The sequence below is a fragment of the Syngnathus floridae genome, chromosome 19, assembly GCF_059516105.1.
Source record: "Syngnathus floridae isolate MCC-2025c chromosome 19, RoL_Sflo_1.0, whole genome shotgun sequence".
Lineage (NCBI taxonomy): Eukaryota > Metazoa > Chordata > Actinopteri > Syngnathiformes > Syngnathidae > Syngnathus > Syngnathus floridae.
The window spans coordinates 8,295,963-8,440,141 of record NC_142431.1 but is presented as its reverse complement, the minus strand read 5'-3'; the positions used below and the strand labels follow the sequence as shown (position 1 = coordinate 8,440,141).

At 45.0% G+C, this 144,179-nt stretch overlaps 1 protein-coding gene, 2 long non-coding RNA genes, 1 other non-coding gene and 2 pseudogenes across 9 annotated transcripts; 3 read left to right on the top strand and 3 right to left on the bottom strand.

Moving 5' to 3' along the window:
- Nucleotides 1-26,143: 26,143 nt before the first annotated feature.
- LOC148382065 (uncharacterized) lies at nt 26,144-35,617 on the bottom strand. Its single transcript, XR_015854439.1, has 2 exons — nt 34,787-35,617; nt 26,144-28,892 (listed from the first exon to the last, which is right to left on the bottom strand). It is a non-coding gene; the product is annotated as an uncharacterized LOC148382065 (long non-coding RNA).
- A 2,532-nt stretch (nt 35,618-38,149) lies between these two features.
- On the top strand, nt 38,150-38,231 carry trnas-aga (transfer RNA serine (anticodon AGA)). Its single transcript has one exon. It is a non-coding gene; the product is annotated as a tRNA-Ser (tRNA).
- A 10,576-nt stretch (nt 38,232-48,807) lies between these two features.
- Nucleotides 48,808-132,606, bottom strand: LOC148382060 (1-phosphatidylinositol 4,5-bisphosphate phosphodiesterase delta-3-A-like). 6 transcript variants are annotated; one of them, XM_088361477.1, is made up of 17 exons: nt 132,327-132,432; nt 124,127-124,201; nt 123,820-123,875; nt 118,516-118,627; nt 108,377-108,605; nt 107,426-107,555; nt 107,100-107,325; nt 97,564-97,765; nt 94,410-94,554; nt 89,055-89,207; nt 79,438-79,581; nt 79,212-79,350; nt 77,102-77,218; nt 76,726-76,904; nt 76,019-76,154; nt 50,927-51,076; nt 48,808-49,865 (listed from the first exon to the last, which is right to left on the bottom strand). In XM_088361477.1, exons 1-17 carry the CDS (start codon nt 132,415-132,417, stop codon nt 49,741-49,743), a joined length of 2,409 nt encoding a protein of 802 aa, XP_088217603.1. In that variant the 5' UTR covers nt 132,418-132,432; the 3' UTR covers nt 48,808-49,740. The 6 variants fall into 6 exon arrangements, with proteins under 6 accessions (XP_088217603.1, XP_088217604.1, XP_088217608.1 ...); XM_088361478.1 differs by lacking the exon at nt 124,127-124,201 and having other exon boundaries at nt 79,212-79,365; nt 132,327-132,606; XM_088361482.1 differs by lacking the exons at nt 118,516-118,627; nt 123,820-123,875; nt 124,127-124,201; nt 132,327-132,432 and adding an exon at nt 110,354-110,712 and having other exon boundaries at nt 48,809-49,865; nt 79,212-79,365; nt 108,377-108,465; nt 108,544-108,605.
- On the bottom strand, nt 53,605-55,159 carry LOC148382063 (uncharacterized; annotated as a pseudogene).
- LOC148382062 (uncharacterized) lies at nt 85,143-86,382 on the top strand (annotated as a pseudogene).
- LOC148382061 (uncharacterized) lies at nt 117,377-118,826 on the top strand. The gene is made up of 3 exons (XR_015854302.1): nt 117,377-117,999; nt 118,518-118,595; nt 118,758-118,826. It is a non-coding gene; the product is annotated as an uncharacterized LOC148382061 (long non-coding RNA).
- Nucleotides 132,607-144,179: the final 11,573 nt, after the last annotated feature.

The following is a 144,179-nucleotide window of genomic DNA, read 5'->3' as shown; positions in this document are numbered from 1 at the left end:
TAGAGCATTGTTTTACAGGGACACGGCATCCAGGAGTTGGATATCAACACTGAGCTGTCACAATCAGTGTTGCCGACCCATCCCGGTCTGGACTTGCAGACAGAGGAAACTGGATGGGAGCTTTGGACATCGCCGCTGTGTACCAGGATGAGAGAGCCGTTTTCAAGGTGTAAGGGCTCTACTACCAACATGGCTGCACCATCGGACGGGATCTACTTCATCCAGAAGTTCAAAAGCACTGCCTCACCTGCATCCTATGACTGCACGTGCCTGTTCAGAACGGATCATGGTTTGTGGTCACAAGAGTTGTCCGATGCTGCCTGCCAACTGGACACGAGTGTGTGCGCCAATGTGTGTGACAGACCACACCTACAGACTAGGACATCATCAGCTGACTAAAACACGAGCACATATACAACTTCTTAGACTTGATAATGAAACGTGGATTGCGTAGATGCTGTTCTGTTGAGCATGTTTTACGGAAACTTGTTGATTTGACCATCAAAAATGCTTCGCGAGTAATGGATACAATGATGTACTGTTTCTGTGTTTTTCTTTTTTTTTTTTTTTATTGATAGCATTCTGGTCGCCTTAGGCAGAGGGACCGTGTGAGACTTTTCCTGCTAATAACATCTGGCCAGCAGGCTTTTCGCTTACACAATAAGTTTGATCTGGGGTATTGAGGTAATACCTCATCTTCACTGGAAAGTGTTGCTATCATGGTTTGTTGTTTTTTATTTTTACTATTCTTCTTTCTTCGTTATATTTTCTTGCTTGCCTTTGTTGTTTGGGGTGGCATAATCATATGATAAGACAGGAGGGAGATATTAGGGTTTTTCAGATTATCCTTATCGTATGATTATGTTGGAATGCAACCGGTAATAAATAAGATAGCTTGTCCCATCCTACACAAGGTCGTAAAACACCCCCTGATATGTTTTGACTAGAGGACAAGGGCTTCCTATTCAGCCTACTCTTACCCCCACTCTGTTTCTCTTAATAAATATGCCCTTGCAGGAGGGAGAGTTTAGACTTCATTCCTTCAACGGGTGAGCTCTCCATCTGCAGGTGTCTAAAAGGACTTACTTGTCTCCCGTGTGGTTCTTGCAAAATAAGTTGGAGTGAGCACAACTCTAACAGGTACCGAATCCCACCAGTTTCTTATGTGCAATAACCGAACCCCTCTTTAGTGATTTTTTTTTTTTTTTCAAATTCAAGACAGATGTTTTTTACTGGCGCACAACATGAGCCGTGCATGAACACCACCTTGTCCAAAGATTAAAACCAACACAATGCATGAATTCACGACAAATGACATACCAGCAAATCAGTGTGACTTCTGCTGTTGCCTTTGCGAGACCAGTTCAGATATGCGTTATCACGAATTTATAAATCAGGTGTGTTCGGACCTCCGCAGTGGAGGCTCTGCTGAACCCATGAGACCGACTCACCGAACCCCTAGAGTTTGACCGAATCCAAGTTAAGAACCACTGGTTTAGAGGCTGTTATTTCTGCAAAAGGAGGATCTACTAAATATTGATGTCATTTTTCTGTTGGGGTTTCCAAATGTGTGCACCTGCCTACTTTTGTTTAAATAATGATTGCACACTGTCTGAAAATCCTATAAACTTCATTTCACATCTCAAATATCTGTGTTGATCACTGCCATCATCCGCCATGCATGGATTCAGGCCATCTGATTGGTTCCTTTGCCACCCCCCCCCCATACACACACATGAATTGGTTAGGACTTGATTAGTAAGTGTTAGGAATTGTTTTGGCTTACCGTTCAGAGCAAGAAACGAGCCACTAGCCCCACGGTAAGTTGTAATTTTCTGTAAGCTTGTGTGTATGTAAATTTGTCATGGTCCAACGTAAGACTGTTTAGGGTGAATAAAAAATAACTGCAACAAGTTTATTCTGCTATTAACCAGATTCAAACTGGGGTTGCAGCCGCCTCATTGCTATATTATGGCCAATATGCAGTTGCATGTTTAGGGTCTTTTCTCTAGGATCTTCAGCCACGACACCCAGGCAGACCATGAAAGAATGTTGATGTTAAAATGTTGGTTGAACTATCCAATAACTACGCAGATCCGATGATCCCTAAGACTTGAGATGAGACAAAATTGTAAAGACTATTTGTTGACAGTGTCTGTGAGTTACTTCAACCCAAAGGTTCACATAAATTACACATAGCTAATGTTGACCACAAAATGGCATGTGAACTGGCCAGGAGTCCTGGAATGGATGACACATGACGGCAAGTGATGAGAATCAAAACAACAGATTTAAGAGACCCAAGGTAAATTAACTCAACTTTCGTTTCAATTGACAGCCCATGTGACACTCACCTCAGATGAAATGGGGCTAATTGATCAACAGCAATGTTTTGACGAAGGGATCTTCTGGGAGTTGAACCCTGGACCTCTCACACCCAAAGCAAGATTCATACCCCTAGACCACCGGTGTCAAACTCGAGGCCCGGGGGCCAGTTACAGCCCACCGTATCATTGTCTATGGCCCGCAACGACAACTCGTGCATTAAATTTATGTCATACTAACATTGCAAATTGTCGGAACTTTTAAGAATCTTCTTAAAATTATTTTTGAAATATTTGAAAAGTTTCCACGAGTCTGATTTGAAAAAACAATTATTTGTCAGTTTGTTTTGTCGCTTACACTGTATATAATATGAGGCGTTTATTTATTTGGGTTGACAGTCATGATGGCCCGTCGAGGGGAAACTTTGACTACAATGTGGCCCGCGACAAAAATGAGTTTGACACCCCTGCCCTAGACCAACGAGCCTCAAATAAAGCTTGCAGACCATGTTACAATCTGCGTAACATTGGCCTGTCAAACACTCCACACAACGATAGACAACAGTGTTTCAAAAAGATCGTCCGGGAGTTTAACCTGGGTAATCAATGAACCCTAGGCGAGAATCATTCCCCTGCACCAATGAGCCCCATAGTAGACGAGCTGACCCCGTTACATTCCGATTGGTAGCCCATGTGACATGGACCTGAAGACTGAATGTCAGTGATTTATGGAATAAATGTAATCTGGTTGGCCTGAGGCTCCCAATTCCCCAACTTCAAGCCCTAACACTAACCCTAAAACCCTAACAATTACCAAACCCCAATAATTAAACCATGACCTGCTAACCCGCCTACCGTAACCCCCTCACCTTTAATCTCTAATGGTCCCCCTAAAGAAGTGCTCTAAACTTGAAGGCACGCATATGCGAACTGGACCAGCAGATTGCCCCATTTCAGAACTGTTTTAGAAACCTTTACAGACGGTTAAAATCCACATAATAGTTACGCGTGTGTGTGTTCCGTGCGCGCTCACCTGATGTAACACTAACAGTTATTCAAATAACTATAATAATAATATATAATAAATAACACCTTTATCAAACCATCTGTGTCACTCCAAATCATTAAAGCCACCGATCGGGTTGGTCCTCCTTTATGTAAACAAGTCCGATGTCAGTGGCGCGTTGCAGTTAAAATTTTATTACAGACCCATATAACAATATATAAACTATGTTTGAAATAACAATAATATAACAATAATTTTATCGAACCATCGATGTCACTCCAAATCAATAAATCCATCAGAATCGTCATCTTCCGTGTCAATTGAATAAAATAAATAAAAATAAAATAAAAAACAGCTGTTGATGCCGGAAAGAAACTACAAGAAACTAGAAGTTGGCTTTTGTTTGACATTTGAAAATCAGCCAAACAGGCCATGATAGCTTGAATGAAAATAGTTGGACTATCAGCAAATCCCTGTGGCAATCTGGTGTACGTATAACTTTGTCCTTTAAAGGTAAACGCAAACCAAAACTGTGAGTCTGGGTGGATTAGCACTGAGAAAAATGCATTGCCAAGATCAATTACTGTGAAAAACTTCTGGTTAAGTTTCATAGTGTTTAGAGGTGTGTGTGGGTCAGGCACAATTGGTGCTCTTGTCTATGCTGCTTCATTTACTGCTCGTAAATCTTGTATCATTCGCCAATCAATTTTGTTGGCTTTTTGGACTGGAAAAATAGGAGTGTTGCAATGAGAATCCGAACACTTCCTAATGATTCCTCTTGTCAAAAGATCATTTATAACAGGGGCAATCCCATTTATTGCCTCATGTTTTAAAGGATATTGCTTAACTCTTGGACACCACTCTCTGTACTGGGGGAGTGGACGTTCAAAGTCCTACATCAGATGGGGCCTTTGTCCAGAGTTTTTCAGGAAGCTCAGCCAAGGCCCTCTCCTCCATCTCAGTCAAACAAATGTTGATTAGCCAGGGAAGTGCATAAGCGCTTAACACCTACACCACTTTCTTATAGCTTATTTAGTCACTTTTCAATCATCTTCCGATTGCTTCAAGCAAAAGTTTGAAAAGCTTGAGAAAATTTCAACTTAATGGTATGACGCCAAATCTCTAATAATTAGAGAATCCATATGTCTTAAAGTGTTGTATAATCTATCTTTCACTATCTGTCCTACTTCCAGTTCACACATCTTCTGCATGTGTTACTGGTTCTCCAGTTTCTTCCTCTAGTTAATTAATAAAATGCTAAAATAATTTTTAGCATTCAACTTACTCAAAATCACTCTTTCTTCAAGGTCGCACGACTAATTTTCCATAGTAGTCTCCAACAACTTCAACCATTCAACCTGTATTTTCCTTTCATTCAGACAATAATTCATCAATGCTCATTTGCATCTCACACACAGTCTCCAAAAAGGAGTCTTTCTATCACATTGGTCCCAATTTATCCAAGCTCTCCACACAAAATTCATATACCATTTTCAACTCAAGGTTCCTGATAGAACAATCCACCAATCCCCAAAAAAAACTCAACACAAAAAAAACTGGTGGCAAATTAATCAGAATTTTTTTCTTTGTTTTTAAATTTAAAGAACTAAATCTCACAGATTTAGCTCACTTAAATTCACAATTTTGCTTCTTCCAATTCCTGAAAGCATGTTCTGTCATTTTTTTTCTCGAATATCTCATGAGGGCTCGACACTAACATGCACTAGTGTGGATCAGTTTCTGCCCGCAAACAGATTTCTCTCTTTTCCGCTCATTTTTATTTTTCAAAATTGTTTCTGTTTTGCGTTGCAATTTGGATAGACCAAAGTCTAGCAATTTCTTTATACTAAAAGTTTAGCCAATTTCATCATTCTAACACATACGCACACACATGCACAGCCCTCGCGCGCGAAAGGTACGTAGATCCCAACATCAATGATTCGTCACAGGCTGGCCATTTCCTGCAGTCGATCATGAGCTGGTCCCGCACACGCACGCGAGGACAGCACATTCTAATTTTGTATTAATATTTTCGAAGCAATTTGCATTTCTTTACCACTTGATTTGCAAATTTTAACTTTAGTTAAACTTTGATCTCTGGTCATTTGACATTGGGCATACAAACAGCATTGTCATACTTCTTGTATGGACAGGAGCTCTAATCTAAAAAAATTCTAATAATCTGACAATGACATGTTTTGCTGTATGGACATCCATTATTTCTCTCTCTGTATGAGCATGAGCGGTCAAAGGAGAGGAAGCTTGTCATGCTGAAAATGTGACTGTTCCTCTGCCTCTTCCTCCGCCCTTTGATGGGTTTTGTTTTTTATGACGACACTCTCTTGACCAGTGTCCATGTTTCCCACAGTTCCAACAGCTTTTTTAATCTGATGGGGGTTTTGATTTGAATGGTGGCTTGCGACCTTGTTGGTCTCTAATGCTTCCTCTGCCCCTTTGGGAACTTTGGAAGAAGACCGTTGTATCTTCATCTTCATCTCATGGTGAGCATCTGCACGTGCCCCAATTGTGTGCCCAGGACGCTGCTCACACGTTTGCCTGTTTTGTGATGTTCTACCGATTCACGACCACAGTCCATTGGGCGCCGTTGAACTTGACTGCCCTTACACCTGTTTATGGACCCCGTGGAGGCTGTTTTGTGTGTTTAAGAGTGTTCTTTGGTATTGAAGGGGGCTGGTTGGCCGCTGTTACTTTTTTCCTTTGTCTTGTTGCTTTGCTTTGATGGCTTTTAACTTTCGCACTTACTGGCTTTCTTTGTTGCTCCGTTGTGTGGCAGCCTTATAGGCGCCTATTGAGTTCCTTTCATGTCATCTGTGTGTCTTATATATCTTTTTTTATGGTATGAATACTGCTGGGGCCGGAATTTCCCCACCCCCGTGATCAATAAAGTTTCAATCAATCAATCAATCAATCAATCAATCAATCAATCAATCAATCAATCAACCAATCAATCAATCAATTAATCAATCAAGCAAGCAAGCAAGTAAGCAAGCAATAAACTATATACCAAATAACTAACATAAATGCCAAATTTATCGGACCACCCGTGTCACTCTAAATTATTAAATTCATCGAAATCTTTATCCTCTGTGTGAAGTGACATCATGCATAACTGATAACTGGCCCAAAAACCAACTTTCTGAGGATGCAGCCTGTGAATTTGGTCACAGCTAGTGACCCCTTTTTTGCAAAATCTGTTCTCTTGCTAGCAATGAAGCTTCAACACCTACCGCGAATTAAAAATTCAAACACACTACTATCAACCAAGGTTAGCAGATGTAGCTGTCTGTCAGACCCTAGTGGGAATTTAACTCACACCCTCTGATTTACAATTGTAGTGCTTATGTTACGAAGCTACGCGGCCTTGCTTAGCAAAACTGTGTCAACCTTTTAGAACAGGGGTGTCAAACTCATTTTTTTTCACGGGCCGCATTGTAGTCATAGCTTCTTTCGGAGGGCCATTATGACTGTCAACCCAATTAAATGTATAAGCACCTCATATTATATACAGTAAAAGCTACAAAACAAACTGACAAATAACTCGTTTTCCAATTAGACTAGTAAAAACTGGTCAAATATTAAAAAATATTATTAAAAGTGAAGGCAATTTGCAATTCTAGTAATGACACGAATTTGATGCACAATTTGTCTTCGCGGGCCACATAAAATGATGTGGCGGGCCGTATCTGGCCCCTGGGCCTTGAGTTTGACACCTGTGTTTTAGAAGATGAACCAAAAGAAACTCTTGAAAATGTAGTCTAACCAGGACTCTAGGCCAGTTATTTTCAACCAGTGTGCACACATTTGTGTGCCATAAGAAACTATAAATTTTCCCTTAACGTCCCCAAAGACAACAACAACTCATCACACAACTGCTGGTCACCAGTACCATGGACAAGATACGTGTAATTACACCTTCAACTAGTATAAATTCACCTTGCACAGCAAATGTTAAGTATATTATCAGGGTTCAGTAAGAATTGAACTGAAGTGCTGTTCTGAGCGTCAAAGTGAGCATATCTTAGCATAGGTTTCAATCAATCAATAAACTATATACCAAATAACTAACATAAATACCAAGTTTACAGTACCATGGACAAGATACGTGGAATTTCACCCTCAACTATTATAAATTCAGCTTGCACAGCAAATGTTAAGTACATTATCAGGGTTCAGTGTGGATTGAAGTCAGAACTCCTTGTTTAGTAGACCAGTACCCTAACTACTGAGCTACAAGGCCTGTTCTATGGCTGTTACGAATAAACTTTAAATTACTCATGTACAATATTGTGAAATTTAATCACGTTGTGTCACAAATCAACAGGCACGTTTAACTACCATTCTACTATTCTCCTATATGTGCAAGTTTGAATGTGACAACAGCCAGGAACAGCCATGCCTAACGAGCAAAAGGACAAGGTGTGTCCTTTCATAAAAAAAATGTGGCCAAAGATTCTCTCGGAAAGGACATTTAAAAACACATGCAAGAACGCACACAGGTGAGAAACCTTTTTCCTGCTCAGTTTGTGGCCAAAGATTCTCTCAGAAAAGTCACTTAAAAATAAACACAAGAACACACACAGGTGAGAAACCTTTATCCTGGGCCAAGATTGTTAGGGTTGACAAATTATCTTGATCGTATGATTTATGTTGGAATATAGACTATATTGATTAACCAGTTGCTGAGGGGAACAAACTTCTTCTGTTTGTTCCCACAACATCGTAAACAAAGTGCTAAGACCTCTGCACTGGATGACCAGCTGCAGAGGAAGCAATCAAGTTGTTCTGTTTCCCCCAACATCATAAAACACCCCCTGCTCTGATTTGACCAGATGTTGGGGGTTCACCAAACCTGTCCACTCCCCCCCCCCACCCCCCCACCCCCCGTTTTCTCTCAATGACTATGCCCTTACAAGAGGTCTAAGTCAGACTACCAGTGCGTGCCTGCTGGGTGCTCGTGTTCACAGTAGCCTGGTTGACTGTCATCTTACCGGACTCTGCTGTGCATCGGGAACGGCTAGCGTGCTATCACTCTTACTGTTCATTGATGTAGACTTCTTGTTTTATTTTTCCTGTGGTGTTTACTTCTATGTGCGTTGTGAACTCTGTCTTGTCACCCTGGGATAGTGAGAAACGTAATTTCGATCTCTTTGTGTGTCTTGACATGCGGAAGAATTGACAATAAAGGAGACTTTGACTTTGACTTTTGTGTGGTTCTTGCAAAGAAGTTAGAGTGAGCAACACTCTAACAAAGATTCTCTCAGAAGGGTGACTTAAAAACACAAAATCCCACACTGGTGAGAACCCTTTTTTTCTGCTTCAATTTGCGGCCAAAGACTCTCTCAGAAGATAAACGTAAAAACACATGCAAGAACACACACAGGTGAAAAACATTTTCCCTGTTCAGTTTGTGGCCAACGATTCTCAGAGAATGGAAGCTTAAAAAGACACAAAATAACCCACGTTGGTGAGAAAAAACTTTTTCCTGCTCAGTTTGTGGTCAAAGATTCTCAGAGAAGAGACAGTTCAAAACACATAGAAGAACACGCACAGTTGAGAAGCTTTTTTTCCTGTTCAATTTGTGGCCAAATATTCTCTCAGAAGGTAAACTTAAAATCACATGCAAAAACACACACAGGTGAAAAACATTTTTCCTGTTCACTTTGTGGCCAAAGATTCTCTCTGACGAGAAACTTCAAAATTTGTTTTGTCGGACCCCACAAGTGGTGTCCAAATATGCAAGGCCTGGAAGTGTTCTATCTGACTTGGTCTCCAAACCCTGATTTTGATTGGCCAACAACGGCAAAAGCAAATAGAGCAGCAACGGCAAGAAATGTCACAAATCCTGGGCAGCCTCCAAGAGCTGTCATTCCATAATTCACCCGGAGACACTGCCTCGGTTGCGCTAGCGCCCGTGTCCACTCCTACGCCAGTCCCAGAAGCCAGACAACTCGTTGATGTTCTGGAGCCCCACCTGGGTGACCTCGAGAAGTTCAGCGGTGATCCCAAGTACGTCCGGGCTTTCGTGACAGACTGCCGCATCATTTCGGTTTTCATCTAGTCACCTTTGCTTCCGAACCAGCCATGGTGGGTTTCGCTTCGAGCCACGTCACGGGCGAGGCACGGCTGTGGGGCCTGGCCGAGTACAAAAGAGGATCCTCTGCATGTGACACGTTCGAAGCCTTCGCGGAGGACCTGCTTCGGCTGTTTGATCTGGGCTTTGCTGCCGAGGATGCAGCTGAGGAGCTGGCGACGCTGTGCCAGGGTCATTGCTCGGTGGCCGAATACGCCCTAAAGTTCCAGACGTTGGCAGGAAGGTCATTGGAACACCCCGTGGTAAGCACCTTCCTCCCCGGGCTCGCAGACTATATGAAGGACGGGATGGTGGCATACGATTGCCCTCGAACCCTGGAGGAGGCGATGGACCTCGCAGCCCGAATTGATCGGCAGATCCGAACAAGGCGGCGCGAGCGTGAGCAGAGAGCAATGCGTGAAACACGCCGCCATTTCCCCTCGTCAGGGTCACAGCCACTGGCCACACCATCAGCTGAGCCAAAGGAGCCGGGGCGGGTCCGCCTTCCCGCGGAGGAACGCACTCGACGCCTTACGCTGGGCTTATATTGTGGGAAGGAGGGTCATCGGGCGATTCAATGTCCGTTAGAAGACCAAGAGCTCACGCGGCATCAGGGAATCCTGTGCTGGACTGGGAGGTGGGAAATGTACGGCAGTGGAGCGATCGCTGCCACCGTCTTTGCCTGAAGGCAACCACTAGTGCGTCCGGAGAGTCGCCGCCCAGTCCCTGTCCAGACCTTTCCAAGGTACCGGCTCATTATCATGAACTCGCAGATGTTTTCTGCAAAACCAAGATGACTGCGCTTCCTCCTCACCACTCCTATGATTGCGCCATCGACTTGCTACTCGTCTTCTTCGTCGGGAAGAAGGATGGTACGCTCCGCCCGTGCATATTTGGTGGTCCCGTTCGGACTGACCAATGCCCCGGCCGTCTTCCCGGCCCTCATCAATGACGTGCTAAGGGACATGCTCAATCCGTTCGTGTTTGTATACTTGGATGACATTCTCATTTTCTCCCGTTCGCTTCCCGAACACATCAAGCATGTCAGGGCAGTGCTGCGACACCTCCTCGAGAACTCCCTATTTGTGAAGGCAGAGAAGTGCGAGTCCCACGGTCAAGTTCTTCGGCTACGTGATTAGAGCGGGGCCCATCGAGATGGATCCCGAGAAGGTGAGGGCGGTCACGTCATGGCCCGTGCCGGAGACCCGTAAAAGACTGCAGCAATTTTTGGGCTTTGCAAATTTTTATTGCCGCTTCATTCGCGGATACAGCACAGTGGTTGCTCCTCTCACTGCTCTTACCAGCCCCGCCTCTCCGTACAAATGGACGGAGCTAGCGGAGCACACCTTTGTAGAGCTGAAGAGGCGCTTTACGGCTGCCCCGATCCTTCGGGTGCCTGATCCTGAGAGACAATTTGTGGTCAAGGTGGATGCCTCTAACATGGGCGTCGGAGGGGTGCTGTCCCAACGCTGCAGCCAAGACAATCGTCTCCATCTGTGCGCTTTCTTCTCACGCCGCTTGTCATCCGCAGAATGCAACATCCGCAACCGGGAACTCCTTGCTGTCAAGCTGGCTTTGGATGAGTGGAGGCATTGGCTAAAGGGCGCCGCCTCTCCGTTCATTGTTTGGACAGACCACCGTAACTTGGACTACCTGCGATCGGCTAAGAGGCTGAACGCCAGACAAGCTCGGTGGGCTCTGTTTTTTTATCGTTTTAACTTCTTGGTCTCTTAGAGGCCGACTTCCCGCAACGCCAAGGCAGACGCCCTGCCCTGTCTCGTGTGTTCCCTGGTGGGGAGGAGGAGCGGGGGCCAGTCCCCACTATTCGTCCGAGCTCCGTTCGGGTCGCGGCCCTGTCATGGGAGATTGAGCGCCAGGTGGAGGTCGCTTCGCGCAATCAACCCGGGCCCAGCAATTGCCCGGAGGGTAGCCTGTTTGTTCCGGAAAACCTGCGGGCGCCCGTCCTGCAGTAGGTGCAGAACTCGTGTCTGGCCTGTCATCCCGGGGCTGCCCGCACGACGTATGTCGTAGCCCAGCGGTTCTGGTGGCCCACCTAGAGAGATGACGTCCGCGATTACGTTCGGGCCTGTCTCATCTGTAACCGCTGCAAGGCGTCGAATCGTCCTCCAGCCGGATTACTCCAACCGTGGCCCGTTCCCCGGCGCCCCTGGTTCCACTTGTCGATTGACTTTGTCACGGGCCTTTCGCCCTCGGAGGGGAACACAGTGGTTCTTACTGTTGTGGACCGCTTTAGTAAGGTGACCCATTTTATTCCCCTGCCTAAGCTTCCGTCAGCGAAGCAAACAGCGTCCATTATTCTGCGGGAGATCTTTCATCACCACGGCCTCCCGCGGGACATCGTGTCGGACCGAGGCCCACAATTCGCCTCCACCATCTGGACAGAATTCGGCCACGGCCAGCCTCTCCTCGGGGTTTCACCCACAGTCTAACGGGCAAGTGGAGCGCCTTAACCAGGAGCTGGGTAAGTCCCTCCGATGCATGGCTGCTGGAGATCAGCGCGGGTGGGCCAAACAGCTCACCTGGGAAGAGTATGCGCATAATACCCTCCCCAATTCGGCCATGGGTCTTTCGCCCTTCCAGTGCGTCTTTGGATATCAGCTGCCTCTGTTCGCCCACCAGGAGCGTAGTGTTGCATGCCTGTCTGCCTTGGGCTGTGTTCGCCGCTGTCACCGGGCCTGGGCAAGAGCCCGGGTCTATCTCCTCCGCTCAGTTGCAGGCTACACTCGCCAGGCGAACAAGCGGCGGATGCCGGTTCCGAGGTATAACGCATGTGGCTCTCGACACGGGACTTGCCGTTATGCTCGGGATCCCACAAGCTGGCTCCCCGCTTCATGGGCCCATTCCCTATACGCAAGGTGATCAGCCCGTCCACCATCCGCTTGTGCCTCCCAGGTTTCATGAGAGTCCATCCCACGTTCCACGTCTCTCGTGTGAAGCCCGTGTTTGAGCTGGTCTCGGCGTCTGCTGCGCCGCCACCGCGGCTCGTCGAGGGGGAGCCGATCTACACTGTCCGTTCCTTGCTCCGGTCGCGCTGCCGCGGCCGGGGGTTCCAGTACCTGGTGGACTGGGAGGGTTACGATGACGTGCACCGCTCCTGGGTGCTGAGCCACTGGATCCTCAACCCGTCGCTCATCACGGAGTTTCACCGACGGCATACGGACCAGCCCGGCCCTCGGCTGGGGCGTCCGAGACGGTCAGTGCAGATGAGGTATTTAGCGAAGCCCTGTGCTCCGTTTGCTTTGACTGAGTTTCTATTTGCAGGTTGGAATGCTTGGGCTAATGGTTTGAAGGCCTAGGTGTTGGTTAGACCTTTGTTTACTTCCGGTTCTTGTTTCATGTCCTCCATTCTTGGTGGCGACACATGTGACGTTGTAGTTGAGGGTTTTACCAACTTGTATTGTTGTTCCATGTATGCACTTGTACGTCGTACTGTATTGAAAGTCTCTGGCTTGACGAGAGGTTTCATGCTCAGCTCCCCGCTTTTATGTTGTACTTCTTCGTACGCTGTAACCTCAGCTTCTGCTGCAGCTCTTTCTTTTTTACATTTCAAAAAGAAATGGCCTTAGCTGATTTGGAGTCGTCTCTGGTAGGTGAGTAATTCGATGACGCTTGTGAACGCCTGCTAGACGAAGGCAGCCGTTTGTGGCACGATGGCTGTCCTCCAGGATACAGTTCGTCTGTGGCTGCGTCAGCAACTGGTGGTTGCTCCGAGTCGATCTCCAGCACAAAGTTTGCTTCATCTTTGATCCACTGTTCATAAACCTTCAGGTGGTTCTTTCCTGAGCGTAGACTCATGTTTGCCGAATGTAGCTCCGTGTGACTTGAGCCTGCTGATTATACTTGTCTTTTCACTGTACTGTCCTTACGGCACGTGACTGGGTGCTGCTAGACAGCCAGCGAACCAAGGCTTGCTTTTCTTGATCACAAAGTTTTCCTTCCATCAAGGATATGGCAACGCAAAGGGAACACGTGTCAATGTTAGAGATTTGCTCACTCAAACAATATTTTGCAAGAACCACACGGGAGACAAGCAAGTTCTTTTAGACACCTGCAGGTGGAGAGTTCACTCGTTCAAGGAATGAAGTCTGAAAGTCTCCTTCCTGCAAGGGCATATTTATTAGGAGAAACAGAGTGGGGATTGGGGGTTGACAGGTTTGGTGAACCCCCGGCCTCTGGTAAGATCAGAGCAGGGGGTGTTTTACGATGTTGTTGGAAACAGGACAACTTTGATTGCTTCCTCTGCAGCTGGTCAATCAAGCAGAGAATGCAACCACTTTATTTTACTGTGTTGTGAGAGCAAGACAAGAATGGTTAATCATTATAGTCTACATTCCAACATAATCCTATGATAAAGATAACCTGGAAAACCCTAACATCTCCCTCCTGTTTTATCATATGATTATGTCACCCCAAACAACAAAGACAAGTAAAACAAACATATATACATGTATAATGAAGAAAGAAGAATAGTAAAAATAAAAAACAACAAACAATGATAGCAACACTTTCCAGTGAAGATGAGGCATTACCTTAATACCCCAGATCAAACTTATTGTGTAAGCGAAAAACCTGCTGGCCAGATGTTATTAGCAGGAAAATTCTTACACGGTCCCTTTGCCTAAGGCGACCAGAATGCTACCAATAAAAAACAAAAAGAAAAACAAAGAAACAGTACATCAGCGTATCCATTACTTGCGAAGCATATTTGATGGTCAAATCAACAAGTTTCCGTAATACATGCTCAACAGAACAGCATCTAAGCAATCCACGTCTCATTATCATTATCACATCTGTCACGTCTAAGAAGTTGTATATGTGCTCGCGTTTTCGTCAGCTGATGATGTTCTCGTCTGTAGGTGAGGTCTGTTACACACACTGGCGCACACACTCGTGTCCAGTTGGCAGGCAGCATCGGACAACTCTCGTGGCCACAAAACCATGATCCGTACTGAACAGGCACGTGCACTCATAGGATGCAGGTGAGGCAGTGCCTCTGAACTTCTGGATGAAGTAGGTCCCGTCCAATGGTGGAGCCATGTCGGTAGTAGAGCCCTTACACCTTGAAAACGGCTCTCTCATCCTGGCACACAGCGGTGATGTCCAAAGCTCCCATCCAGTTTCCTCCTGGAGAGCAGTCGTCGTTAATGCATTTGTGGGTCCTGCAACCTTGGATGCAACATGTGTAGTCAGCAAGACTTGGAATGGTCCCTCCCGTCGTGGCTGGCCCAGTTCCTTCTTTGATGACCTTGATGTAAACCCAGTCTCCTGGATTGATGGGGTTGTCGACCTGTGAGGAGGAAAGATCAGGCGGCAGTAAATTTGTCTTTGACACAGTTTGAGCGTCCTGATCATATAATCTGCCAAGGACTGCTCTTCATCTGTTGCTTGCAACTCTCGTAGTCAATTGTAGTGCCCATTTAACGGGCAAATAGGAGTGTTTGCGGGAAGAGTTACACCTAACACCTCCTAATGATTCCCTTTAACCAAAAACTATTTATGACAGGGGCGTTCCCATTTATTGCCTGCTGGTTTAAAAGAGATTGTTTTACCCATGCCTTCTTTCTCCTCACACGCTCGCACCCACACAGGGTGTGCACACACACACACACACACACACACACACACACACACATCTGCACGCACACATACACAAAACGGCATACAAAGTTCAGACGAACGACAACAGACTGTCACAATTTTACAGAGATTACTCACAAACACAGAACACACAAACAAAAGGATTCTAATCCATCTCTCATGTAGCTTCTTTTGATAGAATCTCCTATCGGTAACTGTATAGCAGACGTTTTAGCATATAATCCCATACTCTGCTCTCTCGCTTCTACTTTTTCATGTCAGTGCAGTCGTAGGTGGCCCCTATTGCAGTCATTGTCTTGTTAACTGTCGCCTTGTGACTCCTATGCATGATTGTGTGAATGTCAAAAATTGGACGTACCTAACTTTCTGACCATCCAACCTCCACTGTGGTACAAAAAACCTTACTATTGTATTGAGTAGGTACATTGAGCAACCTAGCTTCCTCCTGACTGCCAAATGTCCTGTTCTAAAATTTATATAACTCGACCTCTACGTTTTAAGCTTGATGAGCCAAAATATCCGATCTTGCTCTTGTTTCCTACCGTTTTAGCCTATTTGTTTTATCCAAATCCGTTCAATCTCTGATTATAATGCTTTTCTCTGTAGCCCTATGTATTTTTCAAATTTTTATTTATTTGTTTATCAAATCTCCTCAGTTCTGTCAAACTCAGTGCACAATGAACCTCCCTTCCACCTTGAACCAAGCTTTATCAAATTTGGTAACGCCGTAGCAAGGAGTGCGATTTGGTTGTCGGACACTCCAAGTCCATATCTTTTTGCTGCACTTCACCCTCTCAAGTTGGTGTTCTTTTGTTGTTGCTTCAGAGCGACCCCATCCATCACTCTTGAATGAGTCCATTGTTCAAATGAGTCAATTTTCATCATTGTGAGTTCCTCCGCTTTTCACTGTCTTTTCTCGTCCCCGAGGATGTTGTCTGTCCTCCGGAGTGTACTTGTCCCCCTCCAAGCACAACAGCAGTCTTTTCTTGTCCTTCGCCAAAGGTCAAAGGTGCTTCAGAGCCAGGCACCATTTTGTAGTTGTTCACGGCTGCAGGCGAAGTCTCGGATTGGGTTTCAGGGACCCTGACACTGAGAATGACAGGCTGGGACATCAAACTTGTAAGACTATCTCCAAATGTAGCTGCTTCCATCAATTTGCTGGTAACGTTTGTTTACCAAACTTCAAATTCTTCTAATAACAGCGGTCTCGTTTTTATATCGTAAATCCTGCAACCCATCCTACTTTTGAGTTACATTTTATCTATAGTTCCAATTTACCGTATGGGACAGTATGTTGTCTTCAGTATCATTATTGAAAATCAACTCATCGAGGTCTGCGTTCCACATCAAGCCCTGATCTGTATGTCTTGACCTCTCAGATGTTATTGTCATGCTTGCTCAAAAATGTGATTTAGAGAATGGTGCTGTGAATTCTCAATCTCCCCAATGAAATTGGATCCCACCTCGTAGTTCTTATCGTTCTCATGTTCCTGTTAGCCTGCAATTGTCCAAATCAAAAATGTTTTCTTTTAACTGTCTTTCTTTTGAACCTCTAAATCTCTCGTGTTGCTCACCTATCTACACCTGAACAAAAATTTTACCACAGTATAACACCAAATGTATTCGAAAATTCATTGTCATAAAGTGTTGTATTATTACTATCTTCCACTATCTGTCCTACTCACTCCCTCCTTTTGAGGCTTGGCAACGCCCATGCCTCACACCTTGACAAACTTTTTGGGAGAATGCGTTCTTTACTACATACGATTCCATCATCATTTAATTTGACTTTCTTTCCAAAACGCTTCTCAATTTCTCAGTTCACACATCTTCTACATGTGTTACTGGTTCTCCAGTTTTTTTCTAGTTAATTATCAATCCAAAAGCTACGTGTTTCTTTCTAACATTCAACCTGCTCAAAATCACTCTTTCATCAAAGTCGCTCTACTTATTTTCCATTGTAGTCGCCAACGACTTCAACCATTCAATCTTTCATTCAGGCAATCATTCATCAATGCTCATCATATGCATCTCACACAGTCTCCAAAAAGGAGTCATACTATACATTGGTCCCAATTCATCCAAGCTCACCACACAACACTCATATATCATTTTCAACTCAGGTTTCCTGGTAGAACAATCCACCAGTCCAAAAAAAGTTAACTAAAACAAACAACTGCCAAATTAATCTGATTTTATTTCTTTGTTTTTAAATTTGAAGAACTCAATCTCTCAGATTTAGCTTGCATTTAGAATTTTGTATAATCAACCAATCAATTATTCCTATTAAATGTAGCATTGCAAAATCTTAAATTCACAATTTAGCTTCTTCCAATTCCTGAAAGCATGTTCTGTCGTTTTTTTTTTTTTTTTTTTCTTTCTTCATCGAATTTCTCATGTGAGCTCGACACTTAACATGCACTAGTGTGGATTAGTTTCTGCTCGCAAACAGATTTCTCTCTTTTCCTCTCATTTTTATCTGTCAAAATTGTTTCTGTTCTGCGGTGTAAATTGAATAGACAACAGTCTAGCAAATTTCTTTATACTAAAAGTTTAGCCAATCTTCATCAATTTGGGACTTTAACTTTAACACATACGCACACACATGCACAGCTCTCGCGTGCGGAAGGTAGGTCTCAGCAACAATGATTCGTCACAGGCTGGCCATTTCCTGTGGTCGATCATGAGCTGGTCCCTCCCATGCACACGAGGACAGCACATTCTAATTTTATTTATATATCTTCTAGAAGCAAGTCGTATTTCTTTACCACTTGATTTGCATATTTTAACTTTAGTGTAACACAATTTGATCTCTAGTCATTTGTAATTTGGGCATACAAACAGCATTGTCATACTTCTTGGATGGACAGGACTTCTAATAATCAAAAAAAAATTCTAGTAATCTGACAATGACATGTTTTGCTGTCATATGGGCATCTATTCTATCTTTCTCTGTATGAGCATAAGCGGTCAAAGAGGAGGAAGCTTGTCATGCTAAAAATTTGGCTTTTCCTCTGCTCCTTCCTCCACCCTTTGATTGGTATTGTTTTGCAAAACGACACTCTCGTGCAAAGTGTCCTTGTCTCCCACAGTTCCAACAGTTGTCTGAATCTGATGGGGGTTTTGATTTGAATGGTGGCTTGCGACCTTGTTGGTATCTAACTCTTCCTCTGCCCCTTTGGGAACTTTGGAAGAAGATCGTTGTATCTTCATTTAGATCATTATCATCATCTAGATGAAATACATCAGAACTTTTGCCTTTCTCAATCCCTTTGTCAGCGTCTCTGGGCCACTGCATGTTTTTTGTAAACCAAGCAGTGTCCGCTTCCACCAAGTGTTACCTCACCCAACTGCCCAAGTCAGGGGGGAAACCAGTGAGGAGCGCAATTTTAAGATGTTGCTGATAAGCACTCTCATCTGCATCATTGAATGGGATGCCACTATGTACCCAGAATTCTTTTTCAAATCTCAATTGAATGGCGGCTTCATCACTTTTCAACTTTCTATCTTTTGTCTTTTGGATTTGTTCTCTTCTCTCTTGTGAAGCTTTTAACCACATTTTAGCACAATCCAATTCTCTCTCTTTTCTTTTCTTTTTCAGTCCATTTTTCTTTCTATCCACACTCTCTTCTAAAACATCAACTACTATCTTCCACACTTCAACTCTCAACTTCCCTTCTACTCCATACTTTTTCTTCCACTTCGGCATATATTGCATACAATTAACAAATCTACTCGCCATGTACTTCTCATCTCCGTCAAGAGGTAGAGATTTACCGTTTTTATTTTCCATCTTAATTCTAGTAGTTTTAGGTTATATAATTTATTTGTCTCAAAAATATTATTATTATTATTATTATTATTATTACTTATTTATTTCTTTGAGGATCCTCAATGCAGGTTTAAAGTGACCTTTCAACAAATTACTAGCCTGTATTATTGCCGTGGATCAATGCTAGAACTGCTATTTAGTCAATTTATCCTACCAGTCACACACTCAATCACACAAACTCCAGCGCTTTTTTTTTTTTTTTTTTAGGCCTCATAGCTCGGACAAACCAAAGCCGTATCTCATAGCTCGGACAAACCAAAGCCGTATCTCATAGCTCGGATAAACCAAAGCCGTATCTCATAGCTCGGACAAACCAAAGCCGTATCTCATAGCTCGGACAAACCAAAGCTGTATCTCATAGCTCGGATAAACCAAAGCCGTATCTCTCGTGCGCACAACTTCAGGCCTTTAACTTACTTGTCCCCTGGTTCGTTGCACTGCCGGGTCCCGTCAATCCACCTCTGTCAGACGAAGGCAGACCTAAGATGCTGGCCCAGCGAAGAATTCTCTTCCCAGGACTTTCTTCTCCAGGTCCTCCTAATGGACGCTGGCTTGTCGACAATGCAGCACGTCCTCCTTCGTCAGCCAGATAGCGGGTATGAGGGATCCCGGGTTTCGGCACCAAAATGTTAGAGATTTGCTCACTCAAACAATATTTTGCAAGAACCACACGGGAGACAAGCAAGTCCTTTTAGACACCTGCAGGTGGCGAGTTCACTCGTTCAAGGAATGAAGTCTGAAAGTCTCCTTCCTGCAAGGGCATATTTATTAGGAGAAACAGAGTGGGGGTTGAGAGTTGACAGGTTTGGTGAACCCCCGGCCTCTGGTAAGATCAGAGCAGGGGGTGTTTTACGATGTTGTGGGAAACAGGACAACTTTGATTGCTTCCTCTGCAGCTGGTCAATCAAGCAGAGAATGCAACCACTTGATTTTACTGTGTTGTGAGAGCAAGACAAGATTGGTTAATCATTATAGTCTACATTCCAACATAATCCTCTGATAAAGATAACCTGGAAAACCCTAACAGTCAACACATACACAAATGCTTCAGTTTGCTTGCTTTATTTCTGGTTTTGGTTGTATGTGAGTGAGATGAGATGAAATTAAATGCACTGAAATTGAATGGAGTGAAACGAAACGGTAACTGTGACAAAGAGAAGAAAAATGCATAGAGTATTAAAGTCTAAATGACAGACTTGCTCATAGTACAAAGCCTACGAAAGCCGCATGTATAATAAACACGTGATAAACATGAAGTAAATTTTTATTCTGGTATCATGCAATGTATATCTCACTAGTAAGCCTAAGTGTGACCGGGTCATGTTCGGATTAGGTTCGTGCGGGATTGTTTGGGGCTTGGTCCAGTAATGTAGAGTCATTGGCACCAGACAAATCTGGTTTCCATTAACAACTGATAAGATATACACCGTGTAGTGTTGGGGAGGCTGACTGGGGGGTCATAGATCATCCAACAGCCCCATGTGCGCGCACCCGAGTGAAGGGAAGCGTGGGGGTATACGTTTTAGGGCAAGAGTAGACAAAGGGACTCGACATCTTGGCTAGGGCGCGAGACACTTCTCTCTGACATCGGTTGAATAAAATCTTTCCCCAATCAGCCGTGTGTGACTGAAGTTTTACTTCCACAAGTCAGCCACTTTTTCACTGTTTGTTTGGAAGACCAGCTGACCATCGAAGAGAATTCACCACAAAAGTCAAAGTCAAAGTCAGCTTTATTGTCAATTTCTCCACATGCCAAAGACACACAGAGACACCGAAATTTCGTTCCCCCCTATCCCACGGTGACAAGACATGGCCCACAATAGACAATCAAGTAAACAAGTAAACAACAGCGTGCTGAATAAATAAAGAATAAATAACACAACAAATAAATAAATAAGAGGAGCAAAAAGACATTCCAGAAAATAGCGCAACAGTGCCGCACGCTACGCAGAAGAGGATAGCGAGTTCAGGGTCCTAACAGCCTGGAGAAAGAAGCTGTTGGCGAGTCTGGTGGTGCGGGAGCGCAGGCTTCTGTACCTCTTCCCAGAGGGCAGAAGGTCAAACAAAGAGTGAGCCGGGTGACTCACATCACTCGCAATCGAGATGGGAGGTGTAAATGTCCTTCAGGGAGGGGAGCGAAGCACCAATAATCTTACCAGCCGTATTCACTATGCGGTGCAGGGCCTTCAAGTTCTGTTCAGTGCAGTTACCACCCCAGACAGCGATGCAACTGGTGAGGACGCTCTCAATGGTGCCACGGTAGAATGTAGACAGGACTGCCTGAGGAGCACATGCACGCCTGAGCTTCCGCAAGAAGTACAGGCGGCGCTGAGCTTTCTTTGCCAGTGACACGGTGTTTGCGGACCAGGAGAGGTCCTCACTGATGTGCACCCCCAGGAACTTGGTGCAGCTCACCCTCTCCACCACAGCACCGTCGATGATCAGCGGCAGGTGTTTTGTGTGACCCTTCCGGAAGTCAAATACTATTTCGTTGGTCTTGTTGACGTTCAGCAGGAGGTTGTTGTCCCTGCACCACGTGGTCAGAAGGTCAACTTCCGACCTGTACCGAGTCTCGTCGCCCTTCGTGATGAGACCCACCAGAGTCGTGTCGTCAGCAAACTTCACTATGCGGTTGTCGCTGTAGGTCGCAGTGCAGTCATGCGTCAGCAGGGTGAAGAGCAATGGACTGAGCACGCAGCCCTGGGGGGCCCCCGTGCTCAGCGTGATGCTGGCGGAGATTTTGTCGCCAACACGCACCACCTGAGGCCTCTGACAGAGGAAGTCCAGTAGCCAGTTGCAGAGGGAGGTACTGAGGCCCAGCTCGTCGAGTTTGCAGGTGAGTCGCTGCGGCACAATGGTGTTGAAGACAGAGCTGAAGTCCACAAACAGCAACATCACATATGAGTCCTTTCTCTCCAGGTGGGTGAGGGCCGAGTGGAGGGCAGAGCAGATGGCATCCTCAGAGGACGGTTTGGCACGGTACGCAAACTGGAAAGGGTCAATGGTGGAGGGGAGAACGGATTTGATGTGCTCCATGACAACCCGCTCAAAGCACTTCATGATGATGGGCGTCAGTGCCACGGGGCGGTAGTCATTGAAGCAGGACGGTGCAGGTTTCTTCGGCACAGGAACGATGGTGGCAGCCTTGAAACGAGGGGACGATGGCCTGCTGCAGGGAAACGTTAAAGATGTCCGTGAAGACACCCGACAGCTCCCCAGCGCAGTCCTTCAGCGCTCGACCCGGGATGTTGTCAGGGCCCGCCGCCTTACGGGTGTCAATAGCGGCAAGCGCCCTCCTCACTCCGTCGGCAGAGAGGCGCAGGGGCTGCTCATGTGGGGGGGGAGTGGTCTTCAGCGGGCAAATGCTGTTCTGGGCGTCGAAGCGAGCAAAGAAGCGGTTAAGATCGTTCAGCAGACGGACGTCGCCCTCACAGCTCCTCGGTGCGAGCTTGTAGTCCGTGATGGTCTGAATGCCCTGCCAAAGGCTACGTGTGTCCTTGCTGTCCTTGAAGTGGGTGGAGACCTCTCACGAGAACGCCTTTTTCGCTTCTTTGATGCCCCGGGACAGGTCGGCCCTCGCTGTCTTCAAGCCAGCCTCATCCCCCGCTCTGAAAGCCTTGTCCCTGGCCCTCAGCAGTCTGAGGACAGCCCCTGTCAGCCACGGCTTCCAGTTCGCGCGAGTGACGATGGATTTTGAGCAAGTCACATCATCGATGCACTTCGTGATGTAAGAGGAAACAGAGTCAGTATACTACTCTATGTCCGTCCGATCGTTGTAGGTGGCCGCCTGCTTAAACAAGTCCCAGTCAGTGGTGTCGAAGCAGTCACGAAGTGCATCGGAGGCACCCTCAGGCCACACCCGAACCCGCCTCTGAACCGGCCTGGATGCCTTTACCAGTTGTCTGTATGCGGGCAAAAGCAAAACGGTGAGATGGTCAGAAAGCCCAAGATGGGGGAGGGGGGTGGCTTTGAAAGCTCCCTTATGCGCAGAGTAGACTAGGTCCAGGAAGCTGTCTCCACGTGTTGGAAAAGTAACATGCCTCGGGAAAACAGACTTCAGGTTGGCATGATTAAAGTCTCCAGCGAAGATGGTGAAACTGTCAGGGTGCGCTGTCTGCTGTTCACTGACAGCCTGGTACAGTTCACCAAGCGCCGCGATCCTGTCGCCTTCGATGTTGGAAGGCGGGATGTATACCGCGACTAGCAGAATCGCGGTAAATTCCCTCGGCAGGTAAAAAGGACGGCACTTGATGATCACAAACTCCGCAAGTGGCGAGCAGTGCTTACATACCACCACAGAGTCCTGGCACCATTCTTCTCAGATGTAGACGCATATTCCACCTCCTCGCGACTTTCCCCCTCATACAATGGCACGGTCCGCCCGATAGCACGCTAGCCGCTCCAGATGCACGGCAGAGTCCGGAATGTTGTCAGTCAACCAGGTCTCGGTGAACACGAGCACACAGCAGTTCCGCACCGTCCGGTTCGTAGACCTCAGCAGCCGAACGTAATCTATTTTGTTGTCCAGCGATCGAACATTCGCCAGAAGAATGGAAGGCACCACCGGGCGAGCTGGGTTGGCCGCCAGCCTGGCCCGGACGCCTCCGCGCTTGCCCCTCTTCTGCCTCCTCGCACACCGTTTCCGACGGCTCCCAACAAGGAGAGGAATAGCGGGCGAGGTCGGCAACGTTTCAGGACGTAGCAGTCCGAGCACCTTTAATGTCGCCGCTTCAAAGTCCAGACCGCCACAAAACCCACTTCTGCCGATGTCGAGCAGAACCTGCCTGCTGTACTTGTAGCACGATATAGCACAACGAGACGAACACATAAGACTGTCGGACGAACACTCATTAGACGAACAAATCACCGTACTGACGGGACAGAGAGTGGCCGCTGCGTGTGCACGCGCCGCCATCTTGGCCAACAAGTGAACATGAGGTAGATTCACACACCGGCAGCTGGCGAAGACACACATTGCACACTAAATGCGCTATATGAAAGTCAAATCAAATAAAAAATACTTACAATGACGAATGTTTCTCAAGGCTTAAGTGTTATGAAGCACAAACTGCGTATGATGAGGATTGTTCTAGGTATCTCTTTTCCTCCCAGTTGCATCCAAGATCCTCTATTACAATAGCGAACCTGCGTGAACTTGGCCCCCCCAACCTCACAAAATTTAAGGAAAATAGTCTCTTAAATTTTGCGAGGTTGGGAGGGCCAAGTTCACGCAGGTCAAAAACCGATGCTCTTGCCTTACTGAAAACCTACGCGAACTATAGACCAGAGGTCTCACTCTGCCTGATTTTTATCTATATATATCACACTGAGAACTTCACACTAATAGACATGCATCTTAATAAATTCTATTTCACAACAAATTTGTAAAATATAAACTTCTCTTCAACAAAGATATGACAGTTACGCCAACTCAACCCTTTTTATTGCTCAGATCGCATTTTCAGGCTGTGCTGAGCGCCATGGACAACTCCACACAGTGTGCGGATCTGGACCGCGGATAGATCTGAGCTGTATCTGGTGCAGCACCATGGACAACGCCACACCGTGTGCAGCTCAATGCCATTGTAGACCTGCGCGGTAAATAGTGCACGTTCGTAGATAGTGCTCACACGCTTTCGGCTATAGGGAAGTGTTCTTGCCATACAGCACCGTGGACAGCGGTCATGACCTTTTTGATTGTTAGGGGCTATGTGTCACGCCCGTGCCAGAGCACGCTCGGCCGGCAACTTCCCTCAGCCGCACCCCTTTCGTTACCGTAATGTCAAGATTCAAGAATTTTTATTCGCCATGTTTGAGTGTGCCAAACAAGGAATTTGACTTCGGTACATCACAGCCTCTGTTCAACATTTAGGTGACTAACAACACTCAGGACGTGTGGAAAATGACAAATATTCTTAAACATCCCCTGATCTTAAACTCCCAGAGGGAAAGGAAAAACTCAAAACTCCAACTAGGGGAAATGAGAAACCTTGAGAAGAGACCACAGATGGGAGGATCCCTCTTCCAGGATGACCAGGCTGCAATGGATGCAGAGAGGACACATCGTACAAATAGTGTAGACAATTCAAAAAAGGTGTGGAGAGCAGAATGTTATTGCATAGCAATGACTCTGAGACTCTAAGAGTGGTGTGAGTTCATCAGAGCAACAGCCTGGGGGGAAAAGCTGTCTCTGTGTCTGCTGGTTTTGGCGTACAGAGCTCTATAACGCCGTCCGGAGGGGAGTAGTTCGAACAGACTGCAACCTGGGTGAGAAGGGTCTGTAGAGATGTTACTTGCACGTTTCCTGGTTCTGGACAGGTACAAGTCCTGGACAGATGGGAGGTTGATTCCAATGATCTTTTCTTCAGTCCTGATTGTCCGTTGCAGTCTGTGCTTGTCTTGTTTGGAGGTCGATCCAAACCAGACAGTGATGGAGGTGCAGAGGACAGATGATGGCAGTATAGAAGGTCTTCAGCAGCTCCCGCGGCAGGGTGAACTTCTTGAGCTGTCACAGAAAGTACATTCTCTGCTGAGCCTTCTTCCGGACAGAGTCTATGTGGCTGCTCCATGTCTGTCACCTGCTTCCTCTGTTACCTTGTGTATTTAAGCCCTTTCCGTCTGTTTCTCCCTGTCGGTGTCTACTGTTCTGTTCCGTCCCTGTCTGTCCCATTGTTCCTGTTCTTGTTGTCTGGTTTTCCCTCGGTCTGTCTGGAGGCTCACGGTCAGAATTTTAGCCTTGTCCAAGTGTACTTCTGTCTGTCTGTTTGCTGGCTGTGCGTCTCTCTCCCGTCTGTGTCGTCGGTTCCCCACCTGCCTCCCTTCCAACTCCCTTTCCCTTCAATAAATCCTGGTTCAAGCTGCATTTGGTCGCCCTGGCTCAACTCATTCCGTGACACTATGATAAATTAACATTACAAAATAGCAAACGGTTATTAACGTATGTTCCTCCCTCCGGCGTTTTGACAGTGACTGACCAGCTAAAACAACGCCAAACTCATACCAGTCTGCTTCAGCACAACGCCGGGTTAAATCTTTGTCTGAACGTTTTGTCACAACAGCATCACTTTAGTGTGTGGTGTATTTGTTTTCGTTTAATTATACAGTTTACCACGTTTCTGACTGTACCTGTTTTCACGAGTGAAACTCGCAGTTAATACCGTTCGTGTTGCCAACGCAATATTCAGTTTGCCCACTAAGGGGCTGTAGAGCTATGCTATAGAATTCACGTTGATGCATATTCATGTGTATGACAGTACGTAATATGATATATATATATATAATATATGTTTTATTGTTTTAAAGAAAAAACGAAACGTTACATTTTGTAATGCTTATTTTTGTCATTTCAGTCTTACAGAAGGATTGTAATAGAAGAGTTGACAAATAAAGCTGAGGAATACCAACAAAATAAAATCGTCAACAAAACTTCTAGACTTCTTCGCTATTATCTGGCTGTTAGCTACCTGTGTAGCTATTCAGAACATAGCGAGGGCAGAAGAACATATTTTAAGACAATTTAACAGTATTGCAAAAGATCAAACGGCTATATACATATTTTAAGGTAATTTAACGGTATTAAGAAATATCAAACAGCTGCATACATATTTGAAGATGAATTTCTAAACACCGTAAACTTGAACAGCAACACAATAAAATATGACTACCGTAATTTCCGGACTATAAGTCGCGGTTTTTTTCATACTTTGGGTGGGGGGGCGACTTATACTCAGGAGCGACTTATATATGTTTTTTTTTCACAAATTTTTACTTGATCATTAAGACATCACTTAAAAGTATAGTTGACCACTTCCCATGTTATTTTTAGTATAGTTGATCACTTAGCATGCTTTTATATCTTTATCTTGAACATATTCAAAACATAAGAAATAGAGAAAACATCAAATAAAGCAATTAACACTTTAAAGCACCATATCCAAGTCCCCTGTCTGTTTGCTCCTCTTATATTTATTATTATTATTTATTATTATTTGTTTATTTATCATTTATTCAACACTCTTATTTATTCATTGTTTATGCCTTCTTGGGGTTTTTTGTGTTGCTTGTATGGATATGTGTACTATCTCACCGAGGGATAGTGGGAACGTAATTTCAATTTCTTTGTGTGTCTTGGTATATGAAAAAAAAATCGACAATAAAGCAGAGTTTGTCTTTGATAAAACAACCAAATAAACAAAACAAAAAACTACATCTGAAAAAATATATATTTTCAGACGAAACTGGATGAGGGCGCTTTAAATTTCACCGTTGGCCGTGACTCATCAACTGGGTGGGCTTAAGACAAATGGCACCAAAAAGAAAGTCATATTTTGCAAGTTACAAACTTCAAGTTGTAAAATATGCCGCTGAAAACAGTAATCGAGCAGCAGAAAGAAAGTTTGGAGAACCGTGATGTACCAATGGATTACTATTTCAAGTGACGTCATGGGCACCGCGCGGCGCGACCCACGTAAGGACGACCGGCGTCATTAGCGGTGATCATTTCTAAGTGACACGGAGGACAAAGAGTTTAAAGGAATTAAGGATTTGGAGTGACATAGAAGGTTTGGAAAACTATTATGGCTTTTACGCACGCCCGGTCCTACTCTACTGAGTCGGGGGCCGGCGCTCGGTCGAGTGGCTGTCCGCGAACGGTGCATGGGGATCGGACATGGCCATTACGCACGCCCGGTCCTCTGCCATGGAGCTATCGTCTCTGGAAGTCCACGCCGCCACACGCTTGGAAGTTTGTTTTGTGGAATAAAGAGCCGTTTACCAAACCCACGTCTATCCTTGTACTTTGTTAACGCTACAATATAGTTATATAGTAGATCTGTGGAATAAAGACGAGGCTGACGTCAGGGCGCACGCGCGGCGATGTTGACAAAGGATGAGGAATTTGATCGATGGATTTGATGGATTTTAAGTGCACGGATGGTTTGATAACATTATTGCTTATATTATAGTTATTTGAAATATAGTTTATCTATCGTTATATGAGCCTGTGGAATATTTTGAAGTGCAAGCGCCCTCAGCCGCGCGCAGCCATTGTTGACAAAGAACGATCGATGGATTTAATGAATTGGAGGGACACCGACGGTTTTATAAACATGTTATTTGTGTAATGGTTGTCTTAAATCACTCTATATGTTACGTCAGGCCCGTTCTCAGCTCCTCATTTGTGTTTGTCACGTTAGCATACCTATCGTTTAGCCTGTTGCTATTGTATCGAATGATCGATGGATTTAATGAATTGGAGTGACACCAATGGTTTTATAAACATGTTATTCATGTAATAGTTGTCCTTAATCACTCTATATGTTACATCAGGCCCGTTCTCAGCTCTTTCTTTGTGTTTGTCACGTTAGCATCCCTATCGTTTTGCCTGTTGTTGCTATCGTTTAGCCTGTTGTTGCTCGTTCATGACTGTTTTTGGTGTTGGATTTTGTCGAATAAATTGCCCCCCAAAATGCGACTTATACTCCGGAGTGACTTATATATGTTTTTTTTCACTTTTTGGGGCATTTTATGGCTGGTGCGACTTATACTCCGGAGCGACTTATAGTCCGGAAAATACGGTAAACTGAAACATGACTACTCAGACTCACTTTCACTCTCTGTTTCAGAGTCAGATGTAGAAGTGGATGTAGTTGATCCAGAGCCTATCTCTGAGTCAATGTTTTCTCTCCACCCTTGGACTCCTTCCAATTTAACAGCTCTTTCCATTTCGACAACTTGCCTGTAAGTCCAAGTCTGCTATCTGGCTCGCCCATGTCCTATTCCAGCCTTGATGCATTCTCCCGGCTGTCAGTAGCGGGCTCCTTCCAGAGCGACGACTTGCTTGAAGGGCCAGGTCTGCCATCCGGCTCACCTATGTCGTTTACCTGGATTGCCTGTGCCAATCTCTCGACTTCCATGTCTTCCTCTTCATTCTGGAGCAGAGATACGTTCTCCCGTCGATAGCTTCCTCCTCCTTGTCCCTCTCAGAGGAGCTTTCCTGGCTGTCCTCCTCCATTTGCTCCACTTACGATGATTTTGGAAAGAACAAGATAGGTCGGTTTAGTGTTGACCGAGAAAATAAGAATATGCAATGAAGCTGAAGCACATTGTTAGGGTTTTCCAGGTTATCTTTATCATAGGATTATGTTGGAATGCAACAGGTAATAAATACCTTACCTTGTCCTCCTTATCACAAGGTCATAAAACATCCCCTGACATGTTTAGACTAGAGGACAAGGGCTTTAGCCAGTTTACCCAAACCCCCACTCTGTTTCTCTTAATAAATATCCCCTCGCAGGAACGAGGGTTCAGACTTCATTCTGGAGCGAGTGAACTCTCCACCTGCAGGTGTCCAAAAAGGACTTACTTGTCTCCCGTGTGGTTCTTGCAAGTAATAAGTAAGGAGTAAGTTGGAGTGAGCAAATCTCTAACATTTTGGTGCCGAAACCCGGGATCCCTCATACCCGCTATCTGGCTGACGAAGGAGGACGTGCTGCATTGTCGACAAGCCAGCGTCCATTAGGAGGACCTGGAGAAGAAAGTCCTGGGAAGAGAATTCTTCGCTGGGCCAGCATCTTAGGTCTGCCTTCGTCTGACAGAGGTGGATTGACGGGACCCGGCAGTGCAACGAACCAAGGGGACAAGTAAGTTAAAGGCCTGAAGTTGTGTGATTGTGTTGTTGTTTGTGAAACGCGTAAAAAGGTAGAAGTGCACAGGAAAAAGTAAATTTTGTGGAAGGAGGGGGTGTTGTAGAGTCCCCCTCTGGATGAGGTGTCTCTTTTGGAGCAGTGGTTCTCAAACTGTTTTAAAATCTCAGTACCTCCATGGATCATTACTTGACGACCACTGTTCTAAAGAGTACAACCTCGCGTTGGCAGGGCTGGGGACAAGGACTGTTGTCTTTAGTTCCCAGGGAAGGTGGGGGGTGTTGTAGAGTCCCCTCACTGGATGAAGCAGCTCCTTTTTTTTAAAAGGAGAACTTCGCGTAGGCAGGGATAACTTGTGTGATTGAGTGTGTGACTGGTAGGATAAATTGACTAAATAGCAGTTCTAGCATTGATCCACGGCATTAATACAGGCTAGTAATTTGTTGAAAGGTCAATTTAAACCTGCATTGTGGATCCTCTAAGAAAAAAAAAATTGAAAAAAAAAAAAAAATTGTAAAACCTTAAACTACTAAAATTAAGATGGGAAATAAGAACAGTAAATCTCTTGCTCTGCTCTTCTTTGAGATGAGAAGTTCATGGCAAGTATATTTCTTAATTGTATGCAATACATGCTGAAGTAGAAGAAAATGTATGGAGTACAAGAAAATTTGAAATGTGGAAGAAGTAGTAGAAGTGCTAGAGTGTGGTTGAAATCTTCACAAAGAGATGAGAACAAATTCAAGAGACAAAAGCTAGAAAGATGAAAACTGATGAGGTCATAAGTGTTCGTCAGACCAGGACACAATAAGGCCCCTGTGAGCGGGTGCAAGGCCGCAGCTCAAACCGCGGCTCAAGCGAGGGGCAAGAGGAGTTTAATAATAATAACAATAATAATAAGGTGGCAAATTACAAATGACTAGAGATCAATTTGTGTTACACTAAAGTTAAAATATCCAAATCAAGTGGTAAAGAAATGCAACTTGCTTCTAGAAGATAAATAAATAAAATTAGAATGTGCTGTCCTCGTGTGCATGGGAGGGACCAGCTCATGATCGACCACAGGAAATGGCCAGCCTGTGACGAATCATTGTTGCTGAGACCTACCTTCTGCACGCGAGAGCTGTGCATGTGTGTGCGTATGTGTTAAAGTTAAAGTTAAAGTCCCAAATTGATGAAGATTGGCTACTTTTAATATAAAGAAATTTGCTAGACTGTTGTCTATTCAATTTACACCGCAGAACAGAAACAATTTTGACAGATAAAAATGAGAGGAAAAGAGAGAAATCTGTTTGCGAGCAGAAACTAATCCACACTAGTGCATGTTAAGTGTCGAGCTCACATGAGAAATTCGATGAAGAAAGAAAAAAAAAAAAAAAAAAAACGACAGAACATGCTTTCAGGAATTGGAAGAAGCTAAATTGTGAATTTAAGATTTTGCAATGCTACATTTAATAGGAATAATTGATTGGTTGATTATACAAAATTCTAAATGCAAGCTAAATCTGAGAGATTGAGTTCTTCAAATTTAAACACAAAGAAAAAATTCAGATTAATTTGCCAGTTGTTTGTTTTAGTTAAGTTTTTTTTGGACTGGTGGATTGTTCTACCAGGAAACCTGAGTTGAAAATGATATATGAATGCTGTGTGGTGAGCTTGGATGAATTAGGGACCAATGTGATAATATGACTTCTTTTTGGAGACTGTGTGAGATGCATATGATGAGCATTGATGAATGATTGCCTGAATGAGAGGTTGAATGGTTGAAGTCGTTGGCGACTACTATAGAAAATTAGTAGAGCGACTTTGATGAAAGAGTGATTTTGAGCAGGTTGAATGTTAGAAAGAAACACGTAGCTTTTGGATTGATAATTAACTAGAGAAAAAACTGGAGAATCGGTAACACATGTAGAAGATGTGTGAACTGAGAAATTGAGAAGCGTTTTGGAAAGAAAGTCAAATTAAATGATGATGGTATGATCGTATGTAGTACAGAACGCGTTCTCCCAAAAAGTTTGTCAAGGTGTGAGGCATGGGCGTTGCCAAGCCTCAAAAGGGGGGAGTGAGTAGGACAGATAGTGGAAGATAGTAAGAATACAACACTTTATGACAATGAATTTTCGAATACATTTGGTGTTATACTGTGGTAAATTTTTTGTTCTGGTGTAGATAGGTTAGCAACACGAGAGATTTAGAGGTTCAAAAGAAAGACAGTTAAAAGAAAACATTTTTGATTTGGACAATTGCAGGCTAACAGGAACATGAGAACGATAAGAACTACGAGGTGGGATCCAATTTCATTGGGGAGATTGAGAATTCACAGCACCATACTCGAAGTCACATTTTTGAGCAAGCATGACAATAACATGTGAGAGGTCAAGACATACAGATCAGGGCTTGATGTGGAAAGCAGACCTCGATGAGTTGATTTTCAATAATGATACTGAAGACAACATACTGTCCGATTAAATTGGAACTATAGATAAAATGTAGCTCAAAAAATAGGATGAGTTGCAGGATTTACAATATAAAAACGAGACCGCTGTAATTTGAAGTTTGGTAAATAAATGTTACCAGCAAATTGATGGAAGCAGCTACATTTGGAAATAGTCTTACAAGTTTGATGTCCCAGCCTGTCATTCTCAGTGTCAGGGTCCCTGAAACCCAATCCGAGACTTCGCCTGCAGCCGTGAACAACTACAAAATGGTGCCTGGCTCTGAAGCACCTTTGACCTTTGGCAAAGGACAAGAAAAGACTCCTGTGCTTGGAGGGGGACAAGTACACTCCGGAGGACAGACAACATCCTCGGGGACGAGAAAAGACAGTGAAAAGCGGAGGAACTCACAATGATGAAAATTGACTCATTTGAACAATGGACTCATTCAAGAGTGATGGATGGGGTCGCTCTGAAGCAACAACAAAAGAACACCAACTTGAGAGGGTGAAGTGCGGCAAAAAGATATGGACTTGGAGTGTCCGACAACCAAATCGCACTCCTTGGTACGGCGTTACCAAATTTGGTGAAGCTTGGTTCAAAGTGGAAGGGAGATTCATTGTGCACTGAGTTTGACAGAACTGAGGAGATTTGATAAATAAATAAATAAAAATTTGACAAATACGTAGGGCTACAGCGAAAAGCATTATAATCAGAGATTGAACGGATTTGGATAAAACAAATAGGCTAAAACGGTAGGAAACAAGAGCAAGATCTGATATTTTGGCTCATCAACCTTAAGACGTAGAGGTCGAGTTGTATACATTTTAGAACAGGACATTTGGCAGTCAGGAGGAAGCTAGGTTGCTCAATGTACCTACTCAATACAATAGTAAGGTTTTTTGTACCACAGTGGAGGTTGGATGGTCAGAAAGTTAGGTACGTTCAATTTTTGACATTCACACAATCATGCATAGGAGTCACAAGGCGACAGTTAACAAGACAATGACTGCAATAGGGGCCACCTACGACTGCACCGACATGAAAAAGTAGAAGCGAGAGAGCAGAGTATGGGATTATATGCTAAAACGTCTGCTATACAGTTGCCGATAGGAGATTCTATCAAAAGAAGCTACATGAGAGATGAATTAGAATCCCTTTGTGTGTGTGTGTGTGTGTGTGTGTGTGTGTGTGTGTGTGTGTGTGTGTGTGTGTGTGTGTGTGTGTGTGTGTGTGTGTGTGTGTGTGTGTGTGTGTGTGTGTGTGTTCACACCCTGTGTGGGTGCGAGCTTGTGAGGAGAAAGAAGGCATGGGTAAGACAATCTCTTTCAAACCAGGAGGCAATAAATGGGAACGCCCCTGTCATAAATAGTTTTTGGTTAAAGGGAATCATTAGGAGGTGTTCAAACTCTTCCCGCAAACACTCCTATTTACCAGTTAAATGGGCACTACAATTGACTACGAGAGTTGCAAGCAACAGATAAAGAGCAGTCCTTGGCAGATTATATGATCAGGACGCTCAAACTGTGTCAAAGACAAATTTACTGCCGCTTGATCTTTCCTCCTCACAGGTCGACAACCCCATCAATCCAGGAGACTGGGTCTACATCGAGGTCATCAAAAGAAGGAACTGGGCCAGCCACGACGGGAGGGACCATTCCAAGTCTTGCTGACTACACATGTTGCATCCAAGGTTGCAGCACCCACAAATGCATTAACGACGACTGCTCTCCAGGAGGAAACTGGATGGGAGCTTTGGACATCACCGCTGTGTGCCAGGATGAGAGAGCCGTTTTCAAGGTGTAAGGGCTCTACTACCGACATGGCTGCACCATCGGACGGGACCTACTTCATCCAGAAGTTCAGAGGCACTGCCTCACCTGCATCCTATGAGTGCACGTGCCTGTTCAGTACGGATCATGGTTTTGTGGTCATAAGAGTAGTCCGATGCTGCCTGCCAACTGGACACGAGTGTGTGCGCCAGTGTGTGACAGACCTCACCTACAGACTAGAACATCATCAGCTGACGAAAACGCGAGCATATATACAACTTCTTAGACGTGACAGATGTGATAATGATAATGAGACGTGGATTGCGTAGATGCTGTTCTGTTGAGCATGTATTACGGAAACTTGTTGATTTGACCATCGAAAATGCTTCGTAAGTGATGGATACAATGATGTATTGTTTCTGTGTTTTTCTTTTTATTTTTTTAATGATAGCATTCTGGTCGCCTGTGGCAACGGGGCCGTGTAAGAATTTTCCTGCTAATAACATCTGGCCAGCAGGTTTTTCGCTTACACAATGAGTTTGATCTGGGGTATTAAGGTAATGCCTCATCTTCACTGGAAAGTGTTGCTATCATTGTTGTTTTTTTATTTTTCCTATTCTTCTTTCTTCTTTATGTATATATATGTGTTTTTTTTTTCTTACTTGTCTTTGTTATTTGGGGTAGCGTAATCATATGATAAAACAGGAGGGAGATGTTAGGGTTTTCCAGGTTATCTTTATCATAGGATTATGTTGGAATGCAACAGGTAATAAATACCTTACCTTGTCCTCCTTATCACAAGGTCATAAAACATCCCCTGACATGTTTAGACTAGAGGACAAGGGCTTTAGCCAGTTTACCCAAACCCCCACTCTGTTTCTCTTAATAAATATCCCCTCGCAGGAACGAGGGTTCAGACTTCATTCTGGAGCGAGTGAACTCTCCACCTGCAGGTGTCCAAAAAGGACTTACTTGTCTCCCGTGTGGTTCTTGCAAGTAATAAGTAAGGAGTAAGTTGGAGTGAGCAAATCTCTAACACACATGCTGAAGCAATCTCAAGTACTTACCTTGTACTCTCACAGGCAGCGTGGTAGAAATTTCTAACGATCACAGTAAGTTTTTTCGGATGCCGTATGCTTGCTCCGCATTTCTTTCTGGGCCGACGACGTAAAACATGTTGCCTGTCGTCCGGTCGTGACATGCTTTTATTGACGTCCACGTTTTCGTCTTGGCTAAGACTGCGATCAGCCTATAGCAGGAGTGTCCAAACATTTCGCAAAGCGGGCCACATTTGCTTCGATGAAAACGTATAGGGGCCGACCATTCACACCGACATTCCTCGAACCATTACCATTGTAAATGAACTTGTAAATATGTAACTGCCGTATTTATTCTAATTATCGCCCAGCAGGGGGGTGGGCGATTAATAGAGAACACTTTTTGTCCGATCGCCGAGGGGCACTGAAATGGGCGATAATATGTATACTATCCTTATGTAGTATGCAATACCTGCATCTCACTAGTGTTCATAACACTAGAACAGCGGCTGTTTTGATCTACCTCTAACAGCGGGGTGCGTCAATTGACGCTCCATCGATGCGACACGTTACCGTCGCACATCATATGTTGCGCACGTCATATTATCGCAATCGTCTTGTTCGAGCGCACGCCCCGATAACGTAATTGTGTGAGAATATTGTAGCGGAGTGACGAGTGTAATTGTATCATAATATAGAGATGAAGAGAGCAAAATCCAAGTCGCATCAGCCTTCTAAAGAAAGAAAGCAGGCTGAAGCGCCAGACGACCCGTGTACATCACAACTTCAACAACAAAGCACGGTATTGAAATACCCTACAAATATATAGTTTATGGAGGAAAACAATTTTAAAGGGAAATTCGACGTGCTGTCAAATAAGTCATATTTAAACTTGCACAATGACGTCGGCATGTGGCCGTGGAGGAAAACGTACGTTTTGGGGGGAATTTTTAGCAGCATGGGCGACAATTAGAGGTATTGAAGGTATGGGGTCGAAATACAAAAAGTCCTGCCTAGCTACAAAAACATATGATCAAACCTCATTGAATACAGTACATAAGCGGACAAGTATATTTACATATTACATCAATAAAAGAAACATTTTAAGCATATAATTATACCTACACACCAAATCAATAAAGAAGACATAACTAGACATTTTTGATAAGTGGTAATGAGAAAGGTTTTTATAACTTTATGATCTGATATATATTTCTGAGCACTTTGAAAGAAATGTTTTTTGATATATTGCCTGAATAGCTTAATGACCCTTAAGGAACTGTTTAATGCATGCCTGATGATTTTCTAAATCACGGACCCTGCCAAAATCGTCTAAAAATGTTCAGTACTTGATTGTATCTTATGTTTTGACTAATGCTAGACGCCAGTTTTCGATTACTACTGAACGTTCTGGACAGAGGGAAATATTTTGCCTAACAAAGAAAAGATATGATTGAAAGCATGATTAAACTAAGAATATGACGACGTAAGCAAGTACATGGAGTATCAAAAGAACAAACAAACAAAAACATGGTAAGTGGTGAGTACAAACTTTGCATGGTCAGGGAACATTAATAAATTGATGATGTCACAGCCAAAAGCTCACATAATTCCGTACAAAATGACAAAATTGAAAGAATGATGAATGGATGAGGTGCGACAGTGTATGTGCAAGAATGGAGGAGAATGTTTACAGGAAGGTCACTTGGAGATAAAACCAGCAGGTGCCAGAGGGAGACAGCCAAGCCAAAGATGATCGTCAAGGCTGAAAGACGGAAAGGAAAACAACAGCCCCCACACATCGAATCGCCCATAATCAGCACCCAACCCCACGGAACCAGCTCTCACCGAACCAGCACCCACTCCCATGGAATCAGACTATCCTACGAACGTGCCCCACCCCAAAGACTCATCACCCATGGACAAATAACAGGAGCAGACCGCCATTGGTATCTTGTTAACTCTGTTTCTTTGAATGGGAACAGATCATTGAATGAATTGAATTTGGATGCAATTTGATGGTGTACTGCACCAGAAATGGACTGAAGTACAATCAGCGGCGAAGATAGTATCAGTTGATTTCAAGTCCATCGCCTTATCCAGCATGTATTTGGACGGTGTGTATTACAGTGTGCTTGTGGCTGAGTGGTTAAGGTGATGGACTTGAAATCCATTGGGGTCTCACCTCACAGGTTCGGGTCCTGCCGATGATTCGGACTTTGAATTAGAATCTTGCTAGATCCTCGCAATATGCATTTTGACAATGTGAGGACTTCACCAGTGTGTGTTGTTGTGGCCGAGTGGTTAAGGTGATGGACTTGAAGTCAATCGGGGCCTCCCCTCACAGGTTCGGGTCCTGCCGACAATGATCCAATTATTTGTTTAGAATCTCGTGGTGTAATATGAGATGCTCACCACATGCATTTGTACGGTGTGTATCACAGAGTGTGTTATTGTGGCCAAGTGGTTAAGGTGATGGACGAAAAATCCATCCGGGTCTCCCCTCGCAGGTTCGAATCCTGCTGACAACGAGTCAGATTTCGAATTAGAATCGTGCTAGCTCCTCGCAATATGCATTTTGACAATGTGAGGACTTCACCAGTGTGTGTTGTTGTGGCTGAGTGGTTAAGGCGATGGACTAGTAAATCCATTGGGGACTCCCATCGCAGGTTGGAATGCTGCTGACAACAATTCAGATTTTGAGTTAAAAGCTTGCTAGATCCTTGCAATATGCATTTTGACAATGTGTGTTGTTGTGGACGAGGGGTTAAGGCGATGGACTTGAAATCCATTGAGGCCTCCCCTTGGAGGTTCGAGTCCTGCCAATTACTGTCGTTTAATCTCGTGGTGTATTATGAGATACCACATGCATTTGAACAGTGTGTCATTGTGGCTGAGTGGTTAAGTCAATGGACTAGAGCTCCCTTGGGATCTCCACTCGCAGGTTCGGGTCCTGCTGACAATGATTCAAATTTTTGTTTAGAATCTCGTGGTGTAATATGAGATACTCACCACATGCACTTGGACGGTGTGTATTACAGTGTGTATTGTTGTTGCTGAATGGTTAAGGGAATGGACAAGAAATCCATTGGGGTCTCCCCTAGCAAGTTCGAATCCTGCCAACAATGATATAGATTTTGTATTAAAATCTTGATTTGTTGCGCGATCCATGCCATATACATTTCGACAATGTGAGGACCTTGCCCAAAAGGATTTATTGTGTTATTGTAGCCGAGTGGTTAAGGCGCTGGACTAGAAACCCATTGCTGGTTCTCCCCTCGCAGGTTCGAAACCTGCCGACAATAAGACAGATTTTGTATTAGGATCTCGTTGCCACAGCCTCGCCATATGCATTTTGACAATGTGAGGACCTTGCCCGAAAATGCTTACAGAGTTGTTGTGGCTGTGTGGTTAAGGCGATGGACTAGAAATCCATTGGGGTCTTCCTTTGCAGGTTCAAATCCTGCCGACAATTTGTATTTTACACAGCGCTGGTAAAAACATACCATTTATCGTCTGATGTCAAACATAAATAAGAAATTCTTTACATTCTTTAGCTTCCGACAAACTGCTGGGAGTATGGAGAGAAATGCCAGTAGCTGTGGTCAGGTACAAAAGTCTGTGTGTGTGTGTGTGTGTGTGTGTGTGTGTGTGTGTGTGTGTGTGTGTGTGTGTGTGTGTGTGTGTGTGTGTGTGTGTGTGTGTGTGTGTGTGTGTGTGTGTGTGTGTCCACGTGTGTGTGTGTGTGTGTGTGTTGTGACCAGACGTCCTCTTATTCCAAGACATGTCCTACTTTTAAGCCCTAAAAAAATGTGCGGGGGGAATTTCAAAATCGTCCAGGATTTTGCTGGACTGCCTCAAACATTATACAGTAACATTGTCAATTGTCAACTTCGTTCCATTTCACTCAATTCCAGGTTTTTCTGTATCGTTCGCAAATAAGTCACGCCCTTCTCTTCAAATCCAGTCACTTTGCTACAAAGTAGGGTGGGCCGGCCAGTCTACACTGAGCGTTTACAAGCAGCATGCAGGGGCAGGCAGCGGGGACAATACACGAGGTCACCCACAAGCGCAATCAGGACAAAGGCTGCCGTTTTAAGTAAAAGGGAGGAAATAGAGGACAATGTGGACAGTGCGGGAAAGCGTCGCATAGCTAACAAGAGAACTGCCCAGCTAAAAAGTCGACATGTAACTCCTGCAACAAGGTTGGACACTGGGCCAAGGTTTGTAGGAACAAGAAAACAGTGAGTGAGGTCAGAGAACAAACGGAGGAGCCACAGCAGAAGCCGGGGTCGGATCCGTATTTCATAGGGGCTGTGAGTAAGTCGGGTGGGTCACCAGATCAGTGGGCCGTGAAGGTAATGATGGGTTCCACACCAGTCAACTTCAAAATTGACACTAGCGTGGATGTGAGTATCATTTGCGAGGAGACCACTCACTCATCCCTTTTCAACCGCTGGAGCCTGCGGATATGCCATTGGACAGTCCAGGTGTCGAGCTACAGTGCCTAGGCAAAATCCAGAGCACTGTAACCTACAAGGGTAAGACACACCCACTCACGGTGTACGTTGTCCGCAGCCTTACTGTAAACAAACTACTCAGTAGGCCAATGTCAGTGACTATGAATCTAGTGAGAAAAGTGGAGGAAACTGTGGGCAACAAGGGCCACAGTGGACATGTGGAAGCATACGGAGAGCAAGGGACATTAAAGACTGAACCAGTGAAAATAACGCTGAGAGAGGATGCTCAGCCATATGCTGTTTACACAGTGCGACGTGTACCCCTCCCTATGCTACCAAAGGTCAAAGAGGAGCTTCAGAGCATGGAGGAAAACGGCATCATAGAGAGGGTGACACTGGTGTGCGCCCATGGTGCCAGTCCTGAAAAGCTCAGGCAAAGCCCGCATCTGTGTGGATCTCAAGAGGCTCAACGAGGCTGTTGAAAGAGAACAGTACATCCTGCCTACCACCAACGAGATCCCAGCAAAGCTAAGTGGGGCGACAGTGTTCTTTTCTCTGGACGCTGCGAGCGGATTTTTCCAAATTCCTTTGCACCCAGATAGTTGTGCAACTTTCATCACGCCCTTTGGCAGGTTTAATTTTAAGCGACTGCCATTTGGTATTACAAGCGCACCAGAAATCTTCCAGAGGAAGATGATGGAGACTTTGGATGGACTAGAAGGCGTCGAGATTTTCATGGATGACATTTTAGTCTATGGGACCACAGAAAAGAAGCATGACAGTCGTCTGGAGATGGTGATGCGGTGCATAGAGACAGCGGGCCTGAACCTGAATTGGGAGAAGTGCTCCATTAGGCAGAGTCAGCTACGGTTTCTCGGACACATTATAGACCAATCCGGAAACCACCCTGAGAGAAAGTGGAGGCTGTCCGGCAGCTCACCCCGCCCACAGATGTGCAAGAGTTGAGAAGAGTGCTGGGAATGGTAAATTACCTCGGTAGGTATGTCCCAGACCTCTCAACAGTAGGAGCACCCCTGTATGATCTCCTCAAACACAAGAATGTATGGACTTGGGGACACGCTCAACAAACAGCTTTTGAACGGATCAAACAGCTTTTGACAACAGCACCGGTACTCGCTTTCTACGATGGGAGCAAGCCCACAGCCGTGTCTGCTGACGCAAGCAGTTACGGATTAGGAGGCGTGCTATTTCAACTTCGTGGCGAGCAGTGGAACCTGTGGCGTACTGTTCAAGGCGCCTCACCGAAGCAGAAACGCGCTACGCCCAAATAGAAAAAGAGGGACTGGCTGGCGTGTGGGCGTGCGAGAAGTTTGACCGGTACCTCAGCGGACTGGGTCAGTTTAAGCTAATAACTGACCACAAGCCCCTCGTGCCCCTTGTAAACACTCGTAGCCTCGACAATGTTCCCCTCCGGTCCCAACGTCTCCTCATGAGGCTCATGCGATCCAACGCAGTGGCGGAATACGGTAAGACAATGTTTGTAGCAGATACCCTTTCACGCAGCCAACTGCCGAGCTCACAAAGAGACATTGAGAAACAAGGTGAGGTGGCTTGCTATGTGGCTAGCGCAGTGGGGGGAATCCCAGCATCCCCCAGCAAGATGGACGAGATCAGAGCAGTGACAGCAGCCGACACTGAGCTGCTGACAGTCATCAGACTCATCAAGAAGGTTGCCCTGAGCACCGGGCTGCCGTGCCGATTGAGGCGAGGGAGTACGCCCCCCTGAAAGCAGAACTGTCAGAGCATAATGGACTCGTCCTCAGAGGAAACAGGATCGTCATGCCAAAACAGCTGAGGAAGGAGATCCTTGGCAAAATACATCAAGGACACCAGGGTATAATACAGTGTAGGGAGAGAGCGAAGTCATCAGTGTGGTGGCCTGGACTCACTACTGAGCTACAAGAGCTGGTGGCGTCTTGTGAGGGGTGCTGTGAGCATAGGAGAACCCAGCAAAATTAACCAGTCCTGTCCACACCACTACCAGACCGACCCTGGATGAAGATCGCAATGGACCTCTGTGAGTACCAGCACCACAACTACCTGGTAAAATCAGACTACTATTCTAGGTTCATTGAGATTCTCCACCTGACCGCAACTACCACAGCACAAGTTATCCAAAAGCTGCAGTCTGTCCTGGCGAGATTAGTGATCCCCGACGAGGCCCTAACTGATAACGGACCCCAATTCTTGAGCGCAGAGTTCAAGGAGTGGGCGAGGCGTCTGGACATAAAACATTCCACATCCAGCCCGCATTAGCCACAAGGTAATGGGCACGCAGGGAGAGCCATGCAGACGACAAATAAAATCCTTAAACAGGACGAGCCTTGGCTGGCTCTACTGAGCTACAGATCTACTCCGTGCTCGTCTACCGGCTACAGTCCAGCTGAGCTTATACTGGGGAGGAGACTCCGAACCACCCTTCCCACTCTCGAGAAGAACCTCAACCCAAGGTGGCCCAGCAAAACAGCTGTTCAACAAAAGGACAAAGAGGAGAAAGGAAAACAGGCTTTCCATTTCAACTGCCGCCATGGGGCTAGAACTCTACCAGGCCTGCGACCAGGGGACGCCGTTCTCTCAAAGTTAGACCACAAAAAGACTTGGACTTCTCCCGCCGTGGTCACCAGCGAGAGCACTACCCCGAGGTCCTTCATCATCAGGACACCGCAGGGAGCGGAGCTGAGGCGGACCCACCGCCACCTCCAGCCAGGGCCGGCTACACAGCTCACCTCAGCAGCACCTGGTGAATGCTCAGGGACAGACCCACACTCTGACACAGCCACCATGTTAGAGACTGTTCCTGTCAGTCAGAGTTTGGCTACACTGGCAACACCACCATCTGGTCAAACAGTGACACGATCAGGACAACTGAGTAAGCCAGTCAACAGACTTGATCTGTAGGTCGTCCGGATAAGATTTACTGTACGGTTACGTGAAAAAAGAGAAATGTTTGTGATTGCTGAAATGGTTGATTGTATAATGGATGCCCATGTTTGTATTGTTTATTGTTTACAGATTTGGTACTAAAAGAATTGAAATGTGATTTATTATAGGACTGTAATAGTTGAAGAGGTACAGTGCCTTAGAGACCAGAATGTCTCATATCTGAGTTTATTTTATAGGGTCATTCTATTGCACTTTCAGTTTAAGTATTCTTAAGATGTTATAGGAATAACATGCTAAAAGGGGGAGATGTCATATACGGTAGTACTTTGGATGTTTGGATGAAAAAGAGTGCATCCATGGCGAAGGCATTTCAAAATGCTGCCGCAGCTGCCAATTGTCACGTCAAACGTCAGGAAAAGTGTGTGTGTGTGCGTGTTGTGTGTGTGTGTGTGTGTGTGTGTGTGTGTGTGTGTGTGTGTGTGTGTGTGTGTGTGTGTGTGTGTGTGTGTGTGTGCGTGTGCGCGCGTATGCATGCGTGTGTGTGGGTGGGCGTGGGTGTGTTCTCCTGGATCGCCACCTTGACGTGGTGGAGAACCTTGTGGGTTCCAATGAACTTGAGAGCAATGCCGTCCCGAGCTTAGGCTCCTGGTAGGGTCACCCATGGCGGTAAGGTCGAGGGGGAGGTTCCAGACAAAGCGCGATCCAAAAAGACCTCAACGGCGGATGTGGCGGATGATGACGATGTCACAACGGCACTGAAGGTGGATGAAGGCTGCAACAAAGGATGGCCTCCAGTCGTCGTGCCATTGGAACCAGGCCCCTCTCTGCCAAGGGGCCATATGGTGGCTGCAGGCGCATCAGTCTCCCCACGTTAAAAGACATCACGCGCAGGCGTCCTCCCGAAAGGGAACCCATCCTACTTCACATCCCGGATAGAAAAAGTCCTCTGGCGACCAGGAAGTGGTGACGGGAGCAGAACAGTGTAGTCTGGGAGCGCCTAGCTACAATCTGGCACACAGGCGGTGGGTGATAAATTCAGTTGCTAAGCTCTTGGACTGAGGCAGAAAGAGCTTTTCGGCAGCTGCACCCATGACTGAGCAGCCCTGTTTAGGATCCACTCTGCTCACCCCAATAGGGGAGGGGGGTAGAAAAGATACCCTAAAAATAGCCTGCCTCGAAACTCCTGTCTGGACTACCGCATCCAGAGGGATCACCACTATGTGGTCAGAAACATAAATTACGATTCTAATTTGGAACCTGGAATGTGAGGACCCTCATGGACAACAAAGCCAGTCATCGACCTGAAAGGCAAACCGCCATTAACTCAAGAGAGCTAAGGAGGTTCCAGATTGACATCGCAGCGCTCTCCGAAACCCGACTGGCTGATGACGGGCAGCTGAAGGAGGAGAAAGGCGGATACACTTTCTTTTGGAAGGGAAAGCCTGCAAATGAGCCACGTATCCATGGTGTGGGCTTTGCCATAAAGAACAGCCTCATCAACCACCTCTATGGACTCCCTGTGGGTATCAATGAAGACCTAATGACCATGCACCTGATGCTTGCAAGCAGTCAAATGGCCACCATTATTAGTGCATATGCTCCAACGCTTGATGCACAGGATGAAGTAAAGGAGACCTTCTATGCTGACCTTGACACCATCCTATCCAATGTCCCCAAGGAGGAGAAGATAATCCTACTTGGAGACTTTAATGCCAGAGTGGGACGAAACCATTATCTATGGAAAGGCACGCTGGGAAAGGAAGGGGTTGGAAACATCAACTCAAATGACACTCTACTGCTGACAAAGTGCTCAGAACACAACCTGGTCATCACCAACACACTTTTCCGCCAAAAGAATACATTCAAAACATCATGGATGCATCCTCGCAGTAAACTCTGGCACCTCATTGACTATGTCATTGTCCGCACCAAAGACCGTTGTGACGTGCTTAACACCAGAGCAATGACCAGTGCAGACAATTGTTGGACTGACCACCGCCTCATTCGCTCCATCATGTCTATTCGCTTAATGCAGAAAAGAACGATGCAGAAAAGACACAGCCAAAGCATAACATCGAGCGGCTGGGTGATACCACCTACCAACAACAGCTCCAGGTGGCTCTCAGTGCGGACCTGCCCAAGCAGTATCCAAATGAATCTGAAGAACACTGGGACAGGCTTTCCTCTACCATCATGGACTCCAGCAAAAGCATCCTTGGTCAGAAAAAGCGGAAACATCAGGACTGATATGATGAAAATGACATTGAAATCCAACAGCTCATAGACATCAAGTGCCAAACTTTTATCACCTGGCAAAATAACATGAATTGCAAGGTTAAAAGAGCAGCCTATGCCAAGGCAAAGGCGGCTGTCCAATCAACGGTTAGGAAGCTGAAGAACCTTTGGTGGACGAGGAAGGCTCTGAAGATCCAGCAGCTTGCTGACTCTGGAGACACCAGAGGATTCTTCAGAGCCACAAGAGTGGTATACGGCCCCAGCTACCATTCCCTAACCCCCCTTTGCTCCAAGGATGGGCTCATGCTGCTGAAAGAAAAGGGAGCAATAACAAACAGGTGGAAAGAGCATTTCGAGGATCATCTGAACAGGGACACCACTCTGGAGATGGAGGCCCTTGAAAAACTCCCTCAACAGCCCATAATTCAGAAGATGGAAGAACCACCCAGCCCGGAAGAGGTGCAGGATGTAATTAGGAAGATGAAGAACACCAAGGCAGCCGGCCCTGATGGCATCCCAGCAAAAGTCCTGAAGGAAGGCGGACCCGATCTCCTCAGACACATCCATGCCCTGCTTCTCAAAATATGGGAACAAGAGAAAATCCCTGCACAACTTAGGAATGCCCTAGTTGTCCCCATCTTCAAGATGGGAGACAAGGCAAACTGCGGGAACTACCATGGCATTTCTCTTCTGTCCACCACAGCCAAAGCCATAGCTTGGATTTTGGCCGACAGACTCACACCCCTGGCAGAAAACATCCTTCCCAAGTCTCAAAGTGGTTTCCGCCCAAACAGAGGCACCACAGACATGATTTTCATTGCCCGTCAACTTCAAGAAAAATGCAGGGAACAAAATTTACAACTATAGATGCCCTTCATAGACCTCACCAAAGCCTTCGACTCAGTGAACCGTCAAGCACTCTGGCTGGTTCTGGCAAAGATTGGCTGCCCAGAGAAGTACATCCAGCCCTCTCAGAAGAGGACCTACAGTGCACACTGGCTGCCTTCACGAGAGCATACAAACAGCTTGGTCTAGCCATCAACATAAAATAGACCCAAATTCTCCATCAGTCACTACCAAGCAGTACTCTTGTCCTGTCCCCAAACATCTCCATCGACAACACCAGACTGGAAAATGTGGACCACTTCCCATATCTGCGCAGTGTCCTATCATCAAAAGCCAACATTGATGAAGAGATAGACCTACCGCCTCAGCTGTGCCAGTGGGGCTTTCTCAAGGCTAAGGAAGAGAGTCTTTGAGAACCGCAACCTTCTGACTAGGACCAAAATCCCGGTCTACAAAGCTGTCATGCTGCCCACTCTTCTGTATGGGTTAGAGGCTTGGACCACATACAGCAGGCATTTGAAAGCACTGGAGATATACCATCAGAGATGCCTCCGAAAAATCCTCAGGATCGGTTGCGAGGATCGACGCATTAAGACCAGCGTCCTGAAGGAGGCTGATATTACCATCATCACTGCCACCATCGCTCAACACCAGCTCAGATGGACTGGTCATGTTGTCCGCATGCCTGATCTCCGCCTTCCAAAATAGGTTCTCTACTCCCAGCTTGTTGAAGGAAAATGTGCCCCCGGAGGCCAGAAGATGAGGTATGAGGATAACATCAAAACAAACATCAAAAGGTTCCACATAGACCTTATAACTTGGGAAGATATGGCAGTATGGGAAGAATTGGGGGGTTGATTCCCGAGCGCGGCACCGCTGCTGCTCACTGCTCCCCTCTCCCCCAGGGGATGGATCAAAATCACACGGGGATGGGTTAAATGCAGAGGACAAATTTCACCACACCCAGATGTGTATGACAATAATTGGGACTTTTTTTTTTAAAAATAGGTTGGCATGGAGAAACCTTGTCCGTGAGGGTGCTGCACTTTATAACGATGACCTCCACCATACTGCAGAAGACAAGCGTAGACTTGACAGACATGAGTTTGTCTAACTTAACAAAATATGTACACGTTGCTGTTTCACCCACTTCAATCATGAGAGAGAGAGAGAGAGAGAGAGAGAGAGAGAGAGAGAGAGAGAGAGAGAGAGAGAGAGAGAGAGAGAGAGAGACAGAGACAGAGACAGAGACAGAGACAGAGACAGAGAATGAGACAGAGAGAGAGACAGAGAGAGAGACAGAGAGAGAGACAGAGAGATAGTGTTGTGCGTTGTTTGAGATGTCTGTTGTTGAGCAAGGAAAACAAAGATGTGGAGTAACAGTTGGTTCTTTATATGGCGAGATCTTGGGTTGTTTAATGGTGGCCAGGACACGAGGCACGACAGCAGATGAAACAACAACCATTCTCCAGGTTAGAAGGTTTTATACTGTCCGTAAAAGGCGAGAAAGCGTCACCTGACCATTATACATGTTGAACCGTCTCACTTTCCCCACAATGTACACATTTCCTATCAAGATGTTTTCCTATTTTATGCAACGTCTCATTTATTCTTGTGTGCCCAATCCTCAGTCGTGTTATTACTGCCTGTTTCTGTATCGTGAACAAATGTCGTCCAGTACCTTGGGCTTCCCAATAGTCTTGCCACCTCTTTAGTACGTGTTTTCTGATAATGGACTTCCCTTCAGCTTTACTTAAGCAGACCCGTCTTTCCACCCCTGGCACTTCCAATGCTTGTTTGGCTAAGATGTCCACCTCCTCATTCCCCTCGATCCCCACATGCGTTGGGACCCACAGTCATACAACAATTTATGTGCCTCAAAGATAAGTTGTTTTTTCACTCTGTCTTGTGATTTCTCAACATCATCAGTGGAGGAGAAATAAAAAGGAAAATCTGGACATCAGTCTGAATTGTGGATTTTTTTCTAAACCAGTGTAGCTATTGACCATTCTTTGTAGCGATACAAAAAACATAACCAAGAACACGGGTAAAATAATATTTTAATTATTCATAATTTGACATCTGGAGAGTCTAGTTTGGATAGTCAGTGTCATGGTTGATAAATACTCTGCTTTAGACTTTCAACCGTACAACATTTTTTGTGCACTTCTACAAAGAAATTATGGCTGAAAAATTTCAATTATAATGACATCTCTGAACCCACAGTAAGTTATGGGAAATATGGGAATTCAGACGCAAATCCCAAGCCCTTACAAAAGAATTTCACATAGAACGTTAGACTTAATTTTTGTTTACCATCCATCTTCAGCACCGCTTGTCCCCACCGGGGTCGCGGGCGTCCTGGAGCCGATCCCAGCAATCATCGGGCAGTAGGCACACAGAGACGAATAACCATCCGCACTCACACCTCCGGGCAATTTGGAGTCGACCATGCATGTTTTGGGATGTGGGAGAAAACCGGAGTTCCCAGAGGAAAACCACACAGGCACGGGGAGAATATGCAAATTCCACACAGGGAGAGCTGGAGGTGGAATCAAACCCGCACCCTCCGAACTGTGAGGCGGACGTGCTAACCAGTGCTCCACCAACCTGCCGAATTTTTGTTTTATTATTTGATATCTTTTCTGCTAGCAGGTCAAACAAATTTAGCATTTAGGGCCTTCAAAATGCATAAAACACAAAGTTCACAAGATATTGCGGAACACTGTTGCCCTGACAATGAAGCGAGCTAAGAAACCAACACTAAGTTTGAGGCTATAGACGTGCATCAAAACTCATGAAACTTTGTACAAACATCAGGGGAGGATATAATATTAGTGTATGGTGCAACTTTGAAAAAATGGCTTAGTGGCGCCCCCTAAAATATTTTAATAAAGCTCTCCTGGTCATATGTTTCACCAAGATCAATGAATATTTGGTGATGTGTGTAACAGCCAACCTACAAATATGTCTTTTGGATCCATTTGGGAAAACTAACAGCAATTTCATCATTTTTATTTTTTCTAATTGGCACAATTTTTGGCCTTTTATTTTAACATTAAGAAACTCTTCCGAAACTGTGGTTGTTCAATCTTAAAATGGTCATGATTAAAAAAAAAAATCCAAGCAAAGTCTTTGATTTTGTCCAACACTATAACTTTGCTTAAATAAAACAGATTTTTGATGATCTTAACATTAATGAAAAAATATGAAACTTGGTGCACACATCACACTAGGTAAATTAATCATTATTTTTTTTGTTTATTGCACCTTTTAAAAAAGTTGATTAGTTGCAACCTCTACAAATTTTGAACGGAACAGCCTCTGTTGAACGAAGAGCTACTAAAAAATTGGAGACTATCTGTATGTACCAGCCCAAGACCTACAAAAAGTCTGTGGAGCCCTACTCTAACTCAACAGGAAGTTGGCCAATCACTTTAATTTTTGTCATTATTTGTCATGGTTTATCAAAGTAATAATGAATCTGATTTACTATTTAAGCTACTCTTAACTCAACCGAAATTTGACCTTTTGAGATTTTGACCCACTCGTGGCCTTTTATTGATGTCATTTATTACCAAAGTAGCTGATTTACTTCACCCCCCCCCCCCCCAAAAAAAAAAAAAAAAATCCAATGTGCCAGCATTCCATTGTGCCAGAACCCCAATATTGCCAGGACTGCGATAGACCTTCACAGCTGCTCGCAGCTCTAGTTTATATGAATTTTGTCTTGTTCTGGACATTTTTAGGCCAAACAACTATTAGAGCTGATTGTTGAAATACAAATACAGTATTTGTACTGTATTTGATGGCTTAGCCCACAAAGAAAATGTATTTCAAGTTTATGGACAATCAGCTCTAATGGACAACCCCTAACCCCTTTTGTCTGTTAAATCAAGATTGCAATATATTGTACCTCGCCTATATAACGTATATTCCAGACTATAAGTCACAGTTTTTTTCATAGTTTGGCCGAGGGTGCGATTTATACTCAAGAGCGACTTATATGTGTAAATCTTAACACATTAGTACTTGATCATTAACACATTATTTACTCACTTGTTTTCACTTCACATGTTATTTTCACACTAAACCACATGATGGCGCTCTAGGAATAATTAGAACTGCAACTGAGATTTTGACGTCAGCGAATCTACTTCCGGAGTCAGCGGAGTTGTTTATAAGTGACATTATGTTATAGTCATTTGAATAACTCTTAATATGTTGCATCAGGCACATTTTCAGTTCCTCGTTTATGTGTTTATGTAATGTTAGCATACCATACCGTTCAGCCTGTTGTTGCCTATTCCTGTCTGTTCTTGGTGTTGGATTCTGTCAAATACATGTCCCCCAAAATTGAGATTTATACTCTGGTGCAACTAATATATTTTTTTTCTTCTTTAGTATGCAGTTTATGGCTGGTGTGACTTAATAGTCCAGAAAATACAGTACTGTGGTCAATTACTGTGCCACTCTAAAAGCAATGGCATGGTTGTTGTAATGTTTTAACGAGGTAGTGATAGAATGAAATGTTGTTTGCTACAGACGCCCAGGGTGGTGATTTAAATGATTATTCTGACAGTCAACGATATTGGCGTGGATGAAGAGCGAGGAGGGTGAGAGGCAGGAACCGTCTTGCTTGAGCAGTCGGATATGGCGATAACCTGTAAAAGTCAAGTATTGCATGTTAGTATACAAGAAGAAACTCATTCTTTCTGTATTTTAAAACAAATGCTACAACGAACCCTTTGCAACGAGCCCCTTAAAACCTGGTATAATCGTGAATCAGCATCCATCCATTATCCATACCGCGTGTCCCCAAGGGAGTCGTGGACGTGCTGGAGCATATCCCAGCAGTGATCGGGCAGTTGCCATCCAATCACAGGCCACAGAGACACACAATCATTCGCACTCACACCGAGGGGCAATTTGGAGTGCTAAATCGGCCTACCAAGCATGTTTTTGGGATGTGGGAGGAAACCGGAGTGCCCCGAGAAAATCCACGCGGGCATGGGGAGAACATGCAAACTCCACAAAGGGAGGTGGAATCTAACCCGCACCCTCCTAACTGTGAGGTGGACGTGCTAACCAGTGCCCACCGGACCTTCTTCACGAGAGATGATGATACTAAAATTATCTGTTTAGAGAGCGCCTTTCTAGTTTGACGTTGATGGGTTACTATGTCACCTACCATTGGCGTTCTGTCTAAAATTTTGTCAGTGTCGCCCTCAGACACGTCCCTTCATGTTTAAAAGAAAATGCAAATTAACTGCTGAATCAGTACCTGAAGAGGCTGTTTTAGGCTGTGCTATGTGTTTGTGTCAGATCAATGACATACTTGATCTGCAAGGGATATTTCCTGTCTATGTTGCTGTTGTTCTTGGGTATAAATATCTGGAATGCTAAACACTCCTTTTAGGAAATTACATTACTGCCCATCCTCAGCCCAGGTAATGGTTGACCTCACTGAGCAAAGTGACCAAACAAGTCAAGGTCACTGGAAAGATGAATCTTGCATGATGATAACATGCATACCATGGATACAGGGCTCAGAGCAGTCACGCCGCTGAAGGCCTGGATTTTGTTCTGTCAGCAAAGTTTTGAATGAGTGCAAAGTCTGGTGCATTCACAAACATACATACTTACAATACTCATCCAGAATTTTTAACTTCCCCCTCAATCTAGGCAATCATGATTCAAAACTGCTCTTTCACACATCCTCTACCTGTGCGGAGACTTGTCAAAGGCAGGGTGTATTGTCCAAGAAAGTCGTTGCTTGAAGTATAGTCATGATCTTCAACCACAAAGCGAACAAGTGCCAGGTCAGGAGCATGGACGGTAAAATTGAAAGTGCAGTTCCACTGTGGGTTAAATCCTGAAACAAAGAAAAAGGAACTAAAGATGAACTCAAATTTACACAAATTTACCTTACACGTTTGCTTCTAGTGGGGACTTTGCCAAACACCTGTTAAAAGGCAAACAACTGTTAAAACCCACCCCTCCAAGAGGAGGTTGAGGGCTCCTATCATCTCGTCCATCAGATAATCATAACAAAAAGGTGAAAAACAAGCCCCATACACCTGCTTGTTGGCTCTCACCAGGGACAACTCCATCAGAGGTGGGTATTCCGTCCCAAGGACAGAATTGTCCTGCCCTTTTGCAGGGAACGAGGAAGAAAAAGGATGGATTGAGGACAGATGGAAGTTGGTTTTTCATCCATCCGTGTAATCGTCCTTCTCCGGGTCAAGTGCCGACTAAACTCTCAGTCCGACCAACAGACCGTTTTAGCAGACTAACATGAAGGTCTCCTAAAGATAGGTGTTTCCATGTCCGTTCACATTCCTTTGTCTCGTGTGTGTAATCCGCCAAAATACTATGCTCAGACCAAATTGAACGTGAAAGCAAGACTACACTGCTCTTTAACCTTCGTAAAATGTTTTCATAACTCTTCTGAAACATCAATTTACATTTGAATGGTATTGTTGTCCTGGCCTGACGCGTCTGTATCGGTTTTACTGGCAAGAAAAAACTTTGTGGAAAAAAACTGCAAACGCACTGACATGCTTCACTGATGCAATCGTCTCTTTGCAAATGCTGCTGGCATACACTCCACAACAGAAGGGCTGCAAGATTTTGTAAACGTCGTAAAAATATCATTAATAATATTGGGGGACGGCAAATTTAGAAAATGATATTTGAGTCTCTAATACACAGGATTGAAACAGTTCCTTCATGGCGACCGCTGCTACAAGGCAGCATCCTCAGTCGTGCAGAATATGTACTTGTCTCTCTCTCAAGCGATTCAAAGCAACGCAAGGTTGTTGCCGGTCAACTCTACGGTGTTATACTGTCTCTTTGTCACTGTCACTCTCGCTCCCGCATTCCTCACCCAGAAGACTTCTTCACTTTCAGTCACAAGCTGTCACAATACCCACAACAATGCCAAGTACAGTGGAACCTATATTTTACACAGACTTTGGGGTCCAGAATTTGGAAACTGCGTCAACGCCGAAAGCGCGTTATTAAGAAGGTCTTGAAGTGTAATAAAATCCGAATCATGCATCCGAGTGTATCATGAAATTGCAGTGGGGAAATCCGTTCTAAGACACACATGTTTGCATTTGGGGAATAACATCATTGTTGTGGGTGAAAATTCATACAATATAATTATTAAAAATTACTATATTACCAATCGGGGTAGCGATCATGTAGGGACGTCCGATTCTATTAGCATGAGCAGTCATAAAGATAAAACAGCCGTTACCGATTGCCGTCTCTGTGGTCGCACAATAGCACAATTTTCAAATGCCTTTAAATTAGTAATGGAAATGAAATCACTCACAATACCCGCAACACTGCCAAATGTGCAAAGCTCACATATATGTTCTCAAGAAGACGGACCAAAAAAGAAAATGGTAAAGGACCAGGGCTAAACTGCTAAACTGCTCTTTATACATAGCCATTGGTTTAAAGTTTGTTTAATTATATATATTTTACCATTATTATGCATGTTTTAGTGTACATATAGATATACATATACATATACTCTGACAACATTAACAGCTTGCACGTTTTAGAAAGTCAGTATGACAGACGGTGAGCTAAGCCAATAAAGCATTTTGATATGCCAAATAAGATGATGAGGTCTGAAAGTATTTTGAACATTTGATAATATTATCATGAAACAGTCTGTTTACAATCAGCATAACTATTTTGGAGATTAAATATAGCCCAAGAATATGTAGGCCACGTAAATTATATGTTTGCAAGAAAATCTGACAAGAAGGGAGAACAACTCCATGGTACCAGCGAAGGTAATCACCTTCATGGACGCTGATGAGACCTCAACCGACATACTTTTAGAGTTGTGACATTGGCAGGCTACTATATGAGTGTGTGGACTGCAGGAGTTGAGCACCGGCTTTTTGACTGCTCATACACAAGCACAAGCTTCTGTAGGGAAGAAAAAGCAGTCCAGCGCTGTAAACTTTCCTGAACACAGAGAATCAATACAGATCGGCTCAAATACAAACCACCTTGTGTGAGTATGTTTTTCATTGTGTTGGTTGATAGCTTTCTTAATCAGAAGCAAAACGAACACTCATTGAGTAATTTGAGCATAGACAATTGGTATTAGCTTATGCTGCGCTGTGTGACTGGCGCATTCCTCATTGAGGAAATTCAAAACTCTTAATAGGCTTTTTATGCTATTCATCTTGCATTTTAGAATATAAATATACTGCATATTGTTGTTGGAATAATTAGATGGTTGGCCTGACCAGGGGCCTCATAATTTACGAGTTGGAGTCCCTTAGTTCAACGAGGCTAGCTCCAAAGAATTCCTTTAACTCCCTTCCTTTCTTATCTCACTAGCTACGAGCAGAGCTCCCTCACACCGGAAAAAGCACTCTGTTTAGCTCAAAGGAACTTCTTTCTCTTTTAATCAATTCTGTAGCTTCTTTCTCTTTTAATCAATTCTGTAGCTTTTATCTATGGATTGTTGTTGATCGAGACTGTTTGTCTTTAAGTGTTACAGAAAAGACATATCTGTTGAAGTAGTTGCATATAAGTTATCCCATATTTACTCAATATTAGTTTATGTAAAACTTAATAAAAATAATAATAACAATAATAATAATAATAATAATACATTTTATTTGTAAAGCACTTCTCATAAAATAATCTCAAAGTGCTACAGAAACAAGACTAGAAATAAAAACACACAAGAAACCAGAATAAAAGCATAAAAGCACAGAGGCAATAAACGACACCTATGAGGAGCCGGGGAAAGCCTTTCTAAACAGAAAAGTTTTAAGCCCCTTTTTAAAAGTGTCCACAGATTGGGCTTGACGTAGGTGTGCAGAGAGAGAGTTCCAGATGTGGGGGGCAGCGGCGCAGAAAGCTCGGTCTCCCATGGTGCGGAGTCGTGTACGGGCCTGATGGAGGAGGTTGGAGCTTTCTGACGAGAGGTTACGGATGGATGAGTGAGGGGTAAGGAGGTCTTTGAGGTATTGAGGGGCGTTGCTGTAGATGCAGAGGTGGGTATTGAGCGCGATCTTGTAATGAATTCTTGATGTTATGTGAAGCCAGTGTAGGTGCTGAAGAATAGGGGTGATATGGTCATATTTGCGGGTTTTCATCAGAGTTCGGGTGGCACAGTTCTGAATGAATTGGAGTGTCTGGAGGTGTTTGTTGAGGATACCGATGAGCAGGCTGTTACAGTAGTCCAGCCTGGAGGAGTTTAGGGCGTGGGCGAGCTTTTCTGCATCGGAGAAGGTGAAGAAGGGGCGGAGTTTAGAAATGTTTTTGATATGGAAAAAGCAGGTTTTGTACAGATGCTTGATGTGGTTGGTTTAGGTAAGTTGTGGGACGAACTTCACCCCGAGGTTGGTAACAGAGGTGGAGAGGGGGATATCTTGAACAGAGAAGGAGATGATAGTTATGGGTGATGACTGGATCTGGTGAGGGTGCCGATTTGTATGGCTTCGGTTTTGGAACTGTTCATTTGAAGGAAGTTGTAACTCAACCACGCCCTAATCTCCTCCAGGCAGTTGGATAGGGCCTGTGTGGGTGATGATAAGGGGACTGGAGTAGAGCGTGGATTGGGGTCAGTCCGGAGGTATAACTGGGTGTCATCAGCATAGCAGTGAAAAGAGATGCCATGTCGGCCGATGACCTGACCCAGGGGGAGCATGTACAGAATAAAAAGGAGGGGTCCTAGGACAGATCCTGAAGGGACACCACATGTGACAGGGGCTGTATTTGACTTGGAGGAGCCCAGGCTGACGTACTCTGTCCTGTCAGCGAGGTATGAGGTGAACCAGTCCAGTGTGGAGACCAATGTTGGTGTGGAGACAGTTAAGGAGGATATGGTGGTCGACGGTATCAAAGGCTGCTGAAAGATCAAGGATGATGAGAAGGAATAGGGATCCAGAATCGGCGGAGATGAGAAGGTCATTGGTTACCCTCAGCAGTGCTGTCTGTGCTATGGGCAATGCAGAAACCAGACTGGAAGGTTTCAAATCGTGAGTTTTGTTGAAGGTGTTCCTGCAGCTGTATGGCAACAGCTTTTTCAAGGACTTTGGACAGGAATGGAAGAAGAGAGATGGGCCGGTAGTTGGAGAGATATTCTGGGTCGAGGCTGTTTTTTTTCAGGAGAGGCTTGATAACGGCGGTTTTGAGTGATGGTGGGACATGGCCCGAGTTTAGTGAGTGGTTTATTATTTGTGTGATAAGAGGGCTTATGGCAGACAGGTTAGATTTGATGAGAGTTTTAGGAATGGGGTCCAAGGGGGAGGTGGAGGGTTTCATTTTTTTGATGAAATGCTCAACTTCGGACTGAGTGACAGCAGCAAAGGTGCTAAAAGGTGGAGGTTGAGGGCAGGCAGATTGCAGAAATGGTACTGGGGAGCCTGAGAGCTGAGACCAGATGGAAGTGATCTTGACTTTGAAAAAGACAAGGAACCTGTTGCATTGTTCTACTGTTGATTCTGTATGTATTTGCTTTTTGGGGTTAAGGAGGTGATTTACGGTGGTAAAAAGCTGCTTTGATTTTCCAGGACTGTTATTGATGATGTTTGAGTAGTAGATGGACCAGGCTTCTTTAAGGGCTGCTGCATAGGCCTTCTGATGTTCCTTGTAGGCCAGCTTGTGTACCACCAGGCCAGATGAATTAGCGCGCCTTTCGATGGCCCGGCCTGCAGTATTCATCCTGCGCAGTTCATCAGTGAACCAGGGGGCAGTGCAGGAGAAAGACACAGTCCTTGTCTTGAGAGGGGCATGTCCATCCAGGAGGCAGCGAAGGGAATGGTTATTGTGTTCAACCAATTCAGTAGCTAAAGGAAGGTTGCCCGAGGCCAGCATTTGAAAGTCAGAGTGCAAAATGGCAGAGTTAATGTTTTTAACTTTGTGAAAATGAATATCGCGTTTAGGCTGAGGTGTGTGGGATGGGCAGGAAATGTCCATGGAAATAACACTGTGGTTGGAGACACCCAGGTCATATACTGCCAGATTATTGATGGAGGGAGAGTCTGAGATAACCAGGTCTAAAGTGTGTCGCCTGGCGTGTGTGGGAGCATCAACATGCTGTGTGAGGTTGAGACAGTCCAACACATGAAGGAAATCAGCTGCCAGTATTATATTATTGGAAGATAGAGAGCAGAGGGAGGTGAGGAGGTCATGAAACTCAGGGATGAACAATGGGTGTGGTTTGGGCAGCCGGTAAATAAGAACAGCATTGATCTAGGACGGAGGTTTTGATTTGAAGGCCAAATATTCAAAAGAGGACACTTCAGGTAGAGGCAGAGGAGACAGCTTGAGAATGTTGCAGTAGATCACTGCCAGGCCACCACCTCGGCCAGTACAGCGAGCTCTCTGCAGGTAACTGTAACCAGGGGGGCAGGCTTCATTTAATGATGAAAAAACCTGAGGTTGGTGCCAGGTCTCAGTGAGGCACACCAGGTCAATATCTTTATCAAGAATGTGATCATAGACCAAGCTTGATTTATTTGACAGGGACTGAGCATTAAAAAGTTTAGTATTAATGTGGAATTGATCAGTAGCTCTCTGGATGGGACAGAGCAGACTGGGATCCACACCTCTCCTTCCTCTACAGACAGTATGGCCATGTCTCGCGATGTTTCTAGCGCTATTCCTTACCGCAGTATCAGCGCTCTGATGACGTGTCAGTGATGCGACCGGAAGAGCGGAGGACCAGGCGGGCGAGATGGAACTGGCGTTGGGAGGTTGGATGTAAACAAGCTTTCTCCGTGATGTTCCAGTTTTAAGCTGCGCCAGGGTAGCAGGCCCATTTACCGGAGTAATCAGCGGGGCTGGTACCGGAAAGATGGGCTGGATCCAACGGCTGCATACGAATCGGACATGAGGAGAAAATCCGCTGCGCAGCTCAGCCGAGGAAGAGACTCTCAGGTGAGCTTTGAGGCGGACAATCACACCGGCACGTCTCCCTTGTCTTCTAGAGCGCTTTCTCTGGGGTAGAGGGCATGGCAGCTGGCGTCAGAATGGGACTTTTGGTCGCGATCCCTCCAGGGAGACACAGTAGACAGTCGGCGCAGGTGTTCAGGAATGTCCGCCAGCACCGGTGTTTGCTGATCGAAAAATGGGCGCTCAGGTAGCAGTGGGGATTCAAACCAAGCTCTAAGGTCGAGGAGGGTTTGTCGATCATATGGCAGCAGAGCAGAAACGTATCGGAAGGCAGAAAGCAGCAGGAGCAGGGAAAAAGACTTAACATCAAAGGAGCGAGGCAGACGGCTTGCCATCACGGGCGTCATCTTTTCCTTCAGGCTTGTCTCTTAGCAAGAAAGTCTAGTTACATTGTTCCACAGCAAAACGGCACTCAACACGCTCCGAGATATCTAATCAAGGACGAGTCAGCCAACCGGCTGCCAACTAGCTGAGGAGCAACAGAACAGACTCTGCACTGCTTGAGTCATGAATCGGCTAAGGCCCCGCACCACATAACATTCGTTAGCTAATCAGCGTTGCTACAGCTACAATTTCCCCTCCCTTTAGTGTACCAACGCTTTTGTGACCAGGGCAACCTAGAACATTAAAAAGAGGAGAATGCAAGAGTAAGAACTCAGAATTAGCGGAGACTGTAACTGAGCCTTCCCGTAATTGTCTTCGCGAGTAAAATGAATACTGGTTGTCTTCTCCTCTTTGTTTCAGTGTGTGAATTATTTTCTGATGGTATTTAGACCTGACAATTGTTTTATTCATGGGAAACAATATTAACGATGCAACATAAAAAAGCACCCCTCCGTGAGTCGTCACCTTATCGTAATGGAGGGGTTTGCGTGCCCCTATGATCCTAGGAGCCATGTTGTCGGGGGCTTCATGCCCCTGGTAGAGTCACCCATGGCAAACAGGTCCTAGGTGAGGGGCCAGACAAAGCACGGCTCACAGAAGCCCCTTATGACGATTAAAATTAATGGAGTTCGTTTTCCCTCGCCCGGACGTGGGTCACCGGGGCCTCCCTCTGGAGCCAGGCCTGGAGGCGGGGCTCAAAAGCGAGCGTCTGGTGGCCGGGCCTTCGCCCATGAGGCCCAGCGGGGCACAGCCCGAAAAGGAAACGTGGGTCCCTCTTCCCATGGGCTCACCACCTGTGGGAGGGGCCAAAGGGGTCGGGTGCAATGTGAGCTGGGCCAAAGGCAGGGACCTTGGCGGTCTGATCCCCGGCTGCAGAAGCTGGCTCTTGGGACATGGAATGTCACCTCTCTGGCTGGAAATGAGCCCAAGCTGGTGTGCGAGGCAGAAAAATCCCAACTAGATACGTATAGTCGGACTAGCCTCCACGCACAGTTTGGGTTCCTGTACAAGCCCTCTCGAGAGGGGCTGGACTCTCTTCCACACAGTTGCCCACGGTGAGAGGCGTCGAGCAGGTGTGGGTATACTTATTATACAATGGGCGCCTGCACATTGGGGTTCACCCCGGTAAATGAGAGGGTAGCCTCCCTCCGCCTTCGGGTGGGGGGACGGGTCCTGACTGTTGTTTGTGTCTATGCACCAAACGGCAGCTCTGAGTACCCACCCTTTTTGGGGTCCCTGGAGGAAGTGCTGGAGAGCGCTCTTTCTGGGGCCTCCATCGTTCTACTGGGTGACTTCAATGCTCACGTGGGCAATGACAGTGAGACCTGGAAGGGCGTGATTGGGAGGAACGCCCCCCCCGATCTGAACCCGAGCGGTGTTCTATTATTGGACTTCTGTGCTCGACACGGATTTTCAATAATGAACACCATGTTTAAATATAAGGGTGTCTATGTGTGCACTTAGCACCAGGACACCCTAGGCTGCAGTTCAATGATCGACTTTGTAGTCGTGTCATCGAACTTGCGGCCGCATGTTTTGGACACTCGGGTGAAGAGAGGGGCGGAGCTGTCAACTGATCACCACCTGGTGGTGGGTTGGCTCCGATGGTGGGGAAAGATGCCGGTCCGACCTGGCAGACCCAAACGCTCTGTGAGGGTCTGCTGGGAACGTCTGGCAGAATCTCCTGTCAGGAAGAGCTTCAACTCCCACCTCCGGCAGAGCTTTTCCCAAGTCCCGGGGGAGGCGGGGGACATTGAGTCTGAGTGGACCATGTTCCGCGCCTCCATTGTTGAGGCGGCCGACCAGAGCTGTGGCCTAAGGTCGTTGGTGCCTGTGGTGGCGGCAATCACCAAACCCGCTGGTGTACACCGGCGGTAAGGGACGCCGTCAAGCTGAAGAAGGAGTCCTATCGGGCCGTTTTGGCCTGCGGGACTCCGGAGGCAGCTGTCAGGTACCGAATGGCCAAGCGGAACGCGGCTTCGGCGGTTGCTGAGGCAAAAACACGGTAATGGGAGGAGTTTGGTGAGGCAATGGAGAATGACTTCCGGACGGCTTCGAGGAAATTCTGGTCCACCATCCGGCGTCTCAGGAGGGGGAAGCAGTGCAACGTCAACACTGTTTACAGTGGGGATGGCGTGCTGCTGACCTCGACTCGGGACGTCGTGAGTCGGTGGGGAGAGTACTTCGAAGACCTCCTCAATTCCACCTACACGCCTTCCATTGAGGAAGCAGGGCCTGGAGACTGAGGCGGATTCTCCAATCTCTGGGGTCGAAGTCACTGAGGTAGTTAAAAAACTCCTCGGTGGCAAGGCCCCGGGGGTGGATGAGATCCGTCCAGAGTTTTTAAAGGCTCTGGATGTTGTGGGGCTGTCATGGCTGACACGCCTCTACAACATTGCGTGGACATCGGGGACAGTGCCTCTGGATTGGCAGACTGGGGTGGTGGTTCCCCTCTTTAAGAAGGGGGACCTGAGTGTGTGTTCCAATTACAGGGGAATCACACTCCTCAGCCTCCCCGGTAAGGTCTATTCAGGGGTGCTGGAGAGGAGGGTCCGTCGGGAGGTCGAACCTCGGACTCAGGAGGAGCAGTGTGGCTTTCGTCCTGGCCGTGGAACAGTGGACCAGCTCTATACCCTCAGCAGGATCCTCGAGGGGGCATGGGAGTTCGCCCAACCAGTCCACATGTGTTTTGTGGACTTGGAGAAAACCGTGTCCCTCGGGAGGTTCTGTGGAGGGTGCTTCGGGAGTACGGGGTGCCGAGCCAACTGATAAGGGCGGTTCCGTCCCTGTATCACAGATGCCAAGTCTGGTCCGCATTTCCGGCAGTAAGTTGGATTCGTTCCCAGTGAGGGTTGGACTCCGCCAAGGCTGCCCTTTGTCACCGATTCTGTTCATAATTTTTATGGACAGAATTTCTAGGTGCAGCCGAGGCGTTGAGGGGGTCCGGTTTGGGGACCTCAGCATCGCGTCTCTGCCTTTTGCAGATGATGTGGTGCTGTTGGCTTGTTCAGGCCGTGATCTCCAGCTCTCGCTGGAACGGTTCGCAGCCGAGCGTGAAGCGGTCGGGATGAGCGTCAGCACCTCCAAATCCGAGTCCATGGTCCTCGATCGGAAAAGGGTGGAATGCCCTCTCCGAATCGGGGATGAGATCCTGCCCCAAGTGGAGGAGTTCAAGTATCTTGGAGTCTTGTTCATGAGTGAGGGGAGGATGGAGCGCGCGATCGACAGGCGGATCGGTGCAGCGTCGGCAGTAATGCGGACCCTGTACCGGTCCGTTGTGGTGAAGAGAGAGCTGAGCCAAAAGGCAAAGCTCTCAATTTACCGGTTGATTTACGCTCCTACCCTCACCTATGGTCACGAGCTATGGGTCGTGACGGAAAGAAAGAGATCCCGGATACAAGCAGCCGAAATGAGTTTTCTCCGCAGGATGTCCGGGCTCTCCCTTAGAGATAGGGTGAGAAGCTCGGTCATCCGGGAGAGACTCGGAGTAGAGTCTCTACTCCTCCACGTTGAGAGGAGCCAGATGAGGTGGCTCAGGCATCATATCAGGATGCCTCCTGAACGCCTCCCTGGGGAGGTGTTCCGGGCATGTCCCACCGGTAGGAGACCCCGGGGACGACCCAGGACGCGCTGGAGAGACTATGTCTCTCAGCTGGCCTGGGAACGCCTTGGGATCCCCCGGGATGAGCTGGATTAAGTGGCTGGGGAGAGGGAGGTCTGGGAGTCCCTCCTAAAGCTGCTGCCCCCGCGACCCGACCCCGGATAAGCGGAAGAAGATAGATGGATGGATGGATGGATAAAAAAGTCGCCTACAAACCATCCTAATTACGTGGGTACTAAAGTCAGTACAATTTGCTAACAGATGCCTACCATATCATTGGACTGGCAAGTATTTGTTGACCCTCTCAGTCTCCCAGGTTGCATGTGAGATATGTTTCTCCACACTCAAATTTGCCAAAAACAACTTGCGGAGCACACCTCATCGGGAGCACTTGGAGGCATTCATGCTCATGTCTGCTGAAAAAGTGTGTGGACATCAGGTCACTTGTTCAGGTTACTTGTTCTAACCACTAGATGTCACTTTTGTCATTCAGAGGGTCTAAGGTATACAGACAGTGAGTGACAACATTAAGGCGCGACCAGAGGGGTTTTCCAGAAAGCAGGTTCAACATACTCTGAGTCTATCCCTGAACTCTGAGTTGACTTACTTTGAGATGGGAGACTAATTATTCGGTTCCAGAAAAGCTGATCTGAGTTAGTTCAATCAACTCTGAGTATGTTCACCTGGAGTTACACACGTTCACAACTCCTATACAAAGCCATTATCAATTGTCGAGTTACATAGTGGATAGGATGGTAAAATATGAGTGTGTATTGGATTTGGCCCAGATGAATTGGCAAAGATGAAATTCCAAATTTCAAAGCCTGACATGGAAGACCTGAAGAAGGGGGCCTGAGTAAGGGTTACTTGGAAGTTAGTTCTTCAAAATTAACTATTGTTAAATTGGTAAAGGGGAATTTGTTGGTTGAACCAGTAAACCTCCATTTCTGTTCCAAATTTCACCAGAAGATGGTGCCAAAATCAGATTGACCTAACATAGTAAATTAATAGTTTAAAAAAAGTCATCGATTAGATGAAGACTTGTTCGGAAGCACAGCAACACACAATTTTGGATTATGTTATATTATTTTGTTTTGCTATAATATACTTTGAAACTGCTTTAATATTTTAATTTGCTAACTAGAGAAGCCCATGCTCATCGTTAGGGATGAGAATGAGACATGTTAATCACAGTTAGAGTAAGCTGTAATATACTTTATTTTATTTTGCTTTGCAATATTGTATAGTTAGTAGCAACTTGAGCAGCATCATAGCACTGATGTTTCATTTACACATGAATGTATTACGAGTTGAGTAAGGACAAGGGGTTGACAGTGATACCATGTGTGGAAGACTGCAATCTCATGCTTGAGCTTGACCTAGAGGTCACCACCTTGTCAAAATACGTTTTGAAGATGCTTGAGGGTTTTAATCTGCTAACTAGGAGAATCCACGATCATAGTTATGATTGTTCATTAAACCGTTACTTAAGCGACCAAATCTTGACCCAGACTGTCTCAGTAATTATAGGCCAGTTTCAAACCTCCCATTCATAGCAAAACGTCTTGAAAAAGTAGTAGCGCAGCAGCTTATTGATTACATGGTCGCCAATAATCGATATGAATCTTTTCAGTCTGGTTTTAGAGCCAATCATTCCACTGAGAGAGCACTTGCTAAAGTGACTAATGATCTCCTCATAGCTATGGATTCAAACACTTCATCGGTATTGTTACTACTCGATCTTAGTGCTGCCTTTGACACTGTAGACTTCGATATTTTATTAGGGCATCTTAAAAGTTGTGTTGGCATTTCAGGGTCAGCACTAGGCTGGTTCTATTCTTATCTATCAGACAGGACGCACCGAGTGGTCCATGGCAATACGTCCTCTGAGCTCCATAATGTTACGTGTAGTGTCCCACAGGGATCGGTACTCGGACCAATTCTATTTCATATTTATATGATTCCGCTCGGGAACATAATACATAAATATAATATTAGTTTTCAATGTTACGCGGATCACACCCAATTATATATATGCCGTTATCGATGACAGATCCGCGGGACTGTTGTAATCTTGAGGCGTGCCTTGCGGAGATCAAGCAATGGATGTCTCCCAACTTCCTTCGTCTTAACCCAGATTTAAACTGAGATGTTGATAATTTGTCCAACTCGTTATCAACACTTATTTAAGGAAACCACTATAACTATAGATAACCGTACTATCACTCAGAGCGATACTGTAACTAATCAAAGTCAAAGTCAAAGTAAGCTTTATTGTCAATTTCTCCACATGCCAAAGACACACACACATAATCTCGGAGTAATATTTGAGCAAACGCTCTCCTTTCAAAAGCACATTAAGAATATAACCAGAATTGCGTTTTTTCACCTTCATAATATTGCTAAGATTCGTCCGATCCTCTCGACCGGTGATGCGGAAACTATTATACATGCGTTCGTCACGTCGCACCTTGACTACTATAATGTATTATTCTCTGGTCTTCCTAAGTCCAGCATGGTACAAAATGCTGCTGCGAGGCTGCTCTCACGGGCATGAAAATTTGATCACATTACCCCAATATTAGCCAATTTACATTGGCTCCCGGTCAATTTAAGATGTGACTTCAAGGTTCTTCTATTAGCCTATAAATCCCTGCATGGCTTAGCGGCTTCATATCTCATCGACCTAGTTGTTCCTTATGTTCCGTCTCGTAACCTTCGATCGCAAAACGCTAGTCTTTTAGTGACACAGAGGGCCAAGAAAATTTCTGCAGGGTCTAGAGCATTTTCTATTCGGGCTCCAGAGCTTTGGAATGCCCTGCCAATGGATATTAGAACTGCTACCTCACTAGAAACATTTAAGACATGTTTAAAGACACATTTCTATGATATGGCCTTTAATTAACCTGTAGTAGCCGATTCGTCTGGAGTTTGTTTTCGCTCCCTCTCCCCACCCTCCCTCCCCCCACCCCTCCCCGGCTGGGGAGGTGGTTAGGTGGCATCAAAGCTGATAGCGGCTATCTGGATTCTCGTGGACCAATTCAGGATGTGGGAACTGCAGCTCACCCTCCACGAAGACACTGCCAGGACAATCGAGGGCACCTCCGGCAGCTCTTCGCTTTGACTCGGAAATCTACTTTTTCATTGATTTTCATAATATGCATTTGTCCCCTCTCTGCATCCATTGCAGCCTGGTGATCCTGAAAGGGGGATCCTTCCATCTGTGGTCCCTTCTCAAGGTTTCTCATTTTCCCCTGGTAGGTTTTTTTTGAGTTTTTCCTTGCCCTTTTGGGAGCTTAAGATCAGGGGATGCTTTGAGAATAATTGTCAATTTGTGTCTATGTGAAGCCCATAGAGACTTCTTGTGATTTAGGGCTGTACAAATAAACTTGACTTGACTTTCTACTTTATAATCATTTAATTTCGATTAATGATTATTTTGATCTTTTATGCTTTGAATCTATTTTGTTTCTCTATCATAGTCATACTTTAAACCGTTCAGTTCTTTTTTAAATGAAGACAGCTTTAATCCTTGATGTCAGGGAGTGTCAGAATCTGGTTCGAAACCGTTAACTTGAGCTCAGCTAGTGTGGGTGCACGCTAGTGTAAATAAATGAGTTCATGTGGTCTTAACAAAGACAGCTAAATCTATTCCGAGCAGTTAATAAAAGCCCCAATCATTATAGGAAAGAAGAGCCGCTGAAACGGCCGCGATCAATTTGATCTCGGGTCTCGAAAAGGAATTTCTCAACACCAGGATCCTGTTGCTTTAAAAGGGTCTGGCGTCCGGAAATGACGGAATTAATCTAACAATAGATTTGTTACTTGAACAGCGGTTAGACTCGGAACAAATCTTCTTTCCGTATCGGCTTAAATCAACATACTGTGTTACTGCAGAGGGGCTAAAGTACAAAATTTTACCCTTTAAACCGAGAGCCGGTCACTTACATCAGATCAGTGCACGATTGACACAATCGAGCCTGGCTACCACGCGTCACCATGACGACTGAGGAAAAACAGATCACCAGGGCGTCCACACTTTAGCACGTGACCGAGTTAAACGACTTTGAAGTAATGTCAGTCAGCAGAGTCTTGTCCAGACGCCTAGACGAACTAAAGAAACACACAGCAGAAGACGACCTACTACAGACCCTCTCTTCCGTTATCAGACACGGATGGCCTTCTAAACAGCACACTGTCCATCGGTTCATTCTTCCCGTTCAGAGACGAACTTATCATCGAGGAGGTGGTTATCATGAAAGGTCACAAACTTGTCATCCCCCAGTCACTACAGACAGTGTACACAGACATTTTACACAGAGGACACCCAGGGGCAGAGTCCACTAAACGCAGAGTCCGAGACCTAGTGTTTTGGCCCAACATGAGCAGAGACATTGACAGAGCAGTACTCTCATGCTCTGTTTGCAACAGCCAGAGGCACCATCAGCAGAAGGAACCACTGCAGCTACATCCAGTTCCTGACCTACCATGGTCTACAGTGGCAACCGACATCTTTGAATGGGATGGCAAGTATTTTCAGGTGCTCGTAGATTCATACTTTGGCTGGTATGAGATCGACCTTGTCAAGGACATCACATCAGCGACAGTCATCACAAAGCTGAAAAGACACTTCTCTGTGCACGGCTCCCCCCACCTTCTCATTTCAGACAATGCCAGACAGTATACGAGCCAGAAGTTCAGAGATTTTGCTGCGCAGTGGGACTTCAAGCACGTAACCAGCAGCCCAGAGTTCCCATCAGAGACTGATGGAAAAGTCAAAGAGGGACAGCACGAATGTGTTCCTCAAACTTTTAAATCTGAGGAATATCCCTCGTGACACACAGCTTGGCTCACCTGCACAGAGACTAATGTCAAGGCAGACCCACACTACCTTCCCCATGTCAGGCAGGGAACAAGGCGGAGGACTCGGATGCAGAGTCTTTCTTTTCTCTGATTTATTCCAACACACGATGATCAAAAAATACAACTCAAGGCGCCTCTTGCGAGGGAAACACTCGGCAAAAAGTCCAAACAAAAAGCGTCGCACTCGGGCGAGACAAAAAGGGCTATGGGGAACAAGGTACTAACAAAAGGCGTCGCTCTGTGGCGAGACAAAAAGGAGGAATCTTACTGGGAGTTCGGACGTCAAGGAATCGCTGGTGGTCGGGACGAGGCAAGACACACTGGCACAAGACAAGGGGAAGACACGGATTAAATACACACAAAAGGGCTGGGACGCAGGTGCTGACAATTAGCGCCAACCACGCAGGTGCACACAATCGGGATCAGGGAATACAAGACAACCGAAAACAGAGGAAGGAACCACGAACTGAAACGGAAGGGATGACAAAATAAAACAGGAAGTGAAGTTACGACACAGACAAGACAGAAATCCGGAAAAATAAACGGACCGCATGACACCCCATCAGCAAACATTTACTGCAGCCAGCCCCTCTCAACACCCTACAAGTCACAGCCCAGTTTTGGAAGAAGAGGCTCGCCCAGAAGTTGAGCTTCGACAAGACCAGCCGCCCCTTACGACCACTGCAGGAGGGCAAAGTTGTCAGGATGCAGACCCCCCGCGGGTACGATCGCATGGGCACGGTGGGAAAGATCTGTGAAGAGCCATGGTCTTACATCATTCAATCTGGAGGTAAGGACTACAGGAGAAATCGCAGACACCTGTTGCCTGTTGCCGAGCAACCCGCGGATCAGCCTGGCAATGCCGACTTGCAGCCCTTCAACCCAACTGTCTATGGAGTACCTCCTCTGTACGGTGAGGGACGATGACACCCTCTGGACATAAAGCCCCCCCCCCCCCCCCCCCCCAATTCAGGCACCTGTATCTCCACTGCCAACACAATCTAGTGGGAGTCCTTACACAACACGCTTCGGTCGCACTGTTAGGCCGAACCCTAAATACAAGGACTGAGTGTTGGACGGAAAAAAAAAAAAAAACAATGCCAGAGTATTTTGAAAACTGTTATTAGGAAAGGTGTTTTGTGCTTTGAACAAAAAAAATAAACTTGTCTTATTTGATATATTTGTTCATTTGAGTTATTATTTAAGTTCAGCTGAGTATTGAAGTGTAACTGTTACTGTGAGCTAAAGAAGGGGGATGTAGAGCATTCACGTAATGCTCACTTCGTAGTTATTGTACCTTGGCAGCCGCCGTATTTGTTATTGGGTACTGTGCATGCGCAAGCACGTTAGTTTGAGTATGGTGTGATATCGACCAGTGTTACTAAACGGTGTACCAGTGAGTTATGAATAAACAGAGTTCGGTTTATAAAGTATTACCGTCTGTCTGGTCATTCAACACTGTTCAAAGAAAGCAGTAGCGCTCGAAAAGATATTCTTCTAGAAATAATGAAACATCTAATCTGAGTCGGAAGATTCTCTCGCGATGTAAATCGTTTCGAATTATTACGGCTTCCATGTTGATCGGATTTTGAATTAACGGCCAGTCCATGATTATCTGCTTTCTTTGTGTGGGAGGAGACAGATTGAAACCCTTCGTCTCTTATAGTGAACGTGCCAGCGAGCAGGTTATGTTCACAGAGTAAGTTACCGCAGTAACTGACCCAGTTTAAGTTACCTCTCTTTCTGGAACGGATAACTCAGAGCTTTCCTCGTTTCCAGTTACTGCTCACAAAACCCGCTCTCTGGATTATCCCCCTGGTATCTGTTGTGTTGCTGTCACATTACTACCATTTGTCTGCTATTTATTAATGGTGTTTCAGTGTACTAGTTTATGGACTAGTTTGAATAAAACCACTCCGGCGTTTACAGTTCTGCTCCTCTACTGACTGAGCTTCGGCCCTGATTGGCTACCATAATGCTGCCTTAGCCAATCATTCATTGACATTAACCCAGAAAGTCCTCACTCGCTTCAGGCTAGTCCGCCGGCATGCACCTGAAGGCGCCACTCAATTGTCAAGCCCCCACACAGTGATATGACAACTAATTGACAATCGCTTTGCGGCGCAAATTACTTATATTTTGGGGGGGGTTTGTGTCATAAGAAAAATGCCGTGCTACCATCTGCAGCGTTTAGTATAGCTTTTAAACTCATTTTTTATGGCTTTAAACATTAGGCATTATTAGAAAATTGATTCATGCTTACATCAGACCACCTTGATATTTGCCATAGGCTAGTGTATGGTGAGGGATTATGGAAATAAACATAGTATTTTTAACTTAACTCATTTATTGTTAGCAGGCAGCCACAAGTATAGGCATAGTGCGATGGTTTCTTTGTTGAAGCCCCAATTATAAAATTACACATGGCATGTATCAGCTGGATGCTTGTCTGATGTTTGTAACAAACCTCTTCCTCTTTGGTCCTTGACCTCCTGCTTGGTAGTTCCATCCTCAGCATCCTTCTACCAATATATTCACTATCCCTCCTCTGAACACCTGTCATGGTTTTTGGCAATTGTTTTGACCCACATGCCGAACGAACTCACAATACCAAAGTGATTGTTAAGGGTTCATTAAAAAAGGTGGCGAATGGAACAGTAGAGCTGGGGTCCGAGACAGGAGTGACCGAGCTGGTTCTTTGATGGTGGAGTGAGTGAAATGCCGCCAGGGAGGAGTGGATTCCATCGGAGATCTGCGAAGGGAGGTCCAGGAGCCGAGAGCAAAGAGTTGTGGCGTAGGCGAACAGGGTAGAAGTCTCCCAGTTGTTGACCAACATTGTCAAACACTCAGGCAACGAGTTGCTGGCAGCAAGCTCCTTAAGAGCCTCCCCTTAACGAACGAGCTTCATCAGCAGCACCTGTGGATCCTCAGCCACCCTGCACAGATGCCACCTGTGGACAGAAGAGAAAAACTCCCGGACCCTGACCCCCGCCCCCCTCAACGGCCACCGCCTGGCGGCCCAGAAGAGGTAGACGAGAGTGACAATCAATAGTCTGTAACCAACAAAGGATCGCAGATGTAGGTACAGGGCACCCAAGATCGGTCCTCGGAACCATAGCCTTCCCAGTCGACGAGGTACTCCCAACCACGACGCCGCCGACGGGAATCCACAATCCGTCGGACCGGGTAGACTGGATGCCACTCCAAGTCCCAGGCTTCGGCTGGAAGGAGGAATGTGCTGGACCAGACAGGCTTTATTTGGGAAACATGGAACGTGGGATGAATCCGGAGACGGAAGCTTGAGGGACTGATAATGGACATGATCTTGAACGGGCCACTGAAGCCTGCAGACTGTTTCTTGGACGTGGATTTGAGGGGAATGTCATGGGATGAGAACCAGACCCTTTGACCAGGGGAATACTGAGGAGCGGGTGTATGTCTCCGGTCAGAGTTTTTCCGATTCTGTTCCATTGTGCGTTGAAGGGCTCTGATGATGTTCGACCAGACGTGTTTGCAGCGGCACATGTGATGGTGGACAGAAGTGTCTGAAATCTTATTTTTGTCAGCGGGGAATAGTGGTGGTTGATAGCCAAGTAACACTTTGAACGGAGATAGACCTGTGGCAGCGGAGACATGCGAATTGTGGACATACTCCACCCATGGCAGAAATTGATTCCAGTCGGACGGGTTATCGGAGATGAGACATCTGAGGGTTGATTCGAGTTCTTGATTCATGAGTTCTGTTTGACCGTTTGACTGAGGATGGTAACTACATGTTAGGGAGACTTAAGCACCGAGAGCCGAGCAGAAATGTTTCCAAACCTGCGAGATGAATTGGGGTCCACGATCAGAGATGATCTCTTGAGGGATGCCATGGAGACGGGCAACGTGTTTGACCAGGAGTTGAGCAGTCTGGAGAGCAGAGGGGAACTTTCTGAGGGGAACCAGATGACAGGACTTGGAGAAGCGGTCGATGATGGTGATAATAGTGGTCATCCCTTGTGACACGGGTAATCCTGTCACAAAATCCAATGCAATGTGGGACCAGGGGCATTTGGGTGTGGTGAGGGGTTGTAGAAGTACAGCAGGGGTCTGTGAGTCGCCTTATTGCGTGCGCAGATGGGACATGCAAGGACATACTCCCTAATGTCCTTTTGGATGGATGGCCACCAGAAGCGTCTGGAGATCAGAGCGATGGTGCGACTGGTTTCGGGATGGGCTGAAAATTTGGCTGAGTTAAACCAGTGAATGAGGCGGGAGCGGACTTAGGAAGGGACGTAGGTTCTGCCATGTAGACCAGTACCAGGTTCGGATTCATGGAGCTGAGCCTGTGAGACCAGTTCTTTGATGTCCCAGGAAAGGAAGCTTATGGTGCAACTGGGGGGAAGGATGGGAACTGGTTCCTCTGCAGACTCGTTGGATGAGAACTGTTGGGACAGGGCATTTGGTTTGGTGTTCTTGGAGCCAGGGTGAGAGGAGATGGACAAATTGAACCGGGAGAAGAACAAGGACCAGCGAGACTGTCGAGAATTAAGGCGTTTGACGGACTGTAGTGTCAAGTGGCATGGTGGTACAAGATGGTGTAAAATTGGGTATTGAATTTGGCCCAGGCACATTGGCTATCCCAAAACATGTAGTAGTTCCAAAATTTCACCTGGAGATGGTGTTAAAGCTTGTCATAGGGGTGACCTGATGGAAACTAACAACTCTAATAACTTAAATTGTTACCAATTGGGAGGACACGACCTGTTCAAACATGTAGCAACACACAATTTAGGAATATGAGTTTGCTATGCCATAATTTTAAGATGTAACAGCTTGAGCAATATCAATATAAATGTTAAAGTTAGAAGAACACATTATTATGGCTAAGTATGATCATGTGTGAAGATTGATCTTTACTAGACAAGATATATGATTTTAATGTTGCAATGTTTTATCCAACCTGTACTTAACATTGTTGTTCCATCAATACATGAATGTATTAGATTGTGGGGAGACAAAAGAGGTTGTTTGTTACACTATTGGAATCGACCAGATATTCACCAAGATATTTTTATGAGCTGCTGCAGGGATTCTGACCTTTCACCTAGATATTCCTATGACCTGGTGCTGGGATTCTGACCTTTCACCTAGATATTCTTATGACCTGGTGCAGGGATTCTGACCTTTCACCTCCACATTCCAATGAGGTAATGTCAGAAGCCTATAAATATGATGTCCTGACACAGCGGCGCAGTTCTTCCTAGTCAGGGCAATGGCCGTGACGCTGCCCGGTGTAAAGAACGCCGTTTAGACAAAGATGGATTTTTCATTCTTTTTGAGATTGAACCAAAATCTACCAAGATGAATTTCCAGAGTCTTCGAATTGGACTTTGTCAAATTTTAAGCTTCGAATTGGACTTTGTCAAATTTTAAGCTTCGAGGAAGGCAGAGGAGACAGCCCCTTCGGGCAATCTTACAGCGTCGGCTAAGCTCCTCATGGCCAGACCTTTCCTTCTTTTTAAACAGAATTTGGATTTGGAAAAAAAGAGAGCCGATCACTCGACTTGTTCAACCAAATAGGATTTTAGACCTTTTATTTCCTCTTTTGTTCTGAGACGGGAGTGTTGTTTTTTTTTCAACTTGTAATTCTTTTTCTTGCTTATTCATTTAATTTTTTCTTAATCCTTAATTGGGTTATCAATTATTTTGCATTAACTATGTTGAGCATGGTTTCATATGCAGTGATTAGAACTTTAAAACGTCTTTATTTCCCTATCATAGTCCTTCTTTAAATCCGTTCAATTCTTTTTAAAGTGAAGACAGCTTTAATCCTTAACATCAGGAATTGTCAGATCTGGTTCGAAGTAGTTATCTTGAACTCAGCTAGGGCGAGTGCGCTCTAGTAAATCAACGAATCCCTTCGGTCTTACCAAAGACAGATAAATTTATCCGAGCAATAACAAATGCTTCAAATCAAAAATAGGGATGGAGCCGCTGGCAAAAAGGGCGCGGTCATCTTGATTCCGGGCCTCAAGTGGTTACTCTTCACCGGTTTCAGAGTGACTTTAAAGGGATTGGCATCCTAAAAAGAATAAATTAATTCTGTCCGAATTGATATCTTAGACGCGGTTAGACTCGGACGAATCTTTCCCCGCCCTGACCTGGAAACTCTCAGCTCCCTATGAGGGCTGTGTTACAGCAGCAGGGTTGAAGGGGAGTTTACCCCTTTAAACGGAGGGTCGGGTCACTTACGGTCGATAAATGCGGATTTGACAGTAGATATGCCAGGTTCTTGTCGTCGGTCCAGACCAGCACGGGTTGTTCGGTGCCCTCTAGCCAGTGGCGCCACTCCTCGAGTGCCAGCTTAATGGCCAGAAGTTCTCGGTTGCCGACATCATAGTTCCTTTCTGCGGGTGACAGACGCCGGGAGAAAATGCGCAGGGGTGAAGCTGTCCATCGGAGTCCGAGCGTTGCAATAAGATCGCGCCTACTCCTGTGTTGGATGCGTCGACTTCCAGGGTGAACTGTTTGCAGGGATTCGGATGGATGAATATTGGTGCCTATGAGAACTTCTCCTTTAAATCTGTGAATGCGGCGTTGACTTCTTGAGTCCAGGTGAATGTTGTCTTGGTTGAGGTCAAGGCTGCTAGGGGAGCGGCTGTTTGACTGTAATTGCGGATAAAACGGCAATAGAAGTTGGCAAACCCGAGAAAGGGTTGGACCTGGTTGCAGGTCTCAGGGACAGGCCAGTCTGATCTTGTCTGGGTCTGGCCGAACCTGTCCACCCTCGAGGATGAATCCCAAAAAGGTGATGGATGGTTTGTGGAACTCGCATTTCTCAGCCTTGATGAACAACTGGTTCTCCAGGAGGCGCTGTAGCACCAGGCGGACATGATGGCAGTGTTTGGAGGGGTTTCGCGAGTAGATGAGGATGTCATCTAGAGAGACAAAGATGAATATGTTGAGAAGGCCTCGGAGGACATTGTTGACCAAGCCTTGGAAAACTGTGGGAGCGTTGCAAAGTTCAAAGGGCATGACGAGGTATTCGAAGTGGCCTTGGTCTTGAAAGCGGTCTTTCACTCATCTCCCTGGCGGATCCTGACCAGATGATATGAATTTTGGAGGTCAAGCTTTGTGAAGTGCTGACGAGATGAGAGGAAGGGGGTACTAATTCTTGTCGGTAATGAGGTTACTCCACGGCTTGTCTTTCTGAGCGGGAAATGTTGTAAAGCCTACTGGACGGTAGTGGGGCACTGGGAAGAAGTTCTATGGCACAATCATATGGGCGATGAGGTGGTAAAGACAAGGCCTTGCTCCTGTTGAAGACTTGCTTAAGGTCATGGTATTCTCCCGGAACCTACGAGAGATCGATGGGATCCGTTTCATCAGGTGTCAGCGGGGGCGGGCAAGAGGGCATGGCAAATTTAAGACAGGAGGATAGGCAATTCAAGGGACTCGATGTTATTATCTGACCAGTTAATATGTGGATTATGTTTCTGGAGCCAGGGGAAACCAAGTACAAGGGATGACTGTCTTGTGGGAAAAACCAAGAATGAGAAGAGTTATCTGTGGTTGCCAGAGATGATCAGTTCCACAGGCCTAGTGTGTCGGGTGATTCTGGATAGTCCCCTACCATCCAGGGCGGAGACAGAGAGAGGAGTGGGGAGAGGTACCGTCTTAATCTGGGTTTGGGAGATGAATTCTTGGTCCATGAAGTTATGTTCGACTAGGGCAGATAGTTTGAAACTGTTGTTATAGACTGAAACTATGGCGGGTAGAGAGAAGCGAGGGGTCTTAATAACTGGTGGATGGTCCGGCAGGCTCCCCTTTTCCACCGGCTGACCCTCTCTCTTTGGCCGAATCGGAGAGAGGGCGACAAAATGATCCAGTGAACCGCAGTACAGGCATTGCCTTGACTCTCTGCTCTGCTGTAGTTCCTCAGGGGAAAGTCGAGTCCGACCCACCTGCATAGCCTCGGGCTCTGGAGGGCAATGGCTAGGCAACGGCCGAGGCGGACTGGTGGTAACCCAAGGTGGCTGCGGCCGAACCCCCGATCTCTCCCATCGGGAGATCCTTTTTCTCTCCCTAATTTGGTTGTCTAACTGAATAGCCAAGGATATTAGGTCGCCAAGTGTCTCCGGTTCATCTAGGGCAGCCATTTCGTCCTTTAAGGACCCATCTAAGGGTTGAAAAAGGCTGTTTTTAAAGCTACAGGGCCCCATCCGGAAGCGGCTGCTAGAGTGCGAAATTTAATTGAAAAGTCAGCTACGGGCCTATTACTCTGTTTAAGTGCCCATAAACAGCGAGAGACTCCTGTCTGGTCGGTTTCGGTCAAAAAAGTCTGCTTAAATTCCCTCAGAAATTCCTCAAAAGAGCACCTAAAATGCCTGTAGTCAGAAAAACGGGCCTCAGGCCACACTAGCGACTTCCCCGTGAGGAGTCCCAAAATGAATGAGATATTCACCTCGTCGTGGGGAAAAGACTGGGGAGAGCGGTTAAATACTAAGGAGCATTGGAGGAGAAAACCGCCAACCTCTCCGGAGAACTTATCCGGGTTGAGGGAACGGACCTTGCCAGAGTGAAGAATCTGCTGCGAGACTAATGGGTTGGTGGTGCCAGCTGGCAGAGAGGAGGGTTCTCTGACCTGGGCGTTTTGAACAAGTTTCGCCAGTACTTCCACCTGGTGGTTTGTGTTTTGCTGCTGCTCCAGGAGGGCTCAGAGAGTGGACTCATGGGATTGAAGCTGGTGTTGGTCTGTGATGGTTCTTCTGAGTGCCTCTCCTGGGTCTGGTTGGCCTGAGTTTTCTGTCATGGTTTTTGGCGATTGTTTTGAGCCACATGCAGAACAAACTCAGAATATCAAAGTAATCGTTAAGGGTTTATTAAAAAAGGTGGAGAATGGAACAGTAGAGCAGGGGTCCGAGACAGGAGTGACCGAGCTGGTTATTCGATGATGGAGTGAGTGAAGTGCCGCCAGGGAAAAGTGGATTCTATCGGAGATTTCCGAAGGGGGGTTCAGGACCCAAAGAGCCAGGAGTCGTGGCATAGGCGAGTAGGGTAGAATCAATACGCAGTTTCACAGCCGTACAGGTGACCAACATTGTCAAACACTCAGGCGACGACTTGCAGGAGCAAGCTCCTTAAGAGCCTCCCCTTAATGAGCTTGATCAACAGCACCTGTGGATCCACCCTGCTCACGGATGCCACCTGTGGACAGAAGAGAAAAACTCCTGGACCCTGACAAACATGTCCGAACCATCTCAGTCAGACCTCTCTGGATTTATCTTCCAAAACACCTAACATGCGCTGTCCTTCTGATGCACTCGTTGATCTTATCCAACCACGTCACTCCCAAAGAGAACTTCGGTATCTTCATCTCTTTTCCTCAGTGCCACTGTCTCTACACCAAATAGCATCGCTGGTCTCACCACTGTCTTGTACACCTTTCCCTTCATTTTTGTTGATACTTTACAAAATTACAGAAGAAATCAATTAATTAATGAAGTCAAAATACTAGCGCTATGGTCGTCGTCTTGTTCCTTTCACTCCTGTTAGTTTCACCCTAACTAGATAATAATATGGCACAGTGGATGGATTTGAAATTGGACTAAAACAATAATCAATTTTGTAAACGGATCAATGTTTAGGCCCACTATGGGATGTGCTGTTGGCCAGTTTATGGCAAGGGATCATGGAGATTTAAAATAAGTAGTTTCAACCTCAAAATAAAACGTGATTCAGTCAGGTAGCCGCTGGTCACCATATGAACGTGTTATATTTCTTGGAATGATAATCTTTTCCTCCATTTAAAAAAAAATATTATCCTGCATTTGGTTCTTTCCTTCTCTAGACAGTCCGCCTCATCCGTGCTGCTCTGCACTTACACGCGCCTATTACATTGACTCCTGAGGAGGAGTGGGGCGGGGGGCATAGATTGGCCAGGTAGGAACTGTATTACTGTAAATTGAAGTCATTTGATTCTGCTCATGTGAGAACATAAACCTATTGTCAATTGCCTCAAGGTACTTTCTGTGTACATACCATTATTTTGGATGTGATGGGTTTTCTTTTTGCTATTATCAATCGGAACACCATGTATCTCAACCCAAACCTGGGGATCCACAATGGCTGTTGGCTTGTTCCTCTCTTGTTTAGGTAGCTGCTGTGCTGAAATAACCTGGAATAGCAATTAATAAATGAATAAATCTGTCGGAAAAGGGAGTGTTTGTTTAACCCTTTCAACCAATAAAACATTTTTGCAATGGTAAGTAAAAGTCAAGTAGTACAATCTAACAGCAATCCTACTTGAAGTTTCCAACAATAGTTTTCAATCGCTGTGAAAATGTGCTTTTTAGTCATCGGGAAATATCTGAAAAGTGCTTCCATTAAGACCAAATCCCTCTCTTTCTTTCAAGTACAATGGAACAGCAATCTTACTTGAAATTTCTAACTACTATATGTTGGTTGCTGTGAAAATGTGCCTTTTATTCAGGAGGAAAAATATGAAGTGTTTCCATTCAGACCATATCCCTCTGCCTGCCCATCCATCCATCCATCCATCCATCCATCCATCCATCCATCCATCCATCCATCCATCCATCCATCCATCCATCCATCCATCCATCCATCCATCGATCGATCGATCGATCGATCGATCGATCGATCGATCTGTATAGCTCAATTATGTTGGTTGTTAAGTTGTACTCTAACATAACAATGTAGGTTACAATAAGTGTCAGTTTTCTTACCCTGACAGTGAAAAAAACTGGTGCATGCCCAGGACCTCCACCAACATTTTCTGGGTTAAAGGTGGTGTATGGCTGGCACATGAAAGGGGGCTTCAGAATGTAGCCACATTGTCCATTCTGCAAGAACTTGCCTCTATTTAGATCCATCTGTTCCCCAGGAGTTTGGAAATTCAGGGCCACTGGGGAAAAAGAACAACAAAACATAACAGTGTTTGATTTTGCTGTCCATAACGTATTTTTGAAGCAAGCACTGGACTTGGATTTAGTTTTGGGTGCATGCAACCCACGTCTGAAACAAAAATATGTACATAAGACCTCAGAAACTACAACAGTGTGATGCTTGATTAGTGTGTAGGCAAAGGCGAAGGATTCTTACCAAGTTGGCAGCCTCCATTCCACATTTCCTGAGGGTTATAGTTGGAAGACTGTAGTCTTTGTCCTGAGGGGTAGATCCTGCTCAGATGGTGGCTATTGTGACGGACAAAATACATTCCTGGAAGGTAAGAACAAATGAACGCAGCCCGTCAAGTCAGATACGCAGATCTGAAGAAAAAGCATCAAAAACTGATTTCACGTTACTGTTATAAAATACCAAATATGTAAACCGCAAACAACCTTGCGTTTCCTTTTTTCTTTGCATTGTCAAATGCTTTCCAGTAACTTTTAAATCCAAATAAAGCATGCTTGTATAACTTTAGATCAATTACTAACTACTTATTACGCTAAGCATAATATACCGTATTTGCCGGTGTATTGGTCGACCTTTTTCGATCCAAAATCGACCAAAAAAAATCGACCTCGACTTATACACCGAGTCATAAAATTTAACTTCGTATTCATCGCTTCAAATGTGATGGTAACCAAGGCCGTTTCTCATGCATCTCATTGTGCGTTGCACTTAGAAAATTTGAACCGGGCGGCGTGCGCGAGTGCGCGGCCCGCTGGAAGTTGAATGAGGCTCCGCGATCTCCTCTGCGGTGCTTATAAACAGCCGATCCGCTCGGCGGGGGCTATTTTCGGCCACTTGGCGCGTGCGCACGGCCTCCCGGATGTGCCGGGCGGGTGCGCGAGCTCGCCGGCCGCTGGAAGTCGAATGAGGCTCCGCGATCTCCTCTGCGGTGCTTATAAACAGCCGATCCGCTCGGCGGGGGCTATTTTCGGCCACTTGGCGCGTGCGCACGGCTTCCCGGATGTGCCGGGCGGGTGCGCGAGCTCGCCGGCCGCTGGAAGTCGAATGAGGCTCCGCGATCTCCTCCGCGGTGCTTATAAACAGGCGATCCGCTCGGCGGGGGCTATTTTGGGCCACTTGGCGCGTGCGCACGGCCTCCCGGATGTGCCGGGCGGGTGCGCGAGTGCGCTGGCCGCTGGAAGTCGAATGAGGCTCCGCGATCTCCTCCGCGGTGCTTATAAAGTGCTGATCCGCTCGGCTTAGAGCTATTTCCGGCCTCCCGTTGGTGCCGGGCGGCGTGCGCGAGCTCGCCGGCCGGTGGAAGTCGAATGAGGCTCCACGATCTCCTCCGCGGTGCTTATAAACAGCCGATCCGCTCGCCTGGAGTTATTTCCGGCCACTGCGCATGCGCACGGCCTCCCGGAATTTGAATACATTTCGTCAATAAATTTCGCATATTTCTGATTGAATTTTGAAGTTTAATATAATGCAACAATTGAGCTCGACTTATACAAAAGATATATCATAAAATCGTAAATTTCCGTCAAATTTTAGGGGGTCGACTTATACACCGAGTCGACCTACACACCGGCAAATACGGTATATATATATTGTGGGTTTTATATATATATATATATATATATATATATATATATATATATATATACAGTACATTTTCGTACTATGAATTGAATGAGTTAAAAATGTATTTGAAAAGATGATTACGTAATGCACCATACGTGTTTCAATTATTTCATAAAGATATTTCAATGATTCCTTATTACATTCTTAAGTCAGTATCATGGATCAAGCAGAACGACCAAATGCATCACAACTCTGTTTATTGATGTTGAGGGAAATTGGTACATGAAAGACTGGATCACTGGCAGAGCGAGTGCAGCAAGGAAGCAGCGTCAGAGCGAAACACAGCAGGACAGGCAGATAAGTGGGTGTTGTACATCGTTAAGTCAGACAGTGGCGAGGCAAGCTTGTGGTTGGGGACAGGCAAGAGATGAAGTCAGACAGGGTACGTAGTGGGTCGGGTAAACAGGCAAGCAGGATGTGAGGCAAACACGTGGTCAGCAACAGGCAGCGGTCGGGCAAACATGTAAGCAGGACGTAAACGGTTTAGTCAAACAGGCAGGCGAGGTCGGCAATGGGAGTCAGTTTGGTAAACAGCCAGCAAGCAAGAAAGGGTACCAACGCAGACAAACTGACAAGGGAATGGTGTTTAACTTAAGGTGTTAACGAGCCAAGAGCTGAAGGAACGAACACGTGACACTAAGTTGTTTTCAATATATAACAGTGTATACAATACCTGAGTCTTTGACATGTCTGAGGGCTTCACTTTCAGAAAATGAGGACATGTGGCTTGGCGGGGCTTTGGCAGCATGTTGAAAACTTTTAAAGTGTACACTGTGGGTGTACACAACCAATTCTGACAGCTCTGGACTCATCTGAGACACAGATGGCTAGAGTATCAGCAAACAACTGGTCACTCCCAAAATATCCTCACCATAACAAAAATAATGACATGTGTAGACCTTGTCAATCTTTTTCCTTTGATGGATACTGCTCCTAGCTTGGCTGACTTCATCGTCTGATGAGCTGAGGTCTGACAAACTTGATGTGCATTCCTCCGCTGTGCTCTCTTGCTTCCCTTTAATCAAGATTTTACCCTTAAGAACCTGCACACAGTGCACACCACGGTTTACCCACAAATAACCGACAATAACAATATGTTCAAACCATAAATTTGAACAACAATAATCCTGTTAATTTTCAGTGGGGTGTGTTTTATCCAAAGGTGTCAGAAATGTGTCAGGAAAAGTCCTTATAAACTCTGTTTATATTTGATTATAACACCCATATTAACCAATTCATTGCAAATCCATGAATTGAACCATTTTCATTATGTGTTGTTTAATTTTAAAGTTGGACTATTTCACTCTTGACATAAGAGGAGGGTTAAAATAAGACCAATAGTAAAATATCCCCATTTTTATATATTGACGGAAAGCATAGAGCAGTGGTTCTTAAGCTTTTTGCAGGTACCGAACCCCATCAGGTTCATATATGCATTCACCGAACCCCTCTTTAGAACCCCATCAGTTTCATATGCGCATTCACCGAACCCCTCTATGGGGTGGGGGGACATACCAGTAAATCAGTGTGACTTCTGCTGTTGCCTTTGCAAGACCAGTTCAGTTATGCGTTATCGCGAATTTACACGACATTCAGGTGTGTTCGGCCATCCGCGAGCTGGGGTGTGTGTGTGTGGGTGTGTGTGTGTGGGGGGGGGGGGGGGGGGGTCAATGACATACCAGCTCTGACTCACCGAACCCCTAGGGTTCGATCGAACCCAGGTTAAAAACCACTGGCATAGAGATTTGTGCAATGCGGGCTCCAAAATTAAAGGGACAGTAAAACAAGCCCAACATTGGCAATTATGTCATCGGACTGTATTAAAAACAATTCAAAACTACAATTCCCCCCTCCCAAAAGACTGAAATAATTTAATAGTATTTTGGAACAGAGTGGCGGTGGACTGACACCCACTTTTTGGGCAGAGTCTGCTTGATTTGAAACATGAGCTTAACCCTTTTTTCATTTTCCTGGTATAAAATCAAATAAACTGGGCTAGTTAGCTAAACATGAACCATCTTAGCTATTGTGTCCCTTTAAGCATATTTTGGGCAACCATGAGCCAGGTTGTGGTTTCCCTGTCAAAAGGGTTAGAGTTTAGTTGTACAAGGTCCAAAAAAAAAAAAAAATGCATATCATTTTACTTTTCGTTTTATTTACGGTTGTACAACATCCCAGCTTCATTAGAATTAGGTTTGTATTAAGGCGAGTATCAATTTCCCTAGCCAAAGCTAACAACATGAGGTTTCCACTATAATGTCGAGCATGTGCCACACGTTTTTTTTCTTTTGACAAACAACGTCCTGTTTCTGCTGGGATTTTGGGTGAAGCTGTGCTTTGGGGCATTTTTGGCAGCTGCGACTCAGAAATTTGCATTGCTCTAGTCAGGCCAGTTTCCGAAAGTAGATAGTGGCTCCACAGACCATTGACCATAAACGTTACCGGCAAGCTGTTCTGTCACATATGCTCTGTAAAACTTTGGCCTGGGGATTATGAATAATGAGGTTTCGGGGTCTCCAAACATGCTCACTGCTTCATTCTACTGACCACACACACTGCTCTGTTCGTGAAAAAGATACTTATTTGCGCTATTTAAGTTCTTGGGACTCATAACATTGTTTGAAAAATCACAGACTTGAAGAAAACCTACGAATTTCATTCGGTATAGGTGTATTGTTGGCTAATTTTAACTGTAACTCGTCAGCAAATTAGAGAAGAGAATACTCGGAGTAGCAGAATAAATGAAAGTTACGCTAAAGTTCAGGGGCAAAATCATTAAACGCGTAAAATGAAAATTTTTATTGCCTAAACATTTAATTGGCTAATCATTTGGAAATAAAGGGGGTCCTCCGTTCACAGTTATAAAATGAAACAGTACAGTAAGTAGGCAAAAAGTTCACCAAAAAGATAACATGCGAGAAAGTGAGAGAGAGAGAGAGAGAGAGAGAGAGAGAGAGAGAGAGAGAGAGAGAGAGAGAGAGAGAGAGAGAGAGAGAGAGAGAGAGAGAGTTGTACGTTGATTTAGATGTCTGTTGTTGAGTAAGGAAAACAAAGATGTGGAGTAACAGTTAGTTCTTGAGAGAGAGAGAGAGAGAGAGAGAGAGAGAGAGAGAGAGAGAGAGAGAGAAAGAGAGAGAGAGAGAGAGAGAGAGAGAGAGAGAGAGAGAGAGAGAGAGAGAGAGAGAGGACAGAGGACGCAACAGTTCAAAATGGCGTATACTAGGGGTGTCCAAACCTTTTGCAAGGAGGGCCAGATTTGATAAAGTGAAGGGGCCCAGGGGCCAATAGTTTTATGGGACATTTTTGGACTAAAAATACACACTGTTATAAAACAAATTTCATTGTCCCAATTGTCTTTATTTTTTTAATGACAAAATAAACAAATATAAGCCACTGAGGCAGATGTGAACAACTCTAAAAACACAAATTCTGCCTTTCATTCATATCTGAAGAGTCAGATAACATTGAACAAACTGTATGAAATACCTTAAATTTACATGGGTTTAGAATAATTTTTGCCTCATGAACATTTTAAACAGGAGTTATAAGTAATGCAAAGTTGTCTGTTATTATTAAAACGTAAAACAAGTGAATTTTGCTCTTGTCATTTACAATATCTTTCAGAAAGTAATAGTTTGTGTAACGTTTACAGGTTCATAACATCAACAGTACCATGGCCACTTCGAACTATTTAATATTAAGTAATATTTACTTTTGATTTGGTTTTGATTCACAACCCCGCGTGAAGAATCGCTGTTGTGATGCCATTTCAGCTTGGAGCTGCTTCACTTTATCAGCGCGGTCACTCCCTGTCAGCTTGTCGTATGTGTTAGCATGTTTAGTCTAATATACCGTATTGGCCCGAATATAAGACGATGTTTTTTGCATTGAAATGAGACTGAAAAAGTGGGGGTCGTCTTACATTCGGGGTCTAGACATTCTACCCATTCACTTGTGCGCAGCGGTAAGTTAAATGTTGCTGGTATCGACTGAGTATGTAGCTGTGATCATGTGCGTCTTTGACACAAAGTGAGTATATACATACATTTCATTTACTTACGACTGTCCACTTTTGTGCTGTTTGTCCGATCGCGGTTTGCTTTGTGTGTGCGCCGTTTGATTGACAGATGGCATGAACACAACTCAATAGGCTCTTATAAGGCTGCCACACAACGGCGCCACAAAGAAAGCCAGAAAGTGTGAAAGTTAAAAGCCATCCAAGCAAAGTAACAAGACAAAGGGAAAAAAAAGTAACGGCGGCCAACCAGCCCCCCTCAATACCAAAGAACACCCCAAAACACACAAAAAAACCTCCACGGGGTCCATAAACAGATGTAAGGGCAGTCAAGTTCAACGGCGCCCAATGGTCGTGAATCAGTGAAAACATCACAAAACAGGCAAACGTATGAGCAGTGTCCTGGGCACCCAGTCGGGGCACGTGCAGATGGTCACCATGGGGCTGGCACGGTGAAGGTCGTTGGTTCCGACGAGCACGAGGGAGCGGACCTCCCATAGGGGTCGCGGCTGCGAGGCCAAGGTGAGGGACCCGGTTAGCACCGGCCGGATGAGCAGGAAGCCGTCGTAGAGTCACGCCGGTCCCTACCGATGTGCGCAGCCATCCCGGTCCCAGGGAAAATAAATATCCGATCAGAACCGCACACGTCAAGGTGCGGTAGAAGGCACCAGCATCGCCGAATGGACAAATAGAAAGAAAGAAAAAGGAGAAAAGAAAGAAATAGAGGGAAATAGAGAACACTGCTGGGAGGCTGCCACTCAGCGGCGCCATAACCAAAAAAAAAAAGATGTATATATATATATATATAAAATAATAATAATAATAATAATAATAATAATAATAATAATAATTCATTAAATTTGTATAGCACTTTTCAAAAACCCAGAGACGCTTACAGGAAACAAGGCAAAGACATACAGGAGGGGAGGGGGACGGGGATAAAATTAAGAAGAGGGAACCAGCTATGGGTAGGGGAGGTCATAGGCTTGAGAGAAGAGGTAAGTCTTTAGATGGGACTTAAATATGGGGAGTGTGGGTGAGTCACAGACAGACTGAGGGAGAGAGTTCCAGAGTCGGGGTGAGGATTTGAGTTTAGATTTTGGGACTGTCAGATGTGAAGTATTGGAGGGTTGGAGGGGACGGTTGGGGCAGTAGGGGACAAGGAAGTCGGATAGGTAAGTGGGAGCCAGGTGGTGAAGGGCTTTGAAGGTGAGGAGGAGTATCTTGAAGATGATACGCTCCTTAATGGGGAGCCAGTGAAGAGAGTGGAGAACAGGAGTGGTGATCACGGGACCGGGTGTGGGTAAGGAGGCGGGCAGCAGAGTTTTGGAGTGAGTGAGCAGTGATTCCAGTGAGAAGGGAGTTGCAGTAGTCAAGCCGGGATGAGATGAAGGCGTGGACGAGGGATTCAGCAGCAGGGTGAGAGAGGCAGTGCCGGATTTTGGCGATGTGTCGGAGGTGGAAGTAGGAGGTCTTAACAACTAAGCTAACATGAGCTGAGCAGGGGAGGTGGGGGAGGAGGAGTTATTGACGGTGTCGGTCAGAGAACTGTTGATTTGGGCGATTTTGTTGTTAAAGTTGACAAGGAAGGAGTTACAGAGGGCGGGTGAGGAGGGTGGCTTGGTGGCCGGTGGCTGAAGCAATTTGTTGACGGTGGAGAACAGTATGTGGGGGTTCCGGTTGGTGTTATTAATGAGAGATGAGAAGTAAGCAGATTTTGAGAAGTAAGCAGATTTATATATACTATATATACATATATAAATAAAAATATTTTAGATTTTTGCGGCTCCAGACAGGTATGTTTTATTTTTTTTTTGGGGGGGGGGGGGTCAATATGGCTCTTTGAACATTTTGGGTTGCCGACCCCTGGCCTGTCACGAAACAGAGACAGGGCAACCAAATGCAGCACGCTCCTTAATTGAAAAGGGGGAAAGGGGAAGTGAAACGCTGGACTTGCAATCTGGCTGGCGTGGCTGGGCAGCAGAGCTCAGCGCATAGTCGTAGTCAGAGGCAGGCAGGTGGTCGAGGCAGGGGGCGATCAGAAGCATGGTCAAGGGACGAGCAAGTAGTCGGGGCAGGCGGCGATCAAAGTGTGGTTGGTCAGTTTACGGAAGCAGTTGGCAACAGCGATCGTTCAGGGCACAAAAAGCAGTGCAACCACTGGCAAAATACACAGAGTTTAAATAGGGGGACCTAACGAGCCGTAGCAGGTGCTGGCAATTACTTGATTGGGGCTTGGCTGGAAGTCAGGTGACGCAGGAACGTGACAGAAGCCCCCCTCCCCCAAGGACGGCTACCGACGTCCCAAAGACAGAACCCCAGGCCAGAGCAGGAGGACGGGCGGGAGCGGGAGGAACCCCAGACGCACGTTAATAACAGTCCAGTCTGAGTCAGACGAACATGTCAACCAAGCACCGTCATCAGGTGGCACCACCACCCATTCCTCCTCCTCAGCTGTGACATCGGGATATGCCGACCTAGGGGTCGGCATGGGAACCAAATGTTTCTCTTCTGGACGACTTCGAGCAGGATGCCGGTCAGATTGCAACGCCTTGCCCATCGGAGTAGAACCAGGCTGCGGACGTTGCAATGGCAGCCGAGGAGGAGACTGAGCCGCAGGCTGCGGCTGACGACGAGACCGGGCCCGCGGCTGCTGCCTACGGGTTGAAGAAGCGGAGGGCTGAGAGGCAAGGGCACGGGCTGGAGTTGAAGAGCGGGTCTGGGGCAGGGACTTGCGACAGGTGGTAGGGGGCAAGCAAACTGTTCCTAAACGGATCCCTGCTAGGCGGGTGCTCTTGGCACTCTTCTGGTAAGAGGCCACCTAGTGACCCTCACCCCCGCAGTATAGGCACAGCCTATCTCTGAGGTGTCTACTACGCTCCTTTGCCGAGAGAGAGGTGCGTCCTATCTCCATCGGTTCCGGCCAGCTGGGTTGGGTGGGAGTAGTAGTAAAGGCGCGCTGTATTACTTGGACGGGGTCACTGGCAAACGACAAGTCAGATGGGGTAACAGGTGCTTTCCATGACACCCCAGGTGTCGGGCTGGTGTCACGGCAATGGGGGGGGGCGGAGTCGTCTTCCTCTTCTCGCGTCATCTTGACTGGATCCATCGATCTACCCGTGCCGCCAGGCCATGGCTTCTTCAAGGGTCTGAAGGCGCTCGTAGGACACCATCTCATCCTTGATATAATCCGCGAGTCCGTGGAGGAAGGTGCCGACGAGAGCCGGGGTGTTCCAGTTGCTCCGACGCGCCACCGTCTGGAACTTGATGGAGTTCTGGGCGACGGATCTGCTGCCTTGATGCAGCATGATGAGTTCCTCGGAGGCGTCTTCCGAGGCTGAGCCCAAGTCGAACACGCGCAGAATTTCAGCTGCGAAGGCGTAAGGCCCGTAAGGTGAGTGAGTACAAAACCCATCTTGGCTGGTTCCGTGGCGAACGTGACGGGCTGGAGGTCAAACAAGACGCAGCAGTTTGTCAAAAAGTCCCGGACGTACTTGGGATCACCGCTGAACCTCTCAAGGTTGCTGAGTCTGGGCTCCAGGACATCCACGAGCTGCCTGGGCTCCGGGGCAGGACGGGGCGTGGACGTAACGGTGGGCTGATCGGTGGGGCTGAGTGGAATGGTCGTGGACAGTGCTCGTGCAGATTGCGAAGCAGCCAGAGGAGCCAATTCTTTAAGGGCCTTGAGAGCTTCTACAATCTCTTGGTGGAGCTGATGGTGCTGCAGGAGCTGCTGTTGCTGCTGCCGGACGATCTTCGTTAATGTCGCCATCTCCTCTGCGATCTTGCTAATGTCCCACTCCGTGTGGGACAGGCGGCCCAGGGCTGAGGGTCCGTGCGCTGGTCGCATAATGGTCAGTTCGTTCTGTCACGAAACAGAGACAGGGCGACCAAATGCAGCACGATCCTTTACTGAAAAGGAGGAAAGGGGAAGTGGAACGCTGGACTTGCGATCTGGCTGGCGTGGCTGAGCAGCAGAGCTCAGTGCATAGTCGTAGTCGGAGGCAGGCAGGTGGTTGAGGCAGGCGGCGATCAGAAGCATGGTCAAGGGACGAGCAAGTAGTCGGGGCAGGCAGCGATCAAAGCGTGGTCGGTCAGTTTACGGAAGCAGTTGGCAACAGAGACCGTTCAGGGCACAAAAAGCAGTGGTGTCATAAGCAGGGTAAGCAGACGAACTGACAACCACTGGCAGAATACACAGAGTTTAGGTAAAGGGACCTAACGAGCTGTAGCAGGTGCAGGCAATTACTTGATTGGGGCTTGGCTGGAAGTCAGGTGACGCAGGAACGTGACATGGCCTATACCCTTTTGCCAGTTTGCCTGTTTGCCCCTATGAGCCACACTGCCTGTTACTTTTTTGCCAATAATTCAGTAAAGCAATCAAAACTGAACCACATCTTCCCTCCTGTGTTCTGACCAACACCCGGGGGTGAAAAGAGCATAACCATCAGAGCCAACCCCCTATACAGTCCTCAGGCTCCCTAACAATAGCCCTAAAAATAGCGGTAGCAGTTTGCATTATTTTATTGCAATGTTTTTCCTTATTCAGATTTGTTTCAAGACTACAGTTACAGTTAACTTCACTTTGATGGTTAATGCAGTTATTGCAATTTTGTTGTTTTACCACAGCAAATGTTTATTTACATTTCAAAAATGTACAAATGTGATTGCACTTTAGTTTACATATTTAAATGTTCAGATATTAAGATGTGATGGACCGTTTTTGCATGATTTGAATGAGGCAAAATAATATGCTTTTTCTCTCGAATATATTTCAGTTTCAGATGTAATCATTTTCTGTATAAAAATTTAATTTGGTGTTCAAAAAGTCTTTTTTCAAACTTGAGTCTTGAAAAAGAGGGTGTCGTCTTATAATCAGGGTCATCTTATATTCGGGCCAATACGGTATTAAACTATGGTGTCTCTTTAGGTTGAAATCCTTAAACAAGACAACTGTCTCTATACAAATTAGAGAAACACAATTGCCTTGATTTTCAGTGAAAAAGTATTTTTTCCCATTTCTCGTGAAAGCGACGGCCCTCAATGTCAACTTTCCTCGTTTTCTTTGCAGTCGCCATGGCAGAAATGAGGGAAGAGGGGTGGTGCTGCCACCTTTTGGTAATAGGAGGAATTACAGTTTCAAGTTTCATGATTTTTTTTGTATTCAGTTTGACAGTGCAGGCGAGCCATAAATAATACATTATAAGACCGTAGCTGCAGGCTGTATGAAGTCTGACCAGGGGCCGGATTTGGCCCACGGGCCGGACTTTGGACATGCCTGGCGTATATCATGTGAGTGGGTAACTCTTTCTTCCTCGGTCTCCAGCCTCTCTTGCGGTGTATTCTTCTGCCGCACGCACCAACTAGTTCCCGCGTGCGTTACAAATCTTACGACACATTTACAACGCTTACGACGCAAAACTGCTTAGGTCGAAAAAAGGCTTTAAATATATGAGTAAACACGAAACAACATAACTCGAGACTGTCGTAAATAAGACCCCTTATACTGCATATATTTTACATCATGTAAAATAGTTTTTAAGTCAATTGATCAAATACTGCATATATTTTATCAAGTGAAATAGTTTTTAAGTCAACTGGACAGCTGATTGTACAATCCACTAGTGATAAAATTAGAGCATTTTTGAATGTCTGCAGGTGGATAATTTGAGTTTGGCCTTAATTTTATGAATAAAAGGAGGAGGATACTGATGGAGAAGAACAGAGAGGGTCAAAAACAGCTGTATTGTGTCTTTGTAGATCTGGAAAAACCATATGACATTGTGCCCAGAGAGGAACTGTGTTATTTTATGAGGAAGTCTGGAGTGGCAGAGAAGTATGAGAGAGTGGTACAGGATATGTGGCACTGAGGAAAAGACAGAAGGCAGAGCTGGAGGTGGCAGAGATGAGGATGCTGAGGTTCTCTTTGGCAGTGACGCGGTTGGATGGGATCAGGAACAAGTGCATCAGAGGGACAGCACATGTCAAGTGTTTCAGCGATAAAGCCAGAAAGGTCAAACTGAGATGGTTCGGACATGCACAGAGGAGGGATAGTGAATATATTGGTAAAAGGATGCTGAAGATGGAACCACCAGGCAGGAGGTCAAGAGGAAGACCAAAGAGGAGATTTATGGATGAAGTGAAAGAGGACATGAAGTTAGTTGGGGTGAAAGAAAAGGATTCACAGGATGGGTGAGATGGTTCACTGTGGCGACCCTTGAGGGGAAAAGCCGAAAGGAAAAGAAGAAGAAGAAAAGGAGGAGGATTTATTGGTCATTGGACATTCTATTAGTTTTAAACATTATTTTTATTCAGTGTTATCTGCACCTATGATATCAAAAAGGTTTTGTGGCTACCAGTGGGTTTTTTTTTGCCCTGAAGACAGACGGTCAAAATGGCTTGCTGACACCTGATTTAGCTTTGAATTTATACAGCTTTATACTACATTTAATGTATAGCATTGGATTTTCAACTTGGCCTTTTTTCAGCTACATAACATACTTCCGGTGAAGGCAGGTTGTTGGAATCGAGGCCATCGATGGGCTTGGTAAGCAGTTTGTCTCCAAGGATGCTCTGCAGGTGTCGAGCCATCACTGACTGCTGCTCCACGGAGCAGTGGTTCTCCAAGGAAAGGATGAGAGGGTATGCCGATGCCTAAATTATATGTATAGTGGGAAATCAAAGATCAGAAGAAACATAAAAAGCAGTAAGTTGTAGAAAATGCAATTCAAACCTCTTCACACTGTACCCTGGCTGGCAACCGGTTCAGGGTGTCCACCACCTACTGCCCGATGACTGCTTGACATCACGGCAGTCGTGGGCGTCCTGGTACCTATCCCAGCAGTCATCGGGCAGTAAACAGGGGACATCTGAACTGGTTGCCAGCCAGGGCACACAGAAACGAACAACCATCCACACTTGCACTCACAATTTGGAGTACTCTATCGGCCTACCATGCATGTTTTGGGAATGTGGGAGGAAACCGGAGTGCCCGGAGAAAAGCCACGCGGGCACAGGGAGAACATGCAAACTCCACACAGGGAAGGCCGGAGGTGGAATTGAATCCAAACCCTCTGTCATGCTGTCATGCTTATTTTTCGGGTTGTTGTTGTCTTGTATCATAGTTTCACTTCCTGTTTTATTTTGTCAACTCTCTCGTTTCAGTTCATGGCTCATTCCTCTGTGCTTCTGTTGTCTTGTATTCCCTGATCCCGATTGTGTGCACCTGTGTCATTTGGCCTAATTGTCTGCACCTGTGTCCCCGCCCTTTTGTGTGTATTTAGTCCGTGTCTTCCCCTTGTCTTGTGCCAGTGCGTCTTGCCCCGTCCCGACCACCAGCGATTCCTTGAGCTAAGAGAACCAGTAGATGTACTCCCTTTTTTGTCTCACCTGAGTGCGACGCCTTTTTTTAGTCCTTTTTGCCACATGGTTATATACCAGTAGAGATACTCCCTTTTTTGTCTTGCCTGAGTGCAACGTCTTTTGTTAGTACATTTTGCCCCTTGGTTTCCCTCGGTAAGAGGCGCTTTGAGTTGTTGTTTCCTGTCTCCCACCAGTTGGAATAAATCCTTTTTAGTAACACTCTGCATTCGAGTCCTCTGCCTTGAACCCAGCCTGACACCCTCCTAACTGTGAGGCGGGCGCTCACACTAACCAGTGCCCACCGTGCTGCCGTATATGTATATACACATACAGGGTCCGGCAAAATGGTCTGACAGTATATACATATATATATACAGGACTGTCTCAAAGAATTAGAATATTGTGATAAAGTTCTTTATTTTCTATAATGCAATTAAAAACCAAAAATGTCATACATTCTGGATCCATTACAAATCAACTGAAATAATGCAAGCCTTTTATTATTTCAATATTGCTGATTATGGCATACAGCTTAAGAAAACTCAAATATGTATACATATATTTGTATATATATATATATATATATATATATATATATATATATATATAAAAAACTCCTCACCCCCCGTGGGTGGTCTCTTTTTCCCTTCAAGCTCGGGTCCTCTACCAGAGGCCTGGGAGCTTGAGGGTTCTACGCAGTATCTTTGCTGTTCCTAGTACTGCACTTTTCTGGACTGAGATGTCAGATGTTTTTCCTGGGATCTGTTTCAGCCACTCCTCCAGTTTGGGGGTTACTGCCCCTATGTGCTCCAATGACCACAGGTACCACTGAAGTCTTCACTCTCCAGGCCTTCTCCAGCTCTTCTCTGAGCCCTTGATATTTCTCAAGTTTTTCATGTTCCTTTTTCCTAATGTTACCATCATTTGGGATGGCTATGTCAACCACAACGGCTTTCCTCTACTCTTTGTCCACCACCACAATGTCCAGTTGGTTCGCCATTACCATTATGTCTGTCTGGATCTGGAAGTCCCAGAGGATTTTGGCTTGGTCATTCTCTACCACCTTTGGAGGTGTTTCCCACTTGGATATTGGGACTTCCAGTCCATACTCTGCACAGATGTTCCTGTACACTATTCCAGCTACTTGGTTATGGCGCTCCATGTATGCTTTACCTGCCAGCATCTTACACCCTGCAGTTATGTGCTGGATTGTCTCAGGACCTTCTTTGCACAATCTGCACCTGGGGTCTTGTCTGGTGTGGTAGATTTGGGCCTGTTCTTGTGCAGCCAGGATCAGTGCCTCTGTGCTGTTCTTCAGACCAGCTCTCTCTAGCCATTGGTAAGATTTCTGGATATCAGCCACTTCAGCTATGTTTCGGTGGTACATCCCATGTAGGGGCTTGTCCTCCCATGATGGGCCCTCCAGCACCTCATCTTCCTTTGATGCCCATTGTCTGAGACATTCACTGAGCACGTGATCCGTTGGGGCCTTATCCCTGATGTACTTATGGATCTTGGATGTTTCATTTTGGATAGTGGCTCTCACGCTCGCTAGTCCTCGGCCTCCTTCTTTACGGCTACTGTACAGTCTCAGGGTGCTGGACTTGGGATGGAACCCTCCATGCATGGTTAGGAGCTTCCGTGTCTTGATATCTGTGGTCTGTATATCCTCCTTTGGCCACCGTATGATTCCTGCAGGGTATTTGATTACTGGTAGGGCGTAGCTGTTAATGGCTAGGGACTTGTTCTTGCCGTTGAGCTGACTTCTTAGGACTTGCCTTACTCGATGGAGGTATTTGGCTGTGGCTGCTTTCCTTGTTTCCTCGTCAAGGTTGCCATTTGCCTGTGGAATTTCAAGGTATTTGTAGCTGTTCTCAATGTCTGCTATTGTTCCTTCTGGGAGTGAGATCCCCTCTGTGTGGATTACCTTTCCTCTTTTAGTCACCATGCGGCCACATTTCTCAAGTCCGAATGACATTCCGATGTCAGAGCTGTAGATCCTGGTAGTGTGGATCAGGGAGTCAATGTTCCGCTCGTTCTTAGCGTACAGCTTTATGTCATCCATGTAGAGGAGGTGGCTGATAGTGGCCCCATTCCTGAGTTGGTATCCATAGCCCGTCTTGTTGATTATTTGGCTGAGGGGGTTCAGTCCTATACAGAACAGCATTGGGGACAGAGCGTCTCCTTGGTATATACCACATTTGATGGTCACGTGTGCAAGTGGCTTGCCATTGGCTTCAAGTGTGGTTTTCCACTGTTTCATCGAGTTGGCGATGAAGGTTCTCAGAGTCCCATTGATGTGTTTAACAGCCTCAAGCATTCAGTGATCCAAGTATGTGGCATTGAGTCATATGCTTTCTTGTAATCAATCCAGGCAGTGCTCAGGTTGGTACGTCTGGTTCTGCAGTCTTGGGTGACTGTTCTATCCACCAGGAGTTGATGTTTTGCTCCTCTGGTATTTTTACCAATCCCTTTCTGAGCACTGCTCATGTATTGATCCATGTGCCCGCTGATCTTCTCTGATATTATGCCCGACATCAGCTTCCATGTTGTGGAGAGGCAGGTGATTGGCCGGTAGTTGGATGGGACTGTACCCTTTGAAGGATCCTTCTGGATCAGGATCGTACGCCCTTGGGTTAGCCATTCAGGGTGAGTCCCATCCCTTAGCAGCTGGTTCATTTGTGCTGCCAGGCGCTCATGGAGCGTGTAAGTTTCTTGAGCCAGTAGCTGTGGATCATGTCAGGGCCTGGTGCTGTCCAGTTTTTCATTCCTGAGACTCTTCTCTGGATGTCTGCCACTGTGATGGTTACTGGGTTCTGTTCAGGGAGCTTCCTGTGGTCCTTTCTCAGAGCCACCAGCCACTGTGCATCCTTCTTATGTGATGCCTCCCGCTCCCATATATCCTTCCAGTACTGTTCAGTTTCCAGCCTTGGTGGGTCTGCTCTGCCACTAAGCATACACTTTCGCTGGTTGTGTTGTGAACAACCTGTTTATTCGTCTGGCTTCATTCTCTCTCGTGTACCTCTTTAGGCGGCTGGCCAAGGCTTGGAGTCTTTGTTTGGCAGTTTCGAGTGCTTCAGGTATGGGCATCTGGCTGTATTTCTTGGGAACTTGCTTTTTCATTGCACCTTACTGGGCCTCTGTCATTTGGCTCACTTCTCTCCGTGCTATCTTGATTTTGGCCTCCAGCCTTCTCTTCCATTGTGGGCACTGTTGTGGTCGCATATGGTCATTCCTCTTGTAGCTAAGCATTTCTAGGATCACTGCTGCTGAGGTGTATATCAGCTCATTGGTTTCAGTGATGGTAGCCGTAGGAATTGTTGTCAATGCTGCATTCACATCTTCTAGGAGACTTTCTGAGGGTACTTCACTTAACCTCTGCAGTGTGTATCTAGGTTCCCGAGCATTCATTCTCGCCATGATGTTGTTCTTCAGGTCAGTTGCTGCCTCGTTCAGCTTGATTGTGCTTATTGGGGTTTCGTATCCAACCTCTGGACTTGTACATGGATTTAACTTGTTTGTCCGGGCGACGTCTGAGCCGGCATGTCTTTTGTTTCTTGTACTCTCATTATCTCTGAGGTAGGCGGTATCGTTAAGGGTCTTGCCTAAGGACCCACACTGACTGTTGGTAAGGTAATCGCTCATTGCTCATATTGTGCCCTTGCCGGGAATCGAACCTGGGTCTCCCGTTTGTAAGTCTTGTTGTTAGGGTTTTCCAGGTTATCTTTATCATAGGATTATGTTGGAATGCAACAGGTAATAAATACCTTACCTTGTCCTCCTTATCACAAGGTCGTAAAACATCCCCTGACATGTTTAGACTAGAGGACAAGGGCTTTAGCCAGTGTACCCAAACCCCCACTCTGTTTCTCTTAATAAATATCCCATCGCAGGAACGAGGGTTCAGACTTCATTCTGGAGCGAGTGAACTCTCCACCTGCAGGTGTCCAAAAAGGACTTACTTGTCTCCCGTGTGGTTCTTGCAAGTAATAAGTAAGGAGTAAGTTGGAGTGAGCAAATCTCTAACACTTGTGACTTACTGACTGAGCTAGTCAGCCGTTTATATATATATATATATATATATATATATATATATATATATATATATATATATATATATATATATATATATATATATAATATATATATATATATATATATATATATATATATAATATATATATATATATTATATATATATTTTATATATATATATATATATTATATATATATAATATACTATAATAATATAATATAATTTATAATATAAATATATATATATATATATATATATATATATATATATATATATATATATATATATATATATATATATATATATATATATATTATATATAAGGACAAACCAAACAGTCCACCGTTCCCACTGTTTGGTTTGTCCTTTATGAGCCTTTTTGTCCTTTATGAGCCTTTTTAACAAACCCAGCATTGTTTTACCGAGTATTAGTATTAGTGTTCGTGTTTTGCCCTTACCTTAAATGCATATTCATTGATTGTCTCTATGACTTCAACAAAAGACACTTTGGAGGTGAGAGTGTAGCCATGGTAGATGGCTGGCTGTCCTTCATCTCCATCCCAACAGTCCAACTCCACACAACGACAACCATGTTTCAGGGCTCTAAAATACAACAGGCATCTTACTAAGTGTTAGGGTTTTCCAGGTTATCTTTATCGTAGGATTATGTTGGAATGCAACAGGTAATAAATACCTTACCTTGTCCTCCTTATCACAAGGTCGTAAAACATCCCCTGACATGTTTAGACTAGAGGACAAGGGCTCTCTAGCCAGCCTACCCATACCCCCACTCTGTTTCTCTTAATAAATATCCCCTCGCAGGAAGGAGGGTTCAGACTTCATTCCTTGAGCGAGTGAACTCTCCACCTGCAGGTGTCTAAAAGGACTTGCTTGTCTCCCGTGTGGTTCTTGCAAAATAAGTTGGAGTGAGCAAATCTCTAACACTAAGTTACTAGTATAACTAATGAAATGTGCCTTTAGATTTTATTTTGCAGTTTATCAAAATCTATACATTTCAAAAGTATAATGCAATACAGGAGGACCTTTACTCCTGGTTGACACTCACAAGATAGAGTTAAGAAAGCTGGCTGTGTTGTTGTATGCCGCAGTCCCGCCCCCACAGCCTGCAAGGCTATTTGCTAAGTTTACCATAAACAAAAAGGTCTCCTCGCAAAAATAAGTTTTACCTCGATCTGTATCTGTATTCCCCAATAAATTGTTGAACTACAATAGTTGTTTATTTTCACGGTGTATTTTTTTTTTATACTCTGGCTGCATCTGCTCATAGTACTACATGCGCATGCGACAGCAGTCTGCCACATAGATACACATAAAAACTGGATGGATGGGTAGGTAGGTGGGTCAGTGGGGTTTGGATAGGTAGGTTTGTAGGTAGGTGGGTAGGTAGAGTAGGTAGGTACTTTATTGATCCCAGAGAGAAATTCAGTGTACAGCAGTATCCATACCCAAGAGCAGTCACATTAAAGAGAGAATAAAAAAAGAGCATAACAGATATATAGAAGATTCTTAAGAATGTCATGCACCAGTCATACATAGTATAAATAAATGAAGAGACAAACAATAAACATCAATCGTGTTACATATGTTAAATATTAACCATAATGTCTATGATCCATGACTTAAAAAGTCTCACGGAGAAATGATCTATCCGTGGAGCAGGACGGTGTCAGTGGCCTGTCACTGAAGCTACTCCTCTGCTTAGAGATGGTGCTATGCAGTGGGTTGATGGGCTTGCCATGATGCACAGCAGCCTAGCCAGAGCCCATTGATCTGCCACAGATGTCAGACCAGGCAGCTCTCTGCCCACAACAGAACCCGCCTTCCTCAGCAGTTTGTCCAGGCAGGATGCATTCCTCTTCTTGATGCTACCCCTAGCACGTCACCGCAAAAGAGAGGGCACTCTCCACACAACAGATTAATAAAATATCCATAGCATCACACTGCAGACATTGACGTTTGCCAGCTGCCTGAGGAAGTACAGCATTGTCCTTTCCTGCAGAAAGTGTCCACGTGAGCAGACCAGTCCAGTTTATCGTCCAGCAAACACTTCAAGATCTGCACCACCTCCATACAGACCCCGTTGATGGTCATAGGCTCTGGATGAGGCCTTGGCCTCCTGAAGTCCACCCCCAGTTCTCTGGTCTTGGTTGTGTTACGGTGCAGGTGGTTGGAGTCAGACTAACTATGAAGTGCTGGACCAGGCTTCTGTACTCCTCCTACCGTCCATCCCTGATACAACCAACAACCGAGCAGTGTCATCCGCACACGTCTGCACATGCCGGGACTCAGCATTGTAAAGGAAGTCCAAACTGTACACGGTGAACAGGAAAGAAGAGAGCACTGTGCCCTGTGGTCCTCCTACGCTGCTCCCCACAGTCCCTGACCTACAGTCCTCCATGCGCACATATTGATGTCTGGCCGTCAGGTAGTCTATGATCCATGTTGTGGCATATTGCTATGTCTGGAAAAGAGGGTCACGTGATGGGGAGTAGGCGGAATCAAAAAGCGAGAGTTCAGTGCGCGAGTATGACTGCAGAGTTGTGATTAACAAGCTGAAACAAAGCTGAGTGTTTCAATATTACCAAGAGACCTTTCATCACTTCCACAAAACAACACATCGTACCAGGAGAGCACGGACCTTGCCTACACTGTTGTGAATCGCGGGACAAGGATTCGCTGTTGTCGCGTCCCACGGAGCTAAAGCTAAGGCTACCTTGTGTTGGCATGTGGGTTAATTAAGAAGGACTGGGAGAGTTATCAAGGCCCCACAAAGGTTAATTGAACAGATGTAAGACCAATCTGTTCAGGGCTGACTGTATCTCTGGTGACACCAGGACTGAATGCAGTGTGAATCCACTTAATGCCTTGGCGGCGGCTAGGAAATTTGTCCATAAAGGTTATAAATAGAATCAGTGACAAAGGAAAACCTTGGCGGAGTCCAACCCTCAATTGGAACAAATCTGACTTCCCATCAGAAATGCAGACCAAACTCTTACAATGGTTCTATAGGGAGCGAACCCACCTTATTAAGGTGTTTGGTGTGCCATACTCCCGAAGCACCCCCCACAGAACTCTCTGGGGAATATGGTCGAACACCTCCAAGTCCACACAACACATGTAGACTGGTTAGACCAACTTGCATGCACCCTTAAGGACCCTGCAGATAGTGTAGCGCTGGTTCACTGTTCCACGACCAGGACCAAAACCATGTTGCTCAACCTAATTCCGATATTCCACCTCCCGATGAACCTTATTTTTATTTTTAATCGAATTAACTATGGATTGAGGGATGGACCGGTGAAGGAAGCCCTTTTAAAATAACGAGAACGGACACTGAGAAAGACGTATGAGGATAGAAGGATGCCCAGGTCGCGGACAAAGGTGGAGGATGGACTGACAAAATCTTGTAAAGTGCCTACTCTCTTCTTTTTTACATCACATTTTGTGTTGACTTGGGTTGTCTTTATGAAATTTTCAAATTGGCTTGATGATCTGAAACATTTAAAGTGTGATAATATCCCCCCAAAAAAGTTTTTTAACAGTGCCATGAAAAAAAAAATATATATGTAAGCTTTAAGAAACACATCTTACCGGATATATGCCTCGATTCCGCTCTCTCCAGTCAGCTGATCCTTAGTCAAGTATGTATTGTGGGAAGAGGAAATGAAGTAGTGTGCAAGTGGTTGTTTCATGTCTTGATAAACCCGAACATGTTCCGGGTCAAACACAGAATTCTCCTTGGACAGCATGTACATGGTAAAACCATTGGGTGTCATCAAATGATTCTTCTGAGCTGTATTGAGCAAAAGACAAACATGACACACAATTAATTCACAAAGATAGCTTGTGTTAATATAATTCCATTCATTCCATTTTAAATGCTCGTTATTTTTGTAGTTCACCTGGAACCATATTTGTATGTGCAGGAGAGGAATACTGTAATTTCACAACCAATTGGGCGCACATAAACGCCTTTACTGTTCTCAAAAAATGAAGGTGCGCCTTTTGAGACGGTGCGCTTTCTTGTGGACCAAAATTAAAAAATCTGTAAAGTTGTTTTGTGTGGCTTCCCTAATATACAGGAGTAGACGTAGATCGGGACATAAAAAACGATCAAAGGACTAGACGTAACACGTAGAGGAGTGCGTACCTTCGCCGCCATTGTTTAGTGTGGTTTCCGCCACGTAGATCAGGATAAAAAAAAAACAATCACAAGACTAGACGTGTCACGTAAAGGGGTATGTACCATCGCCGTCATTGTTTTGTGTGGCTTCTGCCACACAGAAACATAATATGCAGGCACCCGATGAATCAATCAGAGGACATTACGTTTTACGTCGATCAGGGCGGTAAACCAATCAGATGACTGGATGTAACACGTACAGAAGTACGTACCTCCACTGCCAATGGCTTCTGCTATACAGAGACGTGATATACAGGCAGCCGTTTGCTTACGTTTACGTTTGCTTACGAGGCACAATCAGAGGACTGGACGTGACACGTAGAGGAATACGTACGTCCGCATAGACAGAGATATACTTCCAAGGCACAATTCAAGCTTCCTGGAAAGCCGGGATCATTGCCGAAGAGCAATGTGACAACAACGAGACAATGACGAGTGAAATTAGCATGTCAGATGGCGAACTTACCCAACTGTTTAATTTGGATTCAGAAGATGAGGACTTGGACGGATTTGCGTATGAATATCGATCAACAATACTGTAGAGTGCATGATTAAACAGTACAATAAAGTACAACCGAACTCACTTTCTTGCTCCCGTGACAGATTTTTTTGTTTACCGTAAATCATGGCACGCATGTGCCCGATGATGCGCTGCGCCCTATGTGTGTGTTAAATACAGTAATGGCACACATGACTGAGACTGCGCGTTTTAGTACGGTGCGCCCTTTGGTCGTGAAAATACAGTAGTAGTTTGCAATTTTTTTTTTGTTTTTTTTTTGCAGGGATCACCAATTCTTTCGAAACTGTGAGCTACTTCTTGGGTACTCGATATTAAGACGGGCTGATGCACACATCTCAAAAAACTCAAATGACCTATCAATTGTTATTATGTGTTGTTATTAATGGTATTATTTTATGCAAAGGCACAGATCATAATGACATCTCGCAATATTTAGAAAACATAAATATAACATAATAAAACATAATTTGGCCTTGAGTTGTGCCAAAAGATACTGTTGCGGCGGGTGGGCAAATGCTCGTGAGTCGCTGAGGCTAACGTTGCCCGCTTCCCTACCCCCCCCACATATATAAAATCCAACTTCACAATGGATTTACACGGTTCACAAAAGTGATACTTCCATCCATCCATCTATCTTCTTCCGCTTATCCGGGGTCGGGTCGCGGGGGGAGCAGCTTTAGGAGGGACTCCCAGACCTCCCTCTCCCCAGCCACTTCATCCAGCTCATCCCGGGGGATCCCAAGGCGTTCCCAGGCCAGCTGAGAGACATAGTCTCTCCAGCGCGTCCTGGGTCATCCCCGGGGTCTCCTACCGGTGGGACATGCCCGGAACACCTCCCCAGGGAGGCGTCCAGGAGGCATCTTGATATGATGCCTGAGCCACCTCATCTGGCTCCTCTCAATGTGGAGGAGTAGAGACTCTACTCCGAGTCTCTCCCGGATGACCGAGCTTCTCACCCTATCTCTAAGGGAGAGCCCGGACATCCTGCGGAGAAAACTTATTTCGGCCGCTTGTATCCGGGATCTCGTTCTTTCGGTCACGACCCATAGCTTGTGACCATAGGTGAGGGTAGGAGCGTAAATCGACCGGTAAATTGAGAGCTTTGCCTTTTGGCTCAGCTCTCTCTTCACCACAACGAACCGGTACAGGGTCCGCATTACTGCCGACGCTGCACCGATCCGCCTGTCGATCGCGTGCTCCATCCTCCCCTCACTCGTGAACAAGACTCCAAGATACTTGAACTCCTCCACTTGGGGCAGGTTCTCATCCCCGATCCGGAGAGGGCATTCCACCCTTTTCCGATTGAGGACCATGGACTCGGATTTGGAAGTGCTGACCCTCATCCCGACCGCTTCACACTCGGCTGCGAACCGTTCCAGCGAGAGCTGGAGATCACGGCCTGAAGAAGCCAACAGCACCACGTCATCTGCAAAAAGCAGAGACGTGATGCTGAGGTCCCCAAACCGGACCCCCTCAACGAGAAATTCTGTCCATTAAAATTATGAACAGAATCGGTGACAAAGGGTAGCCTTGGCGGAGTCCAACCCTCACTGGGAACGAATCCGACTTACTGCCGGAAATGCGGACCAAACACTGGCAATGGTGATACAGGGATCAAACCGCCCTTATCAGTTGGCTCAGCACCCCAAACTCCCGAAGCACCCTCCACAAAACTTCCCGAAGGACACAGTTGAAGGCCTTCTCCAAGTCCGCAAAACACGTGTGGACTGGTTGGGCGAACTCCCATGCCCCCTCAAGGATCCTACTGAGGGTGTAGAGCTAGTCCACTGTTCCACGGCCAGGACAAAAGCCACACTGCTCCTCCTGAATCCGAGGTTCTACCTCCCGATGGACCATCCTCTCCAGCACCCCTGAATAGACCTTACCAGGGAGGCTGAGGAGTGTGATTCCCCTGTAATTGGAACAAACCCTCCGGTCCCCCTTCTTAAAGAGGGGAACCACCACCCCAGTCTGCCAATCCAGAGGCACTGTCCCCGATGTCCACGCAACGTTGTAGAGGCCTGTCAGCCATGACAGCCCCACAACATCCAGAGCCTTTAAGAACTCCGGGCGGATCTCATCCACCCCCGGGGCCTTGCCACCGAGGATTTTTTTAACTACCTCAGTGACTTCGACCCCAGAGATTGGAGAATCCGCCTCAGAGTCTCCAGGCCCTGCTTCCTCAATGGAAGGCGTGTAGGTGGAATTGAGGAGGTCTTCGAAGTATTCTCCCCACCGACTCACGACGTCCCGAGTCAAGGTCAGCAGCACGCCATCCCCACTGTAAACAGTGTTGACGTTACACTGCTTCCCCCTCCTGAGACGCCGGATGGTGGACCAGAATTTCCTCGAAGGCGTCCGAAAGTCATTCTCCATGGTGTCACCAAACTCCTCCCATGCCCGGGTTTTTGCCTCAGCAACCGCCGAAGCCGCGTTCCGCTTGGCCATCCGGTACCTGTCAGCTGCCTCCGGAGTCCCGCAGGCAAAAACGGCCCGATAGGACTCCTTCTTCAGCTTGACGGCATCCCTTACCGCCGGTGTACACCAGCGGGTTCGGGGACTGCCGCCACGACAGGCACCAACGACCTTACGGCCACAGCTCCGGTCGGCCGCCTCAACAATGGAGGCGCGGAACATGTTCCACTCAGACTCAATGTCCCCCGCCTCCCCCGGGACGTGGGAAAAGCTCTGCCGGAGGTGGGAGTTGAAGCTCTTCCTGACAGGAGATTCTGCCAGACGTTCCCAGCAGGCCCTCACAGAGCGTTTGGGTCTGCCAGGTCGGACCGGCATCTTCCCCCACCATCGGAGCCAACCCACCACCAGGTGGTGATCAGTTGACAGCTCCGCCCCTCTCTTCACCCGAGTGTCCAAAACATGCGGCCGCAAATCCGATGACACGACTACAAAGTCGATCATCGAACTGCGGCCTAGGGTGTCCTGGTGCCAAGTGCACACATGGACAACCTTATGCTTGAACATGGTGTTCATTATTGAAAATCCGTGTCGAGCACAGAAGTCCAACAATAGAACACCGCTCGAGTTCAGATCGGGGGGGCCGTTCCTCCCAATCACGCCATTCCAGGTCTCACTGTCATTGCCCACGTGAGCATTGAAGTCACCCAGTAGAACGATGGAGTACCCAGAAGGAGCGCTCTCCAGCACTTCCTCCAGGGACCCCAAGAAGGGTGGGTACTCTGAGCTGCCGTTTGGTGCATAGACACAAACAACAGTCAGGACCCATCCCCCCACCCGAAGGCGGAGGGAGGCTACCTCTCGTTCACCGGGGTGAACCCCAATGTGCAGGCGCCCAGCCGGGGGGCAATAAGTATACCCACACCTGCTCGACGCCTCTCACTGTGGGCAACTCCAGAGTGGAAGAGAGTCCAGCCCCTCTCGAGAGGGCTTGTACCGGAACCCAAACTGTGCGTGGAGGCTAGTCCGACTATATCTAGTCGGAATTTTTCTGCCTCGCACACCAGCTCGGGCTCCTTTCCAGCCAGAGAGGTGACATTCCATGTCCCAAGAGCCAGCTTCTGCAGCCGGGGATCAGACCGCCCAGCTCACATTGCACCCGACCCCTTCGGCCCCTCCCACAGGTGGTGAGCCCATGGGAAGGGGGACCCACGTTTCCATTTCGGGCTATGCCCGGCCGGGCCCCATGGGCGAAGGCCCGGCCACCAGACGCTCGCCTTCGAGCCCCACCTCCAGGCCTGGCTCCAGAGGGAGGCCCCGGTGACCCACGTCTGGGCGAGGGAAAACTAAGTCCATTTATATCAATCATCATAAGGGGCTTCTGTGAACACGGAAATCCGCGCAAAATTCTCATTCCTGTGTCCACATGTGGACTTGGCACCAGAACACCCTCGTCCGCAGTGACTTTGACCTTGTAGTTGTGTTGTCGGATTAGCGGCTGCACGTTTTGGCCACTTGGGTAAAGAAAGGGGCGATGCTGTCAGCTGATCACCACCTGGTTGTGAGTTGGCTCCAATGGTGGGGGAAGATGCCGATTCGACATGGCAGACCCAAACGTACTGTGAGGGTCTGCTGGGAACGTCTGTCAGAATCCCCTGCAAGAGTTTCAACTTCCACTTCTGGGAGAACTTTGCCCACGTCCCAGGGGAGTTAAGAGACATTGAGTCTGAGTGAACAATGTTCCATGCCTATATTGTTAAGGTGGCCAATCATAATTGCGGTCATAAGGTGCTCTGTGCCTGTTGTGGTGGCAACACCCACTAGTGTAAGGGGTGCAGTTAAGATGAAGAGTCTTATCTGGCCATTTTGGCCTGTGGGACAGCTGACGGGTACCAGATGGCCAAGTGGGCTGCAGCTTTGGAGGTTGCTAAAACAAAAACTTGATCTTAGGAGGAGTTCCATGAGACCATCGAAAACGACTTCAAAGGAACATCAGATAAAATTCTGGTCCACCATCTGGTGTCTCAGGAGGGAGAAGCAGAACACTCTATATCAGACCTGGGCAAAATACGGCCCGTGGGCCACATCCGGCCCTTTGTGCGTCCCTGTCCGGCCCGCATGAGGCCAATCGTCAATTGTATTCGATTACAACTTAATTAAAAAAAAGAAATCAGTGTCGTGCGTGCAATACAACTGTTTTGCTTTTATTTTGAAAGGCATCACACTTCCGTGTAGCGTACGAGTATGTGAGCTGTGCGTGAAGGTGAACAGTGCGAAGAAATGCTGCCCTCAGAAAAGAAAAGTTGACAAGGAGTGCCGTGTTTTCAAGACATGGACTGCCAAGTATTTATTTACAGAAATGAAAGGTAAAGCCGTGTGCCTGATTTGTGGTACACAGGTCGCTGTGTTTAAAGAATATAGTTTGAGTCGTCACTACACGACCAAGCATGAGAAAAAAGACATCTGTCTGATAAACAGCGCACAACAGAGGCTGATGCATTGCTAGCAAAACTGCAAGCCCAACAAGGACGTTTTATCAAACTTCACACCCAGAGATGCAGCGGCTTTGTCATTTGAGGAAAAGTTAAAGAAGTTAAGAATAAATTGTACTGATTAATGATTGTTTTTTTATTTGACCTATACACCACAATTTCACGGAGCTTAATATAAATATAAACAGAATAATTGTATTCTTCTAATTACCAGTATTTAAAATAAATAATTTAGTGCATTTTACAATGGAAGAAAATTGAGCAGGTTAAGTTATCGTAGGTGTGGCCCTCTGACACAACTCAGGTTTTTCATGTGGCCCCTTGTAAAAATTAATTGCCCACCCCTGCTCTATATAGTGGAGATAGGGTGCTACTGACGTTGACTCTGGCCGTCGTAAGTTGTTGAGCAAAATACTAGATTTAAACATTGTTTACGAACACTCTTCAAGAATTTTTAACTCAAGCTTTCAAAAATAAAATGAAACTTTTTTAGAATTTTTTGCACTGATTTAGAATCAGCATTTGCCCTTGCACAAATACTTGCACTTTAAATACTTAACATTACGTATTTAGTAATATTTATGAAGAAACCAAAACTTTTGTTTGATCTTTTTTTTTTTTTTTAAATATCCTCTGATTTCTCGTTAAATATATATCACGCACTGGATCCAATGCAATGTTTTAAAACAAGAAATCCACTCAAATTTTAACCAAAAAGTAAACAAATATTCAAAATATACAAAACACAATGAGCATCATGCAGGGCAGCGTGTGTCATTGGTCGAGTGGTTGTCTACCCACCCGGAGGTTGGGGGTTTGAGCCCCAGCCATTGTGACCATGTCAAAGTATCCTTGCTCAAGACACTTAACCCACAGTTGTTGCTGATGGTACGTATGTCATTAGTAGATGAATGAAGCGGAGTGAAGCGCTTTGAGTATCAAATGTAAAAAAGTGGAGATAGACGAGTTAGCATATGCTTACAATGCTTTTACCTTAAGGGAGGCATTTGTACATCTTGAATATGCAACTCGGCTGTTCTAAACAAACCCTTTTAGCACAGCCCTTAAACAGATCAGTTTCCCAAACCATGCACAAAATTGCATGTGTGGTTGCTTTGTTGATAAGGAAATTAATATGAAAATATAAACATGCTTTGAATGTGATTTTTGTTTCTAATGTCTTGAATCAACACAATACAGCATTCAGCAATAGTTGTCATCGCCCATCATTCGTTCATTTCAAACCCCTTGATAGTGCACTGCCCATTGCTTGTACAGCCTGGAGAAATTGAAATCTTGCTCATCGCTGATTGCACCGAGGTTTGCAGGGAAAATGTAGGTGAGTATAGAAAATGCATTTTTAGAGAAAAGCAACATCTCTTTTTAAGTTTCAGACAAGTTTTTCAACTCCCTCTTTATGTAAAGGTGTCATTCTCGTACCAAAACTCCACACAGTGACTTAAATGCTTTCCAAGCATGCAGTTTGAGTACAGTTAGCACTTTCTCAAAATCTGGATCATTCAGAACTTCTCAAATGTATGGGCCAACAAAGATGCCTTCTGGTTTTTGCTTTGCTTATTTTGGGAAACCTGTTGCAAAGAAAGTCAAACCCATTGGAATTACTCTTCTCTTGATGTTTAAGTCCAATTTTATATGAAGTGGTGGCAATAATACATCGTTGGGCTCAACTAAAAGGAACGTTTTGATAGTAGCGATTGGAATATTTCTTGCGAGCCAGTCTCTTCTGACAGTGTTCTGCGTTTGGTGAATCTTCCTTGCATTCCATATAAAATGCTTATGACTAATGTTAGGGTTGACAAATTATTAACTTTGTTTACCTTTCATCTTTCCTTGACTCTGGAAAGTTTCCACATTCAGTTGTTGAAACTTTCCAAATGGTGTGGAAACATTCTTGGTTAGTTAGTTATCTAAAATGCTTTAATAGTTTCTGTTTCCACAACTTTGTAAAACAAAGAGCTGGGACCCCCTGCACTGATTAACCAGTTGCTGAGGTGACCACCAAACATGTCCACTCTCAACCCCACCCTGTTTTCTCAATAAATATGCTCTTGCAAGGGGCGTAAGTCAGACTTCGGTCGAACATCGCTGTATATACAGTGACAAAAGTTTTCTCCACTTGCAAGTAATAAAAGTGCATACTGTCTCCCGTGTAGTTCTTGCAAATAGAATGAGCACCACTCTAACAACTAAAGTCTCCACAATGTCAGATTTGTATTCACTCCTGTATACTGGAGGGCTATTCAATTACAAATTGAGTTGGGCCAAAATTTCAAACCCGTAACGTAGCTGGGGTATACGTACAAATTGGCGCCCAAAAAACAGACAGTTTTCATTGTCAATTTTACGTCTCAAAGTTGAAACGGACATGTTTTTTTTTCAAATTGGCAGGATGATGAATGAATGATGTGCGACAGAGGGTGGAGTGGATGTATACAGAAGGTCGGTTGTATAAGAATGGAAGAAAAATGTTTACAGGAAGTAGACTTGGAGATAAAACCAGCAGAGGTGCCACAGGGAGAGCTGCAGGAGAAGAACAGCCAAGAACCCAGCCAAAGGGTGATCGCCAAGTCCGAAAGACAGCTTGCTGGAAAAACAACAGCTCCCACCAAGTCAACCCCCACACACACCAAATCGCCCCTCACCCCCCTCACTTAAATGGAATCAACTCTCATCGAACTTGCCCACCCCCATGGAATCATCACCCATCAAACTCGGCCCCCACCGGCATGTGCAACTGAATATAAACTGACCAAGAACTTTTGTTGTCGCTTCTTCTGAACGGGGACTTTCTGCTCTTGAGCATTGTTGGAAGAAAAGCCCAGCATTGTATGGTATTTTTCCTGAAAACAGCTTTCTTAAAAAGAATTGTGATTGAACTCAACCAACCCGTTTAAGTCTAATTTTTGTTTCCTGTTTTATTATTTTTCCTAAAACTGAAGAACAAAAACGAGCATGCAGTGAATGAATTGGATAAAAGGTGATTGGCTATAGGCTCTTGCCATGAATCGCGGCTAGCACCCTTCCCAAATTGCGGACCAAATCCAACACACTCTAGAGTGGAATCAGGCCGCAGCAGCACAGTAAGAGGCGCAATGAAATACGCAAGTCAAAATTTAGCCTACTATACAGGACATACTTCATATTGATAATTAAGATTGTTACTTTACTGTAGTTATTTGTGAGAAAGCATTTACCTCTCTTTGTTAAACAAATGATATGAAAAAAATAAAGGTTTCTACTTCACGAATTTCACCTATCGCAGGTTCTTTGCCGAACGTAACCCCAGCGAAAAAACAAGGAATTACTGTATCTCAAAACCTTGATATGCAAGAGAAAAGTAAAGACGTTTTTAAATCAGCTTCAAATATCATTTGGGAACACAAGAAGCCATCTCTGATTTTTTGTTGTTGTTGTTGGCCAACGTAACTGTGGGGTAATGGCCAAACTTGAAATGTTGATGAACGCATATCGTATGACTGAAATTTTATGGTAAGCATACCCCATTCATTAAGTTCATAGGTGATTATGAGGCTTTGGGCATGTGTGAATGAAGAATCCTCTCCTTGGTCGTTGAGGAAATCCCTCAGATCAGCAGTTGAGAGGACACATCCATTAGAGGAGTAGAGCATAAAGATGGCATCCAGCTCAGGTCTCCGCAATAACTCTCTGCAGAAAACTTCAATTTCCCCATGGTCCAATCGGCCATCGGCTGAGTGATCACACTTCTGTCAAACAATTATTTGATGCAGACGCAACTGTTAAAGATTTTGTTTTAAAAATAAAACAGATGTCAAGTTAAATAGTAATGACAGGCAGGTCACATACCTGGAAAAGTTCACAGGCATATTGGTCACTCAAGTCAATATTGATCATTTGTAGCAATGTCTGCACTTCATCATAGCTCATCTTATCATCATGATTCTGATCAGCACGACTCAGGTAAGCATGAATCCAGGTGACATGTATTATCAAGGAAGTTATCGCACTCCAGTAAAATAAGTTTTTTACACAGCCGATGATAATATTTGGAAAGCTTGTGTTGAATTCAAAGTAACAAACACTTACGGGCGTGTAATGTATACCAACTGGCCACACCATGCCAAGACAAGATCCATCCATCCATCCATCCATCCATCCATCCATCCATCCATCCATCCATCCATCCATCCATCCATCCATCCATCCATCCATCCATCCATCCATCCATCCATCCATCCATCCATCCATCCATCCATTTTCTGTACCGCTTAGTCCCCACAGGGGTCGCGGGCGTGCTGGAGCCTATCCCAGCCGTCATCGAGCAGTAGGCGGGGGACACCCTGAACCGGTTGCCAGCCAATCGCAGGGCACACAGAGACAAACAACCATACGCACTCGCACTCACACCTAGGGACAATATAGAGTGCTCAATCGGCCTACCAAGCATGTTTTTGGGATGTGGGAGGAAACCGGAGTGCCCGGAGAAAACCCACGCGGGCCCGGGGAGAACATGCAAACTCCACACAGGGAGACAAGACAAGATCTGTAACATAATCAAAACTGAGCTTGGTTTGGACACACAATGATCTCGTGGATGAGTTTTAAAATGATATAAGAATCGCGTGAATATAATAATTATCAAAATAATAGACAAACACAAATGTGTCTGCATAATTTCTCACTATTTGGGGCTTTGTGATTTTATAGCGCAGATGAACAGAAAGTTGACTTAATTTTGATTGTTTGCATGTGGCATACTAAACCCAACCAGAATATTCTACATTTATCAAAGGATATTGATCAAGTTTCTCCTTCTGGGTCATGTTGCAAATTCTTTCCTGCAGTGTCCGGATGCCGCGGGTCCAATGATAAGCCTCTTCGTGGTTCTGGCAGAGAAGATCCAGATTCTTTCGGTAACCTTTGAAGACCACCGTCAAACACCATTCTTCCGGTACTGCACCAACCATCTGCCGAAATGTCCCCGAATGACAGCCCTCACATACGCACTCCACCTCTGTGATGGAGACTGAGTGAATGAGGGAGACGAAGAATGAGGAAAACAAAGTTATTATTTTTACTGTTGATGACTTTTCTAATTTTCACTTTAATTTTGAGGCAATGTGACATATGCTAGTGATATTTCCATTACATGTTTGATATTAGTTTGAACAAATAAGATCAGACCAGATTGAAAGAAATATCGGACGTGTTGTCAAAGGCATTGAAGCTGTTGTTTGAAATTGCCTATAGTATCAAAAACAGTTTTTTGAATTTATCTGCTTCCGTCAGATTTGTACACAAGCCAGACTTGCTCTGTGGAGACGTTACTGACTATTGGTTACTATTATTGTCACATGGTCATCAAAACAGGATGTTTAGTATATATTGCTTATGGACTTAATGAGTTACAATTAGACATGAAGCATTACAAGGACTGGGACAGTTCAGTGCTTGTTAAATAGATGTCACTGTTGGTTCTTATTTAACCACAGGTGCCAATACATATGGAGGGGTACTGTACGCGGTAAACTGTCCACAATCAATGTTCTAAATCATGTAGCAATTTAAGACCTCCCAAAGAAAAGTGAGTTGAAAATAGTATTACAGCTGTTGAGTAAGTACAGGGCACTAAACTACAGATTGTAAAACCAAAAGTGACGGGCATGCCCTATAATCTCAATGTTTGAAATTTGTTTGGGGGGGTGGTTTAGTTCCCGTTGAAGATTTTAAATACAACTTAGAGAGTCTATAATAAAGGCCCCGCCCTTCCCCTTTGGCCAGCTGTGGAGAATGGAGCTGTGTTTTCATGTGCAGAGCAGAGTACCAATTACGCTTAACTAAAATAGACACACAATGTCAAGAACTAATTTTGAAGAATTCACAGAATTAGTCAACGTGGGAACCTATTCAAGGATCAGGATGAAATTTTTAATCGCTGACGAGAATTTGCATTGAACTTTACATCTATCTATCTATCTATCTATCTATCTATCTATCTATCTATCTATCTATCTATCTATCTATCTATCTATCTATCTATCTATCTATCTATCACACGTGTATATCTATCTATCTATCTATCTATCTATCTATCTATCTATCTATCTATCTATCTATCTATCTATCTATCTATCTATCTATCTATCTATCTATCTATCTATCTATCTATCTATCTATCTATCTATCTATCTATCTATCACACGTGTATATATATATATATATATATATATACACGTGTGATAGATAGATAGATAGATACGAGATTCTTCTCCAAGCAGTAATAAGACCAAGGCCAGAATCTGCTGCCTGCGCCAATAGATTTCATTTAGATATTTAAAAAAAATAGATTGTTATGTTTTGTTTATATATGTATATATATATATATATATATATATATATATATATATATATATATATATATATATATATATATATATATATATATATATATATATATATGTGTATGTACTATGTATCTCTCTCTCTGTCTCTCTCTCTACACATATACTATACATATATGTACACGCACGCACACACACACACACACACACACACACACACACACACACACACACACACACACACACACACACACACACAGACACGCACAAATATCTATATCTGTCATGCTGTCATGTGTTGTCCTGGTCACTTCCTGTTTTATTGTGTAATTTTCCTCTCGTTCCAGTCGGTGTGTCCTTCCCCTGTGCGTCCGGTCACGTTACTCCCTGATTCCAAGTGTGTGCACCTGGGCCAATGACCAACTGTCTTCACCTGTGTTCCCCTCCTTCTGTGTCCATATAACCTGCGCCTTTCCCCGTGTCCAGTGCCAGTGCGTCTTGCCTTGCTAAGAACACTAGCGATCACGAAACCCTCGAGTTCCACGTAGAAGCCTTGTTTGAACGACTTTGATCATCTATGTTAACTTGGTTACATAGTTATCTTCGTTGTAGTATTTCCCTCGGTTCGAGGCACTTTGATTTCCCCTTTTTCTCTCTCGGTTCGAGGCGCCTTAGTTGGAGAAAATAAACACATCTTTGGACTTTGGAAACTCTGCATTCGAGTCCTCTCCCTGCTCCGCGTCTGTCTCTCTCTCTCTCTCTCTCTCTCTCTCTCTCTCTCTCTCTCTCTCTCTCTCTCTCTCTCTCTCTCTCTCTCTCTCTCTCTCTCTCTCTCTCTCTCTCTCTCTCTCTCTCTCTCTCTCTCTCTCTCTCTCTCCCCCCTATATATATATATATATACACGCACGCACACACACAGCGGAGCCTCGGTTTTCGAACGTCACGGTTCTCGAACAAATCGGTATTCGAACAAAAAATTCGAGATTTTTTTGCTTCGGATGTCGGACGAAATTTCGGTTAAACCTTGCGAGATAAGCCGAGAGGACCCGCGTGCCAACTGACTCCGTTCGTTATTACATTCTCGTTACTCTGAGGATTGCATCAACTCTAATCATGCCTCCAAAGGAAGCAAGTGGGAGCAGTAAAGCCATCCTAAAAACACAAAGACGCTCTTAAAGCAATGTAACAGTTAGCGCCCGGCGCGCTGCGGTTGCGCAATCGGACCAAATTAAGCTCCCTGCGCACTGAGGTCCACTTAAATTTTGGAAAGTACATCAGGACATTAAAAATATTTTCTAAATTTCAGCGACGGCTCTGTCACAAAAATGCGACCAGCGCGTGTAGTTGCGCGGTCGGCGACGCGCGGTTGCGCGTTCGGCGGTGCGCTGCAGTTGCGCGATCAGACAAAATTAAACTCCTTGCGCACTGACGTCCACTTAAATTTTGGAGAGAAATCAGGACTTTAAAAATATTTTCTAAATTTCAGCGACGGCTCTGTCACAATAATGCGACCAGTGCGGTGCAGTTGCGCGGTCGGCGACGCGCTACGGTTGCGCGTTCGGTGGTGCACTGCAGTTGCGCGAACGGAAAAAAATGCTTAAATGAAAAAATGCTTAAAAAAGCGGGTTTTTCTTTTTTGTTTGGAACGGATGAATTTTTTTCCCATTATTTGTAATGCAAAAACATGATTCGGATTTCGAACACTTCACTTCTCGAACAGCCTTCTGGAAGGGATTGTGGTCAATAACGGAGGCTCGACTGTGTGTGTGTGTGTGTGTGTGTGTGTGTGTGTGTGTGTGTGTGTGTGTGTGTGTGTGTGTGTGTGTGTGTGTGTGTGTGTGTGTGTGTGTGTGTGTGTATATATAGTGAAGGAACGGGGTCAAAATACAAAAAGTGCTGCCTAGCTACAAAAATAGATATGCTCAAACCTCATTGAATAAAGTACATAAGCAGACAAGTATATTCACATATTAAATGAATAAAAGAAACATTTTAAGCATATAATTATACCTACACACCAAATCAATAAAGAAGACTTATCTAGGCATTTTTAATAAGTGGTAATGAGAAAGGTTTTTATAACTTTATGATCTGATATATATTTCTGAGCACTTTGAAATAAGAAATGACTTTTGATATATTGCTTAAATAGCTTAATGACCCTTAAGGAACTGTGTAATGCATGCCTGATGTTTTTTCTCCAAATCATGGACACGGCCAGTCGTCTTGACCGTTCAGTACTTGATTATATCTTGTGTTTTGACTAAACGTCATATGTCGCCTAATGCGAGACGCCAGTTTTTCGATTACTACTGAACGCTCTGCACAGAGGGAAATATTTTGCCTAACAAAGAAAAGATACGGACATGGAAAGAAGACAAAGACATGGAATATCAAAAGAACAAACTTTGCATAGTCAAGGAACAGTAATAGATGATGTCACAGCCAAAAGCTCACACAATTTCGTACAAAATGACAAAATTGAAAGAATGAGGTGCGACAGTGTATGTGCAAGAATGGAGGAGAATGTTCACAGGAAGGTCACGTGGAGATAAAAACCAGCAGGTGCCAGAGGGAGCCAGCCAAGGACTCGGCCAAAGATGATCGCCAAGGCCGAAAGACGGGATGGAAGACAACAGCCCCCTCACGCACCGAATCGCCCATAACCAGCACCACTCCCATGTAATCAGAATCTCCTGCGAACTTGCCACACCCCCTGACTCATCACCCATCAAACTTGGCCCACACTGGCATGTGCAAATGAATATAAGCTGACCAAAGAACCTTGAATGTTGCCTTTTCTGAATGGAGACTTTCTGCTCTTGAAAGGCCCAGCGCTGTATTGTACTTTCCTGAAAACAGAGCTTTCTGAACAAGAATTGTGATTGAACTCAACCAACCTTTGAATTTCTGCTTCAGTGTCTTAGCATTTTCCTAAATCTGAAGAAATCCAACGAGCACGCAGTGAGTAAATTGGATAACAGGTGATTGGCAATGGCTTTTGCCGTGAGGCGCAGATAGCGCGCTCCTAAATATATATATATATATATATATACATATATATAGCTGACTAGCTCAATCAGTAAGTGACATGACTTACAAACGGAAGACCCGGGTTCGATTCCCGGCAGGGGCACAATATGAGCAATGAGCGATTACCTTACCAACAGTCAGTGTGGGTCCTTAGGCAAGACCCTTAACGATACCGCCTACCTCAGAGATAATGAGAGTACAAGAAACGAAAGACATGCCGGCTCAGACGTCGCTCGGACAAACAAGGTCTGCGTCAGGTGCTGGGGAACCAGGGCACCCTGATGAAAAATGAGCTACTGGAACAAGTCACAAATGGGCGAGATGCGAGAATAAGGATCTGTTGGAATGCTACTACTCCAGCAACCCGAGCGAGAGGGGTTACATGCGGAGAATGCGGGAACAATGGCAACTTCAATACCCACAGTCAACACTATCGGCCAAGCAACTAGTAGCTCAATGTTCCAATATCCATAAATGGCACCTGCTATCACACCTCGAGATTGATGAGATACAACACAAATGCCATAGCGAAGGCCAACCAGAGCACCAGGTCAGAGACGAGTTAAATCCATGTAAAAGTCCAGAGTTGGGGACGAAACCCCAATAAGCACAATCAAGCTGAACGAGGCAGCAACTGACCTGAAGAACAACATCACGGTGAGAATGAATGCTCGGGAACCTAGATACACACTGCAGAGGCTAAGTGAAGTACCCTCAGAAAGTCTCCTAGAAGATGTGAATGCAGCATTGACAACAATTCCTACGGCTACCATCACTGAAACCAATGAGCTGATATACACCTCAGCAGCAGTGATCCTAGAAATGCTTAGCTACAAGAAGAATGACCATATGCGACCACAACAGTGCCCACCATGGAAGAGAAGGCTGGAGGCCAAAATCAAGATAGCACGGAGAGAAGTGAGCCAAATGACAGAGGCCCAGTAAGGTGCAATGAAAAAGCAAGTTCCCAAGAAATACAGCCAGATGCCCATACCTGAAGCACTCGAAACTGCCAAACAAAGACTCCAAGCCTTGGCCAGCCGCCTAAAGAGGTACACAAGAGAGAATGAAGCCAGACGAATAAACAGGTTGTTCACAACACAACCAGCGAAAGTGTACGCTCAGTGGCAGGGGAATAATAGCAGAGCAGACCCACCAAGGCTGGAAACTGAACAGTACTGGAAGGATATATGGGAGCGGGAGGCATCACATAAGAAGGATGCACAGTGGCTGGTGGCTCTGAGAAAGGACCACAGCAAGCTCCCTGAACAGAACCCAGTAACCATCACAGTGGCAGACATCCAGAGAAGAGTCTCAGGAATGAAAAACTGGACAGCACCAGGCCCTGACATGATCCACAGCTACTGGCTCAAGAAACTTACAACTCTCCATGAGCGCCTGGCAGCACAAATGAACCAGCTGCTAAGGGATGGGACTCACCCTGAATGGCTAACCCAAGGGCGTACGATCCTGATCCAGAAGGATCCTTCAAAGGGTACAGTCCCATCCAACTACCGGCCAATCACCTGCCTCTCCACAACATGGAAGCTAATGTCGGGCATAATATCAGATAAGATCAGCCGGCACATGGATCAATACATGAGCACTGCTCAGAAAGGGATTGGTAAAAATACCAGAGGAGCAAAACATCAACTCCTGGTGGATAGAACAGTCACCCAAGACTGCAGAACTAGACGTACCAACCTGGATTGATTACAAGAAAGCATATGACTCAATGCCACATACTTGGATCACTGAATGCTTGTACAACATCAATGGGACTCTGAGAACCTTCATCGCCAACTCGATGAAACAGTGGAAAACCACACTTGAAGCCAATGGCAAGCCACTTGCACACGTGACCATCAAATATGGTATATACCAAGGAGACGCTCTGTCCCCAATGCTGTTCTGTATAGGACTGAACCCCCTCAGCCAAATAATCAACAAGACGGGCTATGGATACCAACTCAGGAATGGGGCCACCATCAGCCACCTCCTCTACATGGATGACATAAAGCTGTACGCTAAGAACGAGCGGGACATTGACTCCCTGATCCACACTACCAGGATCTACAGCTCTGACATCGGAATGTCATTCGTACTTGAGAAATGTGGCCGCATGGTGACTAAAAGAGGAAAGGTAATCCACACAGAGGGGGTCTCACTCCCAGAAGGAACAATAGCAGACATTGAGGACAGCTACAAATACCTTGGAATTCCACAGGCAAATGGCAACCTTGACGAGGAAACAAGGAAAGCAGCCACAGCCAAATACCTCCATCGAGTAAGGCAAGTCCTAAGAAGTCAGCTCAACGGCAAGAACAAGTCCCTAGCCATTAACAGCTACGCCCTACCAGTAATCAAATACCCTGCAGGAATCATACGGTGGCCAAAGGAGGATATACAGACCACAGATATCAAGACACGGAAGCTCCTAACCATGCATGGAGGGTTCCATCCCAAGTCCAGCACCCTGAGACTGTACAGTAGCCGTAAAGAAGGAGGCCGAGGACTAGCGAGCGTGAGAGCCACTATCCAAGATGAAACATCCAAGATCCATAAGTACATCAGGGATAAGGCCCCAACGGATCACGTGCTCAGTGAATGTCTCAGACAATGGGCATCAAAGGAAGATGAGGTGCTGGAGGGACCATCATGGGAGGACAAGCCCCTACATGGGATGTACCACCGAAACATAGCTGAAGTAGCTGATATCCAGAAATCCTACCAATGGCTAGAAAGAGCTGGTCTCAAGGACAGCACAGAGGCACTGATCCTGGCTGCACAAGAACAGGCCTTGAGCACCAGAGCAATAGAGGCCCAAATCTACCACACCAGACAAGACCCCAGGTGTAGATTGTGCAAAGAAGGTCCTGAGACAATCCAGCACATAACTGCAGGGTGTAAGATGCTGGCAGGTAAAGCATACATGGAGCGCCATAACCAAGTAGCTGGAATCGTGTACAGGAACATCTGTGCAGAGTATGGACTGGAAGTCCCAAGATCCAAGTGGGAAACACCTCCAAAGGTGGTAGAGAATGACCAAGCCAAGATCCTCTGGGACTTCCAGATCCAGACAGACAGAATGGTAATGGCGAACCAACCGGACATTGTGGTGGTGGACAAAGAGCAGAGGAAAGCCGTTGTGGTTGACATAGCCATCCCAAATGATGGTAACATTAGGAAAAAGGAACATGAGAAACTTGAGAAATATCAAGGGCTCAGAGAAGAGCTGGAGAAGACCTGGAGAGTTAAGACTTCAGTGGTACCTGTGGTCATTGGAGCACTAGGGGCAGTAACCCCCAAACTGGAGGAGTGGCTGAAACAGATCCCAGGAAAAACATCTGACATCTCAGTCCAGAAAAGTGCAGTACTAGGAACAGCAAAGATACTGCGTAGAACCCTCAAGCTCCCAGGCCTCTGGTAGAGGACCCGAGCTTGAAGGGAAAAAGAGACCACCCACGGGGGGTGAGGAAAAGTTTTCTATATATATGTATATATATATATATTAGAGAAAGTACTTGCTATTTTAAGATTGCGTATACTTTGAAAATGGGTCAAGGGGATCAGCAATGCAACAGACAGATTAAAATGTATTTGGTTTCGTACTTTACTATGGTGCATTTTAAATCAGTTCTGGATTTGTATCTTTATTTCTATTATTTAAATATATTATGCTTCTTGTATTTCCTAATAATTTGCCTCACACTGACAGAACAACAATTTGTTTCAATATAGTATACATACATACCGTAATTTCCGGACTATAAGGCGCGACTTTTTTCCATAATTTTGGACCCTGCGCCTTATAGTCAGGTGCGGCTTATATAAGATTTTTTTTTTCGTGATTTTTGTGATGACTTGATCACTTTTACTCTTAACACTATTATATACAGTAAAAGCTACAAAACAAACTGACAAATAACTCGTTTTCAAATCAGACGAGTAAAAACTGGTCAAATGTTTAAAAACAAGATATTATTTAAAGTGAAAACAATTTGCAATTCTAGTAATGACACACGAATTTGATGCACAATTTGTCATCGCGGGCCACATAGAATGATGTGGCGGATCATATCTGGCCCCCGGGCCTTGAGTTTGACACCTGTGCTTTAAACCCTTTCTCTTACTCTGCCATATCACTCAGAGATTACACAAAGCAGTGGCGCTGTTTGGACCATCTGCATTGTATTAAAACCCAATAAATCAGCATTTAAATTCAATTCTTCTGACATTTTGCTCACCAAAAACAAGTTGTAATGAATGTGAACTTTTAATGCATTTTATTCAGAAGGGTACTTTGAACCTTAAACGGCGGCGCGGCGTACTTATGGATTTTTACGGCCTCCGGCCTCCAGGGGGCGCTCCAGCAGGAAGCAAGAGCAAGACAGGCGAATAAGAGATAATGCGCCGAAGAAGACGCGCTAGTTTGTGTTTACATTTCGCGCATCCCGCAGAACGCGGTCAAGTTGGACATTACTGAAAGGAAGCCTTTATACACAAACCGTCATCATGGGGGACAAAAGAAATGCATATGATGCCGCTTTTAAGCCAAAGGCAGTCGATGTTGATGACATTATCTTGTGTCTACTCTGGAGCGTACTTATGGATTTTTACGGCCTCCGGTCTCCAGGGGGCGCTCTAGCAGGAAGCAAGAGCGAGACAGACGAAGAAGAGATAATGTGCCGAAGAAGACGTGATCGTCTCGCGCATCACGCACACACCCGCATTCACACAAAGACAGGAAGCTTTTATACACAAACCGTCATTATGGGGGACAAAAGAAATGCATACGATCCCGCTTTTAAGCTATACGTGTCGCTCGCTAGTTTAATGTAATTTAGCGCTTCGTGCATGAATAAGATTAGCATGAACAGACCCTCTTCACACTCGAAGAAATGCATAAAACCGACGACGAAAGAGAGACTGAGAAAGTGTGAGGCGAAGGATGTCTAACGCTATTCAATCGGACTAAGGAGGAAGACTTCGATAGTTTCAGTGCACAGGAGGAAGATGAAGACGGCTCTTTTTTTACTTTTACTGGTATGTTTTTTTAACCAGCCCTGTTAGTGCTGTGCTACCGTGTTGCTTCTGTGCTGCTGCTGTGTTACCGCCGCGTCACAGTGACTTTGCTGTGTTACTTCCGCGTTACTGCGGTATTACTGCCGCGTCACAGGCAGTGTTTGGAAAGAAATCTTAAGGTATGTTATTAAAGCTTTAAAAAAACGTTCTGTGTCCAGTCTTTCTTTGCTAATAACTCGCGTGCACACTTCCGCGTTGCTGCGGTACTACTGCTGCGTCACAAGCAATGTTTAGAAAGACATGTTCAAGTATGTTATTAAAACGTTAAAAAGGCTTTCTATGTACTGTATTTCTTTGTAAAAAACTCGTGTGCACGTGCGGTTTATAGTCCGGTGCGGCTTATGTAAGACAAAAACTGAAATATCCCTGAATTTTAGCTGGTGCGGTTTATAATCCGGTGCGGTTTATAGTCCGGCAATTACGGTAGCATATCTCAATAAAACAGAATAATATTGATTAAAAATGCAAACCACTTACAGGATTGTTGCTCTTTGGCTCGACTTAAAGTTTTGCGGGACTGGCACCAAATAGTGACACCATCTTCCAGCAGCTTCAAGGTACGTTGCTTTTGCCAATGAGGTGATCGGACCTATACACAAGAATGATTGATATATTAGTTCTTTTTTTCTGTTCTGTTCAGCTAAATTAGACATCTGCAAACATTTGCTTGTACTTCTAACAATCAATATTTTCGCCAATTTTGGACGTTCACTTTGCAGCGAACAAGAGGAGCACCTCTCCTCCTCGTCAAAAAAGTTTACACCTCACCAGTCATTCTGGCATTCTGGCGTGTGTGAGTGTGTGTGTGTGTGGGGGGGGGGTGGGTGGGGGGGGGCGGGAGGGGGCGCGTGTGTGCGGGAGTGTGCGTGTGCCCCAATGGATCACCACCTTATCGTGGTGGGGCACTTTCCGTGTCTCCATGACCCCTGAGAGGGTGGTGAACATGGCCCAACGCATCATCAGCACATCACTTACTACCATCGAGTCGATTTACCAAAAACGGTGCCTGAAGAAGGCACACAGCATCATCAAAGACTCGAAAGCGATACCGGACTCTTCGGGTCAAGACGAGTAGACTGAGGAAAAGCTTTTTTCGCTTCTGCCGTCATCACCCTAAATTCCGCAGCACAACACCCCTGTCATCCCCCTGAACTCTTCTCATTCTGAACCCTGCAGTACAATAACCCCACCACAACAACACCTGTATTACCTGCATATACTGTCCATATCTGCATATAATTCCATATCATCTACGTATATATTTATTCATCACTCTTACTCCGCTTGTACGTATCTGTTCATATTTGGTTATACTGACACTATAGTATATATTTATAACCCTATATTTATAATTAGCATTCTAGCATCGCCTGCAAATATTTGTTCGACTGCACCGTATTGTAAATACTTAACCGGTCATATGCGCACTCGTCCCTCTTGTATATTATCCCGCATAGTATAACTCACCTCATATTTACCTGATTGCACTGGACCTACTGCTCAGTATTCATTTTACTCTGCACTTTACTACTTTTTGCACTTCTGGTTGGATGTCAAAGTTCTTTTTGCTGTACTGTACTTGTGCTGTACATTGACAATAAATTTGAATCTAATCTAATCTAAATGTGTTGTGACTGTACATAAGTACAAAAGTTATGGTGCTGTAACAAGCCCTGCGCTCTGGCAAAATAACTGCACAAAAAGCATAGAAAACACTGACAATTATTTATCTTCATTGCTTGTACAAAATAGTGCTCCTTCACTTTCCTTGTTTTAGTCATTGCAAGGCGCATTTTGAAATACGTGGGCATAGGCTGGGTCATTGCGATTATTCACAATTAATCGCAATAGCCACAAAATCCTCCAAAAAGTCGAAAGTAGTGTATAGCAGTTTTTATTTTAATGTATAGCCGCATAAATGAAAGTGCCAAAAAATGTGATGGGCTAAAACTTTTGACAATTTTTATACACCAACATTGAAATAAAGTTTAAAGTATAAAAAATGTAAGCAAGGCAAACTAAAGCTTATTGCCACTGCCAGGGCATAAATGTTACCCTGTTTGTCCTATTAACAAATGAATAAAACACTACTACAAGTAATACTGCGACTACGACTACTACTTCTACTTCTACTCTTACTATTCATACTAATAATACTAATTATCCATTCATCCATCCATCCATTTTCTATACCGCTTGTCCCCACGGGGGTCACGAGCATCCTGGAGCCTATCCCAGCAGTCATCGAGCAGTAGGCGGGGGACACCCTGAATCGGTTGCCAGGAGGGCACACAGAGACAAATCCGCACTCGCACTCACACCTAGGGGCAATTTGGAGTGCTCAATCGGCCTACCAAGCATATTTTTGGGATGTGGGAGGAAACCGGAGTGCCCGGAGAAAACCCACACAGGCACGGGGAGAGCATGCAAACTCCACACAGGGAGGGCCGGAGATGGAATCGAACCTGCACCCTCCTAACTGATAATAATGATAATACTAATATTAATAATAATAACTAAAAAATGCTATTTCTGGAGAAATTGCAAGAGAAGGTGAAGAAGCTGAATAAATATTTGGGGAATACCGTAATTTCCGGACTATAAGCCGCGACTTTTTTCCAAAATTTTGAACCCTGCGGCTTATAGTCAGGTGCGGTTTATATAAGATTTTTTTTTGTGATTTTTGTGATGATTTGATCACTTTTATACACTCGTAAAAAGGCTGTGGACCACTGTTGTGCGGCATCTTGAAGAAAAAAACAACAACAAAAATATTATTTTGAAACACTACTATGGCTGCTGCTTATTCTGGCTGTGTTGCTTGTGATTATTATGAGCTTTAGTAGGAATGCACGCTAGGTGACCTGCGTCAAAGGGCTCTAAAACCTTTCTGTTACTCTGCCATGTGACTCGGAGATTACACAAAGCAGTGGTGCTGTTTGGACCATCTGCATTGTATTAAAACCCAATCAATCAGCATTCAAATTCAATTCTTCTGACATTTTGCTCACCAAAAACAATTTGTAATGAATGTGAACTTTTAATGCATTTTATTCAGAAGGTTACTTTGAAGCCTGAGGCTTAAATGGCGGTGCGGCGTTTTTATGGATTTTTACGGTTTTCTGTGTACTGTCTTTCTTTGTAAAAAACTCATGTGCATGTGCGGCTTATAGTCCGGTGCGGCTTATGTAAGAAAAAAACGAAAATATCCCTTAATTTTAGCTGGTGCGGTTTATAGTCCGGTGCGGCTTATAGTCCGGAAATTACGGTACTATGTTTAAAGTTGGAACGGGTTGAATCAGTTGAAAAATGTAGAAATTAGAAGGGAAAAACGAAATTCTGGAAAATTTGGCATGAATTTCATTATTGAAAATTTTTAATTTTTGGTAAGTGGGAAGTTGTCGAATAGGTAGGCATAAGATGAGCATTTGAAAGTTGGAACGGGTTGAATCGGTTGAAAAATGTAGAAATTAGAAGTGAAAAACGAAATTTGAGAGAATTTGGCGTGAATTTCAAAATTGAAAATTTTTAATTTTTGGTAAGTGGGAATTTGTGGAATAGGTAGGCAAAATATGAACAGTTGAAAGTTGGAATGGGTTGAACCAGTTGAAAAATATAGAAATTAGAAGTGGAAAACGAAATTTTGTGAAATTTTATGGAAATGTTAAATGTGAAAATGTGAAATTTTTAAATTTTGCAATTTGGGGAATTTTGAAAATCTTCTCCAATGTGATTTGAATGTGCTGAATGATGTGAATTTCGAATTGGAATGACGTAAATGTGAAATGTTGAATGTGCCATTAAGAATGAATGGGGAAAGATTTGCCGTAAATTTGCGAATTTTGTGCAAACGGAAAACTTTTGGAATGAAATGAATGCAAGCACCCCTCACGTGAATTTTTGGAATATGTTGAAATTGGAATGGAGTGAATCGGATGAATTATGTGAAAGTAGTAGAACGTCAAAAAAGTGCGAGGAATAAAATATAATGATAAAGTAAATGGCGCAGAATAACATAAGTGTGAAGGCCTTTGCCTTCACACTAATAATAATAATAATGAGAAGAAGAAGAAGAAGCAACGGACTTTCCCAATAAAAGAAATAATATAAACTGACTTAATGCGTGATAAAATTATTAAGGCCATTAATATACACTGCTCAAAAAAATTAAAGGAACACTTTGAAAACACATCAGATTTCAATGGTGATACCTATACTGACATGGACAGTTTAATGTCTCAAGAACAAAAGGATGCCACATCTTTTGATGGAAATAAAAGTTTTCAGCCTACAGTGGGCTCAGTATAGACACCCCAAAAATCTCAGTGAAAATATGATGTGGCAGGCTCGTCCATTTTGCTTAAATTCAATTTCTGCAACTCAAAATTCTTTTCAATATCTTGTGTGCCCCCCAAAAGAGCTTGTATGCATGCTTGACAACGTCGTGGCATTCTCCTAATGAGACGACAAATGGTGTCTTGTGAGATGTCCTCCCAGATCTGTCTAAGGGCATCAGTGAGCTCCTGTAAAGTTTGAGGAGCAACCTAGCGGCATCTGATGGACCGAAACATTATGTCCCAGAGGTGTTCTATCGGGTTTAGATCAGGTGATCGTGAGGGCCATTCAATTGTGTCAATTCCTTCATCCTCCAGATACTGTCTGTCTGACTCTTCCCACATGAGGTCGGGCATTGTTGTGGATCAGGAGGAACGCAGGACCTACTGCACCAGCGTAGGGTCTGACCATGGGTGCAAGGATTTCATCCCGATATCTAATGGCAGTCAGACTGCTGTTCTCTAGCCTGTAGAGGTATGTTCGTCCCTCCATGGAAATGCCTCCCTAGACCATCACTGAAACACCACCGAACCGGTCATGCTGACTGATGTTGCAGGCAGCAAAGTGCTCTCCTTGGCTTCTCCAGATCCTTTCACGTCTATCACAGGTGCTCAGGGTAAACCTGCTCTCATCTGTGAAAAGCACAGGGCGCCAGTGGCGGACTTGCCAATTCTGGTGTTCTATGGCAAATGCCAATCGAGCTCCACGGTGCTGAGCAATGAGCACAGGGCACACTACAGGACATCGTGCCCTGAGGCCACCCTCGTGAAGTCTGTTTCTGACTGTTTGGGCAGAGACATTCACACCAGTAGCCTGCTGGAGGTCATTCTGTAGGACTCAGGCACTGCTCAACCTGTTCCTCCTTGCACAAAGCAGCAGATATCGGTCTTGCTGATGGAATGAAAACCGTCTACGGCTCTGTCCAGCTCTCCTAGAGTAACTGCCTGTCTCCTGGAATCTCCTCCATGCTCTGGAGATTGTCCCGGGAGACACATCAAATCTTCTTGCAACAGCACGCATGGATGTACCATCCTGGAGGAGTTGGACAATCTGCGCAACTTCAGGAGGGTTAAGAAATCGCCTCATGCTCCCAGTTGTGATAATGACTCTAGCTAAACCCAACACTTGTGGAAAAACTGTTAAAAAAGATCAAGAGGAGGAACTTGAAATGGCCTCCACCTGTAATAGCAGTCCTGTTTTGGGGACCATCTCGTTGTTGCCCCTCTAGTGCACCTGTTGTTAAATCGATCAACACCAATGCAGCAGAAACTGATTAACAACTCCCTCTGCCAAAACCTTATCAGAAAAGTCTAATTGAATTCATGCCATACCCTGATAAAAAACTGTTCCTTTAATTTTTTTGAGCAGTGTGAGTTAATGCAAAATGAATGTGTTAAATTCTGCAAGCCATAATAAGGTCAACATTCAATTCAAGATACGTCATACCTTAACCATATTGGAGCCCCGCAACATCCACTTGACATCTTCATCATCCTGCAATCCTGTAAGGAAAAAAAAACAGCAACATTTGCTAAGGAAAGGCATATTATAAAGCAACCATGAAGTATCTCTACTCTACTCTACTACTCTCTAGTTTTAAATACCGTAATTTTCGGACTATAAGACGCTACTTTTTGCTTAAGTTTTAAACCCTGCGGCTTGTCATACAGTGCGGTGTATCTGTGGATTTTTCGTGATTTTTGTGATGACTAATACATTTATACACTTGTTTAAAGGCTGCGTTGTGCGGTACCGCTTTGCTGGGCGGAGGAGTATGTGACACGGTCGCTGGGGAGAAGAGTGGTGTGTTGATCGTATGTCCATCCACCTGGCAAATAGTGCCATATAATTGACACAAAGAAGAGACAGAATGAGATCAAGACGAACATTACTGAAGAAAGTAAGCTTTTATACACAGACCCTCATTATGGGGGACAAAAGAAATGCCGCTTTCAAGTTAAAAGCGGTCGATTTGGCTCTTAACGTAGAAACTATAGCTGCTCATGCATGCACTTTAGATTTTCTTCCAGTCACGAGGGAGCGCTGGGCTATTGTTGATCTTGTTCTGTCACCCTTTTCTTTATTTATTTCCCAGTCATGTCTACTCTGGAGCAATACCTGTAGCTCGCTAGTTTAATGTAAATTAGCGCTTTGTGCATGAATAAAATGAGCATGAATAGACCCTCATCATGGAAAATGCTAGAAGAAATGCATGAAAGCGACAACAAAAGAGAGACCGAGAAAGTGTGTGGCGAAGTATATCTGACGCTATTCCAATACGACACTGAGGAGGAAGACTTCAATGGTTTCAGTGCACAGGAGGAAGATGAAGACAGCTCTCAGTGACTTTTACTTATGTGTTTTTTTGAATCCAGCCCTATAGTGCTGTGTTGCTTCCGTGTTGCTGCTGTGATACTGCCGCATCACAGGCATTGTTTGGAGAGAAAAGTTAAGGTATGTTATTAAAACTTTAAAAACTCTTTCTGTGTACCGTCTTTCTTTGTAATTAACACGCGCGCACATGCGGCTATTAGTACGGTGCGGCTTATGTATGAAAAAACCCCAATATTTTCCCCTATTTTTTGCTCATACAGTTTATAATCCCGTGCGGCTCATAGTCCAGAAATTACAGTATATTGTTTCATCTCTTTGAATTCTTGTGTTTTGATAATAGTACTTATGTTACAGGGGATTCCAAAATCGATACCCCCAAAATTACTCAGTAATTCCTCTTGGAAAACTGGAAAAATTGCACCTAACACAAGAAAATTATGTTGTGTGTTGTGTAGAGCGAGCAAACATAGCAATCCCTACTCAATATGATTCATAAGATATTCAATTTGAAAATGCATTAATACAAGATTGTATTATCTCACAATGCATTATGGCAAACAGTAGAATCTGGGTCGGTTATTGCACGATGTTGCAAAATAGTGATAAATAGTGTCACAGAGACAGGGCGACCAAGTGCAGCACGATCCTTTATTGAAAAAGGGGAAAAGGGGAAGTGGAACGCTGGACTTGCGGTCTGGCTGGTGTGGCTGAGCAGCAGAGCACAGTGCATAGTCGTGGTCGGAGGCAGGCAGGTTGTCGAGGCAGGTGGAGATCAGAAGCGTGGTCAAAGGACGAGCAAGTAGTCAGGGCAGGCGGCGATCAAGGCGTGGTCGGTCAGTTTACGGAAGCAGTTGGCAACAGAGATCGTTCAGGGGGCAAAAAGGCAGTGGTGTCACGGGCAGGGTAAGTAGACGAACTGACAACCACTGGCAGAATACACAGAGGTTAAGTAGGGGACCTAACGAGCTGTAGCAAGTGCTGGCAATTCCTTGATTGGGGCTTGGCTGGAAGACCTCACAGCAAACGCTGGATGGGCTGCCTTGCATAGTTTCTTCTTAGTTGCCAAGACCATAGAGATACAACAGCTAGAGTGTTTGTGTTTGGCGCCGTTCTTTATACTGTAACTCACAGAATTATTTTGTGATTTGAACGTTGATTGGGTTGCTACCAACATCAGACATGCAGCTATAATAGAAGACAAATGCATCATATCATAATTTTACTGTAGTATTATAATGTCATATTTTTCTGTAATGTTTTAATATTTTAATGTAAACCGTTTTCAGTTATTTTATACATGAAATGTGCTATTCATATAAACCTGCCTTGCCTTGCCTATTATTAGAGCTTTAAGAAAGACACTATTGCAGGATTTCCTGTTCAACATGGCAGTGGAGCAGGGGTGTCAAACTCATTTTTGTCACGGGCCCCATCGGCATAATGGTTTCCTTCGGAAGCCCGTTATCAATAGGCAACAACAGGCTAAACGATACGGTATGCTAACGTTACATAAACAAACAAGGAACTGAGAATGTGCCTGACGTAAAATATTAGCAGTTATTCAAATAACTATAACATAAATAACACAATTATCAAACCATCCATGTCCCTCCAAATCATTAAATCCATCAAAATCTTCGTTCTCTGTGTAAACAACGGCGCTGCTGATTCTGGAAGTACATGCAGCACTGAGGTCAGACTCATTGTCAGTTGCGGTTCCAATTATTCCACAGCCCTATATACCTATATACAAACTATATATCAAATAACTATAACAGGCGTCGGGAACCTATGGCTCGCGAGCCAGATATGGCTCTTTTGGTGACGTTATTAAAAATAATACATTAGTACATTCAAAAAAGCATTGGTCTTAATTAAAATATATGCATTTAATTTGTATCTAGCCTATCGTTTTTTTTTAAATGGTATGGCTCTCACGGAAAATTATTTGTAAAATATGGGCATGTATGGCTCTGTCCGCCAAAAAGGTTCCCGACCCCTGAACTATAACATCCATCCATCCATCCATCCATCCATCCATCCATCCATCCATCCATCCATCCATCCATCCATCCATCCATCCATCCATTTTCTATACCGCTTGTCCCCACAGGAGTCGCGGGCGTGCAGTCACCGGGTAGTTGGCTGGGGACACCCTGAAATGGTTCCCAGCCGATCGCAGGGCACACAGAAATGATCAACCATCCGCACTCACACTCACACCTAGGGGCAATTCGGAGTGCTCAATTGGCCTACCAAGCATGTTTTGGGATGTGGGAGGAAACCAGAGTGCTCGGAGAAGACCCACGCGGGAACAGGGAGAACATGCAAACTCCACACAGGGAGGGTCGGAGGTGGAATTGAACCGGCACCCTCCTAACTCGGTGACGCACTGGTTAATTATGTTAACTATAACATAAATAACAATTTTATCTAACCATCCGTGTCACTCCAAATCATTAAATCCATTGAAATCTTCGACCTCTGTTTCACTTAAAAAAAAACGCCGCTGCTGATTCCGGAAGTACGTGCGGCGCTGACGTCAGACTCATCGTCAGTTGCGGTTCCAGTTATTTCACAGGCCTATATAACTGTATATTAACTGTATATAAACTATATATCAAATAACTATAACATAAATAACAATTTTATCGAACCATTCGTGTCACTCCAAATCATTAAATTCATCGAAATCTTCGTACCCTGTGTTACTTAAAAATACACCGCTGCTGACTCCGGAATTAGAAGCGGCGTTGACGTCGGACTCATCGTCAGTTGCAGTTCCAATTATTCCACAGACCTATATAACTATACATAAACTAGCCATTGTATTCTTTGTTCAGACAAGTCTGAACAAAATAATACAAAGGCTATCATCAATGAAGACATAATGACCAAAATTCAACTACCGTAATTTCCGATGTATAAGCCGCACCAGCTAAAATTCGGGGATATTTTAGTTTTTTTCTTACATAAGCCGCACCGGACTATAAGCCGCATGTGCACACGCGTTTTTTACAAAGAAAGACAGTACACAGAAAGCCTTTTGGAAGTTTGAATAACATGCTTTAACATGTCTTTCTAAACATTGCCTGTGACGCAGTAGTAGTACCGCAGCAACACGGAAGTGTGCACGCAAGTTATTAAAAAAGAAATACTGGACACAGAAAGCTTTTTTAAAGTTTTAATAACATACCTTAACATTTCTTTCCAAACACTGCCTGTGACGCGGCAGTAATACCGCAGCAAAACGGAAGTAACACAGCACTAATAGGGTTTGATTAAATAAAACATACCGGTAAAAGTCACTGAGACGCGGTGGTAACACAGCAACAACACGGTAGCACAGCACTAAGAGGGCTGGTTAAAGTAAAAGTAAAAAAAAGAGCTTCATCATCTTCAGCTTCCTCTTGTGCACTGAAACCATTGAAGTCTTCCTCCTCAATTTCCGATTGGAATAGCGTTAGATATCCTTCGCCACACACTTTCTCATTATCTCTTTCGTTGTCGTTTTTATCCATTTCTTCTAGCATTTTCCATGATGAGGGTCTGTTCATGCTAATCTTATTCATGCACGAAGTGCTAAATTACATTAAACTAGCGAGCGACACGTATAGCTCTAGAGTAGACGGGACCACGAAATAAAGAAAAGGGTGCCGCAACACAATGTCATCAACATCGACTGCCTATAGCTTAAAAGCGGCATCGTATGCATTTCTTTTGTCCCCCATAATGACGGTTTGTGTATAAAAGCTTCCTTTCAGCAATCGCTTTCTGCATGATGCGCGAAATGTTGTAAACACAAACTAGCACGTCTTCTTCGGCGCATTATCGCCTGTTTCGCTCTTGCTTCCTGCTGGAGCGCCCCCTGGAGGCCGGAGGCCGTAAAAACCCATAAGTACGCCGCGCCGCCATTTAAGTCTCGGGGTTCAAAGTAACCTTCTGAATAAAATGCATTAAAAGTTCACATTCATTACAACTTGTTTTTGGTGAGCAAAATGTCAGAAGAATTTAATTTAAATGCTGATTGATTGGGTTTTAATACAATACAGATGGTCCAAACAGCGCCACTGCTTTGTGTAATCTCTGAGTCACATAGCAGAGTAAGAGAAAGGGTTTAGAGCACAGGTGTCAAACTCAAGGCCCGGAGGCCAGATACGGCCCGCCACATCATTCTATGTGGCCCGCGAAGACAAATTGCGCATCAAATTCGTGCCTCATTACTAGAATTGCAAATTGTCTTCACTTTTAATATCCTTTTTTAAAAATATTTGACCAGTTTTTACTCCTCTGATTTGAAAACGAGTTATTTGTCAGTTTGTTTTGTAGCTTTTACTGTATATAATAGTGTTAAGAGTAAAAGTGATCAAGTCATCACAAAAATCACGAAAAAAATCTTATATAAGCCGCACCTGACTATAAACCGCAGGGTTTAAAATTATGGAAAAAAGTCACGGCTTATACACCGGAAATTATGGTTTATATAAACTATATATCAAATTACTATAACATCCATCCATCCATTTTCTGAACCGCTTAGTCCTCACGGGGGTCGCGGGTGTGCTGGAGCCTCTCCCAGCCATCATCGGGCAGTAGGCGGGGTACATCCTACCGGTTGCCAGCCAATCGCAGGGCACACAGAGACAAACAGCCATTCGCACTCGCACTCACACCTAGGGACAATTTGGAGTCCTCAATTGGCCTACCAAGCATGTCTCTGGGATGTGGGAGGAAACTGGTGTGCCCAGAGAAAGCCCACGCGGGCCCGGGGAGAACATGCAAACTCCACACAGGGAGGGCCGTAGGTGAAATCGAACTCGCACCCTCATAACTGTGAGGCGGACGTGCTACCCAGTGCGCCACCGAGCCGCCCAAATTACTATAACATATAAATAACAATTTTATCGAACCATCCGCGTCACTCCAAATTATTAAATCCATCGAAATGTTCGTCCTCTGTGTCACTTATAAACAACTCCGGAAGTACATGCGGCGCTGAGGTCAGACTCATTGTCATGGCGGCTCCAATTATTCCACAGGCCTCGTGCGCCCTCATGTGGTTTAAAGTGAAAATAACATGTGATCAACTATACTATAGTAAATGATGTATTAATGATCAAGTAATAATGTGTTAATAATTTCACATATAAATCGCTCCTGATTATAAGTTGAAGTCGAAGTCGAAGTCCCAATGATTGTCACACACACAACTGGGTGCGGTGAAATTTGTCTCTGCATTTAACCCATCCCCGAAGGGAGCAGTGGGCAGCAGCGGTGCCGCGCCCGGGAATCATTTGGTGATCTAACCCCCCAATTCCAACCCTTAATGCTGAGTGCCAAGCAGGGAGGCAATGGGTCCCATTTTTATAGTCTTTGGTATGACCCGGCCAGGGTTTGAACCCACAACCTTCCAGTCTCAGGGCGGACACTCTACCACTAGGCCACTGAGCTGGTAAGTCCAACCCCCGGCCAAACTATGAAAAAATCATTCGACATATAGTCCGGAAAATACAGTATTTAGACCCTTTACAAATTTTGAACAAAACAGCCCCAGTTGAACGTTTCGCCAAGACAGAATTGGAGACATACAGCCTAAAACCTACAAAACGTCTTTGGAGCTCTACTCAAAACTGAACAGGAAGACTGGCAAACATTACATCAATGAAAGTGCCAGTATCCCAATGTGCCAGTACCCCATTTGCAGGGCTTCAAGGGCACTTTATAGCTGTTCACAGCCCTAGTTTTACGGTTTTTCTTTATATCGTCTTGTATGAGCTTTGTCCCCAGCTCCAAAATCCCAACTGTGCATTCACCTAGGGACCTAGATAAAAGAGAAATTAAAGGAAGGGAGGAGCAGTTTTGGTGGTTTGAGCGGAAGCCACTTCAAAAACTTGAAATAGCTCACATGTGTTCATGGAGGTTGCAACATGCTATAAAAGATAGAATGGAGAGTGGTTGCAACCATGAATGTTTACTGTAGTTGCTTAACCCTTGAAAAAATTACAGACCGTGCTACATCACAGTAGAACTTCACTTTATGTGCACCCCAAAAACAAAAACAAATTGTATTTAATCAAATGAAATCAAACTTTAAAATGCATGTACACACCTTTGTATGACAATATTTGACTTGTTTGTATACATCAGATGTACCATTTCATGTGCACATCTCACAGAGGAGTGACCGCAAAGAGAGTATCAAGTGCAGGAAGAGTGTTGAGTGGTTTGATTACCCTGAACCAGCTTGCCTTGCCAGGTAAAAGCACATACTTTGGCATCCTTCTACGACAAGGTGAACACACTCCTGGAGGGGCTGATTTAGCTCACGCAGAGCCGAACGATATAGAGAAGCAGCCGACCACCATTAGCGGCCTGGCGAGAAGTTTGCAGCTTGGCTAAAAACGGCTAATTACTACCATCAGCGATCACAAACTTCCACACAACGCTCAGCCCAGTGACAACCAGACTACACCCAATCTCTGTCGTAGTCATGGCACCAAAACAAAAACCCAGAGCTAAAGCATGAGGAGGACTATCTAACATTATCACAGGTTAACGATTTACTGAAACAACAAACAGAGGTTTTTACGGCACTATTGAATCAACAGCAAGAACATTTTAAATATTTTGTCAAAATAATCCTGGACAACACAATCATTGATAACATCACAAAGGAACTACAAGAAGTAAAGGTCCACACAGAAGAACGTTTGATAACATTAAAATGAATCAATGTAAACAAACTGAGCATTATAAAAATATGCAAACCATATTTGAACAACAAAAAACTGTAAATTACAAATGAACAAACAACAATAAATGAAGGCACAATGAAGAAATCAATGAACAATGAAGAACTCAAATTAACATTTCGATATATTGAACATAAGACCTTTGATTTTTAAAATAAACTTGACCCGAAGAATCAATTATATGGAAATAGCCACAACTCTGGCTGTGAATACTAATGACCAATTTAATAATAACATTTAAATATATGCATTATCATGCACTTTAATAGCAGAAGCTATTTAGTGATCAACTAATAAAAGGCTATTGTTTTGTTTTGTTTTTTCTTGTCCATACTATGTTTATTTGAAATAGTTTATAAGACTCGACTATATTTGTTTTAATAGGTGTGGTTTTTTTCATCAGTCTAATTTTGCTTTGAGATTTATTTATTGTGTTAAAAAAAATAACGTGCCAATGTGTGAATATGATACAAAACAAAACTTTGTCTTTTTACTACCCCGTTTGAACACGAAAACTACAACATGTATTTTCCTTTTTTACTTCCAAACTTTTGGCTCTTTCTGCGTTTATGTCCCGTAAAATCAACGCTGCCTTCTAAACTGTGGGGTATAGCCACGTATCGTGCTGCAGTAAAAGATTAAACATTAAACTCCAAAATATTTAATTTAATCTCGTCAGCAACTCCTGTGGGTCAAACGAATCGGGGAATAATTTGCATTGTATTTGACACATTTACATTCAAAACAGCTATCATCCAAGTCCCTTGATAACGGTTTTTAAGGACGGCAACCAATTACAAGAAAAAGAAAAAAAAAAAAAAAAACATTCCAGCATGAGTTTGCAAACAACACACGCAAAATTCTTACCAAGACTTCTTAGTGGATGGATGGCTTTAGAGTTGGACATCGTGCTCCTGGTCTTATCCACGGGGACTGCTTTCCTTCTGTTTCCCAACATAATATTTAGGAGGAGTTGCTTGCTCAGCGCGCGTACTATTTATCCCCTGCCGCAGTTGATACCTCGTTTATCCAACCTTCTCGTTGCTGACGTCACAAAATACAGTTTTATTAAACACACGAAACCATGCGATTACACCATTCACCAATACTGTATCTGTAGGTATAAATTTTGCAAACGTTAAGTAAAAGTAACGCGCTTTAGGCATCGCTCCCAAAATAAAAATTCAAAAAGGCCACTGATATATATCTGGATATACGTAAACGACCTAAAACGATATACTAACTTTACTAAGGCTAGTAATAATAATAATAATAATATTTATAATTTATAATCACAAAAAAATAGTGGATGAACTATCCCGTTAAAGAAAACGAGCAACCGCACAATTAAATAATGTTTGAGTCGTTGAAATTTACTTTCTCAATAACTAATTTTCGGTTTGGCATCATTGAACAACAGTAACTTGATAGCTGGCAAACGCTAATCGGATTACTGTCGTTTAATTTTAGACAACGAGCAGCGATAGTGTGGCAACCAACGAAATATTTATTTTTAGGTTTTGTTGACATCCAGATATTTTACAGACAGATTTATTTATTCATTTATTTAATCACACACATACGCGCGCGCGCGTGCACACAAGCGAGTAACCGTCACACTATCACACTATCAGCCAACCCCTATTTTACAGACGGATATTGACCCCCCAAGTGCAAAATCCATCCATTGGTTAACATTAGACAACCGCGTCCAAGTCACGTGATCTGACTCCAGTTCCTGTCGAAGATTGCCCTTCTGCAAAAAAATAATAATAGACAACCCCTTTCCGGATTTAAACGCACGAATCCCGAGATGCTGTGGTCGCTTCCTTATTGAAGTTGTTTGATAAGTGCCAGACAGATCAGCTACTTTAACCACAGCTACCGTAAGTTGATTTTCTGCTCCTGTCTGCTACTTTAGCTAGGGTGACCAGACGTCCGGTTTTTCTCGGACATGTTCTACATTTGAGAATGAAATTTTGAAAAAATGTCCGAGGGGAATTTCAAAATCGTCCGGGATTTTGTTGGACTGCCTCAAACATAATACATGTACAGTACATTGTCAATAGAATTGCCACTCTGTTCCATTTCACTCAATTCCAAGTTTTACTATATTGTTCACAAATAAATCAAGCCCTTCTCCTCAAATCTAGTCACTTTGCTACAAAGTATGGTGGGCTGGCCAGTGTACACCGAGTGTTTACAAGCAATGCCGAAATGAAAATGCACGTTCACGGAGGAGTTGAATAAAAAATTACCGGGCTTTCGCCAGGGTCGTGATCCTTAAGAAGCTGAGTGCTTGACATGCAAGGCAGGCACTTACGTGTCTGTGGCAAATAAAGGTGCCAACGCACCCTGCAAGAGGAGGATTGAAGAGAAGGCCTCTTTTTTCTTCAAATGCTGCACCGATGACCGTATTTCCTTTGTCTTTTTTTACTTAGTGTACCACTATGAAACTCGAAAATGTTACCGTACACATATGTTTTTGTTAGTGTCAATATGTTTTTGTTATTGTATATATGTTGTTTTGTGTTATTCGTGCCAATAAATGCAATTCCTATACAGACACCATGTTACACAAATGACCCCTCAAAAATAATGATCCCCCCCTTCCAAAAAAAAAAAAAAAGACCCCTCCTGTAATATTCTCTTAGAATATGTTCGGGCTGCCAGTCCAGTAACGTTAGCCTATCGTATTGGGTATCTTCCAAATGTCTTGCCTGATTGGTCCGTAGCATTAAGATGACGCAGCACGTAGTGACGTAGCCGGATGTTGGAAGCATACGCCTTCCTGAATGCAGCATGTTTTCCTGCTCCCGCAATCTTCATTAAAAGATTAGTTTGCATGTCGTCGTCCTTCTACATTTTGTACCTAGCGTGAGTACAGAATATTACATGGTGTCAGAGTAAAACACGAAGATAATAGAAGAGAAGAAAGGACAAGATGGACATCGCTGGAGTCCCTGCACTAGTCATGGACTGGGATGCTAGCAATCTGCCCGAAGCATGGCGCAAGTTCAAACTCCACGTTTCTTTGATGTTTTCTGGTCCGTTCAAGGCGAAAGAAGACGAAGATGGTGCAGCTACCTACTTCTCTGGGTCGGTGACAAAGGTAGAGATATCTACTACACTTGGACACTCACAGAACCTGAACGGAAGGTACTGAAAACATACTATGATGGCTTTGAAGCATATGTTATGCCGAAAAATAATGAGATGTTCGCACGTTACATATTTTCCGAGAGGAAACAGGCTACAAATGAGCCACTAGAACAGTTTTTGACAGAGTTGAGACTGCTTGTGCAAGATTGCAATTATGCAAATAGAGAGGAGATGCTGAGAGACCGGTTCATTTTTGGAATTTACTCACCCAAAATCAAAGAGAAGCTACTAAATGTAGGCTCCACCCTAACGCTGGAGAGAGCAATAGACATTGCCAGGTCGCATGATATGGCACAGGCACAGCTGAAAACCATGGCTAGTGGCAACATTCCCACAAACTGTTCATGCAATCAGTCGGAAGACTTCAAAGAGTTCTCCATGGAAAAAGCGGCAGGACAGCACAAAGGGACACGCAGAGCGCAGTTGCACCCCTAGACCAGCGGACAGAGCCAGAGGACCACAGAGAAACGCAACCTGTGGCTTCTGTGGTTTCCAGCTTCTCAAAGACAAGAACCTTTGTCCAGCCAAAGGTAAACAGTGCAAATTCTGTTCCAAGTGGAACCATTTTGGATCTGTGTGTCGTTCCAAACAAGGAAAGGGACTACATACAGTCGATGAACATACTTCAGACATGAATGCAGACAGTGAGGACCTGTTTATTGACACTTTAACACAAGCAAGTAGCACCAATGAAACGGAGCAAGCTTTGGCAGATGTGCAAATTGGCCCAGATAGGACTGTACTTAGCTTCAAGCTAGACACTGGGGCCTCAGCTAATGTCATTCCCACACGCACCTTCAGAGGACTGGGAATACAGCCCACGTTGCAACCCTCCAATCACCCACTGTATGGCTACGGTGGTGAACGTCTCACTGTCAAAGGCAAGTGCAACATGAAGTGTAAATACAAGGACAAGGAGTTGATGCTAAAGTTCCACATCGTCGACACGCAGGCACCTCCAATTCTAGGACTGAAGGCATGCCTGGACTTTGGACTCATACAGCTCATCCTGTCCGTATCTAGCAAACCCGAGATCCCGATCATCGACGAGTTCAAAGACGTTTTCACTGGAATCGGACTGTTTCCTGGTGAGTGTAAAATTCACATTGACCCCAATGCAGTCCCATTAGTCCACCCACCTAGGCGAGTCCCACACGCACTCCGTGGCCGCCTCAAAGAGGAACTTCAAAACATGGAAAAACAGCAGATCATCGTGAAAGTCACGGAACCAACTGAGTGGGTCAGTTCAATGGTTGTAGCCGAGAAGGCTGGGATGAACAAACAGATTGAGGACATGGTGGGAAAGTGCCTCATCTGTCTGGAGCACAGACCATCCAACACAAAAGAGCCCCTGATCAACCACAAAATCCCAGGCAGGCCATGGCAAACAGTCGCCACTGACCTCTGGAACAATGACGACAACATAGTCACCGTGGACGAGTACAGCAGATACTTCGAGCTGGACAAGTTAAACAACACAACATCCTCTGCTGTGATACACAAGATGAAAGCTGCCTTTGCCCGGCACGGAGTACCAGAGACTGTAGTATCGGACAATGGACCCCAGTACAAGTGCAAAGAGTTTGAGGCTTTCGCAAATGCCTGGGAGTTCACCCACCTCACAAGCTCGCCGTTCTTTGCACAGAGCAATGGTCTTACAGAGAAATCGGTTTCCATCTGTAAATCTCTCATGGAAAAGGCTAAAGCTGATCATCGAGACCCCTATTTGAGCCTCTTGGAGTATCGAAACACCCCAGTGGATAATCTCCGATCACCAGCCCAGCTGCTTATGAGCAGACGCTTACGCTCAGTCCTCCCCAGCACCCACCAGCAACTCCAGCCCAAGGTGGTCACCCATACAGAGGTTTACGCCAGGAGAATACACCAGCAGCAGCATCAGAAACGATACTACGACAGATCTTCGAAACCACTGTCACCGCTGCAGGAGGGCCAAAGCATCAGGTTGCAAGAGCGTGGCTGTTGGAAACCAGCAACCGTCGTCCAGCCAGCTGGTACTGACAGATCATACCACGTCCGCACAGCTGAAGGACATGAGTATCGGTGAAATAGACGTCACCTCCTGGACACAAAAGAGACACACAACATGGACAGTGACTTGGATCCCGGCATTGTTACTCTCGCCTCAGAGGCGTCTGATGCTGTCCCTCACACTGTTCCCTACCAGACACGGTATGAACGGGAAGTCAAGCCCAGACGGGTTCTGGACTTGTAATACTATGTAAAAGGGAGTAGGGGGATCGCTGCCCTTCGGAAAAAAAATAAAATATCTTGTCACTGTTCTTTTGAGTGCTTTGAATGTAAAAGAGTTCCAGATTCATTTGTGATGTGATTTTGGTTTAATGATCTAATCAATGATTAGTAGTATTGTTTGCGGTATACTACTAAGCGTTTTTTTATAGGCATGCACTGATGTTGAACAAGCTAAGTGATACTTGACAAACATGTGCACTGTTCTGTTTAATTAATGCATATAACCTTGGTTGTGATTTTGCTATACAGTTAGCCTATGTGATTAACCTGAGATGTTTAGAGCAATCGGTTATGTGTGTTGGTATACTGTTTATCCTACAAGGACTGTATTCTGAAATACATTTGTTTACATTTAAGAAGGGGGATGTAATATTCTCTTAGAATATGTTCGGACTGCCAGTCCAGTGACGTTAGCCTATCGTATCGGGTATCTACCAAATGTCTTGCCTGATTGGTCCGTAGCATTAAGATGACGCAGCACGTAGTGTCGTAGCCGGATGTTGGATGCATACGCCTTCCTGAATGCAGCATGTTTTCCTGCTCCCGCAATCTTCATTAAAAGATTAGTTTGCATGTCGTCGTCCTTCTACATTTTGTACCTCGCGTGAGTACAGAATATTACACCTCCCAACCCCCCCAAAAAAGAAACCCAACTCTGGTCACCCTACTTTAGCCCACCAGGTCTACCTTGTCACCAAAATATACAATGGCTTTTTAGAGAAGTACGCAACATTTCTATCACTATTATACAATGACAGCTAACTTTGAGTTAGGGTGGTCAGCCCAGTATTCTTTATTATTTTGCATCACGGGTTAAAATCCCGCTTCTACGGTTATATTTTTAATCTATTTTTACTGTTCGCAATTTCTTGCAGCCAGGAAATGTAAAAGAGACGTTTTTTTCCATGTTATTGTTATTGAGGATTTGAAGTTTTGCAGTCCAACGATTTTTATGTGGCTTGTGACGAATCTGCAGTCACAAAACACAAGATTACTGAACTTTGCCCTAACATCCACATCTGGATTTGGGGAGTTAACCTGGAAACGAGTTGCGATGGCCTCTCGACCAAAGTCAGCTGTTGTTGCATGATAGTGATTGGCTTTGAGAGCAGTTCTGAGTGCACCCTGCATTTTACTGCGGTCAGGGCTACAAGTCAGAAAGATGAAGTTTTAATGCTGTACTCACAGTAACACACCCCCACTGAGCTAAACTAAATTAATCTACATCAACAACTGCAGTTATCCCTATTTGAAAAAAAAAATGTTAAAAAAAATCTAATTTTGTTGTCCTAAAACGAGACTACTTCGAGGGCACAGTAGACCATCCCAAGTGTCCAACCAAAGTACTGTCACTGTCACTTATATTGCATTTTAAAATAAAAATGAATTTTACAATATCGACTTTTATGCCTGATTTTAAAATTCATTACAAATTACAATTCTGCTACCCCGCCAACAGACATTTTTAGGAGGCCACAGTAGACCACCTCAGGCATTAAACCAAAGCACTTTCACATAAATCTGATGTTGTATTCAAGAATAAAACTCCCCTGAATTTTGCAATTATGATCCTTACACCTGATTTCAAAAATTCTCTAAAATTTAAATTGTCGTTATCATACAACCAGACCAGTTCTGGGCCACAGTACAAACATCCAACCAAAGTACTTTCACAAAAATCTGTTGTTGCACTTCAAAATAAAACTCATCTGTGAAGGAATGGGGTCAAAATACAAAAGGTCCTGCCTAGCTACAAAAACAGATGTGCTCAAACCTCATTGAATAAAGTACATAAGCAGACAAGTATATTCACATATTAAATCAATAAAAGAAACATTTTAAGCATATAATTATACCTACACACCAAATCAATAAAGAAGACATAACTAACCATTTTTGATAAGTGGTAATGAGGAAGGTTTTTATAAACTTTATGATCTGATAGATATTTCTGAGCACTTTGAAATAACAAATGTCTTTTGATATATGGCCTAAATAGCTTAATGACCCTTAAGGAACTGTGTAATGCATGCCTGATGTTTTTGTCTAAATCATGGACACGGCCAGAGTCGTCTTGACCATTCAGTACTTGATTGTATCTTACGTTTTGACTAATGCTAGATGCCAGTTTTTGATTACTACTGAACGCTCTGCACAGAGGGAAATATTTTGTCCAACAAAGAAAGAATGAGGTACGATAGTGTATGTTCAAGATTGGAGAAGAATGTTCACAGGAAGGTCACGTGGAGTTAAAACCAGCAGGTGCCAGAGGGAGCCAGCCAAGGACTCGGCCAAAGATGATCGCCAAGGCCGAAAGACGGGATGGAAGACAACAGCCCCCACACACACCGAATCGCCCATAACCAGCACCCACTCCCATGGCGAACTTGCCCCACCCCTAAGACTCATCACCCATCAAACTCGGCCCACACTGGCATGTGCAGCTGATATAAGCTAACCAAAGAACCTTGAACGTTGCCTTTTCTGAATGGAGACTTTCCGCTCTTGAAGGGCCCAGCGCTGTATTGTACTTTCCTGAAAACAGAGCTTTCTAAACAAGAATTATGATTGAACTCAACCTGTGTAAGTCTAATTTCTGCTTCAGTGTCTTAGCATTTTTCTAAATCAGAAGAAATCAAACGAGCACGCAGTGAGTAAATTGGATAACAGGTGATTGGCAATAGCTTTTGCCGTGAGGCGCAGATAACGCGCTCCCTAAATTGTGGACAAAATCCAACATCTGAATTCTACAATTTCAATCTTTACTCTCAATTTTAGAAATTCATTAAAAATCTAATTTATTATCCTGCAGCCAGATGAGTTATCGGTACAGTAGACCACCCCTTGTATCCAACCAAATTACTGAAATTGGAGGTAAAAGTTGAACTTTTAAAAAACTATCCCTAACAAATTAAATAAAAATGGTAAAACACACCTTTTAGCAACTAACATGCACACAACAAACAACTTTTCATTTTGGAACATGAAATAAAAGGAAAAAATATAATCATCTACACCCAATCGTCTGGGAGTGACTCAACTTGGGTGCCCCCAACCCCACCCCCCGCCCACCCAGCCATCCCAAGTCACATTTTCAGCACCTTGATGTCTAAAGCCTAATTCACACTAAATGCGGAACAGACACATTGTGTCATCTGTACGGCCGCTGTAAGCAAATGAAAGCATTGGCGTTGACGTGTCACTTCACACCAGCTGTGGAGTGTATGCAGTGCGTATCCAGAGACCACAAGCCTTCCTTTTTTTCCATACGCTGCATGTGTATTGGCAAGTGTATTTCAACATCATGGGTTTCCACACTTGAAAAGGAAGGACTGGACCAGACTTGGATTTCACTCTTTGTTCGGGTTTTATTGAGCCAAACAAGGTGAAAAACCTTTAAAACACATACAAAAAGTGGATGAGTTTAAACAGACGGTACAATTTTCTTCCAAATAAAACAATGCAGCTTAGTGTTCTTTAACACAAACCAATAAACAATGTAGATACAGTCAGTTCTTTTTACTGAAAGAAAGAACGAAAAGGTCTTGAACATAAAGTTATCCTTTCAAACAAAAGTCAATATACAACTTAATGCGTGTCATAAAGACAACACATTCTCCAGACCAACTGAAATGCAGTCAGTGCTCTAAACGGTTAATTAAATGAGTCCAGTTGAGAATTGTGAGCTCACCGGTAGCCGCTTTGGTCTCCTCTTCCCATGAGTTTTTTCCTTTCTCCGTGGAGCTCAGTGCGGCTCGCTGCTACTGCTGTGTTGCTCGCTGATCGAAAGGATTGTGTTGTTTGCTGCTACTGCTGCTGCTGCTGCTGCTCACTGGACAAGAGGATTGCGCTGTTTGCTGTTTATGAACCCTGGTGTGTGCGTGCTCCCAATCAGGATAGTAGATTGCGCTCAGCTGTTGAGGCGCTCTGAGGAGCTCCACTGTGTGCTGCGCGTTCACGTCGTACACTTGCAGTGACCCCTTGTGGTCACATGCACCCACAGATAGGTGCGCACCTCCCAGGTCGCCGCAACACCTCCCACTCGATCTTTGTGTGGTGTGCGGAAAGATCGCACTTTTCAGGCGAACTAGTGTCCATCACACTGATCCTCTGGGGGATGAGGACGACCAGGCGGCGCACGTCCCTGTGCAGTATGGTTCCCTTGCAATGGTTATGTGGTCTTCCTTAAAGGTCTGGATCCTGCCTCCACACATCATGAGTCCACTTGAGTGATCCTTGTAAACGACCAGTCTATCAGTTGTAGTGTTTGGAAAGTGCACACCCTCCTGTGCTGCCAAGCATAGGTTCTGGAACACAGCTTCTCTTTCATCGATCGTGATGATGCCAGATGACTGCACTGCCTCCCACTTTTCTTTATCTCCAAACTTACATAGGAACTGTTTAGCTGCTCTCAAAGTCCATGCTATTGTCCCAACCAGCCGCCTTAGACTGCTGAAGCGCCTTTTGTCCACTAGCTTTTGGACTGCTTCTGCCGGTGGTGCTCTGGACTTTGAGTTTGTCTCCTGTGCTTTCTGTTGACTTCGGGTGAGTACCGCAGAAAAGTCTTCTTTTGTATTTTTGAGATAGCATCTCTTGCTTGTGCAGCAACATCTTTAGCTGATTTTGTTGGCCATTCACTCTCCGGAAGCTGAAGGAACTGTGGCCCCCACTGCCACTCGGATTCCTCAGTAAGGTCATCAGGATTGGCCCCTCTGGTGATGATATCAGCAATGTTTGCCGGTCCTGGTATCCACCACCAATCCTGAATGTCGGTGCTACTCTGGATCTCGCCAACTCTGTTAGCAAATAAGGTCTGGTAGCCATAACTTTCACGCTGTATTGCCCCCAAGATGGTCTAACTGTCGACAAGATGGTACCATTTCCTCACATCGATTCAGCAGTGTTTCTGGAAATAATTCTTTAGCCGGGCTGCAAAGACTGCTCCGCACATCTCTGCCGTCACAGGGTCACCCTTGTGGTCCAGAGGAGTCAGCTTAGCCTTAGACTCGACTAGCCTCACGACGGCTTCATGGCTGCAGCTTCAGCACAGGTACAGCACGGCGCTATATGCCTGCTCACTGCCATCAGAAAAGGTAATCCCACATGGTTATCCATCTGGATCTGCCTGTGTGAGGGGTCTGGTGAATCTGATTTGGCTTAGGTCAGCATACTCTTTGAGGAGCTTTATGGCATCTTCTCTGAGTTCTTTGGACAAGGCGGCATCCCATGTGTCTTCTTTGCTGTATATTATTTTTGCTTATTGGAAAGCTCTTCGGACGAGGATGGCTCTCTTCTGCTTTGCTGGAGTCACGAGGCCAAGTGGATCAAGAGACTTGGCTTAACAGCTCTCTCCTGGTGAGTGGGTCTGGGGTTTGCCCTCTTACTTCCTCTCTCAGTAAGTTCTGGCCGAGGCGCGTTTTTCTCTTTTTCTTGGAGAAGTTAACTGTAACCATGACATGTACCTTGTCATCTTCGATGGTATAACCAAGGCCGAGGGCTTTGTTGTCCTGTTCAGTAAGCTGGTTTGGCAGAATCATGGTCCCTGACTTTATCTCCTCACCTCCCGGCCCTTTCCTCCCACTTTGATCAGAGTAGACCCAGGGTTTCACGAAGAATCCCCCTGCTTTGAGGATCTGCTCGATGTTGGAAGTTTCAGGTGGTCGAGGTCGTTGTGAGAAGTTAAAATGTCGTCGACATATGCGTCTTCCTCCAGCACACGCTTCTCTTTGAAATGGCTGAATTGAGGCAGGTTGGTGGTCTCTCACATGGCGACTTGGGCTATGCAACCTGCAGGTCTGTCTCCAATGTTGACTCTTGTCTTGACGTCATGATGGCACCGCAGATGGCCGCCATGGTGAGTCGCTCTTTGTTTCTTTGTCTTATTTTGTGTGTTTTCTGTGTCCTCTGCTGTCACTTTTACCAGAAAAGCGCTGTTAAACATCGGACAGTCTTCTGGTATTTTCTCTCCTGTTCTTTCTGATTCAGACTGTTTGTCGGAGATTTTAGCCAGAGCGGCGGTTCTATACAAGCTAGCATGACGACGCGGAAAACGAGCCGGAGCCCTCGTAAAGCTGAGGCAGAGAGGGTTCCATTCTGCCTTACCATCAATTCATCTGGCGAATGTCCGCTCCCTGGCGAACAAGATGGACGAACTGCTGCTCCTCACTTCAAGGAACACGGACTTCAGCAGATCCGCCGCGCTGTGTTTTGTTGAAATGTGGCTTCGCGGACGCACCCCCCACTACGCCGTGGAGTTAGCTGGTGTTAGGGTTTACAGATTATCTTGATTATCTTGATCGTATGATTATGTTGGAATGTAGACTAGAATTATTAACTTCGTTTAAACCTTTTACCTTTCCTTGACTCTGAAAAGTTTAACCATTCAGTTGTTGAAACTTTCCAAATGGTGTGGAAATATTCTTGCTTAGTTAGTCATCTAAAATGCTCCACTAGTTTCTGTGTCCACGACCTTGTAAAACAATGAGCTGGGACCCTCCGCACTGATTAACCAGTTGCTGAGGTGAGCACCAAACATGTCCAATGTCACCCCCACCCTACTTGTTCTCAATAAATATGCTCTTGCAAGAGACCAAAGGCAGACTTTTTTCGGACATTGCTGTACCTACAGTAACGAGCAAATTCTCCACTTGCAAGTGCTAAAAGGGCATACTGTCTCTTGTGTGGTTCTTGCAAAATAATTTAGAGTGAGCACCACTCTAACAGCTGGGTTTCGGCTAATGCGTGCAGATGGCAGCGCGAAGCTCTCCGGAAAAATCAAAGGGAGGTGGTCTCTGTTTCTACATTAATCAACGTTGGTGTACTGATGTCACGGTGTTGAAAGAGTTTTGCAGCCCTCTCCTAGAAACACTTTTAATAAACTGCCGGCCGTTCTATTCACCACGGGAGTTCTCCTCGATCATCATGGCAGCTGTTTACGTTCCACCACACGCACGTGCGAGTGAAGCCACGCAGATGCTGGCTGACCAGGTGACAGACATGGAGAAACTTCTACCAAATTCACTAATCATTTTTCTGGGTGATCTTAACAGGGCGAACCTTGCACACGAACTCCCCAGATACAGACAGCACATAACGTGTCCCACCAGAGGGGCACAGACACTGGACCACTGCTACACCGTAATTAAGGATGCATACCACTCATTGGCTCGTGCAGCTTTAGGACTCTCGAACCACTGTCTAGTTCATCTGATCCCGGCCTACAGGCAGAAACTAAAAACTTCTCAGCCTGTGGTGAGGACTGTGAGGAAGTGGACAGTGAAGTCAAGG

What these genes read in the sequence shown, in the direction of transcription:
- LOC148382060 (XM_088361477.1), bottom strand. Translation starts at nt 132,417, where the DNA reads ATGTTGGGAAACAGAAGGAAAGCAGTCCCCGTGGATAAGACCAGGAGC. An exon ending in GAATGGAGGCTGCCAACTTG is followed by an intron (nt 76,905 to 77,101) that starts GTAAGAATCCTT and finishes CTTTTTCCCCAG; the next exon opens with TGGCCCTGAATTTCCAAACT. An exon ending in CAGTTTTTTTCACTGTCAGG is followed by an intron (nt 76,155 to 76,725) that starts GTAAGAAAACTG and finishes TTGCTATTCCAG; the next exon opens with GTTATTTCAGCACAGCAGCT.